The sequence below is a fragment of the Cyanistes caeruleus genome, chromosome 27 (genome assembly GCF_971803275.1).
Source record: "Cyanistes caeruleus chromosome 27, bCyaCae1.hap1.1, whole genome shotgun sequence".
In the NCBI taxonomy this organism is placed as follows: Eukaryota; Metazoa; Chordata; class Aves; order Passeriformes; family Paridae; genus Cyanistes; species Cyanistes caeruleus.
The window spans coordinates 4,134,676-4,253,328 of NC_141727.1; the positions used below are offsets into that span (position 1 = coordinate 4,134,676).

At 62.9% G+C, this 118,653-nt stretch overlaps 2 protein-coding genes across 8 annotated transcripts; one reads left to right on the forward strand and one right to left on the reverse strand.

Annotated features, from left to right (window-relative positions):
- Positions 1-6,536: 6,536 nt before the first annotated feature.
- On the forward strand, positions 6,537-69,700 carry SRCIN1 (SRC kinase signaling inhibitor 1). Of its 5 annotated transcripts, XM_086864421.1 has the most exons (21): positions 6,537-6,807; positions 17,794-18,077; positions 30,347-30,370; positions 45,129-45,321; positions 46,707-46,905; positions 47,024-47,117; positions 48,204-49,012; positions 49,672-49,764; positions 49,879-49,922; positions 50,062-50,240; positions 50,968-51,143; positions 51,962-52,092; positions 55,461-55,608; positions 57,706-58,018; positions 58,289-58,538; positions 58,641-58,795; positions 59,484-59,636; positions 61,314-61,439; positions 64,104-65,159; positions 67,107-67,244; positions 69,446-69,700. In XM_086864421.1, exons 1-21 carry the CDS (start codon positions 6,690-6,692, stop codon positions 69,569-69,571), a joined length of 4,809 nt encoding a protein of 1,602 aa, XP_086720547.1. In that variant the 5' UTR covers positions 6,537-6,689; the 3' UTR covers positions 69,572-69,700. The 5 variants fall into 5 exon arrangements, with proteins under 5 accessions (XP_086720547.1, XP_086720550.1, XP_086720549.1 ...); XM_086864422.1 differs by lacking the exons at positions 6,537-6,807; positions 69,446-69,700 and adding an exon at positions 12,386-13,257 and having other exon boundaries at positions 67,107-68,154; XM_086864424.1 differs by lacking the exons at positions 6,537-6,807; positions 30,347-30,370; positions 69,446-69,700 and adding an exon at positions 10,734-10,955 and having other exon boundaries at positions 67,107-68,154.
- Positions 69,701-74,794: 5,094 nt separating this feature from the next.
- Positions 74,795-107,987, reverse strand: ARHGAP23 (Rho GTPase activating protein 23). 3 transcript variants are annotated; one of them, XM_086864427.1, is made up of 24 exons: positions 107,777-107,987; positions 93,086-93,265; positions 90,207-90,231; positions 89,497-89,589; positions 89,075-89,153; positions 88,783-88,837; positions 86,515-87,961; positions 85,571-85,726; positions 85,339-85,450; positions 85,204-85,261; positions 84,971-85,108; positions 84,591-84,887; positions 82,295-82,356; positions 81,872-81,999; positions 81,646-81,764; positions 81,410-81,565; positions 79,784-79,862; positions 79,436-79,509; positions 79,254-79,343; positions 79,029-79,154; positions 78,887-78,928; positions 78,679-78,772; positions 77,333-77,364; positions 74,795-77,219 (listed from the first exon to the last, which is right to left on the reverse strand). In XM_086864427.1, the coding sequence occupies exons 1-24, from the start codon at positions 107,825-107,827 to the stop codon at positions 76,230-76,232; spliced, it is 4,683 nt and encodes a 1,560-aa protein (XP_086720553.1). In that variant the 5' UTR covers positions 107,828-107,987; the 3' UTR covers positions 74,795-76,229. The 3 variants fall into 3 exon arrangements, with proteins under 3 accessions (XP_086720553.1, XP_086720552.1, XP_086720554.1); XM_086864426.1 differs by having other exon boundaries at positions 84,591-84,890; positions 107,777-107,986; XM_086864428.1 differs by lacking the exon at positions 107,777-107,987 and adding an exon at positions 95,345-95,629 and having other exon boundaries at positions 84,591-84,890.
- Between the last annotated feature and the right edge of the window lie 10,666 nt (positions 107,988-118,653).

Here is a 118,653-nt window from a genome sequence, read left to right on the forward strand (position 1 = left end):
TCTCGCTTCCCGCTCCTCCGGGAGGGGCTGGGATCCGCCACCAGCTGGGGAGCAAAGCCCCAAATCCACGGATGGATCCAGAGGGTGCCGGGGCGGCCGCGGGAACAGCTTGGGATGCGAGCGGGGCCGTGGGAGGCTGGAGGGGACCTGCGGGTGCCAAAATTGCCTCGGCTCCACCTGGCACCGCTTGGCAGCTCCCGTCTGGGAGCGGTGCCGGGCGCTGCCAGCGCGGAGGGCGATGCCAGGCTCGGCAGATGTTGCCCGCAGAGATCCGAGCAGGCTGAGCCATCCCCGGAGCTGCCTCGACACCTCCGGCTTCTTCTTCTTCTTCTTCTGCTCGGGCTTTGAGGAGGTTTTTTTGGGGGTGGTTTTTTTTTTTTTTTTTTTGTGCGATTTGAGAACTCATCAGCCGTCACTTGGCTGGGTTTGAACAGGATCCGCATTTCCTGGCCCTTCAGCTGTGAAAGGCTCGGAGCCGCGCGGTGCCAAGAGGTCCCTGAAGAGTTTTAACTCGGTTTCCTGCCGGCAGCGACAGCGGCAGATCCGATCCCACCACCGGCAGCCTCCGGGTGGAAAAGGTTTTCCTGCCCTCCTGGATGGAGGGGTTTTTCTCCTTGGTGACCCCCCCGAGGCTCGGAGTTGGGTCCTGCCTGTCCCCTGTCTCTGTCCCCGGGGAGCAGCTCCTGTCCCGGCCTGGCTTTTCCTGGAGCGAGGATTTGGGAATTTGGGGATTTTTGGGGATTTGGGGATTTGGAGAAGCACTTCCTGACCAGGCTCTGGTTCCCCAGCAGCTCCCAGTGCTGTCCTCGTCTCCTTTTGCAGCCGCCTCCTGCTCCCAGCGCCTGGGGACGGCCGGGAGAGGTTGTCTGTCTGTCTGTCTGTCTGTCCGTGTGTCTGTCCTCACGAGGGCAGGCGGACTGACAGCGCCGGGAAAAGCTCAAATCCCACATCTCCGCCACCGGGAATGGGCACATCCATCCACCCCTGGCACCGATATCCCACCGGGAATGGGCACATCCATCCCCCCCGGCACTGATATCCCACCGGGAATGGGCACATCCATCCCCCCTGGCATCGATATCCCACCGGGAATGGGCACATCCATCCCCCCTGGCACCGATATCCCACTGGGAACGGGCACATCCATCCACCCCTGGCACATCCATCCCATCAGGAATGGGAGCATCCATCCCCCCCCACCCCCGGCAATTCCATCCCTCCCGGCACTTCCATCCCCACCTGGCACCGACATCCCACCGGGAATGGACACATCCATCCGCCCCTGGCACCGATATCCCACCGGGAATGGGCACATCCATCCACCCCTGGCACCGATATCCCACCGGGAATGGACACATCCATCCCCCCCTGGCTCTGATATCCCACCGGGAATGGACACATCCATCCCCCCCTGGCTCCGATATCCCACCGGGAATGGACACATCCATCCGCCCCTGGCATCGATATCCCACCGGGAATGGGCACATCCATCCCCCCCTGGCACTGATATCCCACCGGGAATGGACACATCCATCCACCCCTGGCACTGATATCCCACCGGGAATGGACACATCCATCCACCCCTGGCACTGATATCCCACCGGGAATGGACACATCCATCCCCCCCTGGCTCCGATATCCCACCGGGAATGGACACATCCATCCGCCCCTGGCATCGATATCCCACCGGGAATGGGCACTTCCATCCCCACCTGGCACCGACATCCCACCGGGAATGGGCACATCCATCCCCCCCTGGCACTTCCATCCCCCCCTGGCACCGCCACCCGGCCCCAAGCCGCGCTGGGCACGGCCCAATCCCACCCCTGGCAGCACAGCCCAGCTTTTGCCGAGCTCCCAGCGCCCATCCAGGCCTGGATAACCCCCCTGGAGCATCCCTGGAGCGGCACATCCCCCTCCGGAGCGCCGCGCTCGGTTTGTCCCCGGTCTCTGCGGCCGTGCTGGGGACACAAAGGCCCCTCTGTGCCAGGAGGGCACCGCCTGTGCGAATATTGCTCTATGGACTCGGCGCTGCCCCGGCACCGAGCGCACAAAGCCGCGTCTGTCCCAGCTCCGGGAAGGCGCCGGGATTCCCGATCCATGACTGCCCCGCTGTTCCCATCCCGAGCCCTCATTGTGCTGCTCCGGGGGGGATGAGGGCTCGGAGGAGAGCCGGGATTCACTGAGGGGTGGGATGGGGTGTGGAGGGAGCAGGGAGCGGGGATGGAGAGGGGATGGAGCAGGGGATGGAACAGGGAATGAAGCGGGGATGGAGAGAGGATGGAGAGGGGATGGAGAGGGGAATAGAGTGGGGATGGAGAGGGGATGGAGAGGGGATGGAACAGGGAATGGAGAGGGGGATGGAGAGGGTAATGAGCAGGAATGGAGCAGGGCATGGAACAGGGAATTGAACGGGGATGGAGCAGGGGATGGAGCAGGGAATGGAGCAGGGAATGGAGCAGGAAATGGAGCAGAAATGGAGCAGGAAATGAGCAGCGATGGAGCAGGGATGGAGCAGGAATGGAGCAGGAATGGAGCAGGGAATGGAGCATGAAATGGAACAGGGAATGGAGCAGGGAATGGAGCAGGAATGGAGCAGGGAATGGAGTGGGAATGGAGCAGGGAATGGAGCGGGAATGGAGCAGGAAATGAGCAGCGATGGAGTGGGAATGGAGCAGAGATGGAGCAGGGAATGGAGCAGGGAATGGAGCGGGAATGGAGCAGGAAATGAGCAGCGATGGAGTGGGAATGGAGCAGGGAATGGAGCGGGAATGGAGCAGGGAATGGAGCGGGAATGGAGCGGGAATGGAGCAGGGAATGGAGCAGGAAAAGGAGCAGGGAATGGAGTGGGAATGGAGCAGGGAATGGAGCGGGAATGGAGCAGGAAATGAGCAGCGATGGAGCAGGGATGGAGTAGGAGATGGAGCAGGGATGGAGCAGGAATGGAGCAGGGAATGGAGCAGGAATGGAGCAGGGAATGGAGTGGGAATGGAGCAGGGAATGGAGCGGGAATGGAGCAGGAAATGAGCAGCGATGGAGTGGGAATGGAGCAGGAATGGAGCGGGAATGGAGCAGGGATGGAGCAGGAATGGAGCAGGGAATGGAGCATGAAATGGAACAGGGAATGGAGCAGGGAATGGAGCAGGAATGGAGCAGGGAATGGAGTGGGAATGGAGCAGGGAATGGAGCAGCGATGGAGTGGGAATGGAGCAGAGATGGAGCAGGGAATGGAGCAGGGAATGAGCGGGAATGGAGCAGGAAATGAGCAGCGATGGAGTGGGAATGGAGCGGGAATGGAGCAGGAATGGAGCAGGGAATGGAGCGGAGATGGAGCTCCATGGAATGGAGCAGGGAATCAGCAGAGTATCCTCACCCCGCGGGCACGGCAGGGGCTGGAAGCGGCTCCGCGGGAGCTGCTGAGAGCAGAAGCGTGTTTGGGAGCGCAGGTGTGAATGCAGATGTCTCAACCCGACGTGCCGGAGCTGCTTTTAGCGGCTTTTTCCTGGGAATTGCCTCATGGACACGCGGCTCCAGCGGTGCCACCAGCACTGGGGTGACACCTCTGTCACCACCCTGCCAGCTCAGGGAAGTCAGGAAAGCCCAAAAGTGGGGGAAAAAAGTGACGTTTGGATTTAAAACCAGGCGTTTTCCTCCCTCCCGGGGGTTCAGGGAATGCTGCCCTGCTGGGGACTGTCCCCGTGTTGGCACAGCTGTACCAGGAATTTATCCCGGGATAAACCCGGGGGGCTGGAGCTGCTTCCCCCATCCCGTGGCAGCTCCGATCCCCGTGGATCGGGGGACATTGGGGACCGTGGGTGACAGGGATGTGGCGGGAGCTCCCGAGCGGCTCCGGGACCTCAGCGGGGCTCATTTCCCCTTCATCAGCAGCGCGATGGCAATTAAAGGTGATTAAAAGGTCACCGCATCCTCCGGCCCTCCCTGCGGCTGCCAGCCGGGTTTTCAGGGATCAGCGAGAAGGACATTTAATCCTCGTGGCATTCCAGCATTTTCCCTCAAATCTCATCATTCCCGAGTTATTCCAGGGGCAGGGGGCGCCTTCCCTTGGAGCTGCGGGTCCTGAGCCAAGGTCCCGGCCCTGGCCCTGTCCTGCCGCGTGTCCTTGGCCACCTCTCCTGGCCATTTGCTGCCTCAGCTGCACGGCCGGGCTCCATCCAAGATTTATTTTAAATTGATTTCTTTTGATTTGGAGCAACTCCCGCCTCTCCTCCAGGCAGGAAACGACCTGGCGTGGATAATATCGGATATTAAACGTGCGGGGAAAAATTCCCTCGGCCCCCAAGTGAGAGAGAGAAGGGGGGAAAACCCCCCCGCGGTGCATGTGGGGTGCGGGATTTTGGGATTGTGGCCCAGAGCGCTCAGCTGGGAGGAAAAGGAATTTTTTTGGGAAGGTTCTTCGTGTCGTGAGTGCCGCCTGTGCCAGCTGTGACTCACGGCTGCGGCTGTTGGCGAGCCTGGAAAAGCTCCAGGCGAGAGCTCAGGGCTCTGGAGTTTCTCCCTTCTTGCCCCCTGCGTTGGGAATTGAGAGCGGTCCTGCTCCAGCCGTGCCTCAGTTTCCCCCGCGTCAAAAGCAGGGAGGATCCAAGGCGATGTGAGCATTCCCGAATTCCCAGCTCTTCCCACCGGCACCTCCTGAGCCGTCAGGGCTCGGGGAGAACTTTTGGGATGCCAGAAGGTCAGGGAGAGAAACGCCGGGAATGGGGGAGGCAGAAATAAGATTAAAGTTTCCAAAACCTCTTCCCCGTGCTGGAAAAGATGAGGAAAACCGGGAAAGGCTGGAAGTTCCGAGGTGGGTGGCGCCTTCCAGCGCGACAGGACAGCGCGGGGCGAGCATCCGCGTGGTTTTAGGATGAGAGGAAAGGCGCCAGGAGGAGTTTAAATCGGATATTTGGGATAATTTCTTCACGGGGAAGGTTGGCAGAGCTGCCCAGGGAGGTTTGGAGTGGCCACCCCTGCAGGGCCGCGTGGAGGTGGCACCTGGGGACACGGGTTGGTGGTGACAGAGCTGGGGGAATGCTGGCAGGGCTTTTCCAGGTTAGCGATCCCAAGATTCCCGGAGCTGGCCTTGAATCCTGTGGCATCAGCGGGTTTTGGGGTGGCAGCAGGGCTGAAGGCGACCCTGTGACCCTGTGGGGTGACCTTGGGGTCCCTTTGGCCCCGGAACCTCGGGGGTGGCAGAAAACGCCCCAAAATGTTGGAATTGCCATTGGAATTCCAATGGTTTTATGGGAGGAGTGGGCTGCGGGTGTTCACCGCCTGCTCCTCCTTCCTTCGGGATAATCTCCTCGCCCTGGGAATTTTGGGAACGGTCCGTCCGTGTCCAGGTTGTGACCTGGCCTTGCCCAGAGTGACCAGCGCCGTGTCCTGGGGACAAACCCTCTGCAGCCGGGCTCTCCCGGCAGCCAGCGCTGGAATTCCTTCCCCGAGCTCCCTCGGGGCTGCTGTGGGATCAGCAAAACTCCTGGAAAACCCCAGATCTGAAAAAAAAATCAACTTGAAAAAAACCGGATCGCTGAGACTTTTCTTTTTTAGGCCGTGGAAATGGTTAAATCCAGCAGAAATAAACAGAATTTTTAAAGCCAGGCGAGGTCCGGGGTGTCCGTGCCCGGGTCTGGGCAGCTCGGTGACATCAGGGACATCCTGGTGTCCCCAGCAGGGGCCAGCGCTGGCTCCCGGAGCCTCGGGGGTGGCTCCCGGGGGTGGTGGCAGCACGGCGAGAGCTCCCCGAGTGGCACCGGGGGACACGGCGACAATGCGGGCGCTGGTGGCACTGCCCGGCTGCTGCCATGTGATGCGTTTGAGGGGACACCCTGACATTTCCAGTGGAAGGGGGAGGGGGGGGACCAAAAAACAAACAAACAAAAAAAAACCCGGGAGACCCTCAGGGAGCTCCGGAACGGCGGAAAAAAGAGCGAGAACCGCCCGAACCGAGCGGAGCCACAAACCGGGAACGGGGGAGGAAAAGTTACCGGGGACGAGGATGCGAGGGGAAGCGATGGGAGCTGGCAGAGGAACGGGAGAGGGGAATATCGGCCACGGAGGCTTCCCTGGGGACAGCAGCGGGGACAGCAGCGGGGACAGCCCGAGCCCGCCGGGCCTCGCTGCGGCTCCGCTCCCCGGCCAGGAGGACTCGGAGCCGGCTTTGAGGCGGCGGTGGCGGCGCTGGTTTAGAGGTTTTTAAGGTTTTTGAGGTTTTAAGGTGGCGGTGGCGGCGCCGATTTTGAGGTTTTTGAGGGTTTTGAGGGTTTTGAGGGTTTTTTGAGGGTTTTGAGGTTTTTGAGGTTTTTGAGGGTTTTGAGGGTTTTGAGGTTTTTGAGGTGGCGGTGGTGGCGCTGGATGCGAGGTGTCAGCGGTGGCGCTGGACGCGAGGTGACAGCCGCCGCACGCTGGCGGGGTCAGAGCTGCGCGATCAGGTCGGTGCCCACCCTCCCCCGAGCGCGGTGCCCACCCCGCGTTTCATCATCATCATCATCATCATCATCCTCATCCTCAGCCCGATCCGGCCGCTCGGAGCCGACCCTCCGGGCCCGGCGTGCGGCTTTAAATGCCAAAGTGATGAGGCAGACCGTGGCCGGCCCGGTTTAAGCGGATGCGATGAGCTGCGTGTGTTTGTCGCGCAGATCCGGGAGCCGCGCTCCGAGCCGCCCCCCGCTCCCCCCCGCGCCGCCGCGATGCTGCCTCGCTGGGCAAAGAATCCCCCCGGAGCTTCCCCCCGAGCCCTGGCGAGGCTGCGGGAGCCGGGCAGAGCCAGCGAGCCCGGGGACCACCGGCTGCCGGCGCTGCTCGTGGGTATGGAGCGGGGGGCGGCTGGGGATGGGGGAGTGAGGGGTCGGCAGGAGCCAGGGGATGAGCTCTGCCCTGGGAATGATGGGGAGGGTGGGATGGGGGTGGTCGCAGCCCCTCACGGGGGGCTCTGGAATGACCTGGGGGTGCTCCCAGCCGCTCACGGGGGGCTCTGGAGTGGCCTGAGGGTGATTCCAGCACCACACAGGGGTCTCTGGGGTGGCCTAGGGGTGACCCCAGCCCCTCACAGGGGACTCTGGGGTGGCTTGGGGGTGATCCCAGCCCCTCACAGATGGATTCTGCCCCAGGAAGGGACAGGAGGCCCAGCCTGGAGATGATCCCAGCCCTTCACAGGTGGGCATTGCCCTGGGAAGTGATGGATGGTGGTCGCAGCCCCTCACGGGGGGCTCTGGAATGACCTGGGGGTGATCCCTCACGGGGGGCTCTGGGGTGGCCTGGGGGTGATCCCAGCCCCTCTCAGGGGGCTCTGGAATGACCTGGGGGTGATCCCAGCCCCTCACAGGGAGCTCTGGAATGACCTGGGGGTGATCCCAGCCCCTCACAGGGGGTTCTGGAATGAGCTGGGGGTGATCCCAGCCCCTCACAGGGGGCTCTGGAATGACCTGGGGGTGATCCCAGCCCCTCACAGGGGGTTCTGGAATGAGCTGGGGGTGATCCCAGCCCCTCACAGGGGGCTCTGGAATGACCTGGGGGTGATCCCAGCCCTTGACAGGGGGCTCTGGAATGACCTGGGGGTGATCCCAGCCCCTCACAGGGGGTTCTGGAATGACCTGGGGGTGATCCCAGCCCCTCACAGGGGGTTCTGGAATGACCTGGGGGTGATCCCAGCCGATCTCAGGGGGCTCTGGGGTGAACCTGGCGATGGTCCCAGCCCCTCACAGGTGGGCACAGATGGCGTGGGTTGTGCCGTGCACGGCTCTGAAGGGAGGAGGAGGAGGAAGAGGAGGAAGAGGAGGAGGGGGAGAAGGTGCAGGGCTGCAGGCAGCTGCTGCTGCCCTCCTTTTGCTTGACTAAACCCCGCTGCCTGGACAGCTTCTGACTGGCGCTGGTGGGAGGCGGGGGGGGGGGGGACGCGGCCGTGCCCCCCATGTGCCCCTCCTGGGCCAGCAGGGGCCAGCAGGGCTTGCTCAGCGCCCCGAGGGCTGCCACCTACCCCTGCGACAGCGCGGTGGCCTTGTCCTCGTGTCACCCGCAGCGTCCGGAGGTGGGGTGGGATGCGCCCCCAGCCCGGCGGGACCGGCTCGGTGTCGCCGTGCCCTGCGGCCGGGGGGATGTGTCACATGTCCCCGCAGCCTCCCTGTCCCGTGGCTGCTCAAGCTGACAGCGAATCCTTGCAGGATTTCACCCCGCGTTTCCCATCCCCGAGCACGATTTCCTGCAGCTCGGAGGCCTCATACGCCGCTCTGAGATATTTTTTTTTTTTTCCCCCAGCATTTCTGATTTTTAACGAGCTGTGACTAACCGGGCTGGCACGGCAGGCGGTGACCAACCACCAACGTGCTACCTGTGCGCTCAGAAATAGGGTCTGTTCTCCACGCCCCCGCCGGGAGCGTTCCCGGCCTCCCCAGGGCCCCCCCCGGGACCCCCACCCAGCTTTTCCCGGCCTCTGGCAGTGCCCAGCTCCCGGCAGGAGTCACCCAAATGGGCAGTGCCGCCCAAATCCTGCCTGGAGGATGCGGGATCAGGGCTCGGTGATGCGGATGGAGCTCTGGGATGGGCTCTGAGCCCATCCTGGGGGTGGCAGAGCCAAGATTTGGGCGAGCTGGGTCTCCTGTGCCAAGGATGGGGCTGGGCTGAGCGTGGCTGTGGGATTGTCGTGGTCCCAAATCCTCCGAGGCAGGAAAAATCCCCGTCCCGAGTGCTCCCGAGTGGAATCGGGCCCTTTGGGGCCTTGTGGGGCAGAGGACTGGGAACGCCGTGGGCTTGGCTTGGATCCTTCCCCTCGTGGCTTCTCTCCCGTCCCTCCTGGAGCGGGATTTGGGGTGCCAAAGGCCCCGTGCCCAGCTCTGGGCTTTGCCCTGGCAGCTGCTGGTGGTCACAGGCCAGGCTGGAGGGTCGCAGTCCCTTCTGCTGCTCCTGCCCGTTCCTCCTGTCAGGGAAGTGACGGCGTTCGGAGCGGATTTTGGGAAGGAATTCCTCCCTGTGAGGGTGAGAAGGAGCTGGGATGGAATTCCCAGAGCAGCTGGGGCTGGTTCAGGATCCCTGGAAGTGTCCAAGGCCAGGCTGGACGGGGCTTGGAGTAGCCTGGGAAGGTGGGAGGTGTCCCTGCCATGGCAGGGGGGGCACAGGATGGGATTTAAGGTCCCTTCCCACCCAACTCATCCCAGGATTCTGTGGCTGTGGGGGCCTTGATGGTGCTTTATTGAGGGAGTTGATTTTTGGTCTTGGTCCCTTCCCACCCTTCCTCCCCTTCCTCTTGCCCTTCCTCCTCCTCCTCCTCCCAGCCCTTCCTCACCCCTGCCCAGCTCCGTGGCCTCTCCAGCCTGTCCAGAGAGATCAGAACCAAATCCCAAACCCTGGAATGAGGTCCTGGCTCATCCCAGTAAATCCTGGGAAAGGCCGGAGCCAGAGCTGCCTGATCTTTCCCTGTCCATCCATCCATGGATCCATGGATTTCATCCATCCATCATCCATCCATCCATCCATCCATCCATCATCCATCCATCCATCCATCCATCCATCATCCATCATCCATCCATCCATCCATCCATCCATCATCCATCCATCCATCCATCATCCATCCATCCATCCATCATCCATCCATCCATCATCCATCCATCCATCCATCATCCATCCATCATCCATCATCCATCCATCCATCCATCCATCCATCCATCCATCCATCATCCATCCATCCATCATCCATCATCCATCCATCCATCCATGGATTCCATCCATCCATCCATCCATCCATCATCCATCCATCATCCATCCATCCATCCATCCATCCATCATCCATCCATCATCCATCCATCCATCCATCATCCATCATCCATCCATCCATCCATGGATTCCATCCATCCATCCATCATCCATCCATCCATCCATCCATCCATCCATCCATCCATCCATCATCCATCCATCCATCATCCATCCATCCATCATCCATCATCCATCATCCATCCATCCTCCATCCATCCATCCATCCATCCATCCATCCATCATCCATCCATCCATCCATCATCCATCCATCCATCCATCCACCCACCCATCCAGTCACTGCCCCATGGCTCAGTCACTGCCCCACATCCGCCCCACACGGAGCCTGCGGTAGCCAAAACCTTGGGAAAACTCCATCTCCTTTCAATTCCAGCCTGGAATTGACTCCCACGCTGGCTTTGACTCCCTTCCCTCTCAGCGCCGCCGCCCGCAACCGGACCCGTGTCCCTGTGCCTCAGTTTCCCTCTCCCAAAGGAGATTCCCGGGCTATTCCCATGGCAGCTGCCAGGCCCCGGCTGTGCCGCGGGGGTGGGCGGCACAAAGCGGCTTCTGTCGGAGCCGTGAAGAGCGCGGCCCTGGCCAGCCGCGCCTCTCCTTCATTCTCATCCCGTGTCCCCAAGCTGCTGGCAGCTCCCCAGCCGAGGATGCCAGGGCACGCAGGGCTCCATCCTCCTCCTCCTCCTCCTCCTCACGGCCGCTCTGCCCGGGCAGGGATGTTTTCCATGCTCCGACTCAGCCTCCAGCCAGCGAGGGAAGGGCAGAGGGAAGATTTTCCCAGCTCTCCCAGTTGGAACTTGTCCTTCCCTTCATTCCCTTTCCTCCTTATTTTTCCCTGGCTCTCCCAGTTGGAATTTATCCTTCCCCCCCTCTGCCCCTCGTTTTTCCTTGGCTCTCCCAGTTGGAATTTGTCCTTCATTCCCTTTGCTCCTCATTTTTCCTTGGCTCTCCCAGCTGGAATTTGTCCTTCCCACCCTCTGCCCCTCGTTTTCCCTTGCCTTCCCGAGGGCAGCGGGAAGATTTTCCCGGCTCTCCCAGCTGGAATTTCTCCTTCCCCTCATTCCCTCCACTCCTCGCTTTTCCTTGGCTTCCCGAGCTTATCCCGGCTCTCCCAGTTGGAATTTCTCCTTCCCACCCTCTGCCCCTCATTTTTCCTCGGCTTGCTCCTTCCCGCATGGCTCCAAGCGAGCATCCAGGTGTGTCCAGCCAGTTCCCTTGGCACCGGCTCCCCGGGATTTTGGGAGGTGAACTCGTCTCCCGTCTCCATGTGGGCGCGTGGGCGCGATCACACCCGGCGAGGTGGGAAAAAGTGGCGGCTGCTTTTTCCAGGGCCGGCCAGATGGGATTTCTCCCTCAGGTTTGGGTTCTGACAAGTGACATGCAGGATTTATCCGGTGGCTTCGGCGCTTCCAGAGGGAAGGAGCCGCCTGGCAGGGCAGTGTCACCGGGAGATGCCAGCTGGGCCCCTCCGAGCTGCAGCCAGGAGCGGCTTGGGGCGAGCTCCGCGTCCCGGCGCTGCTCCGGAGTGGGAATTAGTGGGATGCGGGCATGGAGAAGGCGGCGCTCAGGGCTGGGAACGGGCAGGATCCCAGGATTTCACCCGGAGAATCCGCGGCGAGCGGGCACGGTGCCCCTGAGCAAAGCCTGGCTCTGTGGGGTCCCGCCTGGGAAGTTCCCGATGGAACAGCGGGGGGCGGGGGGGGTGCTCGATTTTCCGCCGTTCCGCTGGAATTTGGGAGTGAAAGGCACGGCGGGGAGCCCGCTGCCTGCGGCTGAGCCCGGCCGGGGATCCTTGGGAATGCGGGGGGGATGAGGCTGGAGAAGAATTCCCGCATCCCAGGGGACACCACGGGGAGGTTTGTCCCCTGCTGGGTGCTCACGGTCCCCTGCGGGTGGCCTTGGCGTCACCTGGCTTTTCCCAGGGGATTTGGTGGCCGCTCCATGAGCCCGGGGGCGAGGGGAGGGTGGGGAATTTTCATCCCGATCGCCGCCACCTTCCGCTGTTGTGTCGCTGTGAGAGGGACAAGGACACCCCGCGGTCCCCTCACTTCCACATTCCCGTCCTGGGATGGAGCCCGGCTCTGCCCCGCTCCCGGCATTCCCACAGGCACCAGGCTTGGCCCAAAACAAGGCTGGAATTCTCTGGGAATTGGCCTAAAGTGGCCAGACCCGGACAGGGTTGGACCCCTCGGGGACACGGCGGTGGTGGGAGTGGGGGGCACCGGTGTCCCCCGGTGTCACCCGCCTTGTCCCTGCTCCGGGGCGCGGGTTTCCGTGGAGAACTGGAGCACCTGGGCAGCTCCCAGAACTTTTTGGGTGTCAGGGTGGGTCCTGGAAGGCTCTTGGCCATCCCAAAATGATCGGGCATGGAGGTGGCAGAGCCAGGGACAGGTGACAACGGCTCGATCGGTGCCTCCGAGCCACCTGGCGCGGCGGAACCTCCTGGCACCGCCTGGATCTTCCCGATTTTCCCACCTCAAACCAGCCCAGAACCCCCCGATTCCCCCGCACTCCTCCGGCCTGACTCGGGCAGGGCGCGCATCTCCAGGGCCGACTCCGCAGCACCACACGGGTTAAACCCCGCTGCTCAGCGGCTCCCCCCACTCTCCCCACCCCTCCTCCCACCTCCGGGAGCGCGGCAGGGAAGGGGTTAGCGCCGGGCAGGGCTCCGGGTGCCGGCGAGGCTCGCTGGGTGCCGGGCAGTGCGGCAGTGCAGCCTCCGGGAGGAAGCGGGAGCAGCATCCCGCTCTTCCGGCCGCGCTAATGGCCGGGCGCGGGGGAGCCTCATCGCTCCGAGGGGCTTCCACCCTCCCGGCTGCTTCTCTCCCCAAATGCACTCCCCGCTTCCCCTCCCTTCGCCCCTTTTTTGTGCCAGCGCTTTCTCGGCCGATTTTTCACGCTCCGCTGACTGCCGCCGCCGCTTCCCGCGACCCGCGCGGAGCTTTCGCTGCCTCATGAAGATTTATGGGACTGCAGTAATAAACTGTGTTTGAGAGGTTCCTTCGGATGATAAAAACCCCCGCCGAGCCGCTGGCAAAGCGGGGATCCCAGCCGGATCCTGCTCCCGCGGGGCAGCGCCTGCGGGGAGGTTTTTGAGGGGGATTTTCCCTGCCCTGACTCTCAGCAGCTCCCCGGGAGCTCCTTCGCCGTTCCCGAGGATTATCACTTTAAAAAAACCCCTCGGCTATCCCTGTTTTCCCGGGAAGGACACCATGGCCGTGCCCTGCTAGCAGCCCGGGGCTCCGGCCCCGGCACGGGTGTCACCTCTGCTGGCAGGTGGCGACGATGGGTGGATGAATCGGCAAAGAGAACCGCGTTCCCTCAACCTCCCGCTGCTCGGAGAGGGGCTGGCCAGGATCTACCGCGGCATTCTGGCCGTCGTGGGAGCCCTGCGCCCGGCCAAGGAGCCGCCCGCAGCCCCCGCGGAGCGGAGCGCTGCCCCCTCCATCCCCCCGGAGCCGCTGCCCGGCCGCCGAGGGAGCCGCGCTGCGCCCGCGGGTAAGCCGGGGGACCGTCCCCGTGTGGGGACACGGCCCCGAGGGGTGTCCCGGGGGGCTGGGCTGGGCTGGGCAGCTCGGGCAGGCTCCGGCCAGCGGCTCTGCCACCCCAGTGACCTACTTGGAAGCGGCCTCGGGAAGCACTTTCCAGGGATCTGCTTGTGGCCGTGTGGGTACGGCTGGATGGGGAGAAAAAGAAAAACAAACAAAACTTTGTGGGGGATTTGAGGTGGAATTATCCCCGGGAGGGAAGGATTAACACCCTTTAACACCCTTTAAAACCCTTTAACACCCTTTCCTGCAGTCCCTGGCCGGGTTTTCGGGTCCCTTTTCCCGAAGGAGCCCCCACACTGCAGCTGTCGCTTGTTTCCTTGCGGGACCAGCCCTGCGCGCTGCGGGTGACATCTCTGGAGCTCAGGGGTGGCTGACATGAGGCCGGCGCACGTGGCTGGGGTGGCTTTTCCTCCCTCTCGCCTCACAGGGGGTTCACGGATCACAAAATTGGTGATTTTACGGGGTCGGGGCCGCCTCATCCTCGCTGGCTCCGGATGGCGGGGATGGAGCCGGCAGCGGATGCGGCGCAGCCGGGGGTGGGGAGAGCTCCTGGGGGGGATCCAGCTCCTCCCTGACCCTGTTCTCATCATCCCTTTGAGCGGGCGAGCCGCGGAGCTGGCGCGTTCCGCTCCCGGAGCGTGTAATTAGCGAGCGGGGAGCTGAATGCTGATCACGGAGCGGGAGAGGCCGGGAAGGAGCTGGAAACGCGGCCCCAGCCCCGGGATGCTGCAGCGGGGCCGGAGCAGGCACCGGGAGGTGGTGGCGGAGAGCGAATCCCCCTCTCTCACCCCAAAATCGCCGTCCCTGCAGCTTCCTCTGGCTCCAGGGGGGAGAGGAGCTGCAGCTCCTTCCTGCCAGCCCCGGCTCTGCTGCAGCTGCGGCTGGCAGGGAGCGCCTTCATCTCTGGCCCCCGACAATTCCCGTGGGATGAGGGAAATCTGGGAGTTCCGTGGCGCTCAGGACCCGGCATCAACCAGGGATTGTTTTGGTGGGCTCGGAGTTGGGTTTGGTGGCCCCGGGTCCCGTCCCCGAGCCCAGAGCAGCATCCTGGCAGCTCCCGGGGGTGCTCCAGAGCTTTTCCAGTGGGCTCCAGCGCTGGGGATGGGTGTTGGGTGCAGTTCCTGCCCAAATTTGGGGTCACGGACGCGGTGCTGGGGCGGGGGGCCGAGGCAGGGAAGGAGTTTTCCACCTGGGATCGTCACTTCCCGGTGAGGAAGGTGGGGAGAGGAGGGAGGGGCAGCTCCTGGGTGTCCCGGTGGCTCAGGACGAACTGCTCCACCGGGATTTCCCATCCCAGCTGGAATTCGGCAGCCACTGGGACCTCGGGGTGATGCTCTCGTGGTGTCCCCTCTGCCATCAGGGCCCCCTCGGGCGCTTCCCCCGGGGGAATTTGGAGTGTTGGAGGTGCCACCGTGATCTCCTCGGCGCCACCATGAGCCCCTTGGTGCCACCGTGACTTCCCTGGTGCCACCATGAGCTCCCCAGTGCCACTATGGTCTCAGTGTCACCGTGACTTCCCTGGTGCCAGTGTGACCTCTCCAGTGCCACCACGAGCTCCCCGGTGCCACCGTGATCTCCTTGGTGCCACCATGAGCTCCCCGGTGCCACCATGAGCTCCCTGGTGCCACCATGAGCTCCTTGGTACCACCATGATCTCAGTGCCACCGTGACCTCTTTGGTGACACCGTGAGCTCCTCGGTGCCACCGTGATCTCCTTGGTGCCACCGTGACCTCCCCAGCGCCACCATGAGCTTCCTGGTGCTACCATGACCTCCCCAGTGCCACCGTGAGATCCTCGGTGCCACCATGACCTCCCTGGTGCCACCGTGAGCTCCCTGATGCCACCATGACCTCTCCAGGACCCAACAGAGCAAGGCAGGGACGGGATCCTCAGCATTCCCACATCCCACCTCCGTTTTCTGGGAAAAATCGGGTGACAACCCGGCCAAGGTCACATTTGGTGCCGGAGCTGTGGGGGACGGGAGCTGCACCGGTGGTTTTTTGGAGGAGGGAAGGCTCTGGGATGTCCCCGTGGCATTCACGGAGCGCGTGATGTCCCCGCTGGGCTCGTGGGAGAGCCGCCTGTGCGACCTTGAGAGGAGGAATCGCATCCGTGGCCCCGGCTGATAGCGCTTTATATCGGTTTGATATCAAACTGACCTGCTGGGCTGAAAAATAACTGAGGGAAAAGGGAGAAAAAACCCCAAAAACCTCGTCGTGATTTGTTGAACCGGGAGAGGGGAAAAGCAGGAGATGAATTATGGATCAAGGTTAAAAGGGGAGCAGGAGGGGGAGGCGGTGAAGCCCCGCGGAACGAGCTGCGAAATTCATCCGTGGTGGTGGCAACGCCAGGCTGGCACCAGCCCAGCGCCGGGGGACCCTCCAAAGCGGCTTTTTGGGGGGGATATTCAGGCTTTTTGGGGTTCTGGAGCTGCCCCGCTGCGGGCTCGTGGTGCGGGCACCGAGGCGGTGCCAGGCGCTGGCAGCGTGCGGGGACTTCCAGGCATCCATCGCCGCTCGCGGCTTCCCTGGAAGTCAAATCCCGGCGTGCGCCGAATGAGTGACGAGCCAAAGGACCAGTCCCTGCCGCCTCTCTGAGCCTGGGACCCTCGGTCTGTCCCCTGGGACCCTCGGTCTGTCCCCTGGGACCCTCGGTCTGTCCCCCTGCCCCCTCCCCTGCCTGCCCGGGCTGGGCTGAGCCCCGGGAAGGGCTGGAATGGGGCAGAACATCCCCGAAATACCGAGTTTGGTGCTCCCGGGGTTCGGCTGAACTCCGGGAAGGGCTGGGATGGGACAGAGCATCCCCGAAATCCCGGGTTTGGTGCTCCCGGGACTCGGATAGGGCAGAGCATCCCGGAAATCCCGGGTTTGGTGCTCCCGGGGTTCGGCTGAACTCCGGGAAGGGCTGGGATGGGACAGAGCATCCCAGAATTCCCGGGTTTTGTACCCTCGGACACCGGGAAGGGGCTGGGATAAGGCAGAACATCCCAGAGATCCCGAGTTTGGTGCTCCCGGGGCTGGGATGGGTCAGAGAATCCCGGAATTCCCGGGTTTGGTGCCCGCGGGCCGGGCTGGCCCCTGGGAGCAGAGGCTGCAGGATGGGGGTGCTGAGCCCCTCGCTGGGGTCTCTGGAGGTGCTGAGCCCCTCACTGGGGTCTCTGGGGGTGCTGAGCCCCTCGCTGGGGTCTCTGGGGGTGCTGAGCCCCTCGCTGGGGTCTCTGGAGGTGCTGAGCCCCTCACTGGGGTCTCTGGGGGTGCTGAGCCCCTCATGGGGGTCTCTGGAGGTGCTGAGCCCCTCACTGGGGTCTCTGGGGGTGCTGAGCTCCTCGCTGGGGTCTCTGGGGGTGCTGAGCCCCTCGCTGGGGTCTCTGGGGGTGCTGAGCCCCTCGCTGGGGTCTCTGGGGGTGCTGAGCCCCTCGCTGGGGTCTCTGGGGGTGCTGAGCCCCTCGCCGGGGTCTCTGACAGGACATTTGGGGTCTGTCCCTCTCCCCCCTCCCCCAGCGCAATTCCCGCACACACGACCCTTCCCCACCCTGCCTGATTTCATTTTCTTTTCGCTCTGTCCTGTGTCCGTGACTCCCCCGTGTCCCCCCGTGTCCCCCCCGTGTCCCCCCCGTGTCACTCCCGTGTCCCCCCCGTGTCCCCCCCGTGTCCCCCCGTGTCCCCCGTGTGTCCGGAGCCCTGTCCCTGCCCCGTGTCTGTGCTGTTTTCAGTCACCCAGAGCTGTTTTGTTCCCGTTTCGATCATGGCGGGGTTTGGTGGGGTCACAGCCCCTGCGCCCCCTCCCCTCGCGGCCTCCGGCCGCTCCGTCCCCCTGTCCCCTCCTGTCGCGTGTCCGGGAGCGGCGACAGCACTGCCACCACGGGGGGACGAACCCGGCACCGACCCCCTGCCCCGGGCACCCCACTGAGAGGTGATCCCACTGCGGGAACCCGTGTCCCCCCACCTCTGCCCCACGGCTGGGGACCATCCCTGGCTCTGCCCCATAACTGGGGACCATCCCCCTGCTCTGCCCCACACCTGGGGCCCGTCCCCCCCTCTGCCCCACGGCTGGGGGACCCTCCCGTGACCCCGCTGTGCTCTCCTGGTGCCCGGGGAGATCCCGACGGGACGAGTCCCCCGTCCCTGCCCCACAACTGGGGACCATCCCCTCCCTGCCCCATAACTGGGGACCATCCCCCCTCCCTGCCCCATAACTGGGGACCATCCCCCGGCTCTGCCCCATGCCTGGGGACATGGCTGGGGACCATCCCCCCTCCCTGCCCCATAACTGGGGACCATCCCTGGCTCTGCCCCATAACTGGGGACCATCCCCCGGCTCTGCCCCATAACTGGGGACCATTCCCCGGCTCTGCCCCATGCCTGGGGACATGCCTGGGGACCACCCCCCGGCTCTGCCCCATGACTGGGGCCCGTCCCCGCTCTGCCCCACGGCCGGGGGACCCTCCGGTGACCCCGCTGTGCTCTCCCGCTGCCCGCGCAGATCCCGACAGGACGAGCTCGCACATGATCTCCGCCGACGATGCCGAGTACCCGCGGGAGTACCGCACCCTGGGCAACGGCACCCGCCGCTTCTCCAACGTGGGGCTGGTGCACACCTCGGAGCGCCGGCACACCGTGATCGCCGCGCAGAGCCTGGAGGCGCTCACCGGCCTCCAGAAGAGCGAGATGGAGCGCAAGAGGGACGCCTTCATGGACCACCTGAAGAGCAAATACCCGCAGCACGCCCTGGCGCTGCGCGGGCAGCAGGAGCGCCTGCGGGACCAGGTAGGGAGCGATTTCCCGGGATTGCGGGGGGATACGGAGGGGTTCTGGATGCGCGGAGGATGAGGATGAGGATGGAGGATGATCTGGATGGAGGAGGGAGAGGAGGGTGCGGGGTGGTGGATGGGAGTTAAGGGCGGGGTGGGTGTGGCAGTGCCGGGGGAGCGTCCTCCGGGGGTGAGGGATGGAATGTTCCAGAGGTGAGGAAGGGAATATTTCAGAGGTGAGAATGTTCCAGAGGTGAGGGATGGAATATTCCAGATGTGAGGAATGGAATATTCCGGGGGTGAGGAAGAGGATTCTCCAGGGGTGAGGAAGGGAATATTCCAGAGGTGAGGAAGGGAATATTCCAGAGGTGGGGAATGGAATATTCCAGATGTGAGGGATGGAAGATTCCAGATGTGAGGAAGGGAATTCTCCAGGTGTGAGGAATGGAATATTCCAGATGTGGGGAATGGAATATTCCAGGTGTGAGGAATGGAATATTCCAGATGTGAGGAAGGGAATTCTCCAGGTGTGAGGAAGAAAACCTTCCAGGTGTGGCAGAGAGCCCTGGGTGTGGGGAAGAGCATCCTCCAGGTGTGAGGAACAGAACCCCCCAGGTGTGACAAGGAAAACCTTCCAGGTGTGGGAGGAGCCCCCACAGGGGAGCCCCCCACCCCTGCCCAGGACCGGGGGTCTCCCAGGTGGATTCCCTCTGCCCCATGGATGGATTCCCTCTGCCCCATGGATGGATTCCCCCTGCCCCATGGATGGATTCCCCCTGCCCCATGGATGGATTCCCCCTGCCCCATGGATGGATTCCCCCTGCCCCATGGATGGATTCCCTCTGCCCCATGGATGGATTCCCCCTGCCCCATGGATGGATTCCATCCCGCTGGCCAGGACAGGAGCGGGACGATTGTCCCCTCAGAGGTGGGGGCTGTCCCCAGCCCGGGGGTGACCCCAAATCCAGGTCCTGGCAGGTTTGGGGTGGGCCCCCTCCCCCAAGCCAGGGGGGTCAGTCCTTTGGCTGTGTCCCCAAGGACCTGTGGGTCCTCAGGGCAGGTGACACCTCTGGTGACACCTCTGGTGACACACCTGGTAACACCTGGTGACACCTCTGGTGGCCTTTGCAGAGCCCCGGGGATGGAATGTTCCAGAAGGGGGTTCCCACCCCTGTTTTGGGGTGTTCTGGGGACCCCAAACCCCCTTGGGGTCCGTGCTGTGTCCACCATGATGTCCTTCAATCGTGTGTCCACTGTCCGAGGGGCAGGTGACACCTCTGGTGACACCTGGTGACACCTGCAGAGCCCAGGGGATGGAACGTTCCAGAAGGGGGTTCCCACCCCTGTTTTGGGGTGCCCAAATCCCCAGCTCCCCCTGGCCAGGGGAACCTGGAGCATCCAGGAAACCTCAGATCAATCCCCCAAAATCCCCAGGGGACAAAGGTGACAATCCCCACAAGGGGCGTGGTGGAAGGAAATCCAGCTTTTCCAGGAAAACCACCGGCATCGGAGCTGCTGCCCCCCTAAACACCCCCCGAAACCCCAAATTTTGGCGAGGGGACAATAATTGAATTTTTTTTGCCACCACAATTCAGATTTGGAGATGCAACAGGGGCACTTCCAGGCACGGAGCGCTGCTTCCCGAGAAATAAATAGGATTTTTCCCCTAATATCACAGGGATTTAAAGAATTTATATATTTTTTTTAAAAATAAGCAGCAGCTCTAAAAAAAAAAAAAAAAGAAGAAATAAAATCCAGCTTGGGTTGGCTCAGGTCTGATAAGCTGCTGAGGAGTTTTATAGGTGAAGGAAAGATGACTCCCAAATCTGGATTTGGGAATTATCTCCTTTATTCCCGAATCAGTGGGAATGTTGTGGGTGTCTGGGTGCTCCAGTCAAACCCAGCCGGGATTTTTGGGCTTGGTTGCAGCTCACTCCCCACCAAAACACCCCAAAATCCTACAAAATCCTATTTTTTTCCCCCCCCTTTTCCCTCCCTTTGTTTTCCTTCATTTCCCCCGGAGGCAGTAAATAAAAACAGAGATCCAGAAATCCTGGAAAGCTCAGGTGCCAACCTTTAAACGACATTGGGATCCAGCTCTGCCTGGAATGTTTGAAACTCACTTTGCTATTTCAGAGGAATGAGGAAAAGGGATTTCAGAATTCCCAGGCTTTGCTGTTTTATCTGGATTTAAAAAAAAACCACAAAAAACCCAACAAATATTGGAGGGAGTTTGGAACTTCAGAGGTGAAAAGGAGCATTCCATAAATGCCAAATTTCCAGCCTGGCAAAAAATCCCTTGGATTTGAGCTCGGGAATGGGAAAGGGAGAGAAATGTTAATTTTAATTATGGGCAGAGCAGGGGGAAATAAAACATCCAGGGAAAAATTGTGGCAAATCTGCCAGGATAATTTAAGATCCAGGTGGGAGAAGGTGTTAAATGGGAATTTAAAGGGTAAGGAGGGGAATGGGAATGGGAATGGGAATGGGAATGGGAATGGGAATGGGATGAGAGGCCACTGGAAATGTTGGCTGTAGGATTTGGGGGTAAATCCTGCCCTGGGAAGGGAAAATCCAGCAGGAGAGGGGTGGGAGGAGATGATTTTTAAGCCGCTTCCCAACCCAAATTGCTCCGTAATTCCGTGGCCGATGCTCTGGGAATGGGATTCGGATGGAACCGCTCAACACCACCTGGTGCCGAGGGCATGGAAAGCTGGGAACTGATGGAAAAATTGGGAATAGCTGGGAAAATCAGGGGAATTTAGGGAAATAATTCTGCGGTTTAAGGAGTCGCTCTGTTCCCCATCCCCGGTTCCAACATCCCGTCGATTCCGGATGCGCTTTTCCACACGGGCCGGGAAAGTGTGGATTGATGCAGGTGGATCATAAATCCCAGGAAAAAAGGGATCCATTTCCCACCCAGAACCAGGGAAAAGCTGTCTTGTGGTTTAACCCCTTCCTCTCCCGGCCTTTCCTGGCAGGGTTGAGCCCCAGGGCCCAGCCGGAGCTGAGGATCCCAAAAAAATGAAGTGTCCAAAATCTTGGATTTCAGCCTGTCCTGCTCTGAGGCAGGGAAACAACAACAAAAATTCCAGGAAAAAGCTCAAGTGGAGCGTTCCGTGCCTGACAGCAGCAGATTTGCAGCTGCCTGGAATAAATCTGGCTCGGGAATAAATCGATGGAAGCTGGGGGAGGGCGTCCGGCACCCGGAGCCACGGGGGGAACGGGGGGAGGAGGGACAGGCAGGGATGGAGACAGGGATGAGGATGGGGATGAGGGTTGGGATGAAGGAAGGGATGAAGGTTGGGATGAAGGCAGGGATGAAGGCAGGGATGAGGATGGGGATGAGGGTTGGGATGAAGGAAGGGATGAGCGTTGGGATGCAGGTTGGGATGAAGATTGGGATGAAGGCAGGGATGAAGGCAGGGATGAGGATGGGGATGAGGGTTGGGATGAAGGATGGGATGAAAGTTGGGATGAAGGCAGGGATAAAGTTTGGGATGAAGGTTGGGATGAAGGCAGGGATAAATTTTGGGATGAAGGCAGGGATGCAGGCTGGGATGAAGGATGGGATGAAAGTTGGGATGAAAGTTGGGATGAGGGTTGGGATGAAGGTTAGGATGAAGGATGGAATGAAGGCTGGGATGAAGGTTGGGATGAGGGTTGGGATGAAGGTTAGGATGAAGGATGGAATGAAGGCTGGGATGAAGGTTGGGATGAGGGTTGGGATGAAGGTTGGGATGAGGACTGGGATGCAGGCAGCAATGAAGGATGGGATGAAGGCTGGGATGAAGCTGGAGATGCTGCCAGTGATGAATTTCAGGGTTCAGGCAGGAGGTGCCAGCAGGCCCGGGAGGTGCTGCTTTGCTGAGCTGCTCCCGTGCCTCAGTTTCCCCAGAGCAGGAGAGGCTGGGCTGTGTCCCCAAGCTGTGCCCAGCTCTGCTGTCACGGAGTGGGGGCAGGGGGCTAGAATTTGGGGTTGTGCAGATGGGGCACAGCTGGGGGGGCTGTTCCTGAGAATCCTTTATCCTTCCTGATGGCGCCGTCTGCTCTGGACTGTGAGGGCCATGCAGGGGACACAGGTGGCACCAGAGGACACGGGTGGCTGGAGGGGGCACGGGTGGCACTGGGGTCCCACAGACAGAGCCAGGGCACAGAGGGAGCCCACGGCTCCGTGCTGGGGGAGCTGGTGGAGGCGTGTGAATCCAGGGGTGAATCCTGGTTTGAATCCAGGCGTGAATCCAGGGGTGAATCCTGGTTTGAATCCAGGCGTGAATCCAGGGGTGAATCCTGGTTTAAATCCAGGTGTGTGGGAATCCCTGTGTACATCCGTGTGCACATCCCTGCGTGTATCCATGTGCGTTTCCATGAGTTTATCCCTGTGTTATCCACATCCATATCCCTGCATTTCCATGTCCATATCCCTGTCCATATCCCTGTCCATATCCCTGTCCATACCCCTGTATTTTCCTGTATTCCCATGTCCATTCCCATGTCCATATCCATGTCCTTATCCATGTCCATATCCCTGTCCGTATCCCTGCATTCCTATGTCCATATCCCTGTCCATATCCATGTCCATATCCCTGTATTCCCATGTCCATATCCCTGTATTCCCATGTCCATTCCCATGTCCATATCCATGTCCATATCGCTGTATTTCCCTGTCCATTCCCATGTCCATATCCCTGTATTCCCATATCCATTCCCATGTCCATATCCCTGTGTTCCCATGTCCATTCCCATGTCCATTCCCATATCCATTCCCATGTCCATATCCCTGTATTCCCATGTCCATTCCCATGTCCATATCCCTGTATTCCCATATCCATTCCCATGTCCATATCCCTGTATTCCCATGTCCATTCCCATGTCCATATCCCTGTATTCCCATGTCCATTCCCATGTCCATTCCCATATCCATTCCCATGTCCATATCCCTGTATTCCCATGTCCATTCCCATGTCCATATCCCTGTATTCCCATGTCCATTCCCATGTCCATTCCCATGTCCATATCCCTGTATTCCCATGTCCATTCCCATGTCCATATCCCTGTATTCCCATGTCCATTCCCATATCCATATCCCTGTCCATATCCCTGTATTCCCATGTCCATTCCCATGTCCATTCCCATGTCCATATCCCTGTCCATATCCCTGTATTCCTATGTCCATTCCCATGTCCATTCCCATGTCCATATCCCTGTATTCCCATGTCCATTCCCATATCCATATCCCTGTATTCCCATGTCCATTCCCATGTCCATTCCCATGTCCATATCCCTGTCCATATCCCTGTATTCCTATGTCCATTCCCATGTCCATTCCCATGTCCATATCCCTGTATTTCCCTGTCCATTCCCATGTCCATATCCCTGTATTCCCATGTCCATTCCCATGTCCATTCCCATATCCATATCCCTGTATTCCCATGTCCATTCCCATGTCCATTCCCATGTCCATATCCGCGTTTTTTCCCCGTTATTCCCTCACGTGCTCTCCCCCTCCCGCAGGCCCCGCCCCCCGAGCACTCAGCGCCCCCTACCGGCTGCGCCGAGGGGGCGGGGCCGTGGTTGCCATGGTGACGGCGCCGCGGGCGGGGCGGGGCGGGCCCGGCGGCGGGAGAGGGCGGCTCCGATCCGAGCGGGGCCGAGCGGGGCCGAGCGGGGCCGAGCGGGGCCGAGCCGAGCCGAGCGGGGCCGAGCCGAGCCGAGCCGAGCGGGGCCGAGCCGAGCCGAGCGGGGCCGAGCGGCGCTGCGGATCCCGACCCGCAGCGCTCACCTGCCGCAGGTACCGGGCGGGAACGCGCGGGATGGAGCGGGAATGAGCGGGATGGAACGGGAATGAGCGGGATGGAGCGGGGCGCATCCCTCTGGGTGCGCACGGAGCCGGTGTCCGCCACCCGCTGCTGCAGTTCTCCCGCCGATACCCCCTGCCCTGGTGTCGCTCCTACCCACCCCCATATCCCTCTCCCCAAAATTCCCACCCCGAGGTCCCGGTTGCCCTCTCCCACCGCCGTCAGCAGCCGGGGGTGTCTTTACCCTGGCCCCAGACCGGGGGCAGTCCCTCCAGCTTCCCCTTCCCTTTAGCCCCCCCTCCTTTTCCCCAGCCCCCCCTCTTTCCTCCAGCCCCCCTTTCCCTTCAGCCTCCCCCTCTCCCCTCTCCCCCTTCCCCTCCCCAATGTCGCGGTGGGGAGGGGGTGGCAGTTTGTGGGTGCCGCTGTCCCTGTTCTGCCCTCTGGTGCAGCAGCCGGGGGGGTCTCACCTTGTCCCCTCCGGCTGCACCGGGGGGGGTCGTGCCCGTGCCAGCCCCCCTGCGCAGCCCCCGCTGTCCCCAGGGCAGTTCCGCGTTGTCACCCCGGCAGGCGACACCGATTCCCTCTGCCCCCCTCGGGCAGCGGAGCGGGGCAGGGGGTGGCCTGGACACGCCGCGTCCCTGCGCCCTGGGGGCGCTTTTGTCGCCTCCAGCCCACCTGGCCCAGCGTCCTTCCCGCGGGGACCCCCAAACCGGACCCCTGACCTCACCCCCAATCCCGCCGGGAGGGGTGGCACACGGCCTTGGCGAGAGCTTGCCACGCTCGGGGTGCCCGCCGGGGCAGGTTTGGGGGTACCTGGGCGCCCCGTGGGGACGGTGAGCGCTGGCTGGTGGCTGCAGCGCGGTGGCTTTGGGGACGCGGGGTCCCCTGGGGCTCTTCCCGCGGTGTCATCTTGGTCTCCAGAGGTGGAGAGCGACGGGAGGCGCTGGCAAGCGCTGAAATGGTGGAGCGGAGCGCGCGTGGCCGCCGGGAGTAACACGAGCGTTGTGTGCGTGTCCCTGGGACTGCAGCCGGAGCCGGCCTTATCGATTCCCACATTTTTCCCCACCGCCAGCCATTCCCGGCTCGTTCCAGCAGCCCTGGCTGGGAATGCGGGCTCTGGAGTCAGGCAGAACTCCGTGGGTCACGCCACTTCTCCTTGTTTGGGTTTTTTTTACGGAAGAGGGTCTTGAAGTCGGCAAGAAGTGGGTAAAAACCAGGCTGGGGACAGCGATGACAGCCCCGGGGAGGGCAGGGATGAGTTCACGGCAGCCCGGCAGGGAGATGCCCGGGAGGTGGCCAGCAGGGATCGGAGGTGGGATGCTCCCCTTGGCACCCTCGGGCTCCCGGCGCTCCCCCTTCCTCCCCCTGGAAGAGCTGTGCGCATTCCTGCTCTCCCCGGCACACACGGGCAAGGTGAACGCGTCCCTCCCTCCCTCCCTCCATCCATCCATCATCCATCATCCATCCATCCATCCATCCATCCATCCATCCATCCATCCATCCATCCATCATCCATCCATCCATCCATCCCTCCCTGCCTGGAAGTTTCCCGCTGTTCCTAACCCAAATCCCGCTCCTTCTCCCCGTGACCTCCGGGGTCGTGCCCAGCCGCTCCCCGCTGTGGTTTTTAGGGGAGGGGTCTCCAAAGCCCTGCAGCAGCCGGAGCGGCGGCTCCGCCGTCCCTGCGGCTCCGCCAGCCCCGGCTCAGGAGGGGACAGAGGAAGGGCAGGGCGGGCTCCAGCAGCGGCTGCGTGCCGGGGTCTTCCTCACCCCCAGCTTGGCCGGGAAAGGGGGTGCGCAGCCCCCCTGCGCCTGCTGCGACCCCCCGAGGGGACCCCGCGGAGGCTCCAGCCCTTGTCCTTGGCGTTTCTCAAGGATTTATCCGTCTCTGCTGTGTTTTGGGGGTGCCGGGTGGATGGCGGGGGGGTCGCCCCGGGGGTCGGGCGCGGTGCCGGCCGGGGCCGTGCCCGGCGGGGAGCGGAGCGCCGCTGGCCGCCGGCTTTACCTTGCACGTCCCCATTGTGTTTGGTCCACCTACGCCGTGCCGTTGCCATGGCCACCGTGCCATCTGATCTGCCCAACTCCTGCCAGCTTCCCCTGCCCTGCCCTGCCCCAAAACCTCCGGCCCGGCGGCGGGGCGGTGGCCGAGGGACACCTTGACCCCTCCCGGTGCGGGGCTCCGGGGCGCTCCCGCATGAGGGAGCGATGGCTCAGAGACCCCCCCTGCTCCCCTCATGAGCAGGCTGAGCACGAAATGCGGTCCCTGGAGCACCTGGGGGGCGGGAGGGGGGCCCGACCTTGGCCGGGGCTGCTGCAGGAGGGAGATTTTGGAGCCCCAGCATGGCTGCTCCTCGGCAGAGCACGTCCTGATGCATTGCTCCGAGCAGGCGCTGCAGATTCGCCTCGCACCGGGGAGAGGAGGAGGCTGGAGCCGGGGCCAGGCGTGCAAAGCCACCCGTGGCCAGCGGGGTCGGGGCTCTGGTGTCACCTGCGCTGTCCCCAGGGGCCGCGGGGGAGGTGGGGGCTGTAATCAGCGCTGATGAGTTTGGAGAGGAGGGGGCGCGGGGGCAGGTGGAGGGGCCTGGGGGGGAAAGTTGGAGCGGCGAGGTTGTGCTGGGGGGGTCTGCGGAGGAGGCCTGACGCTGAGTCGCCGTGACAGGCGGCTGTGGCATCTCTGATGTCACCTCGATGGCCATCAGAACCCTCCTTGGGTGGAGGGGCGGCACAGCCCAAGGCTCTGCCTGAAAGAGGAGCAGCAGAACCTCGAGGTGGGCTCTGGGTGACACACCGAGGAGCCCAGGTGTGACGGGAACGAGCCCCAGCCCTCCCGCGTGCCATCCTGTCCCCGCTGTCCCCTCCCCTGGCCACGTTTGAGAGGCGCCTGCGACAACTGCGAGACCTCAGGTGACAAAACCTGCAGGCGCCGTCGCTCTCCGCTCTGTCTGCTCACTCTTTGCATCCTTCTCCCCGTCTTGTCACGTTGCTATTCCCACTTTAACTCGCTTTCCTTGGCGCTGAAAAGCGTTAAAAGAGGAAAAAAAAAAACCCACCCAAAACAAACCAAAACAAAAAAAAAACTTTAATAAGGAGAAACAGATTAAATTCACTTGGCTGTTATTTTTCAAGGAGGTTTTTGTTTGTCAAGACGCGGTGCCCGAGGGTGGGGGACTCGATCAGGAGCTGGAACTCCTGGAAATGAGTTAATTAAAAAGCCGATGAAGCTGCCTCCGTCCTCCCTTGGAGCGCAGCGTGCCGGGGTGGCGGCTGCTGCTGCTGCCCGTTCGGCAGGGACACGGTCGTGCCTCGTTAATCACCAACAAATTTGGGATTTAATTGCCAGCCAGGGGAAGTCCCCCCCCTCTCGGTCTCGGACTCCCTTGGATTTCATTTCATTTCCCGCCCCTCTGCTCCTGGGACAACCGCAGAGACCATTTAATTTATTATTTTTATTATTTTTTATTTTTATTTTTTATTTTTATTTTTATTATAAATTTTATTTTTATTTTTATTTTTATTTTTATTTTCTTTAATTTTTAATTTTTATTTTTATTTTTATTTTTATTCTTATTTTTATTCTTATTCTTATTTTTTTATTTTTAATTTTAATTTTTATTTTTATATTTTAATTTTGTTTTTATTTTTATTTTTATTTTTATTTTTATTTTTATTTTTATTTTTATTTTTATTTTTATTTTTATTTTTATTTTTATTTTATTTTTATTTTTAATTTTCATTTTCATTTTCATTTTCATTTTCATTTTCATTTTCATTTTCATTTTCATTTTTTATTTTTTATTTCCACCCCCCCCATTAAACTTAACCCCCAAAATATTCCTGATGACATCACCCCATCCCTGTGTCCTCCCCTCCCAGCGGCTTCAGGGCAGCATCTCCCCGCCCTCCCTGCTTCTCCTGCCCCTCATCCCCGCGCTTTGGGGACCCCCAGCCCCTCGTTATCCCCTGCTTCGGCAGCAGCACGGACACGACTCTCATTGTAATTATAAATGGCATCCTCTGTAATTCCCCGCACCTTGCGCAGGGTTCCTGCTGCAAGGAGCCGCCTGCTTTATGGCTCGGAACGAGGCTGTCGCTTCCAATCCTCTCCCGGCCCATTATCTCCCTTTGATGCTTCTGAAGAGCCAGCGAAATGTTAATTCCGCCTCGGCCCCTCTCCTTTCCCTTCCCCTCCGGAGAAATCCAGCCTGGAAGGGGCTGGCAGGGACCTGGGCACCGCGCTGGGGGTGTCCCCGCTCTGTCCCCGCTCTGTCCCCGCTCTGTCCTCGCTCTGTCCCCGCTCTGTCCCCGCTCTGTCCCCGCTCTGTCCCCGCTCTGTCCCCGCTCTGTCCCCTGGCTTTGGCGGGATGTGGCTGTGCCCTTCTGGGCATCACAAAAACACATCCTCCGCTTTTTTTGGGACCTTTGGGATGGGTGAAGGAGGCTCGGGGCGGGCTGGGCAAGGCGCCGGGGGACAGATGGAGCCCAGCGAGGGCCGCTTGGCGCTGGCAAACAGCAGCAGATTGTCAGCCCTGGATGCTCCTGGCTCCCGGCAGGGGACAGGCAGCGCGTCCCTGTCCCCAGGGCAAGGTTGGACCCGCCGAGCTGGGATAGGGATGGGCTCTGTTCCACCCCCCGTGCCCCAAATCGCTGCCAGAAGGTTCTGGATTCTCTCTCGGGGCTCGGGCCGTGGTGTGAGGTGGGGCCGTGATTTATGGGCTCGGTGATAAGCTCGTCCAGTCATCCCGAAATAATAAATAAAAATCCACACCCGGCGCTGGCACCAGATGGGATCAGCAATATCAGGGCACAGGAAAATCACTGAGGATCCTCAGCGGCCAGATGAAGAGTGGGGAGGGAAAAAGGGAAAAGTTGGGGAAGGGAAAAGTCGGGAGCGTCTTCTCCTGCCCCAAGGGGCCTCTGGGGGCTGCTCCTGGAATTTGGAATCTCATGGAAGGAGAGTCTCAGTCGTTAAATGGGAGGAAGGAATGAGGGAATTGAGGAATTAGGAGGATCTGAGTGTCCCCTGGGTGTGACATCGGCACCTCCAGGCCTCGGGGAGCGGGCAGGGGGTGAGCTGGGGGGAACCAGCGGCTGCTGGAAGGGAAGGGAGGGGGGATTGGGTCCTGTCCAGTCAAAACCAGCTGGAAAGCAAAACCCTGCCCATTTAAAACGGGATTTGTCGAGGTTTCCTGGCGCAGACTTCCCCGGGTGCGGGAGCAGTGACAGAGCTGCTGTCCCCGCAGATCCCGGGGACATTCCCGGCTCCGGGCAGGGCTGGCACATCCCGCGGCTCGGGCGAGTTCCAGCCGAGCCCCGGGAGCTGCTGGAACCTCTGCCGGGGCTGGAGCCTTGGGATGGACACGGGACACCGCTGGAATTGGGGTTTGTCCCCGTGCAGGGCTGGGGGGGACTGGTGCTGCTGCTTTGTCTGTGCCCAGTGTCACTTGCCCTGAGCCCAGAATCACTGGCCCTGTGTCCAGAGTCACTTGCCCTGAGCCCAGAATCACTTGCCCTGAGCCCAGAGTAACTTGCCCTGTGTCCGGAATCACTGGCCCTGTGTCCAGAGTCACTTGCCCACCTCCAGAATCATCCATTCCCTCTCCCTGGATCCATTCCCTATCCCTGGATCCCTTATCCCTGGATCCATTCTCTATCCCTGGATCCATTCTCTATCCTTGGATCCCATTCCTTATCCCTGAATCCTCTATCCCTGGATCCCATTCCCTATCCCTGGATCCATTCTCTATCCCTGGATCCCATTCCCTATCCGTGAATCCCCTATCCCTGGATCCATTCTCTATCCCTGGATCCCATTCCCTATCCCTGGATCCATTCTCTATCCCTGGATCCCATTCCCTATCCGTGAATCCCCTATCCCTGGATCCCATTCCCTATCCCTGGATCCCATCCCCTATCCCTGGATCCATTCCCTATCCCTGGATCCATTCCCTATCCCTGGATTCCCTCTCCCTGGATCCCTTCTCCCTGCATCCCATTCCCTATCTCTAGATCCCATTCCCTCTCCCTGGCTCCCATTCCCTCTCCCTGGATCCCTTTTCCCTGGCTCCCGTTCCCTCCCGCTGTGGTTCGGATGTCCCTGGGAGCAGCCCGGCCTCGCAGGACCCCACTGGACCAAAACCCGAGCTCAAGCTCCCTTCCCAACCCCAATTCCAAAATTCCCCGATCCCGCGGCTGCCCGGTCCCGGTCCCGAGCATCCTCAGGAAATTCCAGGCTCCCACGGGGGGGAAAACCCTGTGGAAAATGAACATTTTTGTGACCCCTTTTCCATCCTTTTTCACCCCAATTTCCTTCCATCCTCACCCTCTGCTTCCTCCTCTGGGAGCCGGAGCAGGTTTAAATCCCAATCCAGCGGTTCCCAAAGGGAAAACAAAAATCAAACCCAGAATCTTAATGGTATTTTTTTTTTGTTGTCTGTGTGTGTGTGTGTGTGTTCTCTTCTGTTGTTTTATCTTCCCTTTCCGTTGTTAGCAACCCAACTACTGGAGCTTTAAGGTCAGTATTTCGGATTTTTCCTGCTTTCTCTCTGAAATGCATGTGCTCGGCCGCCGTGCCTCTGGAATCTGGGGTGTGGGAGCTCGGGGTGGGATTTTTTGGATGAGGATTCCCCAGTTTTGGTCTCGGCTCAGGTGAAGCTGAAGGCGGTGAGAGGGATTTTTTGGGGTTTGGGGTGAGTTGTTCCGCCAGGATCTGCTCACCCCACAGCCAAATCCTGCTGCTCTGGGGTTATTCCTCACAGCAGAGAGCAGGATTTTGGGAAAAGGGTGGGAAAAGGCCGGTTCTGGATGGGGCTGGAAGAGGGAGCTCCATCCTGGTGGCCGCTGCCAGGCAGGGATTGCTCTGCTTTCCATCCTCCTCCTCCTCCACCCGGAGCTGATCCCGTCCCTTTTCCCTGCCGGCCTCTGGGATCTGCCGCCGCTCCCATCGCTCGGTGTCTCCTCTCCCAGCGCCTTTTCCCTTTCCTCATCCCCCGAATTCCCAAAAAAATCCCAGATGATGGGGCAGGAGAGGAGTTCGGGAGTCTCGGGGTGGGAGAGGCGGCGCCGGCCCCGCCCGGGATGGATGGGAGGGGAGGAGGAACGGGATTTTTTGGGAGGTTTGTACATCAGAGGGAAGAGAAACGGGATTCCCAAACTGGGATTTGGTGCTGGGGGATTTCTGTGCCAAAGGAAAGAGGATCGGGATTCCCGAGCTGGAGTTTGGTGTCGTGAGATTTTTACATCAAAGGGAAGAGAAACGAAATTTCCAAGCTGGAATTTGGTGTTGTGAGTTTTCTGTGCCAAAGGAAAGAGGAACGGAATTTCCAAGCTGGAATTTAGTGCTGGAAATTTTTAGATCAGAAGGAAGAGGAACGGGATTCCCAAGCTGGAATTTGGTGTTGTGAGATTTCTGGGCCACAGGGATGAGGATGGGAATCCCCGAGCTGGAATTTGATGCTGGAGATTTTTAGATCAGAGGGAAGAGGAGCCAAATTCCTAAACTGGAATTTGGTGCTGGGAGATTTCTGTGCCAGAGGAAAGAGGAATGGAATTTCCAAGCTGGAATTTGATGCTGGAGATTTTTAGATCAAAGGGGAAAGGAACGGGATTCCCAGTCTGGAATCTGATGCTGGAAAATTTTAGATCAAAGGGAAGAGGGTCTGGATTTCCAAGCTGGAATTTGGAGTTGGGAGATTTTTAGATCAGAGGGAAGAGGATCGGGATTCCCAAGCTGGAATTTGGAGTTGGGAGATTTTTAGATCAGAGGGAAGAGGATCGGGATTCCCAAGCTGGAATTTTCTGCTGAGGGATCTCCAGACCAGAAAACAAAGCTGTTTGTCCATCTGGATGAGCCCAGCAGGGGAAAGGGGGGGATCTCACCCCTGCCCACATCCCGCAGCGCTCGGAAATCCCGGAGAAATCCTCAGAAATCCTTTTTTGTCCCCAAAGCCACCTGTCCCAGACAGGGGACACTGCCCGGAGCCTCCTGGGGCTGTCCCGTCCTGCCAGCACCTCGAGAACAGCCCGGCCTTGGTGCTGCAGCTGGAAGTCCCTGTGTCCTTCTTCTTCCTCCTCCTCCTCCTCCTCCTCCTCCTCCTCCTCCTCCTCCTCCTCCTCCTCCTCCTCCTCCTCCAGGGACGCCCTGGCAGCCTTTCAAGGTCGCCGGCGATGCCGGGTGACCTTGGCGCGGTGTCCCCGCTGAGTTCCCGGGAGAAAAAAACCTCAAAAAAAACCCCCAAAACAACCCAAGAAAGCAGGGAATCTCCCGGGATATTCGCATTTGTCCCGAGTTTTCATTCCCGGAGTGTTTGAGGTGGGAAACGGGAATCAGGGATGGGCTTTAGGACATTCCTGGAGCTGTGAGGGGAAGGAAGGCACAAAATTCTCAGGTTTTTAATATTTTCCCCAAACTTTTGTGACTAAGAAATGAAGCAGGGCTGGGCTTTAGGACATTCCTGGCACTGCCAGGGGAAGGAGGGCGCAAAATCCTCACTTTTTAAATCTTTTTCCCTTTTTTTGTGACTAAGAAATGAAGCAGTGCTGGACTTTAGGACATTCCTGTCTCTGCCAAGGGAGGGGAGGCACAAAATCCTCACTTTTTAAATTTTTCCCCGATTTTTTGTGACTAAGAAATAAATCAGGGATTTGCTTTAGGACATTCCTGTCTCTGCCAAGGGAGGGGAAGCACAAAATCCTCACTTTTTAAGTTTTTCCCCGATTTTTTGTGATAAGGAATAAAACAGGGCTGGGCTTCAGGGGTCCCCTGGCCCCACAGGGTTCCACAGGGATGATTTTCCTCTAATCCCATATTTTTTTCCCACCCAACCTTTGCAAGGGGAGCCCCTTCCCGGCTCTCCCCGCTGTGGGATAAATCCCAGCCCTGCCCCCGCTGCCAAGTGGGGCGTGAGGCACAGGGGGCTGGCGAGCAGCTGCTGGTGGCATCCCCGAGGCCACCGCCACCACCTGTGTCCCCCGAGGGGCTCCTGCGGCCCCGGGCGTGACCTTCAGCTGCCCCAAAATTCAACTTTCAGGGCGTTTTGGGGTCCCTGGCTCTGCCTGATGCTGGGAGGGGGGGCGAGGTGGGGCTGCCCCATCCCCCCATAAAGAGGAGGGGGCTGCAGGTGGGGGGATGGGATGGGATGGGGGAAGGGCTGTGCTGGATTTCCGGGACAGCCAGGGATGGAATTGTGGCTGCTGTTCCCTTCCTGCTGTCCCCAGCTGCTTGGGGACAGGTGGTGGCTGCCATCGGGGGCTCCTCAGGTGTGGGATTTGGGGAAGGGGGTCCCGGCGTTGCTGAGTTTGTCACGGATCTTGGGGTGTTGGTGGCACTGCTGTCACACCAGAGGTGGCTCCAGGGTGTCACCCTGTCCCCAGACCCATCTCGGGGGTGTTGGTGGCACTGCTGTCACTGCAGGGGTGGCTCCGGGGTGTCACCCTGTCCCCAGGCTGATGTCGAGGTGCTGGTTCCACGTCACTGTTGGGGGCTCCAGGGTGTCACTCTGTCCCCAGGCTGCTCTCAGTGGTGCTGGTGGCACTGCTGTCACACCAGAGGTGTCTCCAGGGTGTCACCGTGTCCCCAGGCCGTTCATCCCCACGTCCCCCCGGTTCCGTGGAGCAGCCCCTGCCCCTCCCCATCCCTCCTGGCCCAGGACATCCCAATCCCAATCCCAATCCCAATCCCAATCCCAATCCCAATCCCAATCCCAATCCCAATCCCCATCCCACATCCCCGGGATTTCCGCCGCGGTTTCCAGACCCAGCCGGCCCCGCTGTCCCTTCCCCCGGGGCCATCGATCGCCCCCTCCGTGTCCCTGTCACGCTGCTGCCCCCAGGCGCATTCCCGAGTCCCTTATCCAGGACATCCCACTCCTCCCCCGACTTTTCCATCCCCTCAATCCCCGCTCCCACCTTCCCTGCCCAAAAATCCCGGGCGGGGCCATCCCAGAGGCTCGCGGGGGTTTTTTTTGGGATGTCCTGGGCCGTATCCAAGGAGGGAGGGGAGGGGAGAAATCCCGTGGGGAATTTCTGTGGAGAGGGCCGGGAGCCCCCGCTGCGCTGATGCGAGGGGTGGGCCGGCTCCCGGTGGGATGCGGGAGGAACGGGAAGATCCAAAGGCTCGGGAGAGCTCCTTTGGAGCCGGGACTTTAAAGGAACATCAAAAGCAGCCAAGGAAAAGACACAGAAAGGGGAAAAAAACCGGCTGGGATGCGGGCGGGGGAGCGGCGGGGGACACAAAGGACGCGTTTGTCTCCAGAACAAGTGTCTGGAGCGGCTTCACCCACAGCGGGCTGGAGCTCCGGGACCGGGATCGGGGCTGCGGCTTCCCGGGAGCTCCGGCTCTCCTTGCGGGAAGCCATTTCCACCTCGGCGGCGCTCGCCCAGCCGGAATCAGAGGCAGGCCGCGGTGTTTACTCGCAGGAGATGAGCAAATTGCAGGCAGCGAATGCTCAGCTCCTGAAATCCCGCTGCTCCCGCTCCAGCCTCTCCCCCTCCATCCTCGCCCTCCCGCCCGCCTCGGCTCCGCCGCGCTTCCAGAGGTGACCCGGCTGGCTTGTTCCCGGTGGGAAGGGGGATTTGGGGTGGGTGGAGAGCGGGGAGAGGCTGCTCCAACCGCCTCGCTGCGGTTTTTGGGGTCGGCGCTGGTTTCCCGGCCTCTCCGGGAGGTGCTGTCACCCGTCGGGCCCGCTCCGTGGCGGTGAGCGCGGAAAGGCGCGGTGGTTTTGGTTGGAAAAGTGATTAAAAAGTCTCCTCATCCCAATCTCCTGCCACTGCACGGGGGTGGCGCCCACCCCATCAGGGCGCTGGGAATGGGAGAGGCATCGTCAGGGCGGGAATGGGGAAACTGAGGCACGGCGGGGAGATCCGGGATTGGATTTTCCAGCGGGGATGCAGCGGCACAGCCTGCTGTGGTCACAGGGATCGCACATCTGGGGCTCTTTCCCTCCGCCTCTTCCTGCTGAAGCTGCTTTGGGGGATTTTTTTACAATTCCAACCTTCTGGGTTGTTTTTTTTTCTCAAAATGTGCCCACGGGCATTCCCTGTCCCCAGCTGGGCCAGCAAATCCAGAGAGCTGAGCCGTGTCACCTGCCACCTCCGTGTCCCTGTCACTGTCCCCCAGGGTCCCCTCCTGGGTGCCAGGGCTTGTCCCTTGTCCCCTGTCCCCTTGTCCCCTGTCCCTGTCCCTTGTCCCCTGTCCCTTGTCCCCTGTCCCTTGTCCCCTGTCCTTTGTTGTGTCCCTGTTCCCTGTCCCTTGTCCCCAGTCCCCTGTCCCCTTATCCCCTTGTCCCCTTGTCCCCAGTCCCCTGTCCCCTGTCCCCCTGTCCCCTGTCCCTTGTTCCCTTGCTGTCCCCTGTCCTCTTGTTGTCCCCTGTCCCCTGTCCCTTGTCCCTGTCCCCTGTCCCTTGTTGTCCCCTTGTCCTGTGTCCTGTGTCCCCTGTCCCTTGTCCCTGTCCCTTGTCCCCTGTCCCTTGTCCCTTGTCCCTTGTCCCCTGTCCCTTGTCCCCTGTCCCCTGTCCTTTGTTGTGTCCCCTGTCCCTTGTCCCTTGTCCCTTGTCCCCTGTCCCTTGTCCCCTGTCCCTTGTCCCTTGACCCTTGTCCCCTGTCCCTTGTCCCCTGTCCCTTGTCCCCTGTCCCTTGTTGTCCCCTTGTCCTGTGTCCTGTGTCCCCTGTCCCTTGTCCCTGTCCCTTGTCCCCTGTCCCTTGTCCCCTGTCCCTTGTCCCTTGACCCTTGTCCCCTGTCCCTTGTCCCCTGTCCCCTGTCCCTTGTCCCTGTCCCTTGTCCCCTCTCCCTGTCCCCTGTCCCTGTCCCCTGTCCTTCGCTGTGTCCCTGACCCTTGTCCCCTGTCCCCTGTTGTCCCCTGTCCCCTCCCTGCTCCTTCCTGGCCCTTGGCCTTGCTCCCATCCATCAGCGATCCCGAAGGATGCCGTAATTGGGTTATTTTGGGGACATTCTGTCACCCGAGGCCGAGCAGGGACCGAGAGCGGCCCAGCCCCGGCCGAGGCGGCAGAGGTGGAACCAGGAGCGTCAACCTCACCCCAAAAAACATCTCCTGCCCCTTATCCCACCCTAATCCCTGTCCTGGGGCGGGCTCGGCCCCTCAGCAGGATCCCCAGGGTCTCACGTGGGATTCATTCCCGGCTGGACATTCCCGTTGGAGACACAGGGAAAGGAAATCCAGGGACAAAAACCCATCTGAATTTATTGAGAGGTGAATAATTAACGCCGGGAGAGGCGTGGGGTGAGGAGAGGGCACCACGTGTCCCCTCACTGGGGCTCTTCCCCATCCCAAATCCCATCCTGACCCCATCAGGACCTTCTCCTGCCCCTCTGAGATCAGCGACACCTCCCCGCCCGCGTTTTTTGGGGAGAAAACGAGCATTTCTAGGGCTGAACGCAGCTCCCCTCAACCCGGCTGGGACATCCCTGGGATCTCCCTTCTCCGGGAATATCCCGACCCCATCCCGATGGCTGTGAGGGGCGGAACGGGGAAGCTGCGGGGCGAGCAGCAGCCTCAATATTCATGAGGCTGCAGAGGATCCAGGCTTTTAAATATTCATCAGGCACCCGGAGCGGGAAAATCGGGGAGAGGGGGACGAGCAGCCCCCCGAGTCCCCTCTGCGGGGACACAGGGGTGGCTTTGGCTTGGGGACATCCTCGTGCTGTCACCTGCGGAGCTGGGATGGGGGTGAGGGTGTGGGAATCACCCGGGCTCACATCTGGCTGCCGCGCACATCTGGGAGGGGCCGGCCCCTTCCTTTAGTCGAGGGGTCCGGTTTAAAGGAAACCTAATCCGATTTGAGCGCTAATCCTGTTAACATTGAGATCGGGATTAATTCCGGGTTAATCGGGATAATCCTGACAAAATGTTGGGCATTAGAAGTTGGATGAATTATTGCTGCCGGCGGCGGGAACGCTTTTAATTTGGTGGCGAGACGGGGACGGGGGGGGGGAGAGGGGAGTGGGCTGGGAAGGCGGAGATGGAGAGGCCACAACCCCTTGGATGCGGGAGATTCCTGGAGAAAACCCTTTGGATGGTGCTCAGAGCACCCTGGACCTCTCGTTTCTTCCATTTTTTTGCCCAAATTACCTCGGGTTTTTCCTCCTTTTCTTCCCAGCTGGGCATCTCCCGGCTCCTCCATCCCCAGGGGCAGGAGCTGGGATGGTGGAATTCCTTCCTGCATGGAATTCATCCGCTCCTGGCTGGGGGAGCTGAGGGAAAACAGGGAGCAGAGGGGTTCGGTTTCACCGGGATCCTGCCGGGATCAGGTGTCCGAGCAGGGCAGCACCAGAGCCGGGAGTGTCCGGCACTGGGACGGGCTGGGATGCAGCTGGAACCCGGGGGAGGATGCTCAGGCTCGGGAGGCGGTGCCTGGGTACCGGGAATGCTGAATTCCCGTTGGGAATGCTGGGTTCTGGTCAGGGATGGTGTGTTCCAGTTGGGAATACAGGCTTCCAGTCAGGAATGCTGGGTTCTGGTCAGGGATGCTGGGTTCTGCTCAGGAATGCCATATTCCAGGCAGGAATGCTGGTTTGGGGTCAGGAATGCCATATTCCAGGCAGGAATGCTGGTTTGGGGTCAGGAATGCCATATTCCAGGCAGGAATGCTGGTTTGGGGTCAGGAATGCCATATTCCAGGCAGGAATGCTGGTTTGGGGTCAGGAATGCCATATTCCAGGCAGGAATGCTGGTTTGGGGTCAGGAATGCCATATTCCAGGCAGGAATGCTGGTTTTGGGTCAGGAATTCGGTATTCCTGTCGGGAATGCTGGTTTTGGGTCAGGAACTCTGCTCTCTGGCTGAGGATGCCCCGTTGCGGTCCAGGATCCTTTCCAGGGAGGAATTTGCATCCTGCCGGGAGCAAGGGGGTGTCTGGAGGCTGCTGGAATGTCCCGTTCCCTGCTCCCATTCCCGTTCCCTGCTCCCATACCCATTCCCGTTCCCATTCCCGTTCCGTTCCCACAGATCCCATCCCATTCCATGGATCCCATCCCACAGATCCCATCACACCCCATTCCATGGGTCTTATCCCATGGATTCCTTGGATCCCATGGATCCCATCCCACCCCAGCCCATGGATCCCATCCATCCCATCCCATGGATCCAATCCCACAGATCCCATCCCGTCCCATGGATCCCATCCCACCCCACCCCACAGACCCCACCCCACAGACCCACCCCATCCCATGGATCCCATCCCACCCCATCCCAGGGATCCCACCCCACCCCACAGACCCCACCCCACAGACCCCACCCCACAGACCCCACCCCACAGATCCCACCCCATCCCAGGGATCCCACCCCACCCCACGGATCCTGCCCCATCCGAGGCCCCGGCAGCAGATGGGATCGGCGGGGGGCGCTGGGATTAAGCCATGAGAGGGGGATTAGCAGGGATTAATCCCGATCCGTGTCCAGCCAGGGGCCGGAGCGGGGCTTTGTGCTCTCGGTAAATAACGGGGGCTGCAGCTCCAGCCCCAGCCCCAGCTCCAGCCCCAGCCCCAGCCCCAGCCCCAGCTCCAGCTCCAGCCCCCAGCTCCAGCCCCAGCCCCAGCCCCAGCCCCCAGCTCCAGCTCCAGCCCCATCCCCAGCCCCATCCCCAGCCCCAGCCCCATCCCCAGCTCCAGCCCCAGCCCCATCCCCATCCCCATCCCCAGTCCCATCCCCAGCCCCACACCCAGCTCCAGCTCCAGCCCCAGCTCCATCCCCAGCCCCATCCCCATCCCCAGCCCCAGCCCCAGCCCCAGCTCCAGCTCCAGCTCCAGCCCCAGCTCCAGCTGTTTTTCCAAGGATTCCGGGGCCCCCTCGCCCTCATCCCCATCGTGCGGACGGGCAGGAGCTGCCAGGACCTGCCAGGCCCCGCCAGGGCCATGCCCGGCCGCGCTCCGGAGCACCCCGGGTGCCCATGGGGAGGGATTCTGGGGGGTCTGGGGGCTCCCAGCCCCCAACCCGGAGCTGCCCAGCCCAGCCCGGGAGGCTCCTCCCGGTGACGGTGACAGGAGGGGTGGCTGTCGGGGACAGGAGCCGCCGGTGGCACTGGGACAGCGAGGCTTCGTCCATCCCAGGTCGGTTTTTGGGGTTTGTTTCGGGGGGTTTTGGGGTCCGAGGGGGTGCGGAGCTCGGGATTGGGGTGGGAATTTGAGCTCTGTGTGTCCCGGGATTGTCCCCGAGGGGGTGGCAGAGAGGAAAGGAGTTTGTCCTGCTGCTCTCCTCGTCACCAGGAATATTCTGGAAGGTGTGGGATGGACGGAGGGGTCGTTTTTCCCTTGGGATTGCCCCGGCACGGCCCTGGGAGCCTGCGGGGCTGGGACAAACGCGGTGTCCCCTCCCCGAGGGTCCCCGGCAGGGACAGGGGGTGGAAATCTTCAGCTCCGAGAGTCGTTGGCAGCAGCTGCTCCAACAATCCGGGGCAAAATTCCTTCCCCACGCATTTTTCCATTTTCTTTTTCCCTCCTCTCTGCTTTGAAGTGACCCGTGGGACATCCGGGGCTGCTCCTGTCACCTCTGTCCCCCTCCCGACCCCTCTCCCCCTCCTCCTCCCCATCCAAGCAGCTTTTCCCGATCCAGAGGGATGATCCCACTCCTCCTTTCACTTTTTTGGGGTTTTTTTTTTTTTGGCTTCCCAAAAAATCTGCCGCGTCCTTGGATCCTTCCCTGCTCCCCTCCGAGCATTCCACCCTCCCAGCTGGGGAGGGGAATTCGGGAGAGGGGTGAGGAGGATGAGGATGAGGATGAGGATGAGGATGAGGATGAGGAGGAATCCTTATCTCTCTCCCGGCAGAGATAACGGATCTGCTTCCATTTCCAGCGGAGGGATCCTCGGGGCTTTTTTAGGAGCTCAAAGAATCCCTTGATTGTGGCTTTTTTTAGCCCTGGGGAGACAAAAGACCCCAAAAAAAAAATAAAACCTTCGACAAAAACCCCCGAGTTTCCCTCCATTCCCCATCCCACCTCTTCTAAATAAAGCTCCAGGGGAGGGGGGAAAGGGATGGGGATGCTCCTGTCCCTGCCGGAGCTGGGGATTCTTCCCGCTGTTCCCATTCCTGGAGCTGCTGCCTCCTCCAGAGGGGCCGAGGATGCTCCTGAATCCACCTGAGTCTGGGATTCTTCCTCCAGAGGGGTTGGGAATTATCCCGAATCCACCTGAGTCGGGGATTCTTCTTCCAAAGGGGCTGGGGATGCTCCTGTCCCTGCTGGAATGTGGGATTCCTCTCCCTGCTTTTTCCAGAGGGGCTGGGGATGCTCCTGACCCTGCTGGAATTGGTGATTCCTCTCCCTGCCTTTTCCAGAGGGGTTGGGGATGCTCCTGAATCCACCTGAGTCGGGGATTCTTCCTCCAGAGGGGCTGGGGATGCTCGAGACCCTGTTGGAATGCGGGATTCCTCTCCCTGCCTTTTCCAGAGGGTCTGGAGATGCTCCCATCCCTGTTGGAATGCGGGATTCCTCTCCCTGCTTTTTCCAGAGGGGTTGGGGATGCTCGAGACCCTGTTGGAATGCGCGATTCCTCTCCCTGCCTTTTCCAGAGGGTCTGGACGGGTTTTTTGGGATCGGCTTTTCCCATCACCACGGGGGCACTGCCAGGGATCCAGGCTTTGCTCCAGCGGGATTCCCTCGGCTCGGGAGGCTCCCGGGGGGGTTCCATCCAAGCAGGTTTAATCGCCCCTCTCCCGGCCCCCATCCCACCCCCTCAGCCCCAAAATTCCACATTTTTTTCCTGGCGCGGCTTCCCCCTGGCCTTGAGCGCGTTTTGTTGCTCCCTCACTCCCTCCCTGAGCATTCCCTGCTGGAATTCGCACGCCGGCCAGCCGGGAATTCCGTGATCCAGCTGCAGGATTCCCGGTTTGGGGCTGGCTGGGCGGGAAATGGGTCATTCCGCAGCTGGAGCGGGGACAGGAGCAGGGGGGCCATGTCCCCTCCCTCCACCCCTTCAGTGCCACCAGGGCGGGCGCAGATCCCGCAGGGAACCGGCTCGGCCTCCTCCGGGAATTTTGGGGCTGGAGAAGCCCCCGGGGAGGGGTCGGGGTGTGGATAAAAGGGTCCCTCGAGGGGCAGGACTGAGAAATGGGGCGGGGGACAAAAGGTTTTGGTGGGGTTTGGGGTTTATCCTGACCCCACAGGAGACGTGCCCTGCATGCCCTGGCTGGGGCAGGGATGACAGCGGTGACAGGGGTGACACGGGACATCCATCCTGGCACTGCCTGGAGCCCTCAAGGCAGGATCAGGACCTTTCCCCCCCAAAAAAAACCATCCGGAATTCCACAGGGATGGGTGAAGCTGCTTTGGGGTGAGCAAGGCCAGGTCCCCCGTGCTCGGGACGGGCTGTGGGCGCTGTCCGAGGGGCTGGGGACAGCGGGGACATCCCAGGGGTGGCAGGGACAGGGACGGGAGGGGGTTGAGGTGTCCTTTAATGCATCATCCTGGAGCGGGGGGAACCATCAGCCAGGCAGAGCCATAAAACCCGATTTTCCTGGGAATTAACGGGCTGCTGGAGGCCGAGGTCGGAGCAGTTGTTGTCCCCTCCCCGAGCAGCTTTTGTCCCCTCCCCGGGCATCTCAATTCCCATTCCATGTCCATCCCTGGAATGCCTATGGAATTGGAAGAGGATCGACACCCCCCCCCCTCCCAAAATAACACTGGGAATTTGGGAATTGTGTCCCCCCACCCCTGCAGGATCTGTCCTTTCCAGCACCCCGGGATATGTGGGGGCCCCATCATCATTTCTGGGGGTCCCGTGCCCATCTGTGAGGGTCTCGTGCCCATTTTTGGGGGTCCCATGATCATTTCTGGGGGTTTTGTGCCCATCTCTGGGGCTCCTGTGCCCATTTCTGGGGGTCTCGTGCCCATCTGTGGGTGTCTCCTGTCCATCTATGGGGGTCTCGTCCTCTTTTTTGGGGGTCCCATGATAATTTCTGGGGGGTCCCATGATAATTTCTGGGGGTCCCATGCCCATTGTGGGGGTCTCCTGCCCATTTTTGGGGGTCCCATGATCATTTCTGGGGGTTCCATGCTCATTGTGGGGGTCCCGTGCCCATTGTGGGTGTCTCCTGTCCATCTATGGGGGTCTCGTGCTCTTTTTTGGGGGTCCCATGATAATTTGTGGAGGGTCCCATGATAATTTCTGGGGGTCCCATGCCCATTGTGGGGGTCTCCTTCCCATTTCTGGGGGTCCCATGATCATTTCTGGGGGTCCTGTGCCCATTTGTGGGGGTCCCGTGCCCACGGGGCCGCTCTGATTTTGGGGAAGGGGGGTCTGGGCCGGCTGTGCCCCGGTGCCGGTGACAGTTTTGGGGACAGCACATTGTGCGGAGCAGCAGGGCAGAACGGTCCCTTCGGGGCTAAAAACCCATTAACTCCCATCTTCCCTGGGTCTGGGGGGTTTTTTTGTGTGGTTTGACTGATTCCATAAATTATCCACAGCGGGTGAGGCTCGGTGCCCTCGGGCAGCGGGGGCTGGGCTCACCTGGGACAGGAAAAGTGTCCCTGTCACCCCCGGGGGGTGGGGACGGGGGGGCGGGGACAGGGGGGGATGCGGGGATGGATGGAGAGATGGATGCAGGGATGCAGGGATGGATTTAGGGATGCACGGATGGATGCAGGGATAGAGAGATGGATGCAGAAATGGATGCAGGGATGGATGGAGAGATGGATGCAGGGATGGAGAGATGGATTTAGGGATGCAGGGATGGATTTAGGGATGCAGGGATGGATGGAGAGATGGATGCAGGGATGGATGCAGGGATGGATGCAGGGATGGATGGAGAGATGGATTCAGGGATGCAAGAATGGATTTAGGGATGCAGGGATGGATGCAGGAATGGATGGAGAGATGGATTTAGGGATGGATGGATGGATGGATGGATGGATTTAGGGATGCAGGAATGGATGCAGGGATGGATTTAGGGATGCAGGGATGGATTCAGGGATGGATGCAAGGATGGAGAGATGGATTTAGGGATGCAGGGATGGATGGAGAGATGGATTCAGGGATGCAGGAATGGATTTAGGGGTGCAGGGATGGATTTAGAGATGGAGGGATAGATTTAGGGATGGAGGGATGGATTTAGGGGTGGAGGGATGGATGCAGGGATGGAGGGATGGATGCAGGGATGGATTCAGTGGTGGAGGGATGGAATTAGGGCAGGGTGAGTTCCCAGAGAACAGGAACAGGACAGGATCAGTGGAAACATCCAGGAAGGCAGAGCCAGGCTGAGCTGCAGCCCTGGGACCCATCCCAAGCTGCCAGTCCCATCCATCCCATCCCATCCCATCCCTGGATCCCATCCCTGGATCCCATCCCTGGATCCCATCCCTGGATCCCATCCCTGGATCCCATCCCATCCCATCCCATCCCATCCCATCCCATCCCATCCCTGCGCTTCCCTAAGGATCCATCCGAGCTGGGATCTGGGGTCAGCATCACCCCAAACCCAGAGCGAGGTACCCAGAAACCACAGCCTTGATGGTGGGGAGTCCCAAAATCCACCTCTTCCACCCCAAAATCACCCCTGGGAGGGGTCAGGGCCGTGTCCCACGGCCCCAGGGATGGGAGCAAGGAACGTTTCGGTCCATCCCTGCGTTTTTCCCTGGATGTGAGGCTCTGCCAGGGCTCTTTGTGCTCCAACAACAACAACCGAGCCCAGCAGTCAATTTTCCAGCAATTAACTACGGCGAGAACATTTCAAGTCCTCCCAAACCCCGCCTCGCAGGATTAATTAAATCTTCCAATTAATGTCTCGTTTAAATGGCGATGATGGCTGTTATCATTTCATATTGATTTCTTTCCTTTTTTCCCCCCTTTTTTCTTTACCCATCTTAAAATAGAGCTGTTGTCCCTTTCCAGCTCTGCCTTTCCCACGCCCAGGGAGCTGTTTGTTCCCTCTGTCGGATTTGCCAAAATTCAACAAGTGTCTGGAAAATCTTGGATTTTCGGGCGTTATTGACAGGCAGCAGCGCCGGCCACAAATTTGGGGATATTTGTGCCAAAAAGAAAAAAAAAAAAAATCCACATTTTTCCATGTCTGTGGTGTGAAAATTAAATTCTCCCCGCTCCAAACCCCAAGGCATCGCTGTCTCCCGGCTCCCAGAGCCGTGAACTTCCCGCTGCTTCCAGAGGGAGCCGGGCGATTCGCGATTCCCGGGAATGGAATGTGCGAGCTCTGGGAATTGCCAGGGTTATTCCGGCGCTCCAGCCTGGCTCTGGCGGCTCCTGCCGGGTTCGGTTCCGGGGGTTTGCCGGGCTGGGAGCTCAGAGGCAGCGGGATGGTGTTGGGAAGCTTCATCCCGGAGCGGGAAGCGGGAGAGAGGGATGGGGTTGGGAATGGGGTCGGTGCTGGGAGCGGGAGGTGGAGGAGGATGGAGCTGGCGCGGGGGGTGGGACACGTCAGGGCCTGAGCTCGGCTGGGAATGTGGGATGGAGGATCCCGGGATGGGGATGGATCCTGGGTGTGAATGGATCCCTGGGTGTGGATGGAGATCCCTGGGTGTGGATGGAGATCCCCGGGTGTGGATGGAGATCCCTGGACATGAATGGATCCCTGGACATGAATGGATCCCTGGGTGTGGATGGATCCCTGGGTGTGGATGGAGATCCCTGGACATGAATGGATCCCTGGATGAGGATGGAGATCCCTGGACATGAATGGATCCCCAGATATGGATGGAGATCCCTGGACATGAATGGATCCCTGAGTGTAGATGGATCCCTGGATGTGGATGGAGATCCCTGGGTGTGGATGGATCCCTGGACATGGATGGATCCCTGGACATGGATGGATCCCTGGACATGGATGGATCCCTGGGTGTGGATGGATCCCTGGATGTGGATGGAGATCCCTGGACATGAATGGATCCCTGGGTGTGGATTGAGATCCCCAGATGTGGATGGATCCCTGGACATGAATGGATCCCTGGGTGTGGATGGATCCCCAGATATGGATGGAGATCCCTGGACATGAATGGATCCCTGAGTGTAGATGGATCCCTGGATGTGGATGGAGATCCCTGGACATGAATGGATCCCTGGACATGGATGGATCCGGGATGAGGACAGATCCCCTGGCTCAGCCCCACCCTCAGGCCCAGGGCAGGATTTCCGAGGCTGTCCCATGACCAGGGGTCGGACACCATGACCTCTGTGGATCTCTCCCTCGGATATTCCCCAATCCCCGAAATTCCCACACCAGCCTCTCCATCCCGGCACCGCATTCCCGAGGAAAAGCGGGAGCAGCCTCACGCAGGGCTGCTGGGACACCCATCCCTGTCCCCTGTCCCGTTCCAGACCAGGAGCTCCCGGCACTCCCAGGGCTCCCAGCCTGGCCTGGCCGACCAAGCCAAGCTCTCCTTCGCCTCGGCCGAATCCCTGGAGACGATGTCGGAGGCGGAGCTGCCGCTGGGATTCAACAGGATGAACCGGTTCCGGCAGAGCCTGCCGCTGTCCCGCTCCGCCAGCCAGACCAAGCTGCGCTCCCCAGGTACCCCCGGCACCAAAACCTCCGCAGGAAGAGTGGGGGGATTGACCTCCAGCCGCCCAAAAAACCCCGGGAGGAGCGGGAGGAACCTCAGGGTGCCTTCAGCAGGGCGAGGTTGGGTGGTCAGAGATCCCCAACCTCTTTTTTTGGGAACCCCAAAACCTTCCACCCTCACCAGGATGAGGTTGGGTGGTCAGCGATCCCCACAACCCCTTTGTTTGGGGACCCCAAAACCTTTCACCTTCACCAGGGGGATGTTGGCTCCCCCAAGCCATTTTTTTGGATGCCCCAGAACCTTCCATCTTCACCAGGGTGAAATTGGGTGGCCAGAAATCTCCCAATCCCATTTTTTTGGGTACCCCAAAACCTTCCACCCTCACCAGGATGAGGTCGGGTGGTGAGAGATCCCTAAACCCATTTTTTTGGGTGCCCTGGAGCTCTCTAGGGACACCTCCCCTCAGCAGGACAAGGTTGAGTGGGGAGAGATCCCCCAGTCCATGTTTTTTGGGTACCCCAAAAACTTCCACCTTCGCCAGGGTGAAATTGGGTGGTGAGAGCTCCCCCAAACCCTTTTTTGGATGCACCAAAATCTTCCACCATCACCAGGACAAAATTGGGTGGCCAGAGCTCCACAAACCCAGTTTTTTGGGGTACCCCAAAACCTTCCCCCATCACCAGAACGAGGCTGGGTGGCCAAACCTCCCCAAACCCAGTTTTTTGGGTACCCCAAAACCTTCCCCCATCACCACAACAAAATTGGGTGGCCAGAGCTCCCCAAATCCATTTTTTTAGGGTACCCCAAAACCTTCCCCCATCACGAGGACGAGGTTGGATGGCCAGACCTCCCCAAACCCAGTTTTTTGGGTACCCCAAAACCTTCCCCCATCACCAGGACAAGGTTGGATGGCCAGACCTCCCCAACCCCATTTTTTGGGGGTACCCCAAAACCTTCCCCCATCACCAGGACAAAATTGGGTGGCCAGAGCTCCCCAAATCCATTTTTTTGGGGTACCCCAAAGCCTTCCCCCATCATCAGGACGAGGTTGGATGGCCAGAGCTCCCCAAACACAGTTTTTTGGGGGTACCCCAAAACCTTCCCCCATCACCAGGACGAAGTTGGATGACCAGACCTCCCCAAACCCATTTTTTTGGGTACCCCAAAACCTTCCCCCATCACCACAACAAAATTGGGTGGCCAGAGCTCCCCAAATCCATTTTTTTGGGGGTACCCCAAAACCTTCCCCCATCACCACAACAAAATTGGGTGGCCAGACCTCCCCAACCCCATTTTTTTCCAGCTGCCCCGGAGCCCTCCAGGCCGTCCCTGTCACCCCTTTGGAGAAGGGGCAGGGCCAGGCCTGACTCTGGGGTGCTCCCTGTGCTGCCAGGGGTGCTGTTCCTGCAGTTCGGGGACGAGACCAGGCGGGTGCACATCACGCACGAGATCAGCAGCATGGACACCCTGCACGCCCTCATCGTCCACATGTTCCCGCAGAAGCTCACCATGGGCATGCTCAAATCCCCCAACACCGCCATCCTCATCAAGGACGAGTCCCGAAACGTCTTCTACGAGCTGGAGGATGTCCGGTGAGCAGCTCAAATCCCGCCTGGAAACCCATCCCGAGCCGGGAGATCTGTGGGATGAAGGGGAAAGGGGGTGGTGGGTGCGGAGATGGGGTTTTTCAGGCTCTGTCTCCGCTTCCAGGGACATCCAGGACAGGAGCATCATTAAAATCTACCGGAAAGAGCCGCTCTACGCCTCCTTCCCAGCCTCTCACATCACCAACGGCGACCTGAGGGTGAGAGGGGACACGGGGACAGCCCGGGAGGGTGGCGGGACCTGGGGGAGCGGGAGCAGGAAGGAGAGGAAGCAGGAGAAACTGGGAATGGATGGTGTGTGGCTGGGATTTATCCTGCCTGCTTCCAGTGCTGGTTGGGGGCTGACAGCGGGGTTGAAAAGGTGGGGTTTAGGGAATTAATTCATGGGGGTAATTCATGGGGGTAAATCAATCATCAGGATAAATCACCCCGCTGCTGGGTGGGAATCACAGAACCCCAGAATCCCAAAATAACAGAATCCCAGAACCACAGAATCCCAAAATCACAGAACCCCAGAATCCCAAAATAACAGAATCCCAGAACCACAGAATCCCAAAATCCCAGAATAACAGAACCCCAGATCCCCAGAATCCCAAAATAACAGAATCCCAGAATAGGAGAACCACTGAATCACAGAATCCCAAAATCCCAGAACCACAGAATCCCAAAATCACAGAACCACAGAATCCCAAAATCCCAGAACCACAGAATCCCAAAACCACAGAACCCCAGAATAACAGAATCCCAGAACCACAGAATCCCAGAACCACAGAATCCCAGAACCCCAAGCCACAGAATCCCAAAATCCCAGAATCCCCAAATCCCAGAATCCCAAAATCCCAGAATCCCAGAATCCCAGAGTTGGAAGAGACCTCTAAGACCGAGTCCCTCCCAGCCCTAACACCTCAACTAAACCACGGCACATCCAGTCTTTTATAAACACCCCAGGGCTGCTGACTCCACACCTCCCCGGGCAGAACATTCCAGTACTTCCTCACCCTTCCCGTAAAAAACTTTTTCCCGATATCCCCCCTAAATTTTAAGGCTGCGCGCTCCCGCTCTGCCAGCTGCTCCTGGAGAAAGAGCCCGACCCCACCTGGCCACAACCATTTCAGGGAATTGTGGAGTGCTGAGGTCACCTCTGAGCCTCCTTTCCTCCAGGATAAACATCCCCAGCTCCCTCAGCCGTTCCTCCTCGCCCTCCAAGGGAAGGGTTTGCCAAGGCGCCGGAGGGCAGAGCAGGGCAGGGCTCACTCCGCGCTCACCCTCCCGCCCTATTCCCGCAGCGGGAGATGGTCTACACTTCCCGGGAATCCTCTCCCACCCGCCGGCTCAACAACATCTCCCCGGCCTCCCACCTGGCCTCCGGTTCCCCCCCGCCCGTGCTGCAGTCCTCGTCGCCGTCCCGCTCCCGCATGTCCTACAGCGGCGGTCGCCCGCCCTCGTACGCCGGTAGCCCGGTGCACCACGGCGAGCGCCTGTCCAGCCTCCCCCCGGCCCCGGGCGTGTCCCCCAGCCCCAGCGCCATCCTGGAGCGCCGAGACGTGAAGCCGGACGAGGACCTGGCGGGCAAGAACGTGGTGCTGGTGAAGAACGAGGGGCTGTACGCCGATCCTTACGGGATGGTGCACGAAGGGCGGCTCAGCATCACCTCCACGCAGTCCCTGGCGGGCATGGGGGACCCGTTCGGCTACTCCGGGGGGCTCTACAAGCGGGGCTCGGTGCGGTCACTCAGCACCTACTCGGCGGCCGCGCTGCAGTCGGAGCTGGAGGACAGTTTGTACAAGCCCAACGCGCCCATCTACAGCGACACGTACGGCCCCGGGCTGGGATTCCGAATGCCGCCCTCGTCCCCGCAGAAGATGGTGGAGCCCGGGCAGAGCCCGCACAGCCCTTACTCGGGCCCGCCGAGCCGCTCCTCGCCCGTGCGGCAGTCCTTCCGCAAGGATTCCTGCTCCTCCGTCTTCATGGACGGCCCCGTGGGCAAAACGCGCAACCCCAGCTCGTCCGGGCCCCCCGAGATGTTCCCCGGCCCCGGAGAGCGGCCGCTCTCGGGCTTCGGATCGCCCGGACCGGCCAAGGACACGGAGACCAGGTGAGAGGAGGGATGGGGGTCCGGGCTTGGCTGCGCCGGGGGTTTTGGAGGAGCAGAGGAGGAGGAGCAGAGGAAGGCGCTGCCCCGGTGGAGGTGGCGGGATGGGGAGTGAGGCAGCGGGTGAGGCTGGGTGAGAGCGCAGAGAGGGAACGAGGAGAGTGGGAGCTGCTGGTGACAGCCGTGTCCCCAAGCCCCGGGGCGGCAGGGATGGGGTGACAGTAGGGCCAGCAGCAGCCGTGGGGTGTCCGGGGTGGCAGAGATGGGGTGCAGGAGCAGCCCGGGGGTGTCGGGGGTTCCCAGGGTGTCAGACCCAGCCCGGGGGTGCCCGGGGGGGCAGATCCAGCCCGGGGGAGCAGGGATGGGGTGCAGGAGCAGCCGGGGGTGCCCAGGGTGGCAGACCCAGCCTGGGGGGTACCCGGGGTGGCAGGGATGGGGTGTCAGACCCAGCCCGGGGGATGTCCAGGGTGGCAGATCCAGCCCGGGTGTACCCGGGGGTGCAGACCCAGCCCGGGGGTGCAGACCCAGCCCGGGGGGTGTCCAGGGTGGCAGATCCAGCCCGGGGGTACCCGGGGGTGCAGACCCAGCCCGGGGGTGCAGACCCAGCCCGGGGGGGCAGACCCAGCCCCTGATCCGTCCCCCCCCGGCTGTTCCCGGCGCAGGGAGCGGATGGAAGCCATGGAGAAGCAGATCGCCAGCCTGACCGGGCTGGTGCAGAGCGCGCTGCTCCGCGGCTCCGAGGCCGAGACCCCCAGGTGAGGGAGGGCAGGTGTGGGACCCCCGGGATGTCCCTCCTGGGAGGGGTCTGTCCCCCTCCCAGGGGACCCCGACCCCGGCCGGCCCGAGCTGAGCCCCTCCTCTCGTTGCAGCGAGAAGACCGAAGCCACCAACGGCGGGACCCCCCCGTCAGCGTGTGAGTGACCCCTGCAGGACCCTCCCGACCCTGGGGTGACCCGGGGTGGGCTCTGCAGAACCCCCCTGATCCAGGGGTGACCCGGGGTGGGCTCTGGGTCCGGCATCGCCCTCAGCATCCTCCGCTTGTCCCCGGGCAGCCACGAGCCGCAGCGGGATGGGGACCCCGGTGCCAGCGCCACCGCCGCCCTCGGCCAGCAGCACCCCCGCGGGACAGCCCACGGCCGTCACCCGGCTGCACATGCAGCTGCACCTGCACGACCTGCAGCAGAACGCCAGCGAGCTCCGCAACCAGCTGCAGCAGCTGCGGAAACTGCAGGTGAGAGACAGCCCGGCTGGGAGCGGCTCCTGCTGGGGGACGGGAGGGAAATGGGGTGGGAGTGGTGGGAGAGGTGCGGAGAGCTCGGGGGGCCTGCCCGGAGCTGAGATCGGGGGTCCTGCCCAAATCCGAGCTCGGGGGTCCTGTCTGGATCCGAGCTGAGGGAACCTTCCCTGAATCCAAACTCAGGGATCCTTCCCAAATCCGGGCCAGGAATCCTTCCCGGATCCAAGCTCAGGGATCCTTCCCCACACTGAGCCAGTGGATCCCTCCTCACTGGAACCCCAGGGATCCCTCCCCGCGCCCAGCTCAGGGCTGCTCCCTTTCCCCATTCCCCATTCCCCCTTTCCCATTCCCCACTCCCCATTCCCCATTCCCCATTCCCATTCCCCATTTCCCATTCCCATTCCCATTCCCATTCCCATTCCCATTCCCATTCCCCATTCCCATTCCCCTTTCCCCACTCCCCACTCCCCACTCCCCACTCCCCATTCCCCATTCCCCACTCCCAATTCCCCATTCCCCACTCCCCATTCCCATTCCCCACTCCCCATTCCCCATTCCCCACTCCCCATTCCCCATTCCCCATTCCCATTCCCATTCCCCATTTCCCATTCCCCATCCCCCATTCCCCATTCCCCATTCCCCATTCCCCATTTCCCATCTTGGGGGGGTCTCTCCCAGCCTGACCCCCTCCTCCTCCTCCTCCTCCTCCTGCTCCCCGCAGCTGCAGAACCAGGAGACGGTGAAGACGCTGCTGCGGCGGACGGAGACGGAGATCAGCGTGCGGGTGACGGACACGATGCGCAAGCACGAGGACCCTCTGCAGCGCCAGCGCAGCTTGGTGGAGGAGGAGAGGCTCCGCTACCTCAACGAGGAAGAGCTGATCACCCAGCAGCTCAAGTGAGCCCGGGCAGGGGCCGGGCAGGGCCGCGGAGCTTCCCCGGGCCGGGACACGGAGCGTCCCCGGGCCGGGACACGGAGCGTCCCCGGGAAGGGACACGGAGCGTTCCCGGGCTGGGCGGGGGTGGAGATCATCCCCGGGAAGAGACACGGAGCGTCCCCGGGAAGGGACACGGAGCGTCCCCGGGAAGGGACACGGAGCGTTCCCGGGCCGGGCGGGGGTGGAGATCATCCCCGGGGAGGGACACGGAGCTTCCCCGGGAAGGGGCTCGGAACTTCCCCGGGAAGGGACACGGAGCCTTCCCGGGAAGGGGCTCGGAGCCTTCCCGGGAAGGGGCTCGGAGCCTTCCCAGGAAGGGGCTCGGAGCTTCCCCGGGAAGGGGCTCGGAGCTTCCCCGGGTTGGGCAGGGGTGCAGAGCCTCCCCAGGTGTGGCACGGCTTCCCCGGGCCGGGGCTTGGCCCTCAACAAGGGGGGGTCCCTGCAGTGACCACATCCCCAAATGAGGGGGGTCCCTGAATGAGGGGGGTCCCAATTCAATGGCCACGTCCTTGAGTGAGGAGGGGTCCCCTGGCAGTGACCGTGTCCCTGAATAAGGAGGGGTTCCTGCAGTGGCCACGTCCCCAAATGAGGGGGGTCCCCACGCAGTGGCCACGCCCCCGAGTGAGGAGGGGTCCCCAGCCCGGAGTTCCCCTCTCCCACTGGGCACCTGCCACCCTCGGGGTTCCCCACCCTCCTGACACAGCAGTGACCCCCCAGTGCCCCCCAGTGCCTCTCAGTGACCCCCAGTGACCCCCCTGCCCTCCCCCTGCCCTCCCAGTGACCTGGAGAAGTCCGTGGAGAAGATCCAGAAGGATCTGGCGCACAACCACCGGCTGATCCCGGTGCAGGAGCTGGAGGAAAAGGCTGTGGTGCTCAAGCAGCTGGGGGAGACCCTGACGGACCTGAAAGGTGAGGAGGGGGCTTTGGGAGGGGGCAAGAGGAGCCTTCCGGCATTTCCCTGCTCCATCCCTGCCTGGGATGCTCCAGGATGTCCTGGATTTGTACCTGGGATGCTCCAGGATGTCCTGGATTTGTACCTGGGATGCTCCAGGATGTCCTGGATTTGTGTTTGCATCAGGAATTCTCCAGGTTTTTTGTTGCCCCTGGATTTGGGTATTGGCACCTGGGATGCTCCAGGTTTTCCCCGCCCTTGGATTTGTGTGCTTGCACCCGGGATGCTCCAGGATTCCCTGGATCTGGATTTGCACCTGGGATGCTCCAGGATTTCCTGGATTGACACCCGGGATGCTCCAGGATTTCGTGGATTTGCGCCTGGGATGCTCCAGGATTCCCTGGATTTGTGTGTTTGCACTGGGATGCTCCAGGATTCCCTGGATTTCTCTTTGCACCCGGGATGCTCCAGGATTCCCTGGATTTGGGTATTGGCACCTGGGATGTTCCAGGATTTCCTGGATCTGGATTTGCACCCGGGATGCTCCAGGATTCCCTGGATTTGGGTATTGACACCTGGGATGCTCCAGGTTTTCCCTGCCCCTGGATTTGTGTGTTTGCACTGGGATGCTCCAGGATTTCCTGGATTTGCACTCGGGATGTTCCAGGATTCCCTGGATTTGCACCCGGGATGCTCCAGGATTTCCCTGTCCTTGGATTTGAGGGTTTTGCACCCCTGGATTTGCGGGGAGCACCCCCAGGATCCCCCCAGCGCCTCTCCCGGTACTGCCAGGAGGTGACACAGCAGTGCCAGGCGGTGACACCGGCAGTGCCAGGAGGTGACACTGGCAGTGCCAGGCGGTGACACAGCAGTGCCAGGAGGTGACACAGCAGTGCCAGGAGGTGACACAGCAGTGCCAGGGGGTGACACAGCAGTGCCAGGCAGTGACACCGGCTGTGCCAGGAGGTGACACAGCAGTGCCAGGGGGTGACACAGCAGTGCCAGGCAGTGACACCGGCTGTGCCAGGAGGTGACACAGCAGTGCCAGGAGGTGACACAGCAGTGCCAGGAGGTGACACCGGCAGTGCCAGGAGGTGACACAGCAGTGCCAGGAGGTGACACAGCAGTGCCAGGGGGTGACACCGGCAGTGCCAGGAGGTGACACCGGCAGTGCCAGGCGGTGACACAGCAGTGCCAGGAGGTGACACAGCAGTGCCAGGGGGTGACACAGCAGTGCCAGGCAGTGACACCGGCAGTGCCAGGGGGTGACACAGCAGTGCCAGGAGGTGACACCGGCAGTGCCAGGGGGTGACACAGCAGTGCCAGGAGGTGACACCGGCAGTGCCAGGAGGTGACACCGGCAGTGCCAGGCAGTGACACCGGCAGTGCCAGGTGGTGACACAGCAGTGCCAGGAGGTGACACCGGCAGTGCCAGGAGGTGACACAGCAGTGCCAGGAGGTGACACCGGCAGTGCCAGGCGGTGACACAGCAGTGCCAGGGGGTGACACCGGCAGTGCCAGGGGGTGACACCGGCAGTGCCAGGGGGTGACACAGCAGTGCCAGGGGGTGACACCGGCAGTGCCAGGGGGTGACACAGCAGTGCCAGGCAGTGACACCGGCAGTGCCAGGCAGTGACACCGGCAGTGCCAGGCGGTGACACCGGCAGTGCCAGGGGGTGACACAGCAGTGCCAGGAGGTGACACCGGCAGTGCCAGGAGGTGACACAGCAGTGCCAGGAGGTGACACAGCAGTGCCAGGAGGTGACACCGGCAGTGCCAGGAGGTGACACAGCAGTGCCAGGCGGTGACACCGGCAGTGCCAGGAGGTGACACCGGCAGTGCCAGGAGGTGACACCGGCAGTGCCAGGAGGTGACACAGCAGTGCCAGGCAGTGACACCGGCAGTGCCAGGCGGTGACACAGCAGTGCCAGGAGGTGACACCGGCAGTGCCAGGCGGTGACACAGCAGTGCCAGGAGGTGACACCGGCAGTGCCAGGAGGTGACACCAGCAGTGCCAGGCAGTGACACAGCAGTGCCAGGGGGTGACACCGGCAGTGCCAGGAGGTGACACCGGCAGTGCCAGGCGGTGACACAGCAGTGCCAGGCGGTGACACCGGCAGTGCCAGGCGGTGACACCGGCAGTGCCAGGGGGTGACACAGCAGTGCCAGGCGGTGACACCGGCAGTGCCAGGGGGTGACACCGGCAGTGCCAGGGGGTGACACCGGCAGTGCCAGGAGGTGACACAGCAGTGCCAGGAGGTGACACCGGCAGTGCCAGGAGGTGACACAGCAGTGCCAGGCGGTGACACCGGCAGTGCCAGGAGGTGACACCGGCAGTGCCAGGAGGTGACACTGGCAGTGCCAGGTGGTGACACCGGCAGTGCCAGGGGGTGACACAGCAGTGCCAGGGGGTGACACCGGCAGTGCCAGGGGGTGACACCGGCAGTGCCAGGGGGTGACACCGGCAGTGCCAGGAGGTGACACCGGCAGTGCCAGGAGGTGACACAGCAGTGCCAGGCGATGACACCGGCAGTGCCAGGGGGTGACACCGGCAGTGCCAGGGGGTGACACCGGCAGTGCCAGGAGGTGACACCGGCAGTGCCAGGAGGTGACACAGCAGTGCCAGGAGGTGACACAGCAGTGCCAGGAGGTGACACCGGCAGTGCTTGGAGGTGACACAGCAGTGCCAGGCAGTGACACCGGCAGTGCCAGGAGGTGACACAGCAGTGCCAGGAGGTGACACAGCAGTGCCAGGGGGTGACACAGCAGTGCCAGGAGGTGACACCGGCAGTGCCAGGAGGTGACACCGGCAGTGCCAGGGGGTGACACCGGCAGTGCCAGGGGGTGACACAGCCGCGCCAGGCGGTGACACCGGCAGTGCCAGGAGGTGACACAGCAGTGCCAGGGGGTGACACAGCAGTGCCAGGAGGTGACACAGCAGTGCCAGGCTGTGACACCGGCAGTGCCAGGGGGTGACACCAGCAGTGCCAGGAGGTGACACCGGCAGTGCCAGGGGGTGACACAGCCGCGCCAGGCGGTGACACCGGCAGTGCCAGGAGGTGACACAGCAGTGCCAGGGGGTGACACAGCAGTGCCAGGAGGTGACACAGCAGTGCCAGGCTGTGACACCGGCAGTGCCAGGGGGTGACACCGGCAGTGCCAGGGGGTGACTCCGGCAGTGCCAGGCAGTGACACCGGCAGTGCCAGGCGGTGACACCGGCAGTGCCAGGCGGTGACACAGCAGTGCCAGGAGGTGACACAGCAGTGCCAGGCGGTGACACCGGCAGTGCCAGGAGGTGACACCGGCAGTGCCAGGGGGTGACTCCGGCAGTGCCAGGCTGTGACACCGGCAGTGCCAGGCGGTGACACCGGTGTCCCCTGGCAGCCCAGTTCCCCGGCCTGCAGAGCAAGATGCGGGTGGTGCTGCGGGTGGAGGTGGAGGCCGTCAAGTTCCTCAAGGAGGAGCCCAACCGCCTGGACGGGCTCCTCAAGCGCTGCAAGACCGTCACCGACACCCTGGCCCAGATCCGCAGGTGAGCCCCCCCCGAATCACCCCCAATCAACCCAAAATCGCCTCTAAAATCAACCCCTAAAGCGGTCCAGAATTGCCCCCTCCAAAAAAACCCCAAATCACCTGAAATTATTCCAAAATCGGCTTTGGCATCCCCAAAATCGCCCCTAAAATCACGGCCTAAAGCAATCTAGAATTGTACCCCAAAAAAACCTTAATAACCCAAATCGTTCCAAAATCGCTCCTAAAATCACCCTCTAAAGCAGCCTAGGATTGCCCCCCAAAAACCTCAAAATAACCAGAAATCGTTCCAAAGTCACCCCTAAAATCACCCCCTAAAGCAGTCTCGAACTGCCCCCCCAAAAAAGCCCAGATCACCTGAAATCATTCCAAAATCAGCTTTGGCACCCCCAAAATTTCCCCTGAAATCACCCCAAAATCGGCTTTGGCACCCCTAAAAGCCCCCAGAACACTCTCAGTCCTTCCCAGGTGTGTTTGGGACCCTCTCTTTTGACACAAACCTCATTTTTCCTTGGAAAAAAAAGCGGGATTTTACACCGGGCTGGAGACACAGCCCCTGGAATCAGCAGAAACCTCTTTCCCGAGGAGCAGGGAGTTGTTCTGCCAGGGGAAAATCCTCTCCCAGAGGAAAATCCTCTCCCGGAGCCGCTGCCGGGTGGATTTTACCTGCCCCATCCCACTGGGAAACCTCTGGGGATGCTCCCGGCCCTGCCGGGGGATTGGGATCGCTCAATTCCAGCCCGGTTTTTCCAGGGAAATCAACCCGCGGGATCACGCAGAGATCATCCCTACAAATTCCTCAATCCCAGGGAACTTCCAGCCGGGAAAGGGATCAATCCCAGGGAACTTCCAGCTGGGAAAGGGATCAATCCCAGGGCACTTCCAGCCGGGAAAGGGATCAATCCCAGGGAACTTCCAGCTGGGAAAGGGATCAATCCCAAGGGAACTTCCAACTGGGAAAGGGATCAATCCCAGGGAACTTCCAGCCGGGAAAGGGATCAATCCCAAGGGAACTTCCAGCCGGGAAAGGGATCAATCCCAAGGGAACTTCCAGCCGGGAAAGGGATCAATCCCAAGGGAACTTCCAGCCGGGAAAGGGATCAATCCCAGAGAACTTCCAGCTGGGAAAGGGATCAATCCCAAGAGAACTTCCAGCAGGGAAAGGGATCAATCCCAAGGGAACTTCCAGCCGGGAAAGGGATCAATCCCAAGGGAACTTCCAGCTGGGAAAGGGATCAATCCCAAGGGAACTTCCAGCCGGGAAAGGGATCAATCCCAGGGAACTTCCAGCCGGGAAAGGGATCAATCCCAAGGGAACTTCCAGCCGGGAAAGGGATCAATCCCAAGGGAACTTCCAGCCGGGAAAGGGATCAATCCCAGAGAACTTCCAGCTGGGAAAGGGATCAATCCCAAGAGAACTTCCAGCAGGGAAAGGGATCAATCCCAAGGGAACTTCCAGCCGGGAAAGGGATCAATCCCAAGGGAACTTCCAGCTGGGAAAGGGATCAATCCCAAGGGAACTTCCAGCCGGGAAAGGGATCAATCCCAGGGAACTTCCAGCCGGGAAAGGGATCAATCCCAAGGGAACTTCCAGCCGGGAAAGGGATCAATCCCAAGGGAACTTCCAGCCGGGAAAGGGATCAATCCCAGGGCACTTCCAGCCGGGAAAGTTGGAAAGTTGGAAAGTTGGGAAACCTTGGATGGTTTTTCCCCAGGAGGGAGGAGAACTGGGCACCGTGCAGGTGTGGGACAGGTGATGACACAGGGCACAGGTGGTGACATGGGGCACAGGTGATGACACAGGGCACAGGTGGTGACATGGGGCACAGGTGATCAATCCCAAGGGCACTTCCAGCCGGGAAAGGGAAGGGTTTGGATGGATCCCAATTCCTGCCATCAGCGTGGGCAGGCAGAGCTCTTCCCAAAAACTTCACCAATCCCAACCCATTTCTTCAGGATTTCCTGGATTTGTGCGTTTGCACTGGGATGCTCCAGGGTTTCCTGGATTTCCCTTCGAACCCGGGGTGCTCGGAGCACCTCAGATTTGGGGGAAACCCGGATTTTGCGCCCCTCCCTCAGTGTCTCCGCTCCCTCCCAGGCAAGTGGAGGAGGGCGTGTGGAGCTCCCCGAGCAGCCTGAGCCAGTCGCCCAAGAAGGTGGCCCCGGAGACGGATTTCAGCAAAGGGCTGGAGCTGGAGATGCCCACCAGCCCTCCCGTGAGCCTGCACCACCTGACGGCCGCCCCCGACCCCCTGGGGATGCCCGGCTTCGGGCACAGCCCCCCGCAGCCCCAGAGCCACCCCGGCAAGAGCAATAACCCCTCCCGAGCCCCGGAGATGGTGCCCGCCAAGACCCAAACGGGGCCCGAGACCCCCAGCAAGAAAAGCGTGGACAAAGCGGTGTCGGTGGAGGTGAGAGCCCGGCACGGCCCGGTTTTTTTGGGGAATCCTCCGGAAGGTGAAAATGGCAAAGGGAGCGGCGCCCATCCCGCTCCTCCTCGCGTGGGAGCGCCTCTGCCGCCTGGGAGGGTGGGGAAATTTGGGGAAATTATGTGGGGATGGGGGTAAAAATGTGCTGTCCGCCACCCTCCAACCCTTCCCAGCGGGTTCGGGGGTGTCCCAGGGCTGCGGGTCACGTCCTGCCCGGCAGGGACGGGGCTGGAGCGGGCTCTGTGTCCGCAGGCGGCCGAGCGCGACTGGGAGGAGAAGCGGGCGGCGCTCACCCAGTACAGCGCCAAGGACATCAACCGGCTCCTGGAGGAGACCCAGGCCGAGCTCATGAAGGCCATCCCCGACCTGGAATTCGCCGCCAAGCACAAACAAACCCCGGGCAGCGGCAGCGCCGCCTCCACGCCCGAGCACAAACCCTCCAAGGCACAGCACGCCCCCAAATCGGGGGGCAAAGGGGACCCCAACGGCCGCCGGGGCTCAGGTACGGGCCGGGCAGGGAGGGGACGCTGGGGGTGTCCCCGAGTCGGGGGGGGGGGGGGTTGGATGGGAGGGACAGGGCCCTCACGGCCCCCTTTGTGCCCAGACGAGCTGACGGTGCCGCGGTACCGCACCGAGAAACCCTCCAAGTCCCCGCCGCCTCCCCCGCCCCGCCGGAGCTTCCCCTCCTCGCACGGGCTGACCACGACCCGCAGCGGCGAGGTCATTGTCACCAGCAAGAAGGAGCCCGGCTTCATGAAGGTAGGGATGGCCGCTGGGCTGGAGAGAGCGGTGTGGTGTCATCCGGTGTCCTCCGGTGTCCCCCGGTGTCCCTCGGTATCCCTCGGTGTCCTTCAGTGTCCCTCGGTGTCCCCCAGTGTCCTTTGGTGTCCCGCAGTGTTCCCTCGGTGTCCCCCGGCATCCCCCGCTGCCCACCAGAGTCCCTGCTGTCCCCCGCTGTCCCCGCTGTCCCCCGCTGTCCCCCGCTGTCCCCCGCTGTCCCCGTTGTCCCCCGCTGTCCCCGCTGTCCCCCGCTGTCCCCCGCTGTCCCTGCTGTCCCCCGCTGTCCCCCGCTGTCCCCCGCTGTCCCCGCTGTCCCCGCTGTTCCCCCCGTCCCCGCTGTCCCCCGCTGTCCCCGCTGTCCCCCGCTGTCCCCCGGCCCTCACGGCCCCGCTGTCCCCGCTGTCCCCGCTGTCCCCCGCTGTCCCCGCTGTCCCCGCTGTCCCCCGGCCCTCACGGCCCCGCTGTCCCCGCTGTCCCCGCTGTCCCCGCTGTCCCCCGGCCCTCACGGCCCCGCTGTCCCCGCTGTCCCCCGCTGTCCCCGCTGTCCCCGCTGTCCCCCGCTGTCCCCCGGCCCTCACGGCCCCGCTGTCCCCGCTGTCCCCGCTGTCCCCGCTGTCCCCGCTGTCCCCGCTGTCCCCCGGCCCTCACGGCCCCGCTGTCCCGGCAGAAGGCGGAGTCGGAGGAGCTGGAGCCGCAGAAGCCGCAGGTGAAGCTGAGGCGGACGGTGTCCGAGGTGGTCCGGCCCGCCTCCACCCCGCCCATCATCGCCTCGGCCATCAAGGACGATGATGATGAGGATCGGATCATCGCGGAGCTGGAGGTGAGCGCGGGACCCCCGCGGGACCCCCGCCCTCCCCGCCCCCGAGGTGACACCGCCACGTCCTTCTGCTCGGGGTGGGCTTTGGGGTGTGGCACGGGTGGCGCCGGTGCCGGGGACAGGTGCTGCACACCTGGGGGCTCCTTCTGCACTTCCCGCCTGGGCTCTAAGCCTGGCTTGCCTGGTTTTGAGCGCTGCCCGGGTGATCCAGTGGGGTGGGAATGGTTTTTCCTTGGATGGTTTTTCCTTGGATGGTTTTTCCCCAGGAGGGAGGAGAACTGGGCACCGTGCAGGTGTAGGACAGGTGATGACACGAGGCACAGGTGGTGACACGGGGCACAGGTGGTGACACAGGGCACAGGTGGTGACACGGGGCACAGGTGATGACACGGGGCACAGGTGGTGACACAGGGCACAGGTGGTGACACGGGGCACAGGTGGTGACACAGGGCACAGGTGATGACACGGGGCACAGGTGGTGACACGGGGCACAGGTGGTGACACAGGGCACAGGTGGTGACACGGGGCACAGGTGGTGACACAGGGCACAGGTGATGACACGGGACACAGGTGATGACACGGGGCACAGGTGGTGACACGGGGCACAGGTGATGACACGGGACACAGGTGATGACACGGGGCACAGGTGATGGTGCAGGTGGTGACACGGGGCACAGGTGATGGTGCAGGTGGTGACACAGGGCACAGGTGATGACACGGGACACAGGTGATGACACGGGGCACAGGTGGTGACACAGGGCACAGGTGGTGACACGGGGCACAGGTGATGATGCCGCAAGCAGGAGAACTGGACCAGTGATGCTGCCAGACTGGACCAGTGACACTGCTGGCCAGGGGATGGGTGACACTGGTAACCAGGGGACTGGTGACACTGGTGGCCAGGGGACAGATGACACTGGTGGCCAGGGGACAGGTGACACTGCCAGCAGCCCAGGGGACCGGTGACCCTGCTGGCCAGGGGACAGCTGACCCTGCTGGCCAGGGGACCGGTGACACTGCCAGCAGCCCAGGGGACAGGTGACCCTGCTGGCCAGGGGACCGGTGACACTGCTGGCCAGGGGACAGGTGACCCTGCTGGCCAGGGGACAGCTGACCCTGCTGGCCAGGGGACCGGTGACACTGCCAGCAGCCCAGGGGACAGGTGACCCTGCTGGCCAGGGGACCGGTGACACTGCTGGCCAGGGGACAGGTGACCCTGCTGGCCAGGGGACAGGTGACACTGCCAGCAGCCCAGGGGACAGGTGACCCTGCTGGCCAGGGGACAGCTGACCCTGCTGGCCAGGGGACAGGTAACCCTGCCAGCAGCCCAGGGGACGGGTGACCCTGCTGGCCAGGGGACAGGTGACACTGCTGGCCAGGGGACAGGTGACACTGCCAGCAGCCCAGGGGACGGGTGACCCTGCTGGCCAGGGGACGGGTGACACTGCTGGCCAGGGGACAGGTGACACTGCCAGCAGCCCAGGGGACAGGTGACACTGCCGGCCAGGGGACAGGTGACCCTGCTGGCCAGGGGACAGGTGAAATTGCCAGCAGCCCAGGGGACAGCGCTGCCTCTGCACCAACATTCCGCGGGCCCGGCTGAGCCCGTGGCCGCTCGGAGCCCCGCTGCAGGCCCAGGGGACCCCAGGCTCCCTCCAACGGCCGTGTTTGACTCCCCAGGTGTTTCAGCGCAGCTCCGCCTCCCCTTTCCTCCCCACGCTCCGTTGTGACCCCCTCGAGCCCGTGGCCCCGGGCCACCCCGAGCCGTGGCCCGACGGAGCCGCGCTGGCGGCCGAAGGATGGAAGGTAACGGGGCTGCGCTCTCACCGCCTTCCTCCTCTGCCTCCTCTCAACTCACTTCTGCTCCTTCTCTCTGATTTAACCGCCTAATTAACCGGCTAATTAACGGCTTCTCTCCCCACCGCCACGCTCACGGCACTGACACGGCACCGGAGCCAGCACTAACGCGCGGCCGCGGCTCCCGGGGGGCTCCCGGGGGGCTCCCGAGGGGCTCCCGGGCACCCCCAGCACCGCACGGGCAGCGCCCGCCGCTCTCACGCCACGCTGGGTGCCCGGGGGGCGGGCGGGGCACGGGAGAGCTCCGAGTGCATGCGGAGGATGGGAAGGGAAGGGTTTGGAGCACGGTCCGGTGGTTTGGGACTGCCTGGAATCACGTCCGGCCCCACCGCAGCACTCCGGAGATCCACGCTGGGCTCTCTCTGGGCTGGAGAGCGGCTGGCATGGAGCAGGGAATGTTCAGGGTGGGAAAAGCAGGAGGAAAATGCCTGGAGAGCGGCCTGGATTAAATGAGATAGCCAGAGTGGAGAAAACAGGAGGAAAATGCCAGGAGAGTGGCTGGGATGGAGCAGGGAATGTCCAGGGTGAGGAGAGCAGGAGGAAAACACCTGGAGAGAAGACGGGATGGAGCAGGGAATACCCGGGATGGGAAGAACAGGTGGGAAATGCCTGGAGAGTGGCCTGGATTAAATAGGGGATAGCCAGGATGGGAAGAACGGGAGGGAAATGCCTGGAGAGCGGCTGGGATGGAGCAGGGAATGCCCAGGGTAGGAAAAGCAGGAGGAAAATGCCTGGAGAGCGGCTGGGATGGAGCAGGGAATGCCCAGGGTAGGAAAAGCAGGAGGAAAATGCCTGGAGAGCGGCTGGGATGGAGCAGGGAATGCCCAGGAGGGGGCAAAGAGCGGGACAGGAGCTCCTGCCATGCCAGACGCGAGGGGAGCTCTGGCTCATCCCGGCAGTTCAGCTCCTGGGGGAGGGTCTGGTCCCTCTGGGTGTCCCCCTCTCCTGGGCCAGTTGGGATGGGCTCAGCCGCACCCCCAGATTCCCTCAGGCATCCCAGCGATTCCTGGGACGGGAGCAGGGAAGTGCGGCAGGAAGAGCAGCATTTTCCGGGGGATTTTGGGCCCCTCGGGGTGGGAAAGGCCGGGCGGCCCTCGGCAGCTCGGCTGGGATGGCTCAGCCCCCGCCGGAGCTCTGCCCCAGTGCAGATTTTGGGGGATTTTGGGCCCCTCGGGGTGGGAAAGGCCGGGCGGCCCTCGGCAGCCCGGCTGGGATGGCTCAGCCCCCGCCGGAGCTCTGCCCCAGTGCCCCCAGTTTGTGCCAGCACGGAGAAATCCCGGCTGGATTCTCTGCTGGTGGCAGCGGGATTTCCAAAAACGCAGAAACACCGGCTTGGATTCTGCTCCAAGGGTTTGTGCTCCAGTGGGATGTCAGGGCTGGACAGGAGGGAGCTGAGCTTCCCCTCCATTCCCTGTCCGTGCTCTGGGTCCGGTGGGATGTAGGGCTGTACAGGAGGGAGCTGGACATCCCTGTCCAGTCTCTATCCATGCTCCCAGTGGGATATCAGGGCTGGAGGAGGGAGCTGGACATCCCTGTCCAGTCCTTGTCCATGTTCTGGATCCCAGTGGGATGTAGGGCTGGACAGGAGGGACCTGAGCATCCCTGTCCAGTCCTTCTCCATGCTCTGGATCCCAGTGGGATATCAGGGCTGGAGGAGGGAGCTGGACATCCCTGTCCAGTCCTTCTCCATGCTCTGGATCCCGGTGGGAGGAAGGAGCTGGACATTCCCTTCCAGTCCCTGTCCATGCTCTGGATCCCTGCGGGATTTCAGGGCCGGAGGAGGGAGCTGAGCATCCCTGTCCAGTCCCTATCCGTGCTCCTGGTGGGATGTCAGGGCTGGACGAGGGAGCTGGACATCCCTGTCCAGTCCCTGTCCATGCGCTGGATCCCGGTGGGATACCAGGGCTGGAGGAGGAAGCTGAACATTCCCTTCCATCCCCTGTTCACGCTGCCCCTCGCAATGGGATGAGCAGGAGGGAGCTGAGCCCCCCTCCAGCCCCCATCCGTGCCGTGAATCCCTCTGGGAGTGCGGGATGGGCAGGAGGGAGCTGAGCCCCTCTCCAGCCCCCATCCGTGCCGTGAATCCCGCTGGGATGTGCGGGATGGGCAGGAGGGAGCTGAGCCCCTCTCCAGCCCCCATCCGTGCCGTGAATCCCTCTGGGAGTGCGGGATGGGCAGGAGGGAGCTGAGCCCCCCTCCAGCCCCCATCCGTGCCGTGAATCCCGCTGGGATGTGCGGGATGGGCAGGAGGGAGCTGAGCCCCTCTCCAGCCCCCCTCCGTGCCGTGAGTCCCGCTGGGATGTGCGGGATGGGCAGGAGGGAGCTGAGCCCCTCTCCAGCCCCCATCCGTGCCGTGAATCCCGCTGGGATGTGCGGGATGGGCAGGAGGGAGCTGAGCCCCTCTCCAGCCCCCATCCGTGCCGTGAATCCCGCTGGGAGTGCGGGATGGGCAGGAGGGAGCTGAGCCCCCTCCTCTCCCTCCCCAAACCCCCTCCTCTGGAACTCAGCCGTGCCGTGGCGGGGGGGACCCCAATAATTTGTGGCGCCCGTGGTGCCTCCCCAGGCAGACCCCGCTGTCTCCCGGCCCCTAACCTGTCTGAATTCTCTACCTAGGAGCCGCTGGCAGCCCCGGCCAGCCGGGCGTTCTCCCTGCCCCAGATCGTGCTCACCGAGTGGGTGTCGGAGCCGCCGTCCCCCGAAGCCGAGCCGGAGCCGTGGCTGGCACCGGGCAGCGCAGCAGGAGCGCGGCTGCCACCCGAGGGGACAAGGAGGGGCCTGGCGGTGGCTCCTGGCAGCTCCCCAAAGTCCCCGCTGGCACAGGAACGCCCTCCAGCCCCGCCGGCCCCCGGCAGCACCTCCCGGGAGTTTCCTTTGGCGGCCGCGCCTTTCCCGAGGGATAAAATGGGGGGACAAGGAGGGGACGCGGCTCTGGACGCTGCCAGCAGGCCAGGAGGAGGCGACAAGATTTGTCCCCAAAGTCGCGGGGCTCCTCGGAGCCACGGGGAAGGTGCCGGAGCTGCGGAGGCCGCGCTCCCCTCCATCGGTGCCGCGATCATTCCCCAAATTCCCGATGGGGATCCCCAGAGAGGAGCCGGGCTCGCTCCTGGACGCTCCGGCGGGGCTCCCAAAGCCGCGTGGAGAGAGGAGAGCCCGCTGCCGCATGCCGGGATTCCCGCGGGCACGGATCCAGAGGGACATTCCCGGCAGGAGCAGCCCCTGGAGCAGATTCCTGCCCGCTCCAGCCACTCCACGGCACCTCCGGGATGGGATGGAGGGGCTCCGGCTGCCGGGGGCGACCCCGGAACGGGGGGGAAAGTGGCGGAGGGGCTCTGCAGAGGCCGCTTGTCCCCCGGGCTCCCCCCGGCCCCGGGCAAAAAGGAGATTTATGAGGACACCTACCAGAGGCTGGACAGCCTGGAGGAAACCATCCGCGAGCTGGAAATGACCATCAGCGAGATCAGCAGCCACCCCGCCGTGGAGCTGGCGTTCCCCAAGGACGCGCTGGGATCCGAGGAGGCCGGGAAGAGCCTGGGGGACCTCGGGCTCGGAGGCTGCGACGGTGACACCGCGCTGGACCTCAGCCAGGCCAAGGATGGCGCTGCCAAGAGTCCGAGCAGGACCAAGCCAGCGCTGCTCCCCAAGCCGCAGCTGCCCCCCGGCACTCGCCAGGTTCATTTTCTCTTCTCCCCCGTGCCCTGCTCTGCCCTGGATTCACTCTGATGTCTCTTCCTCCGCCTGCTCCCTCTCTGTGACTCCTCCTCCAGGCAGGGCCGAGGCGGAGAGCGAATCTTCCTCTTCTCGCTGGCACTTGGAGGGGTTTGGGAAGGGCAGGAATGAGCGAGGCAGGAGCTGGCAGCGGGAAGGGAGGCGGGGCCGGGTGGTGCTGGCTGATCCCGTCCTGGAATTAGACCCGGGATGAGGTGGATTCTTCCTCCCTGGCAGGGTTTTGGAGCAGCAGGTCCAGGATGGGCATCTGAAGGGGTCCTTGAGCATCCCAGGGGGTTCAAGAGCATCCCAAGGGGTCCAAGGGCATCCCAAGGGATCCAAGGGCATCCCAAGGGATCCAAGGGCATCCCAAGGGGTTCTTGAGCATCCCAAGGGGTCCAAGGGTATCCCAAGGGGTCCATGGGCATCCCAAGGGGTCCAAGAGCATCCCAAGGGGTCCATGGGCATCCCAAGGGGTCCAAGAGCATCCCAAGGGGTCCAAGAGCATCCCAAGGGGTCCATGGGCATCCCAAGGGGTCCATGAGCATCCCAAGGGGGTCCTTGAGCATCCCAAGGGGTCCATGGGCATCCCAAGGGATCCAAGAGCATCCCAAGGGTGTCCAAGAGCATCCCAAGGGTTCCAAGGGCATCCCAAGGGGTCCAAGATCATCCCAAGGGGTCCAAGATCATCCCAAGGGGTCCAGGAGCATCCCAGGGAGTCCATGGACATCCCACAGGATTGGCCAGGGCTGGGCGCTCCGGATGCCGAAGCACCGCTCTCAATTTCCCCATTTTGCATAAAAACCCCTCTCCTAACGAGCGGCAGCCGGAACCCAGCAGATGTTTCTCCTAATTAAACCGCAGCGTGAGCTCCCTGAAGCCATCCCAAATTGCTTTCCACTGGAATCCAGCTGAATATCTGGGAAAAACAGGGAGGGGAAAAATGCCCTGAGCTCCGCTGCAACGTCAACCTGCTCCTTTATTAACAGCCAGCGCTGGGGAATAAATCTCCTTTTCCATTTGGAGCCGTTCTCCCGCTCCTCGGGGGGCTCTCGCTGGGTGAACGGGGGTGCACTGCAATTTTTCCAGATGTTTTTTCCCTGGAAAACGGGAAGCGGAGCTGCGGGGATGGATTTGGGGCAAAGCCAGGCTCAGGGTTAGGCAGGAGAGGCTGTGATGGGTCAGTCCTAAAGCAGAGCGGGGCAGGGCAGGGCTGCTGTCACCTCCCGAGGATTCTGGAAGATTCCCAGCGCCGGGAATGCCGGGGATGCTGTGGCGCATGTGGGATTCTCCAGGGCTGGGATTTGGACTCTGATATGATCCTCCACCCTCCCAGCTGAGGAATTTTCCATGATTTTTTGATTCCCTCGTGCTGTGGGGTGTGGGAATCCCCCGTGTCCCACCCCTGGGGACCACTGAGGATCCCAGGGGTTCACCCGAGCCATGGATTTCCCAACCTGGGATGTCCCCACTGGAACAGGACAGGCACGAGGCCACCGGGAGGGGACCTGGGGTGTCCCTGGCACGGGAGGGGACACGCGGGGGTGCTCTGGCGATTCTCTGTATCCGCTCCTGTGCACAGCCGTCAATAAACTCCTCTGTATTCCCACTGCCGCCGTTCCCACCTGGAATCTGCTTCTGCCTGCCGCCGCCTCTTTCCCTCTCTCTCGGGTGTCCTGTCCCGCCCTCGGTGTCCCGGTTTTTGCCGTGTCTGCCCTAAACCCCCTCTCGGGTGGCTCCCGGTAAGTCCCGGCGGGGTTTGGAGCTCACACGGGGGAGCCTCATCCTCCTCATCCTCGCCAGCACGGGCTGTGCCGGCAGGGGTGGCTCAGCCCCAGGCACCCAGCGCTGCCGGCTCCACCAGGATTCAAGGATTTTAACCCTTTTCCCCTGGATTTTGTGTCCCGGCAGAGCGGTGGCGTCTCCATCCCGGCCATGAAGGTGGTGAACCCGGCGTCGCGGCTGAAGCAGGGCCAGCAGGGCAGCCCCGACAAGGGCAAGCACATCAAGCAGCGCATGGAGTACATGCGGATCCAGGGCCAGCAGCAGGTACTCCACCCCTAGAGCCGTCCCGGGGCTGCCCGCGGCCCCGGCAGCGCCCTCGGGCACGGCCTGAGCCGGGGACGCCCCCAGCGTGATGATTTTTGGGGCTGGGTTCTCTCTTTCTTGGTGCCTTCTCGGCTTCGGCTGAGCCCGGCGGGGTTGGGGACAAAGGGACGCGGCTGTTGAGGCGCACGAGGGGCTCTTGTCACAGCCCGTGGGGACAGGGGACAGCGACACGACTTCGTGCTGAGAGACACAAACCCTGTGACTGTGACTGTCCTGGCTGTAGCCGCAGCCGGTTGTCCCCCAGCGCTGGGTGTCACGCTGCCGCGGTGGCGTTGTCCCCTCGCCCCTGGGGACAGTGACATCTCCTTGGAGCGTGGCAGAGCCACGGGAGCTCTGGGGATGGGAATTCCCTCCCTGGGGCTACTGTCCCGGGAGGTTTTGGGGACCCGGGACCCCGCCCCACGCAGCTTGTGGTGTCCCAGGCGGGGGTGGTGGCACCGGGGACACCGTGGGGACACCGTGGGGACACCGTGGGGACACCGTGGGGACAGGGTGAGCGGGCCACAGCAGCTGGAAGAGAATTGGATGGGATGGAACATCCCCAGCCCCCCAGCACTGACCCCTGCCCATCCCGGGGGGCAGCTCCTGCATCCCCCCAGCTCCGTCCCTGCTGTCCCCCCGGCTCCGGCCGTGCATTCCCGGCCGGCTCGGGCCACAGGCCAGGGGATCACGGCCACTCGGGTGTCCTCCCTCCCTGCTGACCCCTTGTCCCCGCTCCCAGCAGCCCTTTTCCCCTCGCTGGGCAGCAGCACCGCGAGCGGCTCCGCCTTGAGCCCTTCCTGCGCCCCCCCCTCTGTGTCCCGACCCCCTTTGCACCGCCAAAATCCCGCAATAAACCCGATTCTGCTCATTCTCGTGCAGCCGCCGGCCCTGTCGGACAAACCGGAGCTACTCCCTGCAGGGTTTTGGGGGGGATTTCACGCAATTTGGGCAAGTGTGGAATGGGCAAAACGGAGCCTGCGAGAAGGGTCAAACCCTCCCCTCGGCTGCTCCGTTCCCAGTGGGAAAATTCCCCCAAGGAGGGTCCATCCCCGAGCTCGGGGGGCGTCCCCTGGCTGTCCCCTCCGGCCTGCGGGGCTGTCCCGGCCCGTGGAATCAGGGAGAGGCGAGGAGCTCCCTCTGGATTCCCCCTGGACCGGAGAGAGGGCCCGGGGAGCATCTCCTGACCCCACGAGACCACCGAGCCCCCTCCCCTGGAGGCCACACAGCCGCGGCTGCTCGGTGTCACCGCTGTCCGCCTCGGGGACACCTCGGTGGCACCATCAACCTCCCCCCGGCACCTGCCGCTGCCCCGGCTGGCGTTATTCCGTGTCACTTTTGTCCCCCCCCGTCACTTTTGGCCGCGCCCCCGCTCCTCTCCCCCAGCACCCCAACCCCTCACTGAGGGCGAGGAGGGGGCTGGAGGATCCCTGAGGGATTTTCATCATTCCCCAAGCCCCGTGCCGCTGGTGACCGACCCCCCCCCACCCCCCGGGCACGGTGGGGACAGGGACAGGGACAGGGACAGGGACAGGGACAGGGGCAGGGACAGGGACAGGGACAGGGGCAGGGACAGGGGCAGGGACAGGGACAGGGACAGGGACAGGGACAGGGTGGGCACCGCCGAGGCTCGGCCGGGGGCTGTGCCCGCTCTAACGCTGCCCTTCTTGTCCCCCCCGTGCCTCCCCCGTGTCCCCTGTGCCTCCCCTCTCACCCCCCGCCACCCCCCGCCTGCGTCTGCCTGTGTGTCCGCCTGTCCGTCCGCCCGTCCGTCCGTCCGTCCGCTCCTCCCGGGGATGTCCCCTGCCCGTGCAGTGACGCGTGGGACCCGCTCTTGTCGCGCTGTTTGTGGTGGCCCTTTTCCAGCTGCTTGACCTCAGGCCTGACTCAGTGCTGCTTCTGAACGAACTCCCTTTGGTTCTCGGTTGTTTTTGGGTTTCGTTTTTCCTTTTTTTTTTCTTGTCCCCTTGTCCTCGTTTCTGTTGGTTCGTTTGGTTGTTTTTTTTTTTTTTTTCCTCCTCCTTTCAGTTTTTCCTTTCGTCTTTTTTATTTTTATTTTTATAGCTTTTTTTTTTTTTTTTTTTTTTTTTCTCCTTTCTTTTCGGACTTTCCACCCTTTTCTCCTCCTCCTCGTCCTCCTTGAATCTTGCTTTTCTTTCCAGGCCACTAGACCATCTAAAGAGGCCAGTGAGACCTCCCCCACGGTCTCAGAAAAACCCGCAGCTGGCAGAACATCCATCCCCGTATTGACTTCCTTTGGGGCCAGGAACTCCTCCATCTCATTCTGAGCGCCCCTGCCAGCTCCGCCCGGCCGCTCCTCCTCTCTTCCTCGCTCTCCTCTTCCTCCCTGGGACTTGGCTTCTTCCTGAGGCGCTCTGGAGGGAAGCCGCCACCTGTTGTCCCCTCCTCTTTCTGTTTGATCCATGTTTTTTGTCGCCTCCGCTCCGCCAAAAGAACTTTTTGTGTGTCGCCTGCGCCGCGCCTCGGCCCGACCTCTGTGTCCCCTCCCGCTCCGCCATGGCCAACCAGCCACTTTCTGTTTCTCTCTCTCTCTCTTTTTCCTCCTTTTCTCCTTTTTTTTTCCTCCCCTTCGGATCGCTGTTGGTTTGGTTTCCTTCCCCTCCCGTTTTCCTCTTTTTCCCCCCTTTTTACCCTCCCCATCCCCTCCGTTTTTTCGTTTTGGTTTTTTTTTTTTTTTTTGTCGTTGTTTTGGTTGGTTTTTTTTTTCCTGTTTATTTAAGAGCTCTCAGAGCTTCCCCCCACCAGCGTCCAGCCAGGAGCAGCTTCCAGCTCCCACCGCGCGGAAAACCGGGAAGCAGCGCCCGCCGAGGACACGACCCCCGGAGGGACCCCGGGAGCGACCCCCGGAGCGACCCCCGGAGCAGCCCCGGAGCGGCCCGGGAGCCGCGGCCGTGTCCCCGCAGGAGGAGAGGACAGCCCCGGGCAGGGCTCGCCGGTGGGTGGCCGGCGGGGCCGAGGGCTCGGGGACATCCCGGGCCGCTGTCGCCGCTGTCGCCGCTGTCGCCGCCGCCACGCCCGGCTCCCCTCGAGGGGGGCCGGGGGGTCCCCGGGAGTGCCGGAGGGGCCGCCGGGCGCGGGTGTGAATTGGGGAGGGGGCTCGGGATGCGATGGAGGGGCTGCGGTGATGCCGGGGGGGGTCACCTGGCCGCGGCTCTGTCCCCTCCCGTTGGGGACGAGCGGGCGGGACGGGGACCCGGAGCCCCGGGGGAGCAGCCCCGGACCCGGCCGGGCTGGCGGGGACCCAGGGGGGGCTTGGGCGAGGGGCCCGTGGCCACCTCCCGGCAGAGCGGCCGAGCCAGGTGTGCCCCAGGTGTGCCCAGGTGTGCTCCAGCTGTGCCCCAGCTGTGTCCAGGTGTGCTCCATTTGAGCCCAAGTGTGCCCCAGGTGTGGCCAGGTGTGGCCAGGTGAGCACCAGGTGTCCCCCAGGTGGGCTCCAGGTGTGCCCAGGTGATCCCAGGTATGCACAGGTGTGTCCAGGTGCGCTCCAGGTGTACTCTAGGTGTGTCCAGGTGTGCACAGATGTATTCTAGGTGTGTCCAGGTGTGTCCCAGCCGCGCCTGGGTGCATCCCAGGGGTACCCCAGGTGTGGCCAGCTGTGTCCAGGTGTGCTCCAGGTGTACCCGGCAGCACCCAGGTGTGCCCAGGTGTGCTCCAGGTGTACCCGGCAGCACCCAGGTGTGCACAGATGTGCCCCAGGTGTACCCGGAAGCACCCAGGTGTGCTCCAGGTGTACCTGGCAGCACCCAGGTGTGCACAGATGTGCTCCAGGTGTATCCAGCTGTGCCCAGGTGTGCCCAGGTGCGTGTGTGTGTGTGTGCGTGTGCAACACGAGATCCAATCACTGCTTCCGTTCTCTATTTCGTCCTTGGGTTGATAATTTTCGGGTTTTTTTTAAAAAAAAAACTTCAATTCCTTTTTTTCTTCCTTTCCCCCCCCTCCTCCGGTTTTCTGTTTCGTTCTTTGTTCGGTTTTGGGTTTGTTTTTTTTTCTTCTTTTTTGTATCTCGATCATTTTTGTACAGAAGAAACGAGAGCCTTTTTTTGGATAACAAAGAGAAAAAAACACAGACTAAAAAAGAACAAAAAAACCAAAAAAAAAAAATAAATAAAAAGACCAAAAAAAAAAAAAAGAGAGGAAAAAAAAACGGAAAAAAAAAAAATCACGATGCAATTTCTTTGGATTGCAAAAAAAGCAACTCTTTACATTTAAGTGAAGTGTCTTAACATTTTATATTGTTTTAAAAAATATATTTACATATTATATATATATAATATACGTAATATAAATCTATATATAAATATTTAAAGAGGGGAAAAAAAAACTTTAAAAAATCTAAAAAAAAAAAAAGGAAAAAAAAATGAAGAGAAATAAATGATAAATCGTTATTTAGGGGGTGGATTTGAAAAAAATCCCTGCTTAGGTTTCGAGCTCCTCGTGGTTCCCAGAGCGGCTTGGCGCTGTGTCCCCGCTCTCTCCGCTTGTCGCCAGGGCTGTCCCCAGCTGCTGGTGGCGCTGGGGACAGCCGGGCGCGTCCCCCGGTGCCAGCGGCGGTGCCGGTTCCTTCCCTCGGTACCAAAGTGAATTCGCTGTTTCTCCCCGGGCCGGGCCGGGGGTGGCACCTGGCGCTGTCCCCTCCCCCTCCCCGCGCGCTTTTTGTCACCTCCTGTCACCTCCTGTCACCTCCTGTCACCCCAAAGGGGGCGCGGTGACAGCGCCTCACCCTCCTCCCCACCCAGCGGGGCTGGAGGGGTGGAGGTGACAGTGCCACCCCCTTGGGGACATTCACATGGAGGTGGCATTGTCACCCCCTTGGGGACACCGAGCTGGGGAGGTGACAGGGTCACCCCCTTGGGGACATTCACATGGAGGTGGCATTGTCACCCCCTTGGGGACACCGAGCTGGAGAGGTGACAGGGTCACCCCCTTGGGGACATTCACATGGAGGTGACAGTGCCACCCCCTTGGGGACATTCACATGGAGGTGACAGGGTCATCCCCTTTGGGCACACCCAATTGTGAGTGACAAAGCCACCTCCTTGGGGACACCCAATTGTGAGTGACAGTGCCACCCCCTTGGGGACACCGAGCTGGGGAAGTGACAGGGCCACCCCCTTGGGGACACCCACATGAGGAGGTGACAGTGCCATCCCCTTGGGGGCATTCACATGGAGGTGGCATTGTCACCCCTTGGGGACACCGAGCTGGGGAGGTGACAGGGTCACCCCCTCTGGGGACACCCAATTGTGAGTGACAAAGCCACCCCCTTGGGGACACCCACATGGAGGTGACAGTGCCACCCCCTTGGGGACACCGAGCTGGGGGGTGACAATGCCGCCCCTTTGGGGACACCCATATAAAGGTGACAATGCCACCCCTTTCGGGGACACCCACATGGGGAGGTGACAGTGCCACCCCTTTGGGGACACCCATATAAAGGTGACAACGCCACCCCCTTGGCGACAACCCCAAAAGTGACATGGGGAGGTGACAATGCCACCCCCTTTGGGGACACCCAGTTGGGGCGGGGGGTGACAATGCCACCTCCTTGGTGACACCCCCAAAAATGACATTGCTGTCCTTAGTCCAACCCCGATGTCCCCACCTCGGTGTCCCCACCCCAGTGTCCCCAACCCCACTTTGTCCCCAAATCTCGGTGTCACTCCCGCAGGGCAGAGCGTGGGGAGGTGACAACGCCAGGTGACGGGGGGGGTGGCAGGTCCCCAAACCTGTCCCCAAACCACCCCCAAACCCCCCCAAAAAAGTGTCCCTTTGTCCCCGCGGCTGGTGTCCCCGTGAGCGTGATGTCCCCGCGTGTGCGTCCCCTTCATGGCATCGTGCAAATCCCTCGCTGAAACAAGGAGAAAACACCCAAAAATACCCAAAAAACACCCCAAAAAACACCCGAAAAACACCCGAAAAACACCCAAAAAACACCCGAAAAACACCCGAAAAACACCCCCAAAAAAACCCAAAAAACACCCAAAAACACCCGAAAAACACCCAAAAACACCCAAAAAACACCCAAAAAACACCCCAAAAAAACCCCCAAAAACCCAAAAAACACCCAAAAACACCCCAAAAACACCCGAAAAACACCCAAAAAAAACACCCAAAAAACACCCGAAAAACACCCGAAAAACACCCAAAAAAACACCCGAAAAACACCCCAAAACACCAAAAAAACACCCAAAAAACACCCAAAAACACCCAAAAAACCATCCGAAATACACCCAAAAAACACCCAAAAACACCCAAAAAAACACCCGAAAAACCATCCGAAATACACCCAAAAACACCCAAAAAACACCAAAAAAACACCCAAAAATACCCAAAAAACACCCAAAAAAACACCCGAAAAACCATTCGAAATACACCCAAAAAACACCCAAAAAACACCCCAAAAACACCCAAAAATACCCAAAAACCACCAAAAAACCACTCAAAATTCAAAATAAAAAACTCCCTTCTGGTTCGGACCGGAAAGAGAAGGAAAAAAACTAAATAAAAATGAAAAAAAAAAGAGGAAAATATATAAAAATCACCCCAAAAAAAAAAAAGCTGAAATCCAAGCGCTGCCTGCATCGTGCATGTGTCGGAGGCGCCCCGCTGCATGCGCTCCCCGCTTTTCTCGTCTGGATGTTGTTTTCAAACAAACAAACGGAATAAAAAAAGGCTACGACTCCGAAAAGGACAAAAAAAATGAGTAAACTGAGAAGAAAAAGCGAAAAAAAACACCAAAAAAAGGGAAAAAAAAGATGAATTTCTGGTTCTCTTTAGAGGATGTTTTGGGGTTTCTACGCCGTTGTGTGTCTCTCTTTCTCTCTTTCTCTTTTCCGCATGAATTTTCTCGTGAATTGTTTTAAAAAGGAAATAAAACGGACAAAAAAAATAAAAATATATATATATATTAAAAAAAAAAAAGTTGAAAAATAAGGAAAAAAAAAGGAAAAAAAAAAAGGAAGAAAAAAAATAATTATAATTAAAAAAAAAATGCCTGGCACAGGGGAAAAACGGGGGAGGGGAGGGAGGGGAGACCTCCCCCTCCGACCTGTGCCACCCCCTCGCCACTTCGCCGTGTCCCCCGTGTCGCCGTGGATGCCATGGGTAGTTGTGTGTGACCGTTGTAATTCCCGTGATAAAAAAACAAACAAACAAAAAAAAAGGGTTGCTTTTTATTATTTTCCTTTTTTTTTTTTTTTTTTTTTTTCCCTTGATGATTTTTTCTTTTCTATCAGAGTGTCTGGCTTTAATAAAAATTAATTTTTTTTTACTTTTTTTTTTATTTTTTTCTCTCTTTTCTGGCTCTGTTTTTCCCTCACTTTCCATCCCCAAAATTGAGAATTTCGATGGGGATGAGACATCCCCAATTCTGTTATTTCCTCAGAGGAAAAATGAAATTTTTCCCCACCTTGAATAAAAATTCCCAACAGCGGGAATTTGGGGTTTATTCCCGCCTCCCCCCCGCCAAAAAATGGGAATTAACAACAGCAAAACCTCGAATAATCAGTTTATTTCCATTATATAGACCAGGACCGGAGGTGGGAGGGCAAAGCAGGAGGGATTTTTGGGGTCGGTTTGCGGTTTTTATTTATTTTTTTGCAGTTTTGCAGATCCCGACGGGGCCGAGGCGCCGGGAATGGGGGTGGGGAGGGGTTTTTTTTGGGGAGGGGGGGGACATGCAGGAGGGTTTTAAAAAGTCACCACTGAGCACGTCCCCTGCTCGGGGCTGGCTTTTTCCGCTGAGCAAAACTTCTTTAAAAAAATCCTTTATAAATCCTTTGGGATATGTTACACGGGCACAGAGACGATATTTACAGGGAGGGGGGAAAAAACGAAACAAAAAAACAAAAAAAAAAGAGAAAAAAAAAAAGGGAAAAAAAAAATCCCAAAAATTCGAAAAGGAAAACAAATTTTACAGCAAATATTTGCATAACGTAATGAGAACGACACGGAGAGACGGTGACGGGAGGTGACAGCAAGGCCACCGAGCTGGTGGCACTCGGTGTCCCCGCGTGGCCACGCCAGGGGTCCCCGCGCCCCATTCCTAAAGTGCTTCTGGCCTGGGGGGCAGGAAGGGGACAGCGACTCGGTGGCAGTGTCCCCTCCCCATGTCACAGGGTGTCCCCACTCAGTGCCAGCCCCTCCCCGGCTCCTGGGGACACCCCAGGCTCAGGGTGACAGCGCTGAGGTCCCCAGGGGACCCCGGCACACGGGGGAGGGTCCCTGAGGTGGGGTCCTCAAGGTGCTCAGGGCATGGAGAGTCCCCAGGGTCCCCAGGGCGGGGGTCTCTGACCTTGATGTCCCCAGGGTCCCCAGGGCGGGGGTCTCTGACAAGGTCCCCAAGGTCCCCAAGGTAGGGGTCTCTGACCCTGATGTCCCCAGGGTCCCCAGGGCGGGGGTCTCTGACCCTGATGTCCCCAAGGTCCCCAGGGCAGGGGTCTCTGACCCTGATGTCCCCAAGATCCCCAGGGCAGGGGTCTCTGACCCTGATGTCCCCAGGGTCCCCAGGGCAGGGGTCTCTGACCCTGATGTCCCCAAGGTCCCCAGGGCAGGGGTCTCTGACCCTGATGTCCCCAAGATCCCCAGGGCAGGGGTCTCTGACCCAGAGGTCCCCAAGGTCCCCAACCCGGGGCAGGTCCCACCGGAGCAGCCGCAGCGCCCAGGGAAGTGCCCGCACTTCGCTCCGCCGCGGCTGGGGACAGCAGGGCCACCACTGGCGACAGTCCCCGCCAGCCCCTCCCGGCACTGCCTGGGGGCTGCGGGACCCCGCTGGTCCCCAAAGCGTGGAGGGGACGAGGTGGCTTTGTCCCCCCTCCCCAGGCGCGGGGCCACCGGGACCTGTTAAATAATCACAGCAGCTTGTCCGGAGCACAATTAAATACGGGGACAAGGGACAATCCTTAAATTAAACACTGCCCGGGGGGGTCAGAGACACTGCGGGAAGCGCAGGGGCGCCGGGGGGCCGGGGCTGCCCGGGGGGCTCTCGGTGGCCGTGCCCGGGCCGCCAGTGCCAGGCGGGGCAACCGCGGGCCGGGCTTTGGTGGACTCCAAGCTGCTGAGCCCCGAGTCCTTGTCGCGACAGGGTCCCGGTGTCCCCTCGAGCCCCCGCGGTTCCTTCCACTCGTTGAAGTTGAGGTCCTTGAGGCCACCGGGCACCACCACCGTGTGCCGGCGCCAGCTGCTCTTCTTGCGGCGGGTCTCGGGGGAGTGCGCCCGGCGCAGGCGGACCCCCATGTCATCGGCGGAGCCCCGCAGGTGCTGCCGGAGCTGCTCCCGCAGCCACGGTCGCCCGGGGGCCACCCAGCTCTGCTCGTCCCCGCTGGCCACCCCCGCGGTGTCCCCGGCCGGCCGCGGCCTGCCCAGCTTCCTGCGGGCCAGCGTGTCGCACTGGATCAGGCGGTGCGAGTTGAAGGAGGGGCGGCCAAGGGGTGACTTGTCCTCGTCGCCTGTCCCCACCCCGGCCTGTCCCCGGCCGCCCTCGCGGCTCTCCGTGTCCGTCTCCATGTGGCTGAGCTCGCTGCGCTCGTCGTCCGCCTCCTCCCCGCGGCTCCCGGCCACCGAGTGCACCTCGGAGCACAGGCTGCGGTCCATGGTGGACAGCGTGGAGTAGCCGGACACGATGGAGCGGGCGTCCGGGGCCGGCTCGGATCCGGCTCCCGCGGGATCGGCGGAGCATTCCCGCTCCACGCCGGCCGGCTCGGTGCCGGTGCCGCGGGGGGCTTTGCCGGGTGTCACCGCGGGGCCCTCCCGCTCCTGCTGCCGGCCCGGGCCGTCCCTGCGCTCCGCGTCGTCGTCGGTGCTGCTCCCAACGCCTTCGGCCTCTCTCCTCTTCTTCCTCTTGCGGGCGGCGGCCGAGACGAAGGGGATGGCGAGGAGCTCCCGGTGCGGCGGCGCTTTGCGCGACGGCCACGTGCCCTGGGGACAGCGGGGACAGCGGGGTCAGCGGTGGCGGCCACACGGACGGGCTGAGTGTCCCCGTCCCCCCGCGCCCCCCCCCGCCAGCCCCGCACCGGGACCCCCCCTCTCACCTTCGGTTTGGCGGAGCCGCTGCGGTTCGAGCCTGGAAAGCAGAGGGGAGAGGGGGGTTAGGGGGGTCCCGGGGGTGGGAAAGTGCTGGGGAAGGGTCTGGGGGTCGAGTCGGGGGTGCTGCTCCGTTCCCCCCAAACCACGACGGGGACGTGGCGGGGCTGTCACACCCGGCTCGCGCCGGGAGGGGCTCCGGTGGTCCCGGGGTGGGTGGGGGGTCCCTGGCACTGCTCGCCTCACCCAGGGTGAGGAGTGGGGACAAGGGGGTCACACACAGCCAGGACACACAGCCGGGACCCCCGCGGTGGGACCCCAACCCTTCCCCGGCCGCGGGGGGACACGGAGGGGACGGGGACCGTGCGACACCGGGACGGAGCGTGGGGAGGGGGCTCCGTGCCACACCCAGCCTCGGAGCGGGGTCTGGGGGTGCCCGAGGGGGCTGGGACAGGCCGGGGGGTTACGGGGTAAAGAGGGGACACAGAGAGGGGACACAGAGGGGACAAGCAGCCCTGGCCCTGCTGCCACCGTGTGAAGGACAAGGACGGGACACAGACCCCTCTCCCGCCCCGCATGCCCGGGACGGGGTTAGCAGCTGCTGACAACGAGAGAGGGGGAGGCAGAAAGGGGGTGCTGACCCTCCCCGGGGCTTTGGGAACCTCGCACCCCAGAACTGGGACACCCCACACCCCTCCCCGCAGCGAGATGCCACCACAGGCACTGGCCAAACAAGAGTTGGAGAAGCAGAGCGGAAAGGATTCGGGGCTCCCATCCCTGCCGGTGTTGGGGGGACCCTGGGGACAGCGCCAGGCAGGACAGGGTCCCCTCCCCTCCCGCTGCGCCCCCCCTGCTCCCGCTCTCTCGTGGTCCCCCCGAGGGTTAGTGCGTGAGCAATGCACCCGGGATCAGACTGTACCCGCTCTAGCTCTCGAGGAGGTCCGCTGGAGGAGGAAGAGGAGGAGGAGGAGGAAGAGGACAGCACAGAGAAGTTCAAGGAAAGAACGTAAGAAATCAGTCCAACGTCAAAGGCTCCCGCTCTCCGGGGTGGGCAGCGCGGGCGGGGGTCCCGCGGGGTGGGCGCTGCCGGGGAGCCCTGAGGGACAAGGAGTGGCCACCGGAGAGAGAGGAGGGTGACGGGACAGGGGGATCATCGGGCGTCTCCAGGGGTTATTCCCGTTTTTCGGAGAGGAGGGAGCAGGGATGTCCCACTCCAGCACACACAGGTTGGCCGTGGCCGTGGCGAGCCGGGCTGGCTGCCCAGAGATGCGGGCAGGGAGGGGACAGAGGGTCGGGGGGAGCACTCCGGGGTGCCAGGAGAGGAGGGGACGATGCCACGGGCGCTGCCCCTCACCTGCGGCATCGCCGGGCGCCGCCGTCCTGCCGATGTTGGGCAGCAGGTACTCGATGTTGGGCACGGACTGAGCCTCCTTCTCATCCACGGGGGTCTGAGGGGGGGAAAAGAGGATCAGGGGGCTGCCATGAACCCCCCTAACACCCAACCGGGGGTCTGCACCACCCCTGACCCACAGCGAGACCCCCCGAGGGCGGGCAGGACTCACCTTCTCGCCCTTGTCCTCTTTGTCACTGAAGAACCAGTCTGACTGTGGGGGGGACGGGAGAGGGGTCAGCAGCTGCACCCCCAAATTTCGGGGTGCAGATCCCGCCCTCCCCACCCAGATCCCACCCAGGGGTGCCACTCACGTGCTGGATGAGGGTCTCCACGATCTTGTAGCGGTCGGGCATGTGCGTCACCATGTCGGTCATGTTGTCCTCGGACGTCCGCACCAGCGTGGGGCCGAACACCAGCGCCAGGTTCCGGGGCTCCATCTGTGCCCAGAGCCGGGTCAGAGCTGCAGCCCAACCCCGGGGGGGGCTTCGGGTGGGCCAGGAGGTTCCCAGGGTGGGCTGGGTGGGGGCGGTCAGTACCTTGTTCTTCTCCGAGTGGTCAGCGATGGTCTTCAGGTGACCCACCAGGAATTTGAGGGTCTCGTAGTAGTGGCCTGGCAGGTCCCGGATCTGTGGGGTGGCACTGGTCACCCCTCTGATCGCTGTCCCCACCCAAGGGGGGGGGTCCGGGACGGTGTCCCCACCCTGTCCCGTGTCCCTACCAGCTTCCGCAGCGTCCTCATCCTCTCGCTGGCGTCTTCGATGCGGTTGGCTTCGATAAAGTCGTTGTATTTATCTGAAAGAGGGACCTGAGGGTGTCACAGCCGGGTGGAGGGGACAGGCCACCACCCCACCCCCCCAGAGCCAGGGACCCCCGGGTGAACCCGCTGGACATTTTGAGGAAGGGTCTCAGTGCTCCTCCCACGGCAGGGAGGGACAAGTGGCCTTGGTGACAGGGGGGTCTGCGCTGTCCCCCACCATGGGCGGCTGTGTCACCGGGTTTGGGGACATGCCCCAACGCGGGGGGGTGGGGTCGGGGGCTCTGGTGGCCCCGGGGGCTGGGGACTCACCGTCGGTGAAGAGAGGCTCGGGCAGCTTTCGGAAAAAGGATTTCAAGAGGCTGCTGATGACGTTCAGGTCCTGCCACCGCTGCAGGGGACAGAAGAGGCTGCTCAGGGGGACACCCAGGGACACCCAGGAGACAGCGGGGTGAAGTCCCCAAGGCAGCGACACAGGCAGGGAGAAGTCCTGAGCCAGCGCGGAGGAGTGGCCGGATGCAGGGGGACAAAAGTGTCCCCAGGATGTCACCCACAGCCACCGCCAGGCGGCCCTGGCACTGCAGGGGAGGGATGGAAATGGGGCTGTGGGGACAGGGACAACGGGGACAGGGACAACGGGGACAGGGACAACGATGGGGACAGGGACAACGGGGACAGGGACAACGGGGACAGGGATGATGGGGACAGGGACAACGATGGGGACAGGGACAACGGGGACAGGGACAACGGGACAGGGATAACAGGGACAGGGACAACGGGGACAGGGACAATGGGGACAGGGATGATGGGGACAGGGACAACGATGGGGACAGGGACAACGGGGACAGGGACAACGGGACAGGGATAACGGGGACAGGGATAACGGGGACAGGGACAACGGGGACAGGGACAACGGGGACAGGGACAACGGGGACAGGGATGATGGGGACAGGGATAATGGGGACAGGGATGATGGGGACAGGGATAACGGGGACAGGGATGATGGGGACAGGGATGATGGGGACAGGGATGATGGGGACAGGGATAACGGGATCAGGGATGATGGGGACAGGGATAACGGGATCAGGGATAACAAGGACAGGGATAATGGGGACAGGGATAAAAGGGACAGGGACTATGGGAGAGGGATGATGGGAACAGGGATGATGATGGGGACAGGGATGATGATGGGGACAGGAATGACAATGATGGGACAGGGATGATGGATACAGGGATGATGATGGAGACAGGGATGACAATGATGGGACAGGGATGATGGATACAGGGATGATGATGGGGACAGGGATGACAATGATGGGACAGGGATGATGGATACAGGGATGATGATGGGGACAGGGATGACAATGATGGGACAGGGATGATGATGGGGACAGGGATGATGGGACAGGGATGATGGGGACAGGGATGACAATGATGGGACAGGGATGATGATGGGGACAGGGATGATGGGACAGGGATGATGGGGACAGGGATGACAATGATGGGACAGGGATGATGATGGGGACAGGGATGATGATGGGGACAGGGATGATGGGACAGGGATGATGGGACAGGGATGATGATGGGGACAGGGATGATGATGGGGACAGGGATGATGGGACAGGGATGATAATGGGGACAGGGATGATGGGACAGGGATGATGATGGGGACAGGGATGATGATGGGGACAGGGATGATGATAGGGACAGGGATGATGGATACAGGGATGATGGATACAGGGATGATGGTGGGGACAGGGACGATGATGAGGACAGGGATGATGGGACAGGGATGATGGATACAGGGATGATGATGGGGACAGGGATGATAACAAGGACAGGGATGATGACGCAGACCAGGAAGCATTCCAGAGGCATGATAGGGATGGGGACCAGCACGGGGCCAGCCGCGGGGACAGTCACCTGCCCTGCCCTCACCTCGTCCTGCAGGTTGATCTCAGTGGCTCCCTTGTTGAGCTGCTCCTGCAGGCTGGACACCACCGCGTTGTTGCCGGGCACGCGGTAGATGCCCATGTACTCCAGCCCGCGGTCCTCCACCACCTTGCAGCACGCTTCCACGATCAGGGGCACGTTCTGCAGGGACAGGGACGGGCTCAGGGGGTGCCAGGGCTGTGCGGAGTCCCCGAGGGCTGGCGGTGGTGGCACGGCCCTACCTTGTTGTCCGGGGCAGGCTGACAATCTTCCAGCCTCACGCCGAAGGCGCGCGGGGTGGATTTCTTGTTCTTCTTCATGATGTTGATGCCCCACGGGGCTTTTTGGGAGCTGCTTTCATCTGGGGGTGGGTGGGGAGGGGGAAAAAACCCACAGGATCACTTGGGATAAATGGGAAGACGCCCCACCAAGCACCCCCGGTTTGCTGTCCTGGGGTGTCCCCTGTACCTTTTGTGACGGCTGCGTCCTGCCTGGGGGACCGGGGCGCGCTGGTTCCCGTCTGCTTCAGGAACTCGGCTCGGATCCCCAGCCCACGAGGGCCCTTGGGGGACGAGTCGGGCTTGGTGCCCGCAGGGCTGCAGGGAGAGCGGGGAGGGCTCAGGTGGGGCAGGGCCAGGGGCACCAGCCCGGCACAAAACCTCCCGGTAAACACTGCCGGCGTCACTCCCAGCCTTTCCCGGCATCCTACACAGACCCCCGGGCTGCTCCGAGCCTCCTTAAAAGTGGGTTTGGCCGACCCCAGGCCAAGCCGGGTGCGGGCGGCTCTTCTGTCACTGCCCCATCCAGGGAGCCGCCGGCTTTGCTCCGTCACCGTCACACCAGGGTGACCAACGCCCCGGGGGTCTCGGTGCCCACCACCCCGGTCCGTACCTCACTTTCCGGTAGTCGTTTAACTTCTTGCTGATAAGGGCTTGGCTGGCAAAACCGGGGTCCTGGGGAGGCAGAGAGAAGAGGGGAAGGGAGAGCTTGAGCAAGCGCGTCCGCCGGACAACCCCGGGCAAGTCCACGCTCTGCCGGGCAAGGGCAGCACCAGGTCCCCGCTGCCCCGGCCCCGCCGCTGTCCGTCGCTCCAGGCCGCGGAGCGGGGTCCGAGCCGGACACGGGTGTGTCCTGCCACGGCACGGACACCTCCATCGAGCCGCGCCGCCTCCGCGGACACACGGTGCGCCCCAACAGCACCGCAGAGCCGGGGTGTGCACAGACAGCTCCGCCTTGGAGCTCTGCAACCTCCACAACGCTCCAGCCTTGGAGAAACGTCTGGTTCCCACCATGGCAGCACCGTCCGGTTCTGACCCGGCAGCACCAGGTGGTTCTGACCCGACAGCACAGCTCAGTTCCAACCCGGCAGCACCAGGTGGTTCTGACCCGACAGCACCATCTGATTCCAACCTGGCAGCACCATCCGGTTCTGACCCAGCAGCACCATCCGCAACATCAGCACCAACCACAGCAGCACAGTTCAGTTCTGACCCAGCAGCACCGTCCGGTTCTGACCCAGCAGCACCATCTGGTTCTGACCCAACAGCACCGTCCGGTTCCAGCCACAGCAGCACAGTTCAGTTCTGACCCTCCAGCACCATCTGATTCCAACCTGGCAGCACCACCCGGTTCTGATCCAGCAGCACGGTCCCTGCCGAGCCCCCTGTGCCCCCCGGGGCAGGGCTGTGCCACAAACAACCAGAGACAGCCCCGAGCTCAACGCACCCTCCGGGGCTGGAGCCTGCCACAAGCCTGGTGTGACCACCACTGCCACCAAACCGAGCCACTGTGGCACCACGGCCGGCCCAGCACCGGCACCGGCACCGGCACAGCCACACCGCGGATCCACTGCTGGAGCCCAGAGCAGCGCCAGGGCGGCTGTGCCCATCTCACACCTCAGTGACTTGGCACAGCCCACGGCTGCCCCGGGAGGGCTCGGCAGCACCACAATCCGTGCCCGGATCTCTCTCCACAAACTGAGCCACGCCAAACCATGGCAGAGCCATGCCAAACCTTGGCAGAGCCACACCAAACCATGGCAGAGCCACGCCAAACCATGGCAGACCCACGCCAAACCATGGCAGAGCCACACCAAACCATGGCAGAGCCACACCAAACCATGGCAGAGCCACACCAAACCTTGGCAGAGCCACACCAAACCGTGGCAGAGCCACACCAAACCATGGCAGAGCCACGCCAAACCATGGCAGAGCCACGCCAAACCATGGCAGAGAAACACCAAACCATGGCAGAGCCACACCAAACCTTGGCAGAGCCACACCAAACCTTGGCAGAGCCACACCAAACCATGGCAGAGCCACACCAAACCATGGCAGAGCCACACCAAACCTTGGCAGAGCCATGCCAAACCATGGCAGAGCCACACCAATCCATGGCAGAGCCACGCCAAACCATGGCAGAGCCACGCCAAACCTTGGCAGGGACAAGTCACACCGTGGCACAGCCACGTCAAACTTTGGCAGAGCCGCATCAAACCTCAGCAGGGACACGCCAAACCTTGGCAGGAACATGCCAAACCTCGGCAGAGACACATCCAACCTCACCGGGGACATGCCAAACCTCGGCAGAGACACATCCAACCTCATCAGGGACATGCCAAACCTCGGCAGAGACACATCCAACCTCACCAGGGACATGCCAAACCTCGGCAGAGACACGTCCAACCTCATCAGGGACATGCCAAACCTCGGCAGAGACACATCCAGCCTCACCAGGGACATGCCAAACCTCGGCAGAGACACATCCAACCTCACCAGGGACATGCCAAACCACAGTGCAGCCACATCACACCGTGGCAGGGACACGCCACCACGGCGCAGCCACGCCACGGCACAGCCACGTGGCACCTCACCAGAGCCAGGACACACCACGGCAGAGCCACGCAGGCTCCTCCACCACCGCACAACCAAACGCCGACTCGGCCGATCGGCACCGGCTCCGCCTGGAGAGCCGCGGCCCCTCCGCCGAGCATCCCGCGCACCCTGCCCCGGCCGGGGCGGCGGGGCCACGCTCTTCTTGGACACCACGAGCCCCCACGCACCCCTGGGAGCGCGGCACGGGCCTGGCCGTGGCCTGGGGAAGCAGCACAAGGCAAAGAGCCGGAGAGAGCCGAGGCGGTTAGTGCCGGGAGAGCCAGAGGCAGCCGGGAGCCCCATGTGGCTCTCACCTCGCCCTCAGCCTTGCTGTTCTCCCTGATGACTTTGATCCAGGCCAGCATGTCTTCCCGATCCTCTGCCTGAAAGAGATATTCACAGAAGTCAGCGGTCGTCAGGCGGAAGACGTGCTTCCTCTTGGTCTCGCTGTAGGAGATGTCCACCAGGCACGCTTGGATGCTGATCGGCGGCTCCTCCTCACCTGGGGCCGGGGCGCAGGTCACCGCCTCCCGCCTGTCCTTGCACAGGTACAGCGAGTGGGTGCGCAGCACGGCGAACACGCGCTTCCACTGCCGGATGCCTCCACCGACCTTCTGCGGGGGACAAGGGATGGAGCGGCGGCCTCGGGGAGCGGCCCCGCCGCCCCCCGGGCTGGGGGCAAACCCCGGCCTACCTTCCCCTTTTTGGTGAGGATCTGCTTGCAGTGGAGCCAGCCCTCCTTCCTCACGGCGCTGAACGGCACGTCCGAGAGGTCGGAGGTTGAGTGTCTTTTGGAACGGGCGTCTTCGGACGCGCCCAGGCTGTCCAGAGACTGCGAGGGGCCGGAGGGAGGTGTTGGGGGGAGGCCATCGGCACCCCCTGCTGCCCCCCCAGCTCTTTGGGGGCGGCCCCCGGCGCGGCACTCACCCCGTCGGTGAAGAAGCTCCTCAGCATGCGGAGGCTGGGGACCCGGCTGGGCATCCTCCTGCGGGGAGAGCAGCCCCCGTCAGCGGGAGGGGGTGGGAGCTGTGGGGCGGGGGCGGGACGGGGGTCCAGCCCTACCTTAGGATCTTCCCCTCGTCCCGAAATGCGTTCAGACCGTCGTCGCAGGACTTGGAGCGCTCGGTGGTGATGGCCAGCAGGTAGGAGGAGCGGCGGCCGGCCTTGATGCTGCCTGCGGTGAGGAAGGGGCAAAGCCCACCCTGCTCAGCCCGGGGCCGTGGGGCAGGGCTCTGGGCCGGGGGGCTGCTCCCCTCCCGGACTCCCGGGGCTGTTCCCCCTGCCCAGCACTTACTGCAGTCCTGGGAGTAGTGCCGGGACAGGGCGAAGGCGAAGGTGGGCGACGCGGGGCTGGTGGCCACGGCGGGTGCGGAGTTCATGGCGCTGGACACCACCGAGGAGGCCGGGACGTGCTTGGCCTTCAGGTCGATGCTGGGGCTGGTGGGTTCGTCTGTCAAGGGGGGTGGGCAGTGTTGGAGGGGGGTTGGGGGCAGGGGAAATCCCTGCTGGGACCCCCCCAGTGTTTCTGAGGATGGTTTGGTGTCAGGGTTGGGCTGGGGACATGCTCCCACCCCCAGGAGGGAGACCCTCACCCACCCTGAGACCCCCCAGCCCCACTCCAACCCCTCCCTTCCCATCCCACCCAGTTCCCTCCCCGGGAACGGGGACAGGGCGGAGCTGTGGCTTCCCGAGCCCAGCCACGTCCCGGGCAGGGAGATCGCAGCTGCGACAGGGACAGGGACAGCCCTGTCCCCACCCCGGAGCAGGGCCGGAGCGAGCAGGGCTCCAGTTCACACCAGTGAGGGGCAGCAGTAAGGGGCAGGGGGTGCAGGACAAGAGAGAGGGGTGAGGGTGCTCAAACCCAAACCCTGGCACCCCATCACCAACCCCGGGCCTGCCTGGGGACAGCAGATCCAGAGGGGTGTGGGATCCTGTGGGGTGCAGAGGGGTGTGGGATCCTGTGGGGTGCAGAGGGGTTCGGGACTCTGTGGGGTGCAGAGGGGTTCGGGACTCTGTGGGGTGCAGGACTGTGGGGTTCGGAACTCTGTGGGGTGCAGACTCTGTGGAGTTCGGACTCTCTGGGGTGCCGGGCACTGCAGGCGCCGCTGGTGCAGCCCCCTCCCGTCTCCCTGCTGGCCACAGATGGACGCCCTGGACTTCTGAGCCCCAAACGCGCCCTCCCTGGCACGGGACCTCCCAAATCCCTTCCCGGAGGTGACCAGCGAGCCCTGGACTCACCGATGAAGGGGATGGACGCCAGCGAGTCCTCGGGGGCCGCCAAGGGAGCCACTCTCCTGCCCGGCCGCTCGCCCCCCGGCCTGTCCCCTCTGCCCGCGGCCCCGGCCGGGTCACAAATGTCCGTCTCCTTCACCCCCTCGGGGAACACGAAGTTCATCTGCCGCAGCGGCGCGGGCATCTTGCGGCCCGTGGGCGGCTTCTGCCGCAGCACCACCTCCTCCCTGCGCTCCTCCGGCGGCTCGGACGCTCGGCCGCCCTCCGGCCTGGGCTCCCGGGCCGCGCTGGGCACGGCCGGGGCGGCGGCGGGGGACGCGCCGGGGCTGAGCGCGGGGTCCCTGAGCGGAGCCGCCGCTCGCTGCGCGATGCTGAAGGTGGGCAGCCCCCCGAAGGCCGGGTCGCGGCAGGACAGGGCGTGCAGCAGCCCGGTGCGGCGCTGGAAGGACGGGCTGTAGCTGCGGTAGCCGATGTAGCCCGAGTCATCCGCGCTCTGCAGGTTGGGCTGCGACGGGTGCTTCTGCACCGGCTCCCGCGATGAGGAGGAGGAGGAGGAGGAGGAAGCGGCGAAGGAGCCGGGCGGGACGGGCTGCCCGGAGGCGGCGGCGGCGGCAGCGGCCCGGCAGAGCCTCTCGGGCGGCCAGGCTGAGCGCTCGAGGTGCTGCGAGAGCAGCGCGCTGGGCTCCAGCGCCTCCATGGAGCGCCCGTACCTGCCCAGGTAATGGTCGGAGCGGGCTCGGGGGGCCCAGGCCTCGCGGCTGGGCTGCAGCAGGGTGTCGTGCGAGGCGCTGTGGGGCCAGCCCCGAGGGGCCGCGGGCCCGGAGCCCCCGAGGCGGTCGTGGGACACGCTGCGGTAGCGAGGCATGGCGTGTCGCCGCTCCTCCGAGGCGCTGCGCCGCGGCTCCTGGCTGCAGAACCAGCGCGACAGCGCCTGCTGGCACTCCTGGCGACCGGGCACACGCTGGCTCCCCGACACGTCCCGAGGGAGCCGCCCGGCTCCCGAGAGGCCCCCGACGCCCTCCTTGAAGCCGCAGTGAGTCCGGTGCTCCGGGAGGTGCTTGGGGACGCCGTAGCAGGAGGCGGTGGCGGGGGACATCCCGTAGCGCTCGGGCGCGGAGGATGCGACGTTGGCGGGGCAGGAGGGGCGGGAGAAGGAGCCGGGGTGCCCGTGGGGTGCGGCGGGGCGCGGGGGGGGACCCCCGGGCTGCGGCTCCTCGGGGCGGTGCGCGGGGCTGCCGCCGCTGTCGCTGCGGGCGCCGAGCGGGGGCGAAGGGCCGCTGGTGGCCGGGCGGGGGGCGCGGGGGTCCGGCGGCTGTCCCGGGGCGGGTTCGGCACCCCGGGCCTGGAAGGGGTAGGTTTTCCGCGGGTAGCAGATGGGAGGGGGCTCGGGGATGCTCTGAGCCCCCCCGGAGTACGGCTCGTTGCCCTTCAGGTAGGCGTCCTGGGAATAGGCCTGGGGAGGGGCGGCACAGGGACGGGGGGACAGGGTCACAATCCTCCACATTCCCACCGCTGGGAATTCCCTGACCCCGGAACAAACCTCCCGTGGGGCCGGGCCGGGCTGGGCCGGGCCGGGCCGGGCTGGGCCGGGCCGGGCTGGGCTGGGCTGGGCTGGGCTGGGCTGGGCCGGGCTGGGCCGGGCTGGGCTGGGCTGGGCTGGGCTGGATACAGCCCCCCACCCCTCCACACCCATCCCGCTTTCCCACGGGGTCCCCCCCCGGTTCCGAGCAGCCGCAGCCCTTCCGCTTCCCCCTCCCCTCCTTCCTAAAATATTCCAGCACGGCCATCCCGGCTGGCCCGTCTCAGTTTTCACGGCGCCTCTGACTCCACTCCCGGGGCATTCCCGGAGCCCGGGGCAGGCGCAGGTGGGGACCCCCTTATAAAACCCCCCCAGCCCCACGGGAAGGGGTCCCCCAGGCTGGGGACAAGCAGTGGGGAGACCCCAAAAGCCACCGAATATCCAGGCTGGGAGAGGAGGGGCATCACCCCACTCACACCCCTCGGCCCCTCAGGCCACCCTGCCCGGGCCGCTGTCACCCCCAGATCCCGGCGCACCCACTCGGGGGGTTCCAAGGATGAGCCGGACCCTGAAACCTGGAGCAGCTCATCCTCCAGCTGTGCCCCCCAAAATCACAGGGGCCACATCCCCCCTGTTCCTGCACCGGTACCCCCAGTTCTGCACCCATTGCTCCTCCAGGGTGGCGGTGGAGCCGCGTCCCCAAGTGTCCCCAAGTGTCCCCAAGTGTCCCCAAGGCACCTGCCCAGCAAACTCACCAGCTGGAGGATGTCCTCGTCCTTGGGCATGATGGAGAGCTCCAGCACATCGTCACTGCGGGACAGGGGACAGAGGGGTCAGGCTGGGCGGGGTCAGTCCCCAGCTGTCCCCAAGCTCACACCTGGCTGCACCCCCCACCACGCGAATGTCCCCACGTGACGGTGGCAGCACGTGCTGCCTGTCCCCGGTCACCCGAGCGCCTCGGGGGGCCTGACAGTGACCCCCAGAGGGACAGAGCCTGCTGTGCCGTGTCCCCATCCTGTCACCTGCCATCCCGGGCAGGGCACTCACCTGTTCTGGATCAGGGCGATCACCTGCGAATAGGTTTTCCCGATGATGCTCTCCCCGTTCACCTTGACCAGACGGTCACCTGCGGAGCCCGGGGAGGGGACAGCGTCACCACCAGGGAGTGGTGGCACCTGGATGTCCCCACGGTCACTCAGGGCAGGGTTTGAGCAGATCCCGCGTGGCAAAGGGACCAACGGGACACCCCAAACCCAAGAGAACCCCCGGGGACCCCAGGGCTGCTCTGAGCACCCCAGGGCCGGAGGGAGCAGAGCACTCTCAGAACCAGAGAGAAGGGGCAGAAAAGAGCAGGAACGCCAGGGAAAAAAGCGCAGAACAAGCACGAAATTCCCTGGCGGAGGAGGCGGAGCGTTCCCGGGATCCCTCCGGCCGCCTGGAGCCACCCCCGGCTCCGCGTCCCCGCTCACCCGTGCGCAGCCCCGCCTGGTGCGCCGGCCCGTCCTCCCGCACGTTCTTCACGAAGATCGTGTCCATGGGCTCCAGGCGGCTCCGGGGGGGACCTGCTCGGCGGGGACAGCGTGTCAGGGAGCTGCGGCCGCAGCCAGCACCCTCCCGTGGCGGCCAAGTCACCTCCTCTCCTCGCCCAGGTCCCCGCCACCCCCCGCCGGCTGCTGCCAGGAGGGCGCGGTGCCCACCGGGGATCCCAAATCCCACCCGGAGCGAGGTCGGGGACGCCCCCAGCCCCTCCCGGTGCCCGGTGCCCGGTCTGGCACCGCCGCCCGCAGAGGCTGCCCGGGGAGCGCGGCCCCGGCGCCGCGTCAGCGCGGCAGCGCCGATCCGTTCTGACACCTTCACATTCGCTCACGTCACCCTGAGCCTCCGGGAGGGGACAGCGGGGCCGCGTCCCTGTCCCCAAACACCCCTCGCTAGCCGGGGGCCGGTGCTGGCCACGCCGCAGCCCCTCCGGGTGTGACATCCCGCAAAGCTCCCCGGTGGCGGGGTTTGGGGACACCGAGGCCACCGCCGGTGCCAAGGGCCACCAAGCTGCCACCAAAGCACCGAGTGGCTTCAGCGCCAGCTGATGTTCAGGGCTGTGGTGACAACGGCAACCTGTGACAGCCGCGTCACCCCCCCTCCCCTGTGCCACTGTCCCCAGGGTCCCCATGCCGGTGCTCACCTGCTCGGTTCCCATTCTCCTCCTCCTGCCAAAAAACAAAAAGAGAAAAGCGTTGATTTGGCGGGGCCGTGAGGAGGGGATTGGGGCAGTGGCAGCCCCCCGAAGCCCCCCGCGGGACCGGCGCGTCCCTCTGCCCTCCTAAAGGCTAAAATTACCTCGTGACACCGGATCAGGGACCGGCCGCAGCCCCCCGCACCCAGCTGCCGCTTTGGGGCCGGTTTTGGGGCAGCGGAGCGGAAAGGGGCCCTGCCAGCCCCGGGTTGGCATCTCACCCTTCACCCAGCCCGGCCGGGCAGAGCCCAGCCCCCGTCGTGGGGCTCCAGGACAGGGATCCATCCCATCTTGGATGAATCCTCATCCCTGCCCATCCCTGCCCGTCCCGGTGCACGGCTGCTGGGCACTGGTGTGTCCCGTGGGGTGGGAACTGTGCCAGATCCCTGTTTTCTACCCCAAATCCCCCCGTGGGGAGCCCCCAGCAGGGCGGGGGTGCCGGGTTGGGGTGGGGCGCAGGGTGGGTCTCACATCCCCCCCGAGGAGGGATCCTGGAAGGGGAATTCTCACTCCAGCAGAGCCGGATTTTTCCGTGCCCGGCTGGGAACTGCAGGTCTGGCCACAGCCTCCAGCCGGGGGGGACACAGCCCTGGTGTCCCCGAGGTGCCAGCTCCCTCCAGGGGGGTGAAAAGGCACCAGCCTCCCTCCCAGTGCGATGGACAGACATCCCCAGTGCAGGGAGCAGACATTCCCAGCTCCATGGATCAGACATTCCCAGCTCCATGGATCATTCCCAGCTCCATGGATCAGCCATTCCCAGCTCCATGGATCATTCCCAGCTTCAAGGATCAGCCATTCCCAGCTCCATGGATCAGACATCCCCAGTGCCAGGGAGCAGCCATTCCCAGCTCCATGGATCAGACATTCCCAGCTCCAAGGATCATTCCCAGCTCCAAGGATCATTCCCAGCTCCAAGGATCAGCCATTCCCAGCTCCAAGGATCATTCCCAGCTCCATGGATCATTCCCAGCTCCAAGGATCAGCCATTCCCAGCTCCAAGGATCATTCCCAGCTCCAAGGATCATTCCCAGCTCCATGGATCATTCCCAGCTCCAAGGATCATTCCCAGCTCCAAGGATCAGCCATTCCCAGCTCCAAGGATCATTCCCAGCTCCAAGGATCAGCCATTCCCAGCTCCAAGGATCATTCCCAGCTCCATGGATCATTCCCAGCTCCAAGGATCAGCCATTCCCAGCTCCAAGGATCATTCCCAGCTCCAAGGATCAGCCATTCCCAGCTCCATGGATCATTCCCAGCTCCAAGGATCATTCCCAGCTCCAAGGATCAGCCATTCCCAGCTCCATGGATCATTCCCAGCGCCAAGGATCAGCCATTCCCAGCGGCACCGCTCCAGGTGCCCAGCGCAGGGCGGGAAGGAAAATCCACATTCCACGGCCTCATCGGGGCCACAGCGAGACCGTGGGGACACCGAGAGCCCCTGCGGGCACGGACTCATCCCCTCCCTGCCCGTCCTCACCCTGCGGCACCGCAGAGCCCTTCCCGGCCCCGGGGACATCCCGGCGGCCCCGCTGCCAGGGCGATGAGGGCGGCCAGCGTGGCGAGCGAGGCTCCCGGTGCCGGTCCCCTCCCTGCTGAGTCAAACCCACCGAAACTCAGCCCCCGGAGCTGGCGGGGTGCCGGGCCCCGCGGCTGCTGCTGAGCCAGCCCCACCGCGCCCTGCCCCGCCGGCTCCGGCTCGCACGGCGGCCCGCAGCTATTCCCAGCCTCTTTCCAAGAGCATCTCCAGCTCCCGGCGCTAATCCGCCTCCTTCCCACGCGGCCCCGGCTGCTCCCGCCCGGGCACGGCTCAGCCCGGGTGCCCAGCGGGGCAGGATCAATTTTTTGGGAGGCAGTGGAGAGGTGGGAGCGGGTTTGGGGGAGCTTCAGGCCATTCCCGTGACAAAATCTCCCCGGCAGAGTCGCGCTGGCGGAGACGGGGCCGTGTTCCCGGCGCAGGAAGGCAGGAAGGGGTTGGAGAGGCAGAACGAGGAGCCTGGGAAAAGCGCCGGTGCCGGAGGATGGCGAGCGGGGATTCCGGCGAGTTCTCCCCACCCTGTGACTCACTTCCCACCGCGCTTCCCTGGCTGCCAGCGCCTGGAGCCGTGGGGCAGCCGGAGCCGCGGAGCTCCAGGGATGATCCAGGGATCTGGAGCAGGGAAAGGGATGTGTGGGACTCCCCAGATCCCGGACTCTCCTCTCATCATCCACAGAAAACGGGGAGGGAAGTGGGTTCGGAATTCCGGGAGCTTGGAGCTCATCCCTTGGGGTGTGGAGCGCTCTCCATCCACGCTGGAAGCTTTTCCTGGGTGGTTCCGTGGGATCTCTCCATCCCTGAGGGGAACGGCCCGGATCGGGCTCAGATGTGCCAAGCCAGGGCCGCGTCCTCCCAAATGACGTCACCGTGAGCAAAGCGCAGATCCCAGGGCAGATCCAGTTGGAAAATCCCCACCAACAACCAGGAAACCGGGAGCCAAAAATCCGCCAGCCCTGCTTGGCCTCAGGGGCTCGGAGGTGCCTTTTCCTGCCGTTCCCAGCCAGGCCGCAGCCGCTGCTCGGGGCTGAGGGATCCTCTCCGTTCCCACAAACATCCCGAAAGGCTCTGGGATGTCTCCAGAGGTGCTGCTTGTCCAGAGCTCCTCTTCCAGCAGCTCCACGGGCTCCTCCATCCCAGGCTGGGATCGCCACGGGACATCCAGGAATCCCAACAGAGCCGGCGATGGGCGCTCCCCTCCTCATCCCCCTGCCCACCCTCAGCCCAAACGGGAGCATCCTGCACCCAGCCGCGTCCCGCTCCAGCATTCCCGGCTTTTCCCGGCTGCCAGCCCTACCTTGGCCGAGTGCACGGCCGATTCCGGGGGGTACACGATGAAGTGGCGGAGGGTGAAGCCGAAGCCGCCCTGGGAGCTCTTCCGCAGCGCCACCGTCTTGGGGCCCACCCAGGGGAAGGATCCCCCCTCCGGGGGCGCGTTGGCGTTCGGGGACGCCCCATCTCTCCGGCCCGGCGTCGGCTGCAGGGACAAGGACAAGGTGTCACTTCTAGGGGCTGAGCTCTGCTCAAAATTGCCCCGATTTCCCCTCCCGCAATCCCCAATCCCAGCCCCCCACCAGGGAATTCCAGCCCTCCCCGACTCCTCCTGTGTGGGGGCTTTGGGAAGGAGATGAATGGAAAGGAAATCCAAATAAATGAGCTGTGCCTGGGGGTCTGGATGGGACCCAGGAGGGGACGGGATGCGGGACTTGGGGACAAAAGGTCCCTTCTGACCGTGGCACAGCAATAACCCTGGGCAAAGCCGGAAAGAGCCGCGCGGGAGGCGGTGGGACCCGCCTGAGGCTCCCCAAAACGGGGCAGGGACCTCGGGATGTGGCAGGGGACACTGCCCCGAGCAGCAGATGGGGACAAGGGGATGTGGCTGCACCCCACAGCTCCCAGAGAGGGAACGGGGCTGTGGAGCAGCCGCGGGCACCTCTCCTGGCACCGGGGAGATGGAGAAACAGCCGGAGAGCTCGGGAGGGCTCGCACATGAGGATGGTCGGTGCTGCTCCCCGTGGCTGCACATCTGGCCGCACATCTGGCCGGGCTGGGAGCAGCTCCGCGGCCGAGGGGAGCAGAGGGCACTGCCTGAGGTCCTGGCACCGGCCAGCTCCGCCAAACCCGGGGGAATTGGGAATCTGGGAGCGGGAGGGACCCGCGGGGATCCCCAGGGACCCTGCCCGAGTCCTGGCTCCTTCCCCCAGCCGGGATTCAGCCCCTCCTGGGATGAGGGTGTTGAAATTCAGGGGCTGCCGGGGTGGAAGCGATGGATGGGCAGCGGGGAGGGGACAAGGGACACAAAGGGACAAGGCACAAAAAGCCTTTGTGTGTGCCTGTGCTGAGTGGGCCTTTTCGCTGCCGGTGGGGAGATCTGACGGCAGGGCCGGGCTGTGCCCCCTGTCCGGCACGTCCCGCACGGAGCCCGGGGTGACCACGGGGGTCTTGTCCCCCTGCAAACGGTGTCACACCGCACCGACCCCCTCCAAAATTTGGCTGCTCCCACAAACCACCCAGAACCCCAAAACAGCACCACGGCCGAGCCGCAAAACCCCGCTGCCAACGCCGCGCTGCCGCCGAATCCCAGCGGAAAACCCCGACCCAGATGGCAACAGGCGCCCCCCACCCCCGGGGGACCCCCCAGCGCTCGGCCTCGGGGGCCGGCAGCATCCCGGCGGCGCCCGGCCCCATCTGCGCCCTCCATTGTGTCGGCCGCCGGCTCGCCGGATTATTTTTAAGCTGACAGCTGAATGTGCCCCGCTGATTTTAACCGGCACGGACAGGCCTCGGAGAGAGGGCTCGGCTCGCTGCAGACACCAACGGCAGCAGCGGCCCGAGGGGACGGGGACGTGTCCCCGTGTCACAGCCCAGAACGTGTCTCCAGCTCAGGGACGCGTCCCCAGGTGTCAGCTTGACCATCCAGGCTGGATGCTGTGCCTCAGTTTCCCTCTCCGGCACGCGGATTTGGAGGTTTTTGGGTTTCAGAGGTTGTGGTCTCGGGGCACTCGCGCAGAGCTGAGATGCTCCGGTTTCCCACATGCGGCGGGATTGTCACCCAGTTTGTCACCTCAGCCGCTTGTCCCCAGAGCCCCGGCCCTCCTCCCAAATTTCTGCCTTGATTTTAACCTCGCCCTGGTGGTTCCTGCCGTGCTCCACCATCCTCATCCTCCTCATCCCAGCATTCCCAAACCCCCATCCCACAAGCGCTGCAGGGATGGGGGCAGCCCCTTGATCCTGTGCCTGTCACATCCAGCCCCCCCCGCCCGAGTCACCCCAATTCCCCTGAGCTCCTCCACCCCCACCCCAGCGCAGGTGTCACCGAGTCCCTGTCCCCCGTGTCACTGTGGGGACACAGAGGGGACAGGTCCCGCTCCCACAGAACAAAGGAGCCTTGTCCCCAAGTCCTGGGGCGCGGGATTTGTCCTGCAGGAGCAGGATCCGGGAGCTGGACCCCGATCCTCGGCCACAGGAGGGGACCAAAGGGACACACGCACCCCCCACCCTCCCTCCTGGGACCCCTCCACCCTTCCAAATCCCCCCCGCCAACCCCGGCTCTCACCCGGCGGCACCGCTCGGTTCTCAGCCCGCGGCCGGGGCGGGGGGCCGGGGGCGGGCGGGGGTCGGGGGCGGCGGCGTGGCGGCGCAGGCTGCTCAGCCAGATGCAGCGGGGCTCGGGGGAGCTGCAATCCACCCCGACCGGCCGCTCCAGGCGCCAGCCCCTCCCGGAGCGCTCCACGCTCCACAGCCTCTTGGGGCTGGGGGCCGGGGGGGGCCGGCAGGGACCCCGCCGCGACCCCCGCGCCGCCCCGCCCGTGCTCTCCTCCACCATCCCGCCGGCCTTCAGGGGATCTCAGCCGGGGGTCGGGACCCCCATGGGGGTGGGCGGGGGGCGATGCGCGGAGCTCGCAGGCCGGCGGAGCTGCCGGTTCGGCTCTCGCTCGCTCGCTCAGCACCCCCCGAGCGGCACAGCCCCCACCCAGCCACCCCCCGGATGGAGGGAGGGAGGGAGGGATGGAAAGAGGGAGGGAGGGATGGATGGAAGGATGGAGGGAGGGAGGGCGGGCAGCCACACGTCCCGGCTGCGGCTCCAGCTGCTGGCAGGGATCAGTGCCCAGCCCACCGCCCCCAGCCAGACCCCCGCCCCCAGCCCCTCCACCCCGCCGCCTGAGGCGTCACTTTGCCAGGACTTTCCCTTTTTCCTTTTTTTTCCCTTTCATTTTTTTCCCTTTAATTTATTTTTCCCTTCTTTTTTCCCCCTTCTTTTTTTTTTTTTTTCCTTTTTTTTTTTTAATTCCTTCTTTTTTTTTTTTCTTCTTTTTTTTCCCTTCCTATCCGCCCCCTTCTTCCTCCATCACCCCGGGCAGCATCCCACCCTCCCCGCTTCCTCCTCTCCCTCCTCCCGGCCCCTTCCTTCCTTCCTTTCCGCAGGGCACCGGGCGATGCCGGGGACACGGAGCGGGGGGACATCCTCGGGGTGTTGTCACCCTCTGTCACCCCCGGGAGAGCCGGGGAGGTGCTGCGGGACACCCCCGGTCCCCTCTTTGTCCCCAGCACTCAGCAGAGGCCTGGGAGGAGAGGGGGGGACACGTATCCTGCACCCCGAGGACCAAACCCCGACTCCGGGGACCAAAACAGCCCCGTGGAGACCAAAAATATCCCCCCAGAGCCCGACACGGCTCCTCAGGCCTCCCTCAGCGCCTGCGGCCGTGGCTCCAAGGACAATTCCCAGCTGGAATTGAACCCAGAGCCCCCCCTCAGCCCCACCGCCCATTTTGGGGGACACCTGTCCCCTGTTGTCCCCCCCCGACACAAAGCCACCACCCTCCGCGGTGCCACCCAGGCCCCCTGACAGCGCTGGGGACACCTGGGACAACGCCACCCTTGTCGCTGCTGCCCGCACGGGCACAAATCCCCTTCCCCAAGCCGCTCCCCCAGAATTTGGGGGGGATAAGGAAAAGAGCGGCACCTCGGGGAGCCTGGCACAGCCGGGTTTGGGGCCGGGGGTTGGCAGTGCCCCCCCTGGGCTGTCCCCTCCCGCTCTGCCTGTCCCTGTCCCCGCTCGAGGGGGTCCCGCGCCGCATTCCTGCCGCGCTGGAGCCCGAGGAGAGCGAGGCACGTGCGGCCACGCCGGGAAATGCCGGGAATTGCTGGGATTGCATCCCCGCGGCCTCGGGGCCGGGCATTTCCCTCCCTCCCCTCCCGCCCCGCTCCCTGTGGGTCACCCCCAGCCCCACAGCGCCAGGGTGATGCCGCACAGCCCCCCGGGCTGACACTGCCAATGTCACACTGAGCCACCACCCTCCGCTGTCCAGAGTGTCCCCAGCGCCCACCCAAAGTGACACCCCCCCGAGTCCGGCTGGCCGGGGTGGGGTGGTGACAGCCGTGTCCCCAAGGACCCCTCGGCACAGCCAGGGCACCGTCCCGGTGTGAGAAACCGGGATGGAGAAAAGTGGGAGCCAAAATCCCTGCCACCCCCTCCCGCGCCACCCGGGGCCACCCTGATGTCACCCGGGGCCCGTGCCGGGGGTCCGCCACCGGAGCCACCCCGGGGACAGCCCGGTGGCCTCGCCCCAGCCCGGGGACACGGAGCTGGCGTGTCCCGGCTCGCAGAGCTGGAGCAACCAGACGGGGCTGGGGGTGCCAGCAGCGCCCGGGGGGGCTTCGCTTCCCGCCTCAAAGGGGGAAAAATCCAGCCGGGAATGGCGGGGCTGGATCCGGCCGGGGGTCCCGGGACAGCGGGGGACACTGGGTGCCATCCTGTCACCTCCCTGAGTCCCCGCTGAGCCGCCCCAGCGGTTCTCAGGGGGTTTGGGGAGGGGGTCCCCAGCCCTGGGGGGGGACAGGGAGGGGGCGATCCCCGGGATTATTCCCGCAGCCCAAAGAGGGAAAGGTCAGGCGGCGCTGGCGGGGGCAGATTCCACCCCGAGGAATGCGAGCGCGCCTGGACGCCTTCCAGAACGTTCGTGTTTTGCACAGGAGTGTCCTAAATACGCGGCCAAACAGGAGCTCCCGGCATGCACCGGGCCCGCTGCCGGCCCCGGGACACACGGACACACGGACACATGGACACACGGACAGAGGGACACACGGACACACGGACACACGGACACCGGACACAGGGACAGAGGGACACCGGACAGAGGGAACAGAGGGACACACGGACACACGGACACACGGACACACGGACACACGGACACCGGACAGAGGGACACCGGACACACGGACAGAGGGACACACGGACACCGGACACACAGACACACGGACACATGGACAGAGGGACACACGGACACACGGACAGAGGGACACACGGACACCGGACACCGGACACGCGGACACACGGACACACGGACACATGGACACATGGACAGAGGGACACACGGACACGGGACACCGGACACATGGACAGAGGGACACACGGACACACGGACACCGGACACACGGACACCGGACACATGGACAGAGGGACACACGGACACGGGACACCGGACACATGGACAGAGGGACACACGGACACACGGACACACGGACACACGGACAGAGGGGCACATGGACACCGGACAGAGGGGACACACGGACACACGGACAGGGGATACACGGACACCGGACACACGGACACACGGACACACGGACACACGGACACACACGGACACCAGACACACACGGACACGGGACACACGGACAGGGGGACACACGGACAGGGGGACACACGGACAGGGGGACACACCTGCCAGTACTGAGGGGCCTCCCCCCCATGTCCCCCCCTGTCCCCCCCCGCTGGCACCGAGCCCGCCCCGCCCCGAGCGCGGTGACATCTCCGGGGCGCAGCCGCTGGTCCCAGCCCGGGCCCTGTCACCAGCTGTGGGACACTGCCAGCCGCGCCACCGCCACCCCTGGCACGCGGCGAGGATAACGTCACCCCTGGGACAGCACAGCGACACGGACAGGGACAGGGACAGGGAGAGGGACAGGGACAGGGAAGGGACAGGGACAGGGACAGGGACAGGGACAGGGACAGGGACAGGGACAGGGACAGGGACAGGGACAGGGACAGGGACAGGGACGGGGACAGGGATGGGGACAGGGACAGGGGACAGGGACAGGGACAGGGAGAGGGACAGGGACAGGGACAGGGACAGGGACAGGGACAGGGAAGGGACAGGGACAGGGACAGGGACAGGGACAGGGACAGGGACAGGGACAGGGACAGGGACAGGGACAGGGACGGGGACAGGGATGGGGACAGGGACAGGGGACAGGGACAGGGACAGGGAAGGGACAGGGACAGGGACAGGGACAGGGACAGGGAAGGGACAGGGACAGGGACAGGGACAGGGACAGGGACAGGGACAGGGACAGGGACAGGGACGGGGACAGGGATGGGGACAGGGACAGGGGACAGGGACAGGGACAGGGAAGGGACAGGGACAGGAACAGGGACAGGGACAGGGACAGGGGACAGGGACAGGGACAGGGACAAGGGACAGGGGACAGGGACAGGGACAGGGACAAGGGACAGGGGACAGGGACAGGGACAGGGAAGGGACAGGGACAGGAACAGGGACAGGGACAGGGACAGGGGACAGGGGACAGGGGACAGGACAGGGACAGCAGCGCTGCCACCACCGCGGCCACACCGCCGCCCTCCTCCGGCCGCGCTTCTCCCGCCCGGATCCAGCGGGGGGGACACAGCGCTAATCCCCCCAGCCAGGGCCAGCTGCGATTAGGGTCAGAAAAATGAGGTTTTAATGGGATTTTGGAGGAGGAGGAGGAGAAAGCCCTGCTGAAACAATAACCGATTTCCAGCCCTTTCACGGCAAAGCTGCTGCCGGCTCCCACCTGCCATGGGGAAGGGGGTCCCACACGCCCTTCCTGGGTTCCAGGCAGCTTTTGGGGGGGCTGCAGCCCCAAAAAGAGCCGGGACGGACGGTCCCCTGCGGGCCGGAGCTGCCCGCACCCACCCACACCCCCTGGGCAGGGCGGGGATGCTCCTGGACCGGGCCTGGAGGCGGTGAAGTGACACCAGAACGGGGCTGGGGACAGGTGACCACGCCGGGAGCATCCGGGGATCCCTCCCGGCCGAGCCGCAGCCCCCGGGATTAGGGATCGGCGGGAGAAAGCATTTTAATTCTCTTTAACTCAAACCAGGGCTGAGGAGCTTTGCGGCTCAGAGGGGATTTTAGGGGGGTGCTCGCACACAGGCAGCGCCTGCTCCACAGCCCCCCCCGGGATGCTCCAGCCCCCTGGAATGCCCCCACCCCAATCCCACCCGGCTGGATCCCGCGGGGAATGGGGGGAAAGAGGGGTGGGAGTGGGGGCGCATCCCAGGCAGGAGGAGCAGCGCTGGGAAAAGGAGGGAAAAGGAGGCAAAAACACCTCGGTGATGGAGAGAAACCCCTCGGGTGCCTCCCTGTGCCATGTCCCAGCCTGGCAGGACCCCCAGGGATGGATGCACCACATCTGGGCAGGGTGGGAGTGCTGGTGATGACTCTCGGCTGATGCCAGAAGGGTTTGCTCCAAGCATCCCTGGAGATTCCCAACAGCCTCTTTTCCCACGGCCCGGCTGTCAACAGCACCCCCGAGCCCCTCGCGGCACCACTGGGACCCCACAAACCTCTGAGACCTTGTGGGGGAACGGAAAAGCCACCAGGGTGCAGGGCTGGGGGTCCCTGGCCATGGAAAAGCCACCAGGGCTCAGGGCTGGGGGTCCCTGGCCATGGAAAGGTCACCAGGGCTCAGGGCTGGGGGTCCCTGGCCATGGAACAGCCACCAGGGTGCAGGGCTGGGGGTCCCTGGCCATGGAAAAGCCACCAGGGCTCAGGGCTGGGGGTCCCTGTCCCCACTGCCAGCTCTGGGGACAGCCCAGGACGGGGGTCCCACAGCAGATCCAGCTCTGGGGGCTGCCCCGTTCCCAAACCCCACCCCAGTCAAGGACCCTCATCCTCATCCCCGTCACCCCCGGAGCAGCCGGGAGCGGGGTGGTGACACTGCCCGGGTGACACCGGAGCCAAGGAGAAGCCACCGAGCATCCCTGTGACATTCCTGCCGCTGCGGGTTGGGTGTTAACACGGGGAAGGAAATCCTTCCTTACTTCCTTCCTTCCTTCCCAACACCAACTTTTATCTGGACAGCGTCTCCTCCCCAGCCCACAGCGGGTCCGTCCTGTCACCAAACCCAGCTCCCTCCCGGCACTGTCCACCCCAGACACCATCCCTGGATCCGCAGGGATCTCATCCCATCTCAAAGCAGCAGCTCCAGCTCCCCCCCGGGCAGGGGGGGTCCCTGCTGCCACATCCAGAGGAATTTGGGAATGTGGCCCGAGAGCCTCGTTCCCTTTCCCGGCCTCTCCTGGGCCCACCGTGCATCTCCGGCCGCGTGGTTCCACCCCTGCCTGTCCCTGGCGGAATCCCTGGGCTGGAATTGTTGGATTGTCCCCCCCCCGAACATCCCTGCGGGTGCCACCGGCTGATGTCACCGCGCCGAGGTGACAGCGTGCACGCGCCACAAAGCCAGGAGGGCAGGACGCGGCGCCATCCCTCAATCCCGCTCCTGAATGCCACCGGAGCACTCAGGATGTGGCATGCTGGGGACAGAGCCACAGGGCTGGGGGACACTCCCAGCGCCCCAGGGACACATCCCAGCACAGCCAGGGCCGCTTTTGGGGACACAGCGGGTCCCTCCCCACGGCGCCGTGCTCTGCCCGTTCCCACATCCCAGCTCCCCCTGTCCCTCATTGTCCCCAACTGCCAGAGCCAGCAGGGAAAGCAGGGACAAGCTTGGGGACACACCAGAGCCAGCGGAACCACGGAGCCAGAGCCGCTCCAAGGAGGAGTTTTTATCTTCCCTGAGGAAGCGGGACCACGGTGTCCTTCATCCCCAGCTCCTCCTCCTCCTCTGCCCCGTCCTAAAATCGGCGTTATCAGCCGCGGGCCCTTGAAAAGTAACAGGATTCCGTTTCCTGTTTTTCCCATGGAAACCCTCAAATAGAAGCTGGCCTCATTACGGCCGCTTTTCGGGTCTCTGGGTGGGTTTTTTTTCAGCCGGGCTAACAACAATGAGCCATTTCCTCCGGCGGCTCCGAGAGGCACCTTGCGCTCCGCTCCCGCTCCTCCGCGGCGGAAAATCCGAGCCGGGGAGGTCAGGGGGAGGCTGCGGCTCCTTCCAGCCCCGGCCCCGTTCAAGGATGGGTGGCCCGGGGTGGGGACAGTGGCCATGAACCCCCCCCTGACACGAGGGACAACCTCGGGGTGACGCCTGAGGGTTTGGGAGGGAGCTCGGCCAAATCCCACAGCCCCGGCTGGCTGCTGAAAACAAGGAGCCCAAAGGGGGTCCTGAGCCTCCCCCCGGCCACAGCGAGGACAGGAGGTGGCTTTGGGGACACGGCTTTGGGGACACCAAGCTGCGGTGGCAGCTCCCCAGCAGCGCGAGGAGCAGCCGGACATTTTTCCGCAGCCCACACGCGTCCATCGGCCCAACGTCCAGTCCGCGTCCCCTCCCCGGCCGGGGACATCGATGTCCTGCCACTGCTGCCACACCAGTCACCGCCAGCCCCGCTGGGGACCACGCTTGGCCCTGGAAAGCGCTGGCACCGCAGCCCGGCCCCCGCCCGGCGCGGCGGAGAAAGAGCCACTATGTGCCACAATGGCCCGATTGTCCCCCGGAGCCACCGGGCTCTGTCCCACCCGCCCCGGGGCTGCCCCACGCGCTCGGCGCCATCAAGGGACCCTCTGTCACCCTCGGTGGATGGCGGGGGGGGGACGGTCACCGTGGGCACCCCGGGGTGTGCAGTGACAGGTCAAGGGGTGTCACCGGTGGTGGGTGACAGGAGGGGTGATGGGGACCTGGCTGGTGACTGAAGGGGACACGAGGCCGGGGCTCAGGGATGTGGCAGGAATCTGTTCCCTGGGCTGGGATGGCTCCTGGAATCCCAAATCCTTCTGGGAAAGGGGTTCCAGTGGGTTCCAGGGGGTTCCAGTGGGTTCCAGTGGGTTCCAGTGGGTTCCAGTGGGTTCCATCCCAGGGAGAGAGGAGGGTCCATCCCTGTGGTCACCAGGTCCCATCCCCACTGTCACCAGGGCCATCCCTGTGGTCACCAGGGCCATCCTCGTGGTCACCAGGACCATGCCTATGGTCACCATGCTCCATCCCCATGGCCACCAGGGCCATCCTCATGGTCACCATGTCCCATCCTAGTGGCCACCATGCTCCATCCCATGGCCACCAGGTCTCATCCCCACTGTCACCAGGGCCATCCCCACTGTCACCAGGTCCCATCCCCACTGTCACCAGGTCCCACCCCCACTGTCACCAGGGCCATCCCCACAGTCACCAGGTCCCATCCCCACGGTCACCAGGGCCATCCCCACTGTCACCAGGTCCCATCCCCACTGCCACCAGGGCCATCCCCACTGTCACCAGGTCCCATCCCCACTGTCACCAGGGCCATCCCCACAGTCACCAGGTCCCATCCCCACGGTCACCAGCACCATCCCCACTGTCACCAGCGCCATCCCCACTGTCACCAGGGCCATCCCCACAGTCACCAGGCCCCATCCCCACGGTCACCAGCACCATCCCCACTGTCACCAGCGCCATCCCCACTGTCACCAGCGCCATCCCCACTGTCACCAGGGCCATCCCCACTGCCACCAGGGCCATCCCCACTGCCACCAGCGCCATCCCCACTGTCACCAGGGCCATCCCCACGGTAACCAGGGCCATCCCCACTGCCACCAGGGCCATCCCCACTGTCACCAGCACCATCCCCACTGTCACCGCTGCCTCATTTTGGTCACTTTGGGACAACTCATCCCCTCTTCCCCACATCCAGCCCCACCCTCCCAAGGACCGGGGCCAGCCCCACACCCCGACACCCTCCATCCCTGAAATCCACCTCTCTCCAAAGCCCGGGGACACCAAACCCATCGGGAATGTGACCCTGGCGCGGCCGTGGTGGCACCGGCCTGCCCGACTGCGCCGCCGCAGGTCTTGCGCCACGCCAAGGTGTGCCCAGGCTGCCAATTAGGGAGGAATTAATGAACTTCTGGGGAAAAGCCGCCACGGAGAAAGGAGGCGACTGCTCCGGGTGCTCCGGGCAGGAGGTCGGCGGCGCGTTTGAGGCAGCGACCTGAGGCAGCCTGAGCCAGGCCGGCTCCTGGAGAACCAGGGGGGTTTGGGGAGAGCCAGGGGGGTTTGGGGAGAGCCAGGGGGGTTTGGGGAGAGCCAGGGGGGTTTGGGGAGAGCTGTGATGGTTTTGGGAGAGCCAGGAGGGTTTTGGGAGAGCTGGGTGTGTTTTGGGAGAGCCAGGAGGGTTTTGGGAGAGCTGTGATGGTTTTGGGAGAGCCAAGTGGATTTTAGGAGAGCCAGGAGGGTTTTGGGGAGAGCTGTGATGGTTTTGGGAGAGCCAGGGGGGTTTTGGGAGAGCTGGGAGGGTTTTGGGAGAGCTGTGATGGTTTTGGGAGAGCCATAAGGATTTTGGGATAGCCAGGGGTGTTTTGGGAGAGCTGTGACGGTTTTGGTAGAGTTGGGTGGGTCTGGGAAGAGCTGTGATGGTTTGTGGAGAACCAAGTGGATTTTAGGAGAGCCAGGAGGGTTTTGGGAGAGCTGTGAGGGTTTGGGGAGAGTCAGGTGGGTCTGGGGAGAGCTGTGATGGTTTTGGGAGAACCATAAGGATTTTGGGATAGCCAGGAGGGTTTTGGGAGAGCTGTGATGGTTTTGGGAGAGCTGTGATGGTTTTGGGAGAACCATAAGGATTTTGGGATAGCCAGGAGGGTTTTGGGAGAGCTGTGATGGTTTTGGGAGAGCTGTGACAGTTTTGGGAGAGCTGTGACGGTTTTGGGAGAGCCGGGCGGGTTTTGGGAGAGCTGTGACAGTTTTGGGAGAGCTGTGACGGTTTTGGGAGAGCCGGGCGGGTTTTGGGAGAGCTGTGATGGTTTTGGGAGAGCTGTGACGGTTTTGGGAGAGCTGTGATGGTTTTGGGAGAGCTGTGACGGTTTTGGGAGAGCTGTGATGGTTTTGGGAGAGCTGTGACGGTTTTGGGAGAGCTGTGACGGTTTTGGGAGAGCCGGGCGGGTTTTGGGAGAGCTGTGATGGTTTTGGGAGAGCTGTGATGGTTTTGGGAGAGCTGTGACGGTTTTGGGAGAGCTGTGACGGTTTTGGGAGAGCCAGGAGGGTTTTGGGAGAGCTGTGATGGTTTTGGGAGAGCTGTGACGGTTTTGGGAGAGCCAGGAGGGTTTTGGGAGAGCTGTGACGGTTTTGGGAGAGCTGTGACGGTTTTGGGAGAGCCGGGCGGGTTTTGGTAGAGCTGTGACGGTTTTGGGAGAGCTGTGACGGTTTTGGGAGAGCTGTGACGGTTTTGGGAGAGCCAGGAGGGTTTTGGGAGAGCTGTGACGGTTTTGGGAGAGCTGTGACGGTTTTGGGAGAGCTGTGACGGTTTTGGGAGAGCTGTGATGGTTTTGGGAGAGCCGGGCGGGTTTTGGGAGAGCTGTGACGGTTTTGGGAGAGCTGTGACGGTTTTGGGAGAGCTGTGATGGTTTTGGGAGAGCCGGGCGGGTTTTGGGAGAGCCAGGAGGGTTTTGGGAGAGCTGTGATGGTTTTGGGAGAGCTGTGATGGTTTTGGGAGAGCTGTGACGGTTTTGGGAGAGCCGGGCGGGTTTTGGGAGCGCGGCGTGGCCCAGCTGGCACAGCCGGCCCCGCCGCTGGCAGGCTGGAGGCAGCCAGGTCGATATTTTCCAACTTGAGAGCTTAAAATAGGTCATCTATCTCCATTCCTTTTTAAATCAGGTCTTGCTGCCTTGCCGAAGACAAACTTGGTTTATTAATGGGACGGCAGCGACTTGAAACCTAATCCTGTTTTTTCCCTTTTAATGAGAATAAAAGGCCATCCCGGGGCTCGGCAGCTTCCCAGGATAACCCCCCCTCACCCCTGGGTGTTTTCTCCACGTGAACCGGGGAGAGGCTCCAAATTCCACTTTGGAGCCGCTCCCACGCTCAGCATCCCCCACACCGACCCCAACCCGAGCTGAACCCCAAAAAAAAAACCCCAAACCCCCAATCCCCAAACCCCAAACAACACCGGGGCCCTCAGCAGACCCTGCCCGGGGGGGGTTTAGGATCACACATCACCCCCGGTGCCCCCGCGGGGCCGGGTGCCAGCGGTGACAGGGACACGCCAAGGTTGTGCCGCAGAGGTCGGAGCCCTGGCAGGGCTGTCCCAGCCCCGGGGTGACCAGCGGGACCCCGCGGTGGCACCGCGTGGCGCTGCCCGTGCCAGCTTTGGCGCTGGCGAGGCGCGATTGCGGCAGCAGCCCCGAGCACAGGCTTTTCCTGTCTTTCAAGTTCAGGGTTCAGAGAGAAAGGAGGGGGGGAAAGGGAAAAAAAAAAAAAAAAAAGAAAAGAAAATAAGAAAACTGAGTGAAGAAACTCAATTTTTCGAGTAGAAGCAGCAAAATGGGTTCGGGGACAGGAGCCACAAGGGGTAGGAGAGGGTTTGGGGACAGTGGGACACCGTCCCTGCCCCACAGCCCTGGGGGCGGCCGCCGGGCAGGATTTCTGTGGGCGCAGCACTAAATTCTCACAGGAGGATGGCAAAGAGCCTTCGTTCCCACGCGTGCTGGGTAATGAACCCCTCTAAATTCACCCCAAATCCCCCTCAGCGCTCCAAATCCCTCAGCACCCCAAATCCCCCAACACCCCAAACCCCTCCAGCGCCCCAAATCAGCGACTGGAGCCTTGCCCCGGGTGCCGCCCCCCAGCAGGGCACATTTCACCCCAAAACGCAGCAGAAAAGGCGATTTCACCATTCCCACACCCCATCCCAAAGCCCCGAGCGGCAGCGCCCAGCGGCGCGGAGGGAGCAGGGATGAATCCCAGGAGGAACCATGATTAATGCTCAGCCGCTCGCCCAGCAGCTCCTCATCCCCGAGCCATTTCGCACACCCCAATTAATCCTTTGAGGCCGGTTATTACCCCCACGGCCGGGGCCGAGGAAGCCGAGTTCAAAAAAAAAAACCCCACACCAGGAACTGAGGAACAGAGGCCAAATTCAGCTGTGGGGCGAGGAGGACGCGCAGCCTCTGCCAGCGCCACACCGCGGGGTCCCCACCGCCACCAGACCCCCGCCCCACATCCCCCCAGCGCTGTCCTCATCCCCACGCCGAGGATTTTGGCACAAAACGGGCAGGAAATGGGGATTTAGCCAGGGCTGGGCTGGCCTTCCTTGGCACCACCGGGAGACGGGAATCGCCCTCCGCTGCAGCGGCGCCGGGCGATGCCGGTGCCCACCCGCGGGTGGGAAAATCCTGGGGGGCTGCTCGGAGTTTTGTGGGGTGGGTTTGAGCTCCAGGGGTTTCTGGGCACGCCGGGGGGGTTGGTGCCTGCCCAGAGCCGGGCGCTGGCGGGGATGGATCCGCCGGAGGCACGCGGAGCCGGCCCCGGGAGTTTCGGGGGAAGTGCGTGGGGGTCCGTGGGTCTCGTCCCGGGAAGGGGCAGCTCCTTCCCGGGGTCTCCCCCTCGGCTCCGGGCCCGCATCCAGGCGCCGCAGCCCCTCCGCCCTGCCACGACGCCGCTGTGGCTGGGGACAGGCCACCGTGGCCACCAACGCCTGGGACATGGCGTAGGGGGGGGCTGGACACCCCCCGGTCCCGCTCCGGGGAACCGGCCCGGTCCCGGTCCTGTCCCCGGGGGGCATCACCCAACAGCCGGCCCCAGTGCCAGACCAGTCCCGGCCCTAGGCTCTCCCAGTACCTCCCAGTTCTCCCAGTCCCTATTCCCCCAAACCTACAGCTCACCCAGTGTCTCCATTTCCTCCCAGACCCAATTCCCCGAGCCTACGCCCTCCCCAGTCCCCCCAGTATCCCCCAGTTCCTCCCAGACCCCACTCGGCCGAGCCTACGCCCTCCCCAGTCCCCCCAGTTCCGCCCAGCGCCGCTCCCAGTCCCCGTTCCCGCGACCCCAGCGGGTCCCCGGTGTCGCCGGTGTGGCGGGTGTCGCTCACCGCGGGGGCGGACGGCGGGATCCCGACCAGGCAGAAGGCGATCCCATTCATCGGGGCGCGGCGGGCGGGCTCGGTTCGGCCCGGCCCGGCTCCGCACGGCTCGGTTCGGCGCAGCCCCGCGCGGCGCTGCCCGGTGCGGCCCCGCACGCTGTTGGGTTGGGCCCGGCCCGGCCCCGCACGCTGCGGTCCGGCTCGGCTCGGCTCGGCTCGGCTCGGGCTGGGCCGGCGGCGGCCCCGGCCCCGGTTGCGGCTCCGCCTCCTCCGGGTGCCCGCGGCGGCGGGCGGGGCGCGGGAGGCTCGGTACGGCCCGCCCGGCGGGAGGGACCGGCACGGCACCGGCACCGGGGGGCGGGCTGGGAACGGGGACCGGGACGGCACCGGCACCGGGTCAGCGGAACCGGCACCGGGACAGCGGAACCGGCACCGGGTCAGCGGAACCGGCACCGGGTCAGCGGAACCGGCACCGGGACAGCGGAACCGGCACCGGGTCAGCGGGACCGGCACCGGGACAGCAGAACCGGCACCGGGTCAGCGGGACCGGCACCGGGACAGCAGAACCGGCACCGGGTCAGCGGGACCGGCACCGGGACAGCAGAACCGGCACCGGGTCAGCGGGACCGGCACCGGAACATCGGAACCAGCACCGGCACCGGGTGGCGGACTGGGAACGGGGACCGGCACCGGGACATCGGAACCAGCACCGGCACCGGGTGGCGGACTGGGAACGGGGACCGGCACGGGGACAGCAGAACCGGCACCGGCACCGGGTGGCGGAACCGGAACGGGGACCGGCACCAGGACAGCGGAAGCGGCACCGGGACAGCGGAACTGGCACCAGCACCGGGATGGGGGCTGGGAACGGGGACCAGCGCCGGAGAGGAGGGGTGGGAATGGGAACCGGCACCGGGACAGCAGAACCGGCACTGGCACCAGGATTGCGGGGTGGGAATGGAGACCAGCACCGGGGAGGAGGGGCAGGAATGGCAACCGGCACCGGGACAAGGACAGTGGCAGGGGGATGGGAACCGGCACCGGGACAGCAGAACCGGCACCGAGCTGGCTCTGGGATGGGGACCAGAGCAGGCACCAGGACACCGGGACTGGGATGGACACGGGACTCCCAGGAACAGGAAAGGGACACCCAGGGACAGGGACAGGGACAGGGACAGGGACAGGGACAGGGACAGGGACAGGGACAGGGACAGGGACAGGGACAGGGACAGGGACAGGGACAGGGACAGGGACAGGGATGTGTCACCCAGGGACACCCAGGGATGAGGACGGGGACTGGGATGTGTCACCCAGGAACACCCAGGACAGGACCAGCCAGGACAGAGCGACAGGGACCACAAGCTGACCAGGACGGGCACAGAGGGAGCTGGCAGAGGGATTCCAGGAGAAGCAGGACAGGGAAAGCCGGACAAGAACCAGCAGGGTGAGGCCAAGGCCGGGCACTGCCGGATGGAAGGACACACGGATAGGAAACGGCAGGACAGAGGGACAGGAGTGACAGGGACTGGCACAGGCAGACGTGGAGACGGAAACAGCCGGGTCGGGGCTGACAGACGGACAAAGGCTGACACAGACCCGCGAGGCAAGGAAACAGCGAGCACAGGAAACAGCTGGACAGACGGACGGACAGAGCCTGGCCTGGCGATGGGGACAGCTGGGATGGGGACAGCCAGCAGGGCCTGGCCCGGCTCAGGCCGCTTGGACACAGCAGAGCATCCCAAAACCGCCGTGGGGAAACTGCTGAGGGAATGAGCCCCGCACCCAATTTGGGGGTGCCAGCAGCACCTCAAAGGCTCCGCGGTGGCAGGAGGTGACCCCAGTGCCATGACACGAGCCCCGAGTCACCTGCGGCACCAGCTGGCACAGCCAGGACACAGCACCCGCCCTGCGGTGACATGGGGGACAATTCTGGGAGGGAAACGGAGCCACGTGTGACAGGAGAGCAGGAGGAGTGCAGAGAACCGGGAGGAATGACGGCCACAAGCCTTGGGGACACCGGGACACGGGCGGGGGTGACAGAGTCACCAGAGTGACAGGGCTGGAGCCAACAGGGCCCAGCGAGGGGCTCAGGGCAGGGCACAGCGGGATCATCTCCCGTTATCCCCCCGCTGCACCCCGACACGGCTCCTCCCTGCTGGCGGTGTCATTGTCCCCACCCTGTCCCCAAAAGGGACAGAGCTCCACGTGTGGGACAAAGGTGGGGGGCGGAAAAATCCCCCAGAGCAGCTCAGGGAATTCCAGGGGGACGCAGCACCCCAAACCTGCAGCTGGGGTGGTGCCGAGGGCTGTGCCAGCTCCCCGCGATGTCCCCGTGTCCCTGCCAGCCCCGAGGCGCTCCTCGAGTCCCTCCTGAGCCGGCGTTTCCCTGCCCGCATCCCAGATCTGCCCCACGGAATGCCAGCCCCCGATATTCCTCATTCCCGGCAACGCCATCCCGTATTCCCAGGAATTCCAGCCCCCGACATCCCGCATTCCCGGGAATGCCAGCCCCCGACATCCCGGGAATGCCAACCTGTGCCACCTCGGAATCCTGGGAATGCCGGCCTGTGCCATGCAGCATTCCCGGGAATGTCAACCCGTGCCGCCCCGCATTCCCGGGAATGCCAGCCCCCGACATCCCGCATTCCCGGGAATTCCAGCCCCCGACATCCCGCATTCCCAGGAATTCCAGCCCCCGACATCCCGCATTCCCAGGAATGCCAGCCCCCGACATCCCGCATTCCCGGGAATTCCAGCCCCCGACATCCCGCATTCCCGGGAATTCCAGCCCCCGACACCGCCGCTGCCAAGCGCGAGTTCTCCGCGACACCATTAAGAAAATTCTGTGTCAACAACAACTTCCTCCGGGCGCCCGGAGCCAGCGCGGCACCACCAGAACAAATAAACACCCGAACCGGCGGCGGCCGCCGCGGGAACACCGGGAATTCGGGCCCGACAGGGGTGACAGAGCCCGGACAGGGGCCACAGGGACCGGACAGGGGTGACAGAGCCCGGACAGGGGCCACAGGGACCGGACAGGGGTGATAGAGCCCGGACAGGGGCCACAGGGACGGGACAGGGGTGACAGAACCCGGGCAGGGGTGACAGAGCCCGGACAGGGGTGACAGAGCCCGGACAGGGGCCACAGGGACGGGACAGGGGTGACAGAGCCCGGACAGGGGCCACAGGGACGGGACAGGGGCCACAGGGACTGGACGGGGGTGACAGAGCCCGGACAGGGGTCACAGGGACCGGACAAGGGTGACAGAGCCCGGACAGGGGTCACAGGGACCGGACAGGGGTCACAGGGGATGGACAGAGGCCACAGAGGCCTGGACAGAGGCCACAGAGGCCACAGGACCCGCTCCTGGGCTGGCATCTCCCGCCTCTGTCATTCCAGCTGGGATGGGCAGGGGACAGCAGCAGGGAAGGGACATTCAGGGACAAGGTGGGACCACAAAGGACATCCCAGGGTGGACAGGGGTCACTCAGGGATGAGGACAGGGATGCAGCCACCCACAGCATCCAGGGGTGGGACGGAGGGGTTTTTCCCTCTGGAAATGCGGGCACTGACCACGGGGTCACTGCTGTCCCTTGCCCGGCCTTGGGAGCCAGGAGGGGACAGTGAGGGGACAGGAGTTTCCTCCGGACACCCCCACCCCGACTGCGGCCACCCCAGGACCCACGGGGGGGTCCCCTGTGTCCCCTTGTGGGGACAAGGGACGCGTCCCCGGGGTGTGCGAGGCGGGCGGTGCCAGCGGCTGCCCTCTGCCTGCCCGGCCAGGCAGGACCGGCCACCCCCGCTGGCCGCCACTGGCCACTCTCCAATGGCACTTTCCAGGAAATGTCCCCTCCGGCTGGGTTTGGCACCGCGGGCCGTCCTAACCCGTGTCCGGCCCTTCCCAGAGGAAGAGCGGAGTCCTCCTCCAGCGGTGCCACCCGCTCCTGTCCCCACCTGGCAGCGCCACTCCTGGGGGTCCCTCCTGTGTCCCCCGCGAGGGGACACGGCCACCTCCGGCCGGGCTGGAGGATCCCGGCACGGAAAAGCCGCTGGCGGCAGGACCCAGCTGTGGATCCCGGGATTCTGAGTCCCCTCCTGGTGTCCCCAGTGCCACCCAGGGAGGTGACACAAGCTGAGCTGGCCCCTCGCTCTGCAGAGACAGGGACTGACCCCCGCACGAGGCGCGGTGAGGGCTGAGCCCCGTCCTGCGGGGAGGGGGCTCCAGGAGAGCCCCCAGCCCCATCCCCGCCCCTGCGCGCTTTCCCCGCGGGTGTCCCCAAGGCGCGGGTGTCACCAAGGCGCGGGTGTCACCGTGCCTCCGCTGCTCCCTCCCCACCCCAAAAGAATTCCCGTTCTTTGTCTCCCCCAGCCCCACCCCGGCCCCTCGCAGCCCCGCGGGGACATCCCCGCCCCTGTGTCCCCACGTGCAGGGTGGGACAGCGGCACACACCTGCCGGGGCTGCCCCACGCCCCATTCCGTGACCATCCACCCGAAAATCACCGCCCTGCCTCCCTCCCGCTGCCCACCAGGCAGGGCAGATCCATCGCTCCTCCGTCCTCCCCCTCCCCAACCCCAAATCCCAAATCCCGGCAGCTGCAGGAGCGGATCTGGGGGAGCCGGAGCCCCCCCCGCCCGCCCACCCACCCACCCGGGCTGCCGCTCCCTGCGGAGCCGCTTCCGCGCCGCAGACAAAGGGAGCGAGAGGGGGAATCCTGCCTGGAAGATGGGTTTTAACCTAATCCCGGGAATTAAAACGAAGAAAAGCAAAAGCGGGGAGCGGGGAGGAGGAGGTGGGGAGGGGGAGCGGGGCAGGGCAGCGCTGCCCGAGGCCGGACAGTGACCAGGCGCTGCCCAGGGTGGGTGGCGTGGCTGCCCCGCTGGGGTGGGGTCTCTCCGGGTGCGCCCCCAGCGCTCTCCCGGTTCCAGCCCGCAGCTCCCGTTCCCCGGCGGCAGCAGCCGCACGAAGCCATTTTGAGCGGGCGGCAGACGAAAGGGTTACGGCCCCAACCCCTCCTTCCCTTATCCCGCCGGGATAAACAACAGCGCGGCCCGGGGGGCTCGGGGCCGGCAGCGGAATCCCGGGAGCGAGGCCGCGCAAAGCCGGGGGGGCCGCCCAGGACTTACGTGCTCATCCCACATCAGGGAGGGGCCGCGATGCTGCCGGGATTTGGGGTGCCCCGGGCGCTGCGCAGCATCCCCGGCTGCCGTGGGCGGTGGGAGCCGCTCCCGGGAGGAGGGAGAGCGGCCGGGCAGCGCCGCCGGAGCCTCCCGGCCGTGCCCGGTGCCGGCGGGCACATGCCAACCTGCTGCCGCTCACGGCCTAAAATTACCACGGCCCCTTTCCAGAGGCGTCGCCGCCAATCAGGGCGGCAGGGAAGGCTCGGGAGCTCCTCTGCATTGCAGCTGGATGTGGGAAGAGGGGGATTTTTTTTTTTTTATTTCCCAGCGGGAATGCGCAGCCGGCGGCCGGGGGCTCGCAGCCCCCCCGGGGGACGCTGAACCCCGGCCATGTCGCCGCGGGCCACGCGCGGTGGCTTTGCCGGTGGGGCGGGGGGCACCCCGGGGGTCCCGGGTGTGGGGTGGGGGGGTGATGGAGGGTGGTGACCGGCACGCAGCCGGGTGACATCGCCACGCTGTGACACCCCCGGCGCTCCCCCCTCCTCTGCCGCTTTTCCCGGCTCGGGGGAGGTGGGGCGGGAAGGGGGGGGGGATGGATTTTGCAGCACGCGGCCCCCAACGTGCGGCCGGAGCTCGCTGCGTGCTGGGGACGGGCCGTGCCCGCAGCCGAGCCTCCGAGCGGGGCCCCGGAGCTGCCCCGGCCCCTCGGGGGGTGCGGGGGGCGCGGGGGGCGCGGGGCACCCACGAGGCACCAAATGCTGCGCTGGGATCGGGGCTGAGCCGGAGGGGTGGGGGAGGCGGGGACCCCCGGGCAGGGAGCTGGACCCCACAGCTGGGAGAGGGGGGTGATCCCCACCCCAAGCCCCTCCTGCCCGAGAGACCCCCGGCTCCGGGTGGGCGGCGTGGAGGGGCCAGCACAGCCCGGCCGGGGCGGGACGGGGGCTGGAGGCGTTGGGATGGGGAGACAGAGGAAAGGACCCCCCCACACACACCCCGAGGTTTTTCCACACCCTCACGGCGGCTCCAGCCCCGATCCCCGAGCAGAAACCCCCTCCCCAAATCGCGGGGAGACCCACCCCGGGCTGTGTGAGGCGGAGCGGGGAGGGGGTCCCAGGGCACACCCGGGCTGGGGGAGGCACACGGGGGGCGCTGGGGGTCTCGGTCCCGCCTGGGCGATGCTGCGGGGGGGCTCAGGTGCTGCCGGGGCAGCAGGTGGGCGGCGGGGAGAGCGCGGGGGGTGACGCCGGGGGCCGGGGGAAGGTGGGTGGGGACCCGGCAGGGCAGGAGGGGAGCACAGCACGGCCGGGTGGGGTCCCCGGGTGTGTCGGACCCTCTGCGCGGTGCCGCGCCCGTGGGTGCCGGACCCGTCCCGTTCCTGCCCCCGCTCCTTATCCCGGTCCCGATCTTACCTGCTCCATGGAGCCGCTCAGGGGGCGGGCGCGGCGGTCCGGCCGCGGGCCATGGGCCGGTGGCGGTGGCGGTGGCGGTGCCGGTGGCGTTCCCGGTGCCGGTGGCGGAGCCGGCGCGCCCCGGTGCGGCCCCGCTGCCGCCGCCTCTCGCCGCCGCCGCCCACGCCCGGCGCCGCCCGGCGCATCCCGGGAGCGGCGTCATGTGAGCGGCGACGGGAGGGGGCCCCCCCGGCCCCACCCGGACCCCGCCGCCGCCCTCCCCTCCCTCCCCTCCGCCCGGCCCCTCCCGGGACCCCGGCAGCCCCATCCCGCTGCTTCCTCCATCCCTCCCTGCTTCCATCATCCATGGATTCTATCCATCCTCACCCTGCATCCCACATCCCACCTGCCCCACACACCCGGCTCCACTCCAAATCCTCCCTCCATCCATCCATCCATGGATCCATCCATCCATCCATCCATCCATCCATGGATCTATCCATCCATCCATCATCCATCCATCATCCATCCATCATCCATCCATCCATCATCATCATCCCTCCATCCATCCATCCATCCATCCATCATCCATCCATCCATCATCCATCCATCCATCATCCATCCATCATCCATCCATCCATCCATCATCCATCCATCATCCATCCATCATCCATCCATCCATCCATCATCCATCCATCATCCATCCATCCATCCATCCATCCATCATCCATCCATCCATCCATCCATCATCCATCCATCATCCATCCATCCATCCATCATCCATCCATCCATCCATCCATCCATCATCCATCCATCATCCATCCATCCATCCATCCATCATCCATCCATCCATCATCCATCCATCCATCCATCCATCATCCATCCATCCATCCATCCATCATCCATCCATCATCCATCCATCATCCATCCATCCATCCATCCATCATCCATCCATCCATCCATCATCCATCCATCATCCATCCATCATCCATCCATCCATCATCCATCCATCATCCATCCATCATCCATCCATCATCCATCCATCCATCCATCCATCCATCCATCCATCCATGGATCCATCCATCCATGGATCCATCCATCCATCCATCCATCATCCATCGATCCATCCATGGATCCATCCATCCATGGATCCATCCATCCATCCATCCATCATCCATCCATCCATGGATCCATGGATCCATCCATCCATCCATCCATCCATCCATCCATCCATCATCCATCCATCATCCATCCATCATCCATCCATCCATCATCATCATCCCTCCATCCATCCATCCATCATCCATCATCCATCCATCCATCATCCATCCATCATCCATCCATCCATCCATCATCCATCCATCCATCATCCATCCATCATCCATCCATCCATCCATCCATCCATCATCCATCCATCCATCCATCCATCCATCATCCATCCATCCATCCATCATCCATCCATCCATCCATCCATCATCCATCATCCATCCATCATCCATCCATCATCCATCCATCCATCCATCCATCCATCCATCCATCCATCCATCCATCCATCATCCATCCAAGATCCCATGCTGTGCCTCAGTTTCCCTCGGATCTCCCCACCCCGTGCCTCAGTTTCCCTCGTTCCCATATTCCCCTCAGCACATTGGGACGAGCGGGGCCGAGGAGGGGAAGCGCCCCCATGCCCCCCAAAACGGGACCCCCCCACACAAACTGGGGGGTTCAGACACCCCGGGCCCACCCCTGGGTCAGGTGGGATTGAGAGACTGGATTTAGGGATGGGATTTAGGGATGGGATTGAGGGAAGGGATTGAGGGATGGGATTTTGGGGTGAGATTTTGGGGTGGGATTTAGGGATGGGATTTAGGGATGGGATTTTGGGATGGGATTTTGGGGTGGGATTGAGGGATGGGATTTAGGGATGGGATTCAGGGATGGGATTCAGGGATGGGATTTAGGGATGGGATTTAGGGGTGGGATTTTGGGGTGGGATTGAGGGATGGGATTTAGGGATGGGATTTTGGGGTGGGATTTTGGGTTGGGATTGAGGGATGGGATTTAGGGGTGGGATTTTGGGATGGGATTTTGGGATGGGATTTTGGGGTGGGATTTAGGGGTGGGATTTAAGGACAGAATTTTGGGATGAGATTTCGGGATGGAATTTTGCAGTGGGATTTAGGGATGGGATCGAGGGATGGGATTTAAGGACGGAACTTTTGGGATGGGATTTAGGGACGGAATTTCGGGCCGCGATTTAAGGACGGAATTTTGGGACAGGATTTAAGGACGCCGAGCAGCTCCCTGACCCCCACCGGCATTTCCCCCCCAGGGTGGGCACCACCAGCATCCCCCCACCCCCCGCGGGGGTCCCGGGGGGCTCCGCAGCCCCCGCGGGGTTGGGGTCGGGGGGAGGCGGGGAGGGAAGAAAGCGCCTTTGTCCGGGGGAGCCCGCGGGGGCCGCGCCGCTTTCTGATGCAAATGAACGCTAAAAATAAACCCCGGCCCCGCCGGGGCTGCTCCAGACCCAACAAAAGCCGCTTTTTTGGGGGCCCGAGGGGGCAGCGAGGGGGTCCCCGGGTCCCCGAGGGCTCCTCCGGGTGGTGGGAGCATCCCGGGGTTCCGCAGTGCCGGGAATGAATCGCCTTGAAGCTTCCTCGGGGCTGTGGGGAACCCAAATTGGCCTCGTTCCTCATCCTGGGACCCCAAATCAGCCTCGTTCCTCATCCTGGGACCCCAAATCGGCCTCGTTCCCCATCCTGGGACCCCAAATCGGCCTCGTTCCCCTTCCTGGGACCCCAAATCGGCCTCATTCCCCTTCCTGGGACCCCAAAATCAGCCCCGTTCCCCATCCTGGGACCCCAAAATCAGCCCCGTTCCACACCCTGGGACCCCAAATCGGCCTCGGTCTCCATCCCAGGGTCCCAAATCGGCCTCGTTCCTCATCCTGGGACCCCAAATCGGCCTCATTCCTCATCCTGGGACCTCAAATCAGCCTCGTTCCTCATCCTGGGACCCCAAATCAGCCTCGTTCCCCTTCCTGGGACCCCAAATCGGCCTCGTTCCTCATCCTGGGACCCCAAATCAGCCTCGTTCCTCATCCTGGGACCCCAAATCAGCCTCGTTCCTCATCCTGGGACCCCAAATCGGCCTCGTTCCTCATCCTGGGACCCCAAATCGGCCTCGTTCCCCACCCTGGGACCCCAAATCGGCCTCGTTCCCCATCCTGGGACCCCAAATCGGCCTCGTTCCTCATCCTGGGACCCCAAATCAGCCTCGTTCCTCATCCTGGGACCCCAAATCAGCCTCGTTCCTCATCCTGGGACCCCAAATCGGCCTCGTTCCCCACCCTGGGACCCCAAATCGGCCTCGTTCCCCACCCTGGGACCCCAAATCGGCCTCGTTCCTCATCCTGGGACCCCAAATCGGCCTCGTTCCTCATCCTGGGACCCCAAATCAGCCTCGTTCCACACCCTGGGACCCCAAATCAGCCTCGTTCCCCATCCTGGGACCCCAAATCGGCCTCGTTTTCCATCCTGGGACCCCAAATCGGCCTCGTTCCCCATCCCAAGGTTCTGTGCCTCGTTTCTGGGGGCACCCAGAAATCCCCGAGGGGTTTTGGGGTGTCAGGAGCACCCTGGGGTCACCCAGAGCTTCCCCCAGATGTGTTTTGGGGTACTGGGAGCTCCCTGATCAGTTTTTGGGACACCCAGAGCTCCCCCTCAGGATTTTTTGGGGGCACTGGGAGCACCCTGATGGATTTTTGGGGATCCCAAAACTCACCCCAAACAAGTTTTTGGGCACTGGGAGACCTCAGATGGGTTTTGGGGTACCAGGGGCATTCAGGGGGGCACTGGGATCACCCTGGGGGGGCACTGGGAGCTCCCTGATGGATTTTTGGGGTATCCCCGTGAGGCATCCAGGGCTCTCCCTAATTTTTGGGGGGCACTGGGAGCTCCCTGATGGATTTTTGGGACACCCAGAGCTTCACCCCAAACATTTTTGGGCACTGGGAGATCCCTGTTGGATTTTGGGGCACCCAGAGCTCCCCGATGGATTTTGGGGGTGCCAGGATGCCCCCAAAAAAAGGGACAAAAATGATCTGGAGGGGCTGGGAAGGTTCTGAATCCACCACACAAAAAAAAAAAAACAACATCCAACAATTTCCAAGATTTTTATTTCAAACCCTTTCTCTCTTCCCTTCCCACCCTCCCCCTACAGCAGGAAAAAAAAAACCAAAAAAAACCCCAAGCAACCCCAAAAAAACCCCAAAAAACGACGCTAAAAATGAGTTTTACAAACACCAAGTCAGCTTTTCCTGGCTGACCCCGTAGGAAAAAAAACAAACAAAAAAAAACCCCCAAAAACCCCAAAATCC

Excerpts from the sequence above, each read along its gene's own strand:
- SRCIN1 (XM_086864421.1), top strand. The coding sequence starts at position 6,690 with ATGCTGCCTCGCTGGGCAAAGAATCCCCCCGGAGCTTCCCCCCGAGCC. Across the intron at positions 45,322-46,706 it reads GACCAAGCTGCGCTCCCCAG|GGGTGCTGTTCCTGCAGTTC; the intron begins GTACCCCCGGCA and ends CTGTGCTGCCAG. Across the intron at positions 55,609-57,705 it reads ACCCTGGCCCAGATCCGCAG|GCAAGTGGAGGAGGGCGTGT; the intron begins GTGAGCCCCCCC and ends GCTCCCTCCCAG.
- ARHGAP23 (XM_086864428.1), bottom strand. The coding sequence starts at position 95,614 with ATGGTGGAGGAGAGCACGGGCGGGGCGGCGCGGGGGTCGCGGCGGGGT. Across the intron at positions 81,566-81,645 it reads AGCCTGCCCCGGACAACAAG|AACGTGCCCCTGATCGTGGA; the intron begins GTAGGGCCGTGC and ends CTGTCCCTGCAG. Across the intron at positions 79,344-79,435 it reads TGAGGACGCTGCGGAAGCTG|ATCCGGGACCTGCCAGGCCA; the intron begins GTAGGGACACGG and ends GCCACCCCACAG.